Source organism: Ambystoma mexicanum, chromosome 1p (genome assembly GCF_040938575.1).
Source record: "Ambystoma mexicanum isolate Mex_15411 chromosome 1p, UKY_AmexF1_1, whole genome shotgun sequence".
In the NCBI taxonomy this organism is placed as follows: Eukaryota; Metazoa; Chordata; class Amphibia; order Caudata; family Ambystomatidae; genus Ambystoma; species Ambystoma mexicanum.
This window is the reverse complement of record NC_090921.1, coordinates 363,122,894-363,267,072: the sequence shown is the minus strand read 5'-3', so window position 1 is coordinate 363,267,072 and position 144,179 is coordinate 363,122,894. Positions and strand designations below refer to the sequence as shown.

The window sequence follows — 144,179 nt, the reverse complement described above, 5'->3', positions numbered from 1 at the left end:
TACCAACATATTGCAAAAAATATGCAAACAGCCTTGTTGACATTGCGCCTGGCTTTCTCCATTTGCGGACCAAATAAGGAAGAACGCAGCCACATGTCTCTCAGCAATGCACAAATTACTTGAGCGTTTCAAAACATGTCCATGACTTTCCCAAGTGCATCCTTCATTGAAAACTGCAGAGAAATTCCAGTAACATGGCCTAAACTGTTCCCTTCACAATGAACAATAATAATGGCTGGATTATCCTGTGTCACCAAAGTGGCACAAATGGGAAGCAAATCCAGCCACTTCATGTCACTCCAAACCAGTGCACATCCACATTAGGGAATCCAACATGTGCAGCCACTCCACAATGCTCTGCATATACTTGCAACCAATGTATCCAAGATTCCCCCACAATTCAGACACTTTGCCTCCTAAAACAGACAGCCATAGCCATAGCAATTACCATCTGCACTCCTCTCACAAAACAGAACCTCTGCCACACACTCTCCTTGCACACCACACCCAGGAAACCTTATTGGCCAATCCCCTGGTCTCCACAGTCCCAATTCTATGCCAGCCATCCTTAAAAGTCGCAGATGTGGCACATGTGTGATCTGCATTGTGTTTGTGGATAAAACGCCCAAATCAAGGGGCTGGGGACCGAAATTTAACCCAAGGTACGAGATTTCTTCTATTGTGGAGGCCCTGAATAACAGTCTTTTTTTCTTCGTTTTTCTTGTATTTTTAGGTGCTACTAAAACACCTTTTGTTTTCTATTTTTTGGGGGAGGGGGTTATCTTCTTTTCCTCCTTACTGCCTTACATCAACCTCTGAAAAGCATCCCTTAGAGCATTTCCAAGAATGGACAACAAAATGACATCTGGGATAAAATAGTGCACACTAAGGGAGTCAATGTTGTCATTAGAGAAAACAGACATCTCACCACGCCGCAAAACTATACCCATGCCTCTATTAAAGAGGCACCTTCCAACATTTTGCTGGGGATTAAAGATATTGGGGTTGTTCCATTTTGCTCTAGGTGGTATTTCGGAAAAAAACACCTTTGCAGTAAGGAAAAGCAGCATCAGTTTTTCCACCCACATCTTTAGTACAGAAACCAAACTTGGAGCACTGATGTAGCCCAAATACTCTCCTCCACAGTGCACCACCAAAACATCAGGACTACCAAAGGTACCCATGTCTGTGAAAAAAGGCAAGCAGTGCCTGCATACCTCTCCAGATCTTAAACAAATGCATCTCCTACTATCCATACAATAAGTCTCTGCCTCTCTCCAACAACAGCCATCTTCACTACACAACCTAGAAAGCAATGAAACAAGTGTTACTCTCCCTTCCGGTAAAGCACAACCTAAACACCTGATTGGCTAATCCCCACAGTCCCATTTCCATGCCAGCCATGCTCAGAAGCCCCGGATGTGGCACACCCTATCCGTGAACTATTGCAGTGTCTGCGGACCCCGTAGCACAGGGGCAGCCCTTCTTCCCTTTCCACTTCACTCTTTGCAGCACTCCTCATTGGCTACTGTTAAGCAGTCACACAACCATCCACCAATCACAGGCTACATCTAACTCACACTTTAGATGAACTTTTGAACAGAGTACAGAACTCCTGTAATTGAAAAGCACCTTCATCAAAAAGTACTGCAAAACTGTCCAAGATTTCTGCTGCCAGATTCATCCACCTCTGCATTCATCAGTACAAACTACAGGTATGCATATAATTTGTAGAGTACATTTGCAACTCTGTCACAAATGCATATGAACTGGCTACCTGCCACTTAACCTGCCTAAACCTACTGAATAATTGTACTCTCATGTGTCCCATCTCCTGACATCAAGTGGCAGTTTCTTTAATGCCCACTTGCAGAACAGTTGCAAACCACATATTTCAATTTTATCAGCACTCTGTTGTAAAACAAAAAAAAAACCACATTGGGAACATTTGCACAGCAAATTCAAGTGGCAGATCATGTGTTAAATGCCCAGAATGCACACAGAAAAAGGAAACTGCATGTATGTTAGCAAAGCATGGCAAGTACGTAGATCGCAAAATTACTACAATGCACGATTGCAAGGAAAGCATAGAAATGCACGAGTACATTGGCAACAATGCTATCTGTAAATTTGAATACATAAATGCAAGAACAGGAAAGAATTTCTGCACTCATGTAGCAAGCATATATGTGTAGGAAACCTCCAATCTGTACATCTTTATGCCCTTTTTCTCACCCTACTAGGATTTGCACTAATCCATTTCCTAAGCAAGTAGTGCAACGGCATCTCATGTACTTGTGCAGCCCCATAGGGCACAGTTATCACTACAGCACTGGGCCCCATAGAAATAATGCTGATGCTCCCAAGTCCCCACTCCTATACAGTGCTGTACAATTGGACACATACACACCACTAACTCTTCCTGCCAACAAATCCTCCTACAATTTAAAATAATGTGTTCTCCTAGTGCTATTAACACACATACACACTAACTTCCTTCTTTCACAATTGCAGTGAAGAACTGCCTCCTAAAAGCCAGTGAGTCTCTTCTGGAAGATAAAACCCAGAAGAAATCTACTCTTCACATCCAACAAAATAAGTGCAGTACTGTAGTAGTGTTCTGCCTGTTACTCAGTCAGTGCAGTGTTGTTGTATTGTAGCCTAGACAATTCTATCCAACCCCACAGCACTTGCTTCACTCTTACTCATTGCACCTTAGCAGGTCCACTCTTTGCATTATCATCTGAACACTAGTATGGTAACACCAACTAGTTTTGTGAAAACATCGCAATGTCCTTCCTTCTTCAAGTACAGTACAGTGTCATACACACTGAAGCAAACCTTTCAGAGAGGAACACACACACATACCAGTAAAACCTTCTCAACCAAAAGTTACAGCCCTTTCCACAATATCACACCCTCTATGAATGCCTACCCTCACTTTACCCCAAACCAACACTTTCCTTTTTTCTGCAACAGACACAAGAGAATGCCTACCAAAAAGAAACTCCATAGAAAACAATGCAGAAATAGAGTAGATAAAACTAACAGCATGCAAAATAGCCATCCACCTCTAGTAGACTTTGTACCAAAAAAGTCCAAACTAAACAGCTAATACAGTCACTGAGCAAAACGTAACCAGATAGCAGGAGAAAAAGTGTGACCCCTCTTCCAAAATGTAAAACTAAAAAGAAATATATTAAGAAGAATGCAACTACCATTAGTGCTAACACTGCATCTACCAATGTTAACGTAACCACAGGTAAGCATTACAAAAAATGTATTTTACAAAAAAAATTCCACCTTAGAGTCCTTCAGATTCTTATAAAAACAGGGGAGAAATCACGCTCAACCCTTAAAACTTACTGCAGAAAACTGATCCTGGAAGCTCTCATAGATAGTGCAATGCTCCTCAAAAGGTAATTGTTTATATTAATTTTAAACAGAACGAAACCACTAACTAAATTAATTAGTAAACTACAAAATGTAGTTCTTAACATGGGCAATATCAACATACACACCTTTGCAAACTTCTGTGCAGGTAAGTGGATTTGCAAAACCAGCACAGAGCCATATTTCAATGAAGAGGCATACAAACAAGAGCAAACAAAAGCAATCGCCATACATAGCAGTGGCCGAGGGTATGAAAAAGGTAGACAGTACCATTATAGCAGAAGAAACACTAATTGAAAGAATATCCCCAGCAAACTTACAGTCAACTCTCCATTCCATCAAACCAATCTGTCCCGTCTACAAATGTCTGTGCACCTCAATGTGTAACATATGAAAATAATCCTTCAAATCTTTAAGGCAATTCCTCAATCAGTATGTAAAAGCCAAAGACAAATTAAAAATGAAAATATACCAACCATGGCATTCTGTCCAGTGCGCAAATACACAGGACTGAAAGGACATTCATTAGCCTGCATTTCCCGGGCCTGCTTGCAAAAGCCCCTTCCAAGACCCATCAAAATGTTAGCAACACACCATTCTACTATACAAAATCTCGTTTATAGACTGTACTATGCAAAGAGTCCTGCTTTAGCAGTGCAGCATTTAAATCACATTCTCCTACATGGCATAGCCAAAGAACTCCTGGAAGAAATAGACCAAATGCAAAGCAAATATTTTGGAACTTTAGAACAGAGTAGTAACAGCCTTGCAGATGCTAACCACCTACAAAAAAGAAATAGCAACGTTTAAAAGCACATCTGCTGAAGTACCAAACCAAGTATGCCTATGTTGTCACAGAGTGTTTTATACAAAGAGCACCAAAACTGAAGATATAGCATTCAAAATAGGAGACAATGAGGAATCCCAATGGTTCCAATTAGCTCTCTACCTTATAGCAGAAAACAAATACAAAATGACTAACCCCTCAATACTTTACACATATGTAGTGATACACAAAATTGCAAATTTGCCAATCAGGGCTTTATATGACAGCATTAGCCGCTGAAAGCCAATAGTTTATTCAAAGCATGTGCAACAATGCTGAGAGTAATCTGTTGTAGCAATTCCATTACGCAGTGGTGAGCTACAAGGAATATGCAGGCCTAGTAGGGGTGGTAGGTCACATTATGCATTGTAGATAGACAGGCAGGGCGAAGGACCCAGCTCTGTAGCTAATAGACATTATTGGAGTGTTTGGAACATTATGGCACCTATATAGTGCTTAGATAGCCAATCTTAAGCGCTATGAACACTAAGCTATGAGTGCATGCCTTTTAGAGCCTGGTCAAATGGGGTTAATTCATCTCGGCTTCTCTTAGAATATTCTGCCTTTCTAACTGTAGCCCTGCATGGCTTCGTAAACAAATCCTGTTTCCCTGAGAAGGCCTGGTACGGCCTTGCCCACACGCTGATAAGGACATTCCAGTGCTTTCGCAGAGAGGGCTCCAAGGGAGGGGTAGGAGCGAGCAGGGAGCATCACAGAATTGGGTTTTTCCATGAGCAAGCCTATATTTTGCACAGGGAAAGTTCTGGAACTGTGCGTCATGGACTGACAGCACAAGATTATAAAAATGCATGCCCACATGACTCAGGTGGGAGATCGATCTGTGGACTTGGTTCGAGCAAAATCGAGTGTCCGGAACCTGCTGCTCTGTCGGCACCCTGCAGCGCTCTCCTCTGAGCGGGGCTTGTTACAGCTAGCTTATGAGGGCCAGGGTCTCCCAGTGCTGATTGAAGGGGCGTAAGACTGTTTCTCTATGTTTCTCTAAGTTCTATGTTTCTCTATATTTTGTATTTCTCTAAGTTTGTGTTTTGTAATCTTCTCTAACTTGAATCCCAAGATGTTGCTGAAATTCACTGTTTAGAATAAATGTTAAAACTTTTTGAAGGTGTCATTTGTCACTAGCATGAGTTCACTGCTCGGCACAATAGAACCTGTATTTTGGGCTGAATTGGGTAATTTTTGCTCTCAAGGGCTGGTCCCGAGGAAGATTTTCCCCATTTCAAGACAACATACTGCACTGCAAAGCTTGAAAATACCCAAATGGCTTCACGGGTCATCACTATTAACTTGGAAATATTCCCACTTCCAAAGCCACTCCAACAGCTTAATTTGTATGAGAGCATTGTAATCCAAACAGTACACCCATTTCAAATGATAATACGCCTTCAACCGAAAACAGCCAAGTTGCCTCCTTCTGAATTACTGAAAGGCATTCATGGTGAAGTAGTTTATTTGCCATTATATCTTAAAGAAAATGTCGACACTCTGGGTGTGCAGTGGCCAATAGATCACTTCATCTGTAATAAAACAATTCCTCCCCTCTGAGAAGTGCAACACTTCTTTTGAAGAAAAGAATATCAATCCAAAGGAGCACCACATATCCACATACTTTTGTGGATTAAAAATGCTCCTAAATCTGGTCAGGACAGTGATGCCACTGTTTTGCAGTTCATTCACAAATATGTCACTTGCGAAATTCCTTCAGAATGTGCACATAGTGAGCTACATGCACACATTTTGCGGTTTCAAAGACATAAATGTGGCAAGTATTATCGACGCAGATAGAATGCCGCTTTGGGTTCCCGAGACCAGTTTCAGCAAAAGGACAAGTAAACAGCTTCATTTCTTCTGTTGGACACAGTGTGAAAGGCAAATCGCCCAGGAAAACATACTGCACCAAAAGAAGCAAAGCATCAAAGTACATCAATGATTACAAAGCAATCATTGCCTTCCTGTGGAGTGCAAACATAGGTGTGAAGTAAATTGCCGACAATTCCACTGCAGTTGCACGATATGTCACAACCTACTTAACCAAAGCTGAGAAAACAGAGCTGAAAGACCTCTGGGATGACATATCATCTGACAAAACAATGTCACAAAAATTGTACAGCCTTGGCGTAAAAATGCTCTCCCATGGAGAATGTGGTTGCTACGAAGCCGCAGATCATTTAACCAGCACAACCTTATATGGGAAATCTGAAAACATAGTCTGGCTAAGGCTTGGTCCTGCTGCATCCAGAAAAAGAGTTCTCAAATCATACCAAGACATAGAAACAATAGCCAAAAAAAACATGTTGGACAATGAACTCCAACAAGAGGAAGAACTCCAAGAACAACTAAATGTAGACACTCCTGAGAGCAGTCAACCTTCTCTTAGAGGAAGCCAAGAACCACTTAGAGAGCCACTCATAGTAAACGAGGCAGAATTAGCCATGCCTGAAGTAGAAAACACCATGTGTCAGTATGAGGAATCTGAAGAAAGCTTTGCTCTACTGAAATGAACACTGAATGATGAACAGTATAGCACTTTCCTGGAAGTAACTCAAGAAATAACATGGTGTGCAGCATCAAACTAAAACTTGTACCTGTCAAAACTATAAACCTGTACTCCTGTATGTAAGTGGTGAAACTGGTTCAGGCAAAACATACTTAGTAAAATAAATCAGCAAGTTCCTCCAACAATTGACAAGCAACAGGCTTTCAGCTGTTGGACCTGCCCCCATAAGTTTAGCTGCCTACAATATAGGTGGTGTTACTTTACACCGATTGCTGCTCATTCCAATAGAACACCAAAACAAATTAGACTACCACAAACTTTCAGCAAAAGCTGCCATGGAGCCACGCAGAATTCTGAAACAAATTAAAATGCTCCTAATAGATGAGGTGAGCATGATCTCTAACGTAATGTTGACTTTGATTCACCTCAGATTGCAAGAGGCCCTTAAAACTAACTACAAAGAACTCTTTGGAGGAAAACACGTCATTGTTTTTAGAGATCTTCAATAAACATCAGTGAAAGGAGAGCCTATTTTTAAAACATTAGGTCACAAACTGTGCCGTAACACAATTGGCAGCATAGGAAATGTAAATCTCTGGCAACATTTCCAATACAGAGAACTAACTCAAAACATGCATCAGTCTGCAGACCTCACCTATGCTAACATTTTGAAAAGCATTCAGATTGGTGTGCTTTCTAAGGAAGCACAGTCTATCTTAAATAGCAGACTCCTCCATTAGCTATACGGGCATACCACATCTGGTACTGATATCATGGAACAATTAGCACACACAAATATAAAATGTTATGTTCTGAATGCCAACCCTAGCAAGCTGTGCACAATTTAATGAAATAATGTTGAAAAAATAAATGCAACCTATAGTGCAAATTAACTCCAGAGATAAACTGGACATGCACGGTGTGACAGTGCATATGTGTTAACAAGCCACAGAACGACTAAATAGCTTAGAAAACTCCAACACAGCTGGTTTGGAGAAAATGTTAGTATTGTGCTTAAACTGTAGAGTAACGCAAAAGCGTCACCTTGACGTGGAGCAAGGTTTAGTTAATGGAGCACTTGGTACAGTTGTTGGCTTCCAGACATACCCACCTGACAACATTCAGTTTGTCAACATCCACTTTGGCAAACTCTCAGAAGTAGAAAGCATAGGATGCGCAACAGCCAGATTCCTTCTTTTCAAAGACATGTATGTACTCAGAGAACAGTTTTCTCTGTCTCTTGCATATGCAGTCACTATTCATAAATTGCAAGGTCTAACACTAGATGAGGCATTGGTTGACATTGGCAGCAGAGTCTTTAAAAAATGGCATGAGTTACATAGCACTGTCATGCCTACGCACACTTGAAGGACTATTTCTAGTTAATTTTGATACAAACAAAGTCAAGGCTGACATTCCTTGCATCGTTGAGTACAACAGAATATGTGCACTCTACACACCCCATCTCAAAATGTAACCTGTTCCTCAAAAAGGACAACTTGGTAAACGAAAACTAGTACAAACACAACTTATAAGTGATCTCCCAACAGTACCACTAAATAAATTGAAAGCAGCTGCTACTCCATCAATTAGCACAACCACAGAAGGATGTATTGAAAAGGCAAATGCATATCCAACTGCACAAACAAAGAGAAGTACCTCTTAAAAAAAAAAGCAAGTGGATTTTCATCAAATGACTCATACACAGAACTGGCTGGTCCGTTCAAATTTTCCAAAACAACTGGTGTAAATTGCAATGCAAATATAGCAATCAATGTTCTATTCCAATTGCCACCAATTGTTCAAAACATTTACTTGAACGTTGCAGACAGTTGTGTTTGCAAATGCTTCTTCTTCATAGAAATGCAACAAACAATCCTAACAACACTTAAGGAGCAAGTGTGAATGGGACTACTGTGTGGGAATGGTGAGATTCACTATCACTATGATCACTCAAGAATATCCACAAGAATTTCTAATGTACTTACTGCAAGTGCTGGAAAGCAAAAACATACCTATTAATGAAATCTTCTAGATTTCATACATGTGGAAACATACATGCACTCTATGCAGCCATGTGGCGCAGGAACAAGTCCCTAATGAGCGCTTTCTGTATGTATCTATATCAAACTGTGAACCCATTCCATTTTAGCAGCTAGTGCAAAATGCAAATCATGGCATATTATGTACTACTTGCAATTCAGACAATTGTTCCACCTTACAGATAAACTCACAAAGCCAATAAATATTAGTAATGCTTTTATGATACAACACAGATGGTACCAAAAACAACTGCAATCTTACTAGCTTCACACACGGGCAAGTATCACTTGGCAAGAAAACCTTCACAACAGTAGATATAATCTACCACATGGGTGCCACAACCACTACAGGTCACTATACTGTGTACATTAAAAAGAAATGTGGGTGGTTTGAATGCAATAATACTTCCATTACTATGAAGCAGAGATTACCAGCAAATCTTTCAAATGCCTACTTAATATTCCTGAAATCGTAATGTACTCACTGACCTACAAAAGTAGCCTATCCTACTGCCCAATAGCCACCAACAGGTTGTAACTGCAAACGAAAAATAGCCTGTCCTATGAAACTGGAACAACTTAGCATGCGACAACAGGGATGTGAGTACATCAGTTGCGCTGCCATACAGTTTTTTCCCCAATGACCCGATGATTAAAGTCACAGAAGCAACAACTGTGGAAAACGCACACTAATATTGTTTCACCCATAGTACTTAAAAAGAAAAGTACTGAGTATGAGGGTCTACAAACTGTTCTCACTGACCTGTAAAATGACCAACTGTTAGAATAAGGCAACGGCTGTCTAACTATGTCCATGCCACTGCAATAAATACGCAACTGCATCTAACTGCACCCATAATACTGCAATGGTACTTGGCAATAGTGGAAAATGGAAATCCACCAATAATAATGAAGGTGCTTGAAAACATACCCTACAAAACTGTGAAACTGTAAACAGAATATGCCAAATGGTATCTAACTGCAAACATAATACTCCAATATTACTTCCCATTATTAAATAATTTAAAATCCACCAGCAAAAATAAAAGTTCTTCTGAAGAAGCCCTTCAAGCCCTATTAAGTATCAACAACCAGAATACGCCAACTGGTATCTTAGTACACCCACAGTACTACAATGTTACTTCCAGCGGTCAAACTTCTACAAAACATACCGTCAACAACTGTCAAACTACCAACAATTAGAATACGGCAACAGGTATCTAACTGCCCCCACAATACTGCAATATCAGTTCTCAATAGTTCAGTACTTAACACCAACAGCAATCAAACAGTTTAAAGGGATACTGTTAAAAACAGAAAACGGATAAAACGTTAGAATACGCTAACTGGATCTAACTGCAACCATAGCACCACCATTTCTTGAAAAGCAAAACACAAACCATTTAAATTCCTCCTACTGCAACAGTGCTTATCACAGCAAGTGCTTATCATTCAAATACTGCACACTTCAATGAAACAGAGTGTGCCACATAACATCAAATGAATGTAGAAGATTTTTTTTTTTTTTAATCCTGCATGGATTTTTTTCCCCACAGACCCATTGATTATGCAAACAAACACAGTAACTTAGAACATTGCACAGCACACTTGTTTGAAACATAGTAATTGTAATGTACTAATTATGAGGGTCCACAAACTACATAAATATCTGAAATTGTGTACAATACGACATTATGAAGTACCTTTCCCAAAATGTTATGTTTCTTTTTATCACAGGCATTGAAACAAAGATTTCTCCTGCATTGCCACATGCAACAAAGAAAATATGTGCCCGCAGTGCCACAATATTCAAATACGCTATTGTCACTTCAATGGTATTTTGTCACTGTGTTTTCAAAAATTATACAGTGCCTCAACAATATGTACAGTGAGTATACGCTTATTGATGTCATGCTTCTTTGTGCAATGCTTGTGCCAGTGTGCACATTCTTGGGTGAATGGCCGTATTATGCTGTAGTGGATGTCGCCAGCCCCTAGACTCTTAGGTGTATGGCCTACTGACTCCTAACATGCACCCAAGAGTCTAGGGCCTGGCCACAACCACTGCAGCCTAATACGGCCATGCACCCAAGAATCTCTCCAGATCCCCCAACCCACAGACATAATCCAGACACCAGAGTCCCTATCCACTTCTCTACACATACAATTACTCTTCTTCCAACCAGCGGGCAGACTGTTATGCACCCAAGACTCTAGAGGCAGGCCGCAACCATCGAGCATAATGCAGATATGCACCCAATAATCTGGCCACTGCCCACCACCCACACACACCACACAATACAGGCCTGAGGCCCTGTCCAATTCTGTACATATACTATTACAATGTTTGCACCCAATCAGCAGACTCTCATACACCTAAGAATTTCGGGGCAGTCCAATAAAGCAGCTGCCACATGCCCTGTCCACATACTATTACTGTACTTGCAGCCAGTGGGCAGACTGTTGGCTGCATGGCCTCTGGGCTGGCCACAACCACGACAGCACAATACAGCCATACACCCAACCCAAGAATCGGCCCAGTGGCCACAACCCACACACATAAACCAGCCACCTGAGGCCCTGTCCACTTCTGTACACATACTATTACAGTACTTGCAGCCAGTGGGCAGACTCTTGGCTGCATGGCCTCTGGGCTGGCCACAACCACGACAGCACAATACAGCCATACACCCAACCCAAGAATCGGCCCAGTGGCCACAACCCACACACATAAACCAGCCACCTGAGGCCCTGTCCACTTCTGTACACATACTAATACAGTACTTGCAACCAGTGGGCAGACACTTTCATAGCCCACCCAAGCGTCTCGGGGCTTGCCACAACCACCATAGCATAATACAGCCTATACAAACATCCTCATATCATCTACATTCCACTCCCCTACCCTAATGAAGCCTGCCTGCAGTCACCAGAGGATCTACCGTGAACTGCTGTGGTGTCCGACACAACACAGTCTTCTTCCACCTAAACAAATACATCATGCATACCATCTTTCACTCCCCCACCCTTTCCAAACACCAAATGCCCCAAAACAAGTTTTCCAGCCCTGTTCACCACCGCACTATCTACGGATATCCGCAGATACAACATGGAGGGTGTTTCAGGAAAATGTGACGCACATCACGCTTCCGTCCAGCCAATCAGCAGGTGCGTTGGATGTATGGGGGCATCACGCGGTCCGCAGTGCCAAATGGAGTCCTGTACACGGACCAAACAGGGTAATGGTTGGGACTGAGATATGACTAATTTTTTGGCACCTCCATTTTGCCCGTTTTAACAAAAACTACTGGACAGATTTATACCATATTTACCAAAGCATGCTTTCAGGAACAAGCCACCGCCGCCACTGCTGCTGCTGCAAATTTCATGAAAATCCATCCAGCGGTTTGGGCTGTAGATGTGAGCAACATTTTTTTCAATTGTGTCTAGGGAAAACACACATTTTATGGGACCCCACTATAACTTTGCCCCCTCTTGATGAAACCTCAGCAAACTTAACAAAGGAATTCAGAGCGGGCCATAGTAAGGATTCCTCCAGAGGGAGAAAAGTTATAAGCCGCCCAAAAAGTGCTCTTCCTATGAGTTGAGCAACTTAACCATAACTACACGACCGCTATCGTAGGCTTTGTAATGTATATATTCTCCCATTCATTCTCCTCCCTTCTCTCTCCTCACCACCACCTTATCTGAAGAAGAGTACCACAGCCTGCCTCGGGACAAGGCTGTAGTACTCGCTTATTCTACTTGCAATGGTGTCCCATAACAGCATTCCGAGGGGGATTGTTGACGACTGCTGCAATCAGTCTTGTGACCACTGTAGCTATATATATATATATATATATATATATATATATATATATATATATATATATATATATATATATCCCATATTATGAACAATGTACATGCAGAGTTCTGCATGAACAGATCACATTTTGTCCCTTGCATCAACACCACCATTGGAATTGATCGAGTGGCATGGTTTAGATTCATCGTTAACAGCACGACACCCACCTCCTCCCGCAGTGCTTTGATAAAAGGAGCCTGGGTTGTGTCCATCTTGTTGTGACCGAGTTGCATTTCTGCTCTTTATTTAGGGACAAATTGCCTATATGTTAATTATTTTAGTGTACTTGGGAATTCTCATTTACAAACTACACCCTTGGGCACTTTTAACATCACAAGAGAGAAAGCATTGGTTGATGCAAAGCTGTGTACCCAGAGTAGCAGCTTGTATGCTGGTTTGATAGTGCATTCTATGTGGGAAGAGGGCCTACATCTGTGGATGTTACAGTTTGTGCTCCTGGGCTTGGTCTGTTACAGCTCTTTCGGTTAAGTATAGGCAATCCAGGAGTACAGGGCTCAGGAAACAATATCTCAGAGAGTCTATCAAACTGCCATTCACAGAGCTGTGTCTCTATAGCCTACCACAAGCAGTGTTCCATTACCCATGTGCCATGATCACAATTAGAAGCTAGAACTTGGGCTGCCGTAGTGGTAACCATTACACTTTTTCTGTCCAAGAGGATCTCACAGCTTCAGATTCTAGGAATGGTTCTATTTCGCAGCATACTTCACCCATTAGTGATGCCAGATTGACGTTTCTGTCCTAGTCAATAGGATTTGGCATCAACCTACACAGAATGATCATGTTGTTCGTTGGATCCCTCAAGCCAAGTGACCTTGATTGGTAGGTAAACTTCCACAGATTAATAACTCAAATTGTCTGATGGCCTCTACATCTACTGGCACACATTTTACCCATGCAGTTTTTCAAGACTCGATCCGATTTGTTCTCATTGTTACCTAGGTTCATGCAGGATACTGGATAGTCCTTTAAGGGAATCAAGTTGGTTCTCCACTGCCAGGGACTCCCACTCAGTGCTCTCTGGTGTTAGCCAAAAGAGGGGGTGGGGAGGTTTCCCCAGAGCCACTGCTGTAGCCCCCCATTTGCCACCCCCCGGCCCCAGCCAGACCTATTTTCGTTCACTAGACGTAGAGGCTATGCAGTGTCTGCACTTTAACCTCTGTGCTTTGGCTGAGGTAAGGCCAGCCCTCTGGGTTTCTTTGCAGGATAACCAATCAGAGATGTCTTGCGCCCCCAAACCACTGCCTCTCCCACCTCAGAATTCTTCCCCACCCCCAAAGAGACACATATCCCGAGATGAGCGGACTCTGCACCACCAGTCCATAAACTGAACACTTCCTGGACTGCCACCTTGCAGTCTATAGGCTAATACATTTACCCAGCGTCCACGCCGTTGCCATTTTGAGGGGCAGGGATGCAGGACTGCACTGTAGACACACCTAGCCATCTCAGTACTTCCATCAGACTTATAGTAGAGAATACTTCCACCAGACATATAGCAGAGTACCCACATAGCTCCTCACCTGCCAGCACACAAGTTCTAATTAGCAGCAATTAAAATAAACAACCTCTAGGAGATCAGGGAGGAAAACACCTTGTAGTAATCAAGGGGAATAAACGGTCCTCCACAGGGAGATAAAAATAGCCCACAGAATAATACATCAGGGCCTTTATTGAACACTCAAGGTAATCACGAGCGGTATAAAAGGGCACTAGTGTTTGCTGAGAGCACAGACAGGCCAGAGACAGAGGGGAAATAGCAAAAGTGGTTGAACAAAAGCAGGGTTTGAGGAGGAAGGGTGCAGCGGGTAAAAACTGGTGGCTAGGAGAGTAGTCCTGACCAAGACCTTGAACCAATTATGTCTATTCCAATAGGAGGGTTTTTCTAAGAAGCCAAAGCCAGTTAAGAGGAAACATTACAACAGTCTCAGAAAAGAAACCCTGCCATAGACTATGAATATTTGGTGCAGAGAGCTACTGACATTAGCCCATGAGGGCGACCCGACAGGATAGGGAAAATCTATGCCTAACAATTACCCTAAGTGGGAAGGAAGAAATACTTGCTGCAAGGTGCCATAAACATTGAGGGCCCAGGCAGGCAACCCTTGGCCGAGTCCTAGAATATCACAGTCTAACACAACTACCAAGGAAGGGAGAAGAAATAGTTGCTGGTAGGAGTGGGCTACAAGTTAATGAGGTTGACCACCCGAGTGGGACATGTGTCTAAAGGGGCCAGGGGTTAGAACCCTTGCACTGCTGGATGGAGAGGGTATACAGAGCTGAATTCCACAGGACAATGGAATAGAACGATTCAAGTTGAGAGAGAATACAGTGATTGTGTGGAGCAATACTATAGACATTGGGAAAGAACACACTGCCAAGAAGCAAACAGGGCTCTATGGCCCCTTGGCCTGAGATGGACAAGAAGCTTTTGGGGCTTTAACCATGAAACTGAATATTAGATGAAGGAGCGTGGGGTAAGATCAGAGTTCTCATTGTTGTACCCATGAGACATAGGTTCCCCCTATCCTGTCACCTATATTATAGTAATCCTGATTATTTCTAGTTTAGGTTCCAAAGGGCCTGTAGGTGTTACTCACAACCAAAAAGAATATACATGTTGGCGTTACTCACACCTTAACAAAAGATGCACATTGTTCTGTTTATCTTACAACACAGAGGGTGTCATGTGTGTTTGAGTTAAATAACACATGTAAAAGACATGCATAGAAAAGCTGTTTTTTACTCTACTCAGTTTCCACGGCGTTGTATGACAGAGCTTGCATTACCATTTGCATAAATTCTAGCATACAAATAAAGATGCATTTTTGTATTTGATTTCTCTAGAATCACCAAAGCGCTGAACAATTATTTAGCGAAAAACAGTACAATCAAAAATCATGATACATTGACTAACCATTAGTCAAAAGAGGGAAAATACTGTCAGATGTTGAAAATGAACAATTACTTACCCCTGGTAATGTTCTTTCTACTGGATGTTCCTCCACGTATTCCTCACATTTGATCTTTGATATACTCCAATATACTGCGTGCAGCTAAGAAACCTTTCACAGCAGAGGGTGGCATGCATCATCATAGCGGATCTCGTGTACTTCAATGGCCTCCGTCCGTCTCAAGTAGGACGTTGCCGTCAGTTTAAATGGCAAGCACGGCACCCGTTGCCTCCGTTCATGTTTTACAGCTTACCAGAACAGCAGTCTCGAAAATGAGAAAGGCGTGAGTATTAACAGAGGTAGGTGTAAATCACGGAAATTCTCTCCAGTTAGAGGGATAGGATGGGAAGGGTGATGAGGAATAGGTGGGAGGAATATCCAGTAAAAAGAACATTACCTGCGGTAAGTAATTTGTTCTTCAAATGGATTGTGTCCTCCCACGTATTCCTCATCTTTAATAGACTTCCATAGCAGTACCCTGGCGGGAAAGGAGAATTTATTTCTGATTTATGCTGTGTAAACAGCTTTCCCCAATCTGGTTTCCTGGCCAGATAGGGTATCCAAGCAATAGAGTTTTGTGAAGGTATGCAATGAAGAACAGGTGGCAGAATTGCAAATATCTTGCATCATTATCCCTCTCTGAAGGGCAGAGGAAGTAGCCAACCCTCTAGTTGAAATGTGCCCCAGGACCTTCAGAGACTTCTTTACCAGCAAGATTGTAGCATTCAGAAATACACAGGATGATCCAGCGAGAAAGGGTCTGTTTTGTCACCGCCTGTTCCATCCTATGGTCCGTATAGCCTACAAAAAGCTGATCATCCTGTCTAAATTTAGAGAGCCTGTAAATATAAAACGTTAACGCTCTCCAAGGATCCAGTCTATAGAGTCTTTCCTCCTCTTTGGATGGATGAGGAGTAGGGTAGAAAGTAGGCAGTATTTTTTTTGCGCCAAATGCAATTCTGACACCACCTTAGGTGGAAAAGAGGGACGGACCCACAAAACTAATTTGTCTTTATAAAAGACTGTAAATGGTGGCTTGACTAAGTTCTAAGCTCGCTAACCCTGCGAGCAGAGATAATAGCTGTTAAAAACATTGTTTAAGGGCAGCGACCTAAGAGGACAGAAATGCAAAGGCTCAAAAGGAGTGCCCATCAGGAAGCTTAAGACAAGGTTGAGGTCCCAGAACGGAATAAAGGGGAACCGGGGGGAAGATATTAGTCAACCCTGTCTGAAATTGGATGACAATAGAGACTTTGAAGTAAGACCCCTGCTCTGTCGAATGCCTGAAAATGGACAGCGCAGCCAGGTAGCCTTTACCTGTAGAAACTTGAAGTCCCTGATGAGTCAGATGCAGTAGAAACGATAACACCAATGGAGTGTCTCAAGTGAATCGGTCAATTTCTTTATCTCTACACCAGCTACAAAACGTTTCCAGCGGTATAGAGATTTAGTTGCTGGCCTTCTGGCTGAAAGCAACACCTCTGTCACACCTCCTGGAAGTTCCCAATCTCTGCAGCTTCAGCTCTAAAAAAACAGGCGTGAAGGTTCAGGGTTCTGATTTCTGGGTGAAGAATGAGACCTCCCTTGTGTGGTAGCATATCCACTCTTTAGGGAACACGAATTGGAGGGCAGATGGACATTTCGAGATGGTCTGGATACCTCATCCTCCTGTCCCAAAACGGGGCAATCAGGATCATGGACTTCTCAAACGTTCTCAACCTCCTGAGAATATGAGGAATGACAGGAACTGCTGGAAATGTGCACAGAAGCTGAAAATCAAAATCCACTATGAACACATCTCCCAGAGCTCCTCTCAGAGGAAATTCCCTGCAGCAGAACAGGTTGCACTTCCCGTTGAGACTGGACACAAATGGATCCACTTAAGGGGTTCCCCAAAGGGCAAAGATCTCTTGAAGGACTTCTTGAGGTAACTCCCACTCGTGAGAGACTATGCTCTGCCTGCTTGGAATGTCTGCAGTTGTGTTCTCCTCTCCGGTTAGTTGAACAGCCAGCAGAGAGAGATTCCTTCTTGAAGTGCACAAAACCAGAGCTGCATTGCTTCTTTGCACAGTGGTGTCAGTCAATATCAGGACACCCTTTGCCCATACAGAGGGCAGAAAGGCCACCAGCGCTAGTTTGTTTGACCTCAGCTCCAAAAGGTTGATGAGTAGTTTGGACTCTTATGATCAGCAGGTGCTTATCTCTGTCTGATTGTTTGTATGTGCTCCCCAACCTGAGAGGGAGGAGTCCATAACTACTATTATCTCTGGCCATGGTTGCCAAAAAGGTTCCCCTTTCAACACGTTCTCCTTGCAGGCCCACCTTAGGAGATCCCGAGCGACCTTGCTTGGGACCTGAATAAGGCACATCATGCTGCCGGAGAACTGGGACCATTGGTATCTGAGGGCACACAGAAGGAATCTCATCCTCAGATGGGCCTCAGGCACCAGGAAAATGTAGGATGGTATGAGGCCCAGCAACCTCAGAAAAATCGAAGGCCAGAAGACGTTGGGCACTTTGAAATGTGCTTACCATCAGCAAAATGTGATGAGCCTTTACTTCGGGTGGCAAAGCTTTCCCCGAGAGTCCAGAACTGCTCTAATGAATTGTAGCTTTTGGGAAGGCGTCATGTGAGATTTCTTGAAGTTGAGGGAGAAGCTCAGTTTGTGGAGGGAGTGGCAGTTGCTGGCTAGATGTTGCAGAGCCTGTTCTGAAGAACAGGCTCTGATCAGCTAATCATTCAGGTAGATGTGAATCCCTCCCCTCCTTAGATACGCTGTCACCAACGCCATCAACTGGGTGAAGGCCCTTGGGGCGGAGTTGAGTCCGAAAAGCAGAACTCCAAACTGATAGTGAGAACTACCAATGGTGGATCTCAGGTACTTCCTGTGATAGCGACGTATTGGCACATGGAAGTAAGCATCCAGGAGATCCAATGACACCATCTAATCCTGGAGCTGAAGGGCCTGGAGGATCTGCGAAAGAGTGACCATCTTGAACTTATTGAAGCATCTCAAGTCCAAAATGGGTCGTAATCCTCAGTCCTATTTTGGGATCAGAAATTATGGCGAGTAGCAGCCTTGATTCCGGTCTGCTGCAGGTACCAATTCGACTACACCTTTCTCCAACAGGGTTAGTACCTCCTGTAAGAGGAGCATTTTTGGTTCTGTCAAGGCCTGACCTCTTGGGGACCAGTTTGGAGGCCTTTTCATAAAGGGAAGGCAGTGCCCATAGGCAACTGTTTGCAGTGCCCAAGCATCAGAAATAATACTTCACCACTCTTCCAGGTGCTGCAATAACCTGCATCCTACCACAGTCCTGTGTGTTACAGTCTCAAAGTGGTTTTGGAGTTGTGTAGGCTGTGGAAGGCTGCGAGGTGGAGGGTGTAGCAGCACCTCTGCCTCCACTTCCTTGTGACCCACGAGGCTTTGTCATTTGTCCTCTGAGAGAACTGGCTTCTCGTTCTTCCGACAGAGGAGTAGAAATGAAAAGGCTGTCCCCTCAACTTTGAGAAGATGATTGTGCCTGCTGAATTGCGGCACTGAGATATTTAGCAGCTTTAGAAGATTGCAGTTTCTCTAAAGTTTCATCAGCCCTAGAGCCAAAGAGTTGTGAGCCCTCAAACAGCATATCTAATAGCAGATGTTGCACATCAGGTGCAAAACCTGACTTTCTCAGCCAAGCCAGCCTTCTCAGTATGGTACCAGCAGCCATGGAACGGCTGACACACTCAGCGGTGTCTAGTCCAGATTGAAAACCTTCAACATTTTCAGGTGTAAATCTTCCAACTCGGCTTTAGAAGCCGTCTTTTTAAGGAAGGTAAACGATTTTCCCTCGTGTGTGGAATCCGAAGAAGTTGACCGAGATCAATGGCATCTCTTTCTGAATTTCCTAGAGGAGGACTAAGAAGAGTGACAAGACCTCGGCCTGGACCACTTGTCATGCTTGCTACATTTCTTGGCCGAGCAAGGAGAAATTTCTCTCAAGCTCTTGTCCTCGGAAGATATTACCTTCGACAGAGTGGTCGAAGATGACTTGTGGGAAGGCCTGCCCAGAACGAATTTCTACTTCCTCTCTTTTAAGGCCTTCACTATCATAGACTGACAGGAGCCACAGTCATCGACTTTGTGACCCGTTCCCAAACACCAATGACATATCTGATGCAGATCTATTATCGACATCTTGGATCCGCAATCGGTACATCTCTGGAATCCCATTTTTTGGGGTAGACATCGAGTAACTCTTAGTGCGCAGTTAGACGGATAGCTGAGGTGAGTGAACCATTCCAGCAACTGTGCAGAAAAAGGAACCAAGGCAACAGGCACAGTGCATGCCATTTATACTGACGCTGTCATACTTGAGATGGATGGAGGCCATCGAAGGACACAAGGTCAGCAACAACACACTGCATTCTCTGCCATGAAAGGTTCTGAGCTGCAAGCAGGATATCGCAGTATATTAAAGATCAAAGATGAGGAATAGGTGGGAGGACACAATCCATTCGAAGAAGAGTTTTAGGGGTAGCTTGGAAAATGCGTAAAGGGGGGGGAGAACAGAGAGAGGAAGAGAATTCCACTGTTTAGGAGCAAGTAAAGAAAGAAACGTGATGAGGAACAAATATTTATAGATATAGTAGAAAACTGGTTTTGGGAATGCAATGAACTGGGAGGGGCAGGGGGAGCGTAGAGTGATTAGTGAGGAAATAAAGCTGCAAGACCCTGGATACATTTAAGGGCAATTGAGACGAAGTGAAAAAGAATATAAGTCAAAGGCAGAAGAGACATAGTAACCAGGGAAGAAGAGATGGAGACACAAGGTAGGAGAGAGAAAAGGAGATGAATAGACTTATAAACAGAAATGAGGGGAGCAAGATGAGAGGCAGAAAGAACGAGGAGAAGGGCTGAGCAGTAGTCTATGCAGGAGAAGGGAGATGAGAAGTGTGGAGGCACAGAAAGGAAGAAGGGGCAGGCATGGCGGATATTGAATAAGGCATATCGGCAAAATCAGGCAGCATTGGAGATGTGAAGAGAGAATGAGAGTTGGGTCAAAGATGACACTGAGGTTACAGGCAGAAGGAGGTATGGGGGAATGAGGGAGGGGAAATAGATGCAGGAACGAAAAGACCCTCACTTTCTGAGGAGTGGAGGAAGTGAGAGGACATCCACTATTGAACGGCAGATAGAAAGTTAGAAACTATTGAATGAAGAGAGTTAGAAAAGAAGAAAAATGTGAGTACAGAGAGCGATAATATAGAGTAAAGAAGAGGGCAGAGTACAGATCCTTGAGGAACCCCGTAGAGAAGGACTGGGAGGGAAAGTCTTGTCAGACGAGTTGAAAGAGTAGGAACAATTCTAGAGATAGGAGTGAAACAAATTGAGGACAGAACCATAAAAACTAGAAGTGAGGATGGATGGAAAAACTAAATGGTTCACAGTGTCAAACGTAGCTGTGAGATCAGGAAGGACAGAAGAGAGCTTCGAGCAAGGGGCAGTGAGGAGAGCATTGGAGACATGCAGGAGGGCAGTATCGGTGTAGTGAGAGGGACAGAAACCAGACTGAAGGATTAACTTAGGACAACTGAGAATAAGCAACATGCTCCTGGAGCTTAGAGGGAAAGTAAGGAGATGTGGGTGGAAATAAGCAGGGAAAAGAGGGGATTTTTAAGGATAGGTAGAATCATAGCATGTTTAAATGAGGAGGGAAAACAAGAGTTAGTGAGAGATATTAACAGATAGGTAAGATAATGGATGAGATGAGGGTAAATAAAAGGAATGAGAAAAGATGTAAGCAGATCGGAAGGGGAAGCAGTAGGATGGGCTCAGGCGAGGAGGGAAGTGGTATTAAGATCAGAAATGCAAAAAAGAATAGTGGGGGGCTCAGAAGGAAAGAGCGAGGAGGAAATGAGTCAGGTGGAAAAGAGTAGCAAAGAGAGACACATTTAAAAGGTAAATCAATTAGCAAGTCATAAGATGAGAGAGATCATAAACGAGGGATCAATAGGAAGAGGATAGGGAATAGTTTGCAGAATAAGAAACAAGCAGTGTGGCTAATGAGAGAGATACTGTAGGCACAGAAAAGTATCTTTTATTTTTGCTGCGACAAGTATCTGATAAGAAGAGTGCAAAGAAGAAAAGACAGATCAGATGGGGACTGGACCATCTTCCATTGCTGTTCAGATTTGTGAAGATTGGAGCGGAGGTAGCAGGTGTGAGCCAGGGCTGTGTGGGGTCTATGAGAGGGGGTGAAGGAGTGGGAATGATACCTAGAATCGAGAGTGGGGAAACGTGTGAAAAGATTTGACTGTCAGGAGAGAAAAGGAAGAGAGGGAAGCAAGGAATGAAGGGGTGAGAGAAAAGGGGAATTAAAGGGTCAAAAATAATGGCGATTGAATGAAGGGATTAAAAGCAGGGTAAAAGAGAAGGAAGGAAAAGAAAAGAGAAAGGTGGAAGTCCTCTGATGAATGAATAGGATGAATGAATAGGATAGCAGTAATGATACCAGGAAAGAGGAAAGGGCGAGATCAAGGCAGGATCCAGATTGGTGGGAAGAGAGACGTTTAGATGATCAGAATCAATAAAAGGTAAAAGAGGAGATTGAGAAGAGACCGCAGGAAGAAGGAGGTTAAAGTTGCTAAAAAGAAAAAAGGGGGAGTAAATGGACCACAGGGTCTGTAGATAGTCAAAAAGGAGACAAGAAAGTGTTTAGAAAAGGAAGAGAAATGCATCTCAACTGCCAGAAAAGAGGGAAGAGCAGAAAGAGGAGAAGCAGAGGTCCAGGAAGAATGGAAGAGGATTCCATTAACACAACCCTGATGAGGGCCAGGGCGTATGAGGAAAGTAGATCGGGGTGTGAAGGGAAGCAGGTGTGGAGGCGTTACCAGGTGCAATCCAAGTAACAGTAAGACTAAGAAATTGAAGATTAAGACGATGGAAAAAATAAATGTCGTATTACAGATACAAGGGTTTTTTCAAAGACTGAGATTGATAGAGGGAGCAATGGCGGGGGGAACAAATGGGTAGAAAAGATGATTATTATTATTGTATTTATTGAGTACGGACCTAGCTATGAGAAGTAACAAAGCACTTTACAGCTGGAAAACAAGAATACATATACACAACAGAGTGCTTTACAGAGGTATAAAACAGTACATATGCACAGAGGTGGGGGAGGTAAAATGCAGAAGAGAGGTACAGCTGTAGAGTGGCAGGGAGGAGAGGGATGGACAGCATCTCATGAGTCAGTTGTTGCAGGGGATATGGGGGTGATGAAATGGCCAGGGTGTTGAGGACGAGAGGCCACTTGAAGAGGTGTGCTTGAATTCTTTTCTGAATTGTAGGAACGTGGGTGCAAGTATGATGCAGACAGGGAGGAGGCTCCATAGTCTTGGGGCGTAGGCAGAGAAGGTTTGTGTTCTGGTTATTTCTTTTTTTGCAACAACAGATTTAATAGATTAGATACAATGCAGCAATGGTTGGGAATGGGGGACGATGGAAAAAAAAAAAAGAAAATCGAGGTTAATCTCTAGTTGGAATAGGACACGGTATAGTGGCCAACATGAGAAGTAGAAGAAGAAACAGGGGGAGGAGATGATAGTTAGGAATGGCTGCATGATTAGGTGCAAACAGGGAGAGAAAAATACTCTTAAAACCTGCCTTTTGGATTTAACAGTCGAAGCACATAGCCCATAAAGTGTCTGTTAATGAACTCCCTCTCGGAGGGTGGTTTGGGTCGCTTTGCTCTTATAGGCTGCACTTCCTTTTTACCTCATAGAATTTGCTTTCTCTTATTGGAGTATTTTCTCACTCTGATTCACTTCGCTATCCAGAGTTTAAAGCACTTGGCATTTTCCCTTCTTCCCAAAATACTTAGATCCAACAAGCTCTCTTTCAAGCTTAAAGATGTTCTGTCTGAGAATATTACAGTTCCACTTCATTATTATATTCCAGTTCTCGTCAGTTTCACTCGGATGAGTTTTTCCTAATTACCAATAATCCCCTGAGGTCCTACCTGTTACCTTGCTATTAACAGGCGAATGTCTCTGGGGCCGGTGCATGCTCGGGTCTTCTTTGTTCATTCCTGTTCTCCAGCTTCCTCCTTCTTCCGGTGTCTCGCTCTCTCTTGGCATTCACGTATCACTGTGTGTAACCGGCTGTCTTGCCAATTCCTAAGTAGAGTGCTCTCGGCATTGTTCTACAAGCACACTGCCCACCACAAAGCTGTTGCGGTCTCCCCACCACCGGGACATGAATTCCGGTCGCCTTGGCTTCTCCATCTGCCTAGAGGCGGACCGCTAGCTCTTACATCCAGCGCACCTTCGTAAGTTAAGTATCCACAGCCCTCGTCGGCTCCACCTCTCTGGGGCATTACGCTGTTCGGGGCTTCCCCTTAGTGCGTGCGCCTCTCAGTGCTTCTCCGTGGCTCGATGTGTTGTCCCCTTCTAGTTTCTGCATCCTAGTTAAATCGAGGTCTCTCGTGAGACAGTTTCTATTTCTTGTCTTTACCAATGCATATGATCCATAGTCAAGTCTGAGTTTCATACAGTTCTTTATATTGGATGATCCCATATATGCCACCACGGGGGATGGCTTAGGGAGTACCTTGTAGGAACAGGAGTCCTTGTCCCCAAAGGGGAGAGTCTCTCCTGATGAGGTCCCACTTGCCTCGAACCCTGAGGAGGGCGTCACCTAGCGGGCTCACCTCCTTTGCCTCACAGGGGGAGTGCGGCTGAGGGGATGAAGGGGTCCCCTCTGGGGAGAAGGGATGAATTCCCTGTATTCGTCACACTGCCCATATCCAAATCATGAAATGGAGCCAAATGAGCTACAGGGTGTTTTTTGTTTTTAAATTATTTTGTTCAACTATTCATTAATTAGATACAGTCAAAACCCCTCTAACTCACATACCAGTGAAGGCACACCCACAATCGCTCACACCAGAAAAAGTACAACCTACTAGGGAAAAAAGGCAAAGAGATTTCTGTTTCAATCACACAAAAAATAGGTATGCCAGCAAAGAACTCTGCTGCCCAAGAAAGTTCTGCCGAAAAATGGTACAAGCAGAATGTTATAAGGAAACAATCATCATCAATGACAAACATATACAGTACAAACCGGCGTGGCTGGTTGGTGAAACCCTATACATGGTAGACCTTCTCTTTAGGAGATGCCAGGCCATTGGCCCCAGCCCCGTCCGTCTGGCCATCTTCCATCATGTGGGGTCTGCTGGGCTCATCAACTCCAGGGAACCAAGGTCCAGTTCATTAGTTACTATGTAAGACAATGTTACTCTATCATTATGCCGTGCACCTGGGAGACTTGTGGACTGACACAGGAGGAGTCTTGAAGTCAGGCTGACCCACACATTCTTCACTCATTCTGTATTGCAAAATCCACATCCTAGGCTTCCACCATCTCTTGGGACTAGAATGTATCCCTCCCTGTACCTCAAATTACAAATCTTCTTATAGTGGGGTTAACGTGACAGTAATTTCCTCAGATCTTTAATGTATTTTATGGTCGGTGGTCTGGGGTCACCTACTATCGTGGAATTCAGGGGTCTTAGGACTGGGACAGTTGTGGATGTCATAACTCATGGTTGGCTGGGTGGGGGTCAAAGGCCTGCTTTTGCCTGGCTGTGATGAACGTGCACTATGAGGTGCCTGGTACGGTCTTGTGGCCTTGCAGGGCACAATCCTTCTCGGGATAACACATATTGGCAACAGTTGTGGAACAAAGGAGAGGTTCTATGGAAGCCAACAGGGGGGGTCTCTCGATCATCAGCGCTTGGGTGTATTCAGGTTTCTTCGTTAGGTTTGTGGTTTGTGTCTACTGCGTAGCCATGCAGGCCCGAATGTTTCTACCATAGCTACACAATTGCAGCTGTTTATATGCACACACTAAGTCTAAGCATCTATATTTCGCATAGTACTGCGTCTGTGCAGGGTCTCTTAATACTCCCCCCTCTTCCCTGGCACATCCCAAGTGCATTTATGGAATTCGCCTTACTCGAAAGCACCAGGGGGGTGGGATATGTTCATCTCCTTCTCAACATTCCCCACTTTCATTACTTCTAATACATGCATTCTTTTTCCCATTCTCACAGCGGCCCCATAGGGTGAAGGTCCCTTTATTGGCATCCAAGCTCTACATTCTGACCGCAACTTTCTCCTGCTTGTGCATATTCTTTGGGTGTGCATGTCGTATAAATACATCCCCCATCATCTGCTAGATCTACCCATACTTCCTCATAATTTTCAAGGTCAGGGGTTGGGACAATGATGGTGTGGTATAGGCGGTCTACCTCCTCTCCATAGGGGATAGGGATGGGGTGGTCGGTTTGTATTTCAATCCCTTTTGTATTGCAAGGTACTTTTAAAACACCAATTCCAACCATCATCATTGCGCTACTAGGCACTGTTTTGGCACAACAGCAGAGTCCCATTTGGCAGGCACAGAAGATGACCAGGATAAACACGAGGACTGGTACCAGTATCTTCACAATGACTCCTAACCAAGAAGGGGCCCAATAAAAGGCACGGTCAAACTAGTCCCACCCACCCCCATGTATTTCTTCATGCAAACTCCTAATCCATGCACTACTGCGATTATATGAAATAGTGACCCATTCTCTGCCTATTCTGGGGGCACGAAATTGCAGCAGGAATCACCAATCTTGCGACAAACCTCTCCTTCCATCGCCGAAAACATGTCAAGCACATACCTATTCTGCATCGTCATCAGTCTCAGTGCTCCTAGTTCAACTTTTAAGGCGTGGAATCCGTGTTCAGTGCCATTTGCCAGCTGGTCCAGTTCCGAGCGTACAATTTGCAGCCACTTGGTGTTAGTTGCTGCTTGTATGTCGGGTAGCAGGAGTGAAGCAAAGAAAGTTTCTGCTGAACTCAAAAGTCAGTATTCATCTGGGATCTCGGCAAGCAGTTCAGATGAGTCTTTGGATAAGTATTTTGACCTCTTTCTCCTTTTTAGTTTCTCTTACTGAACTTTTCTTGGCAAGATGCGGAACTCGGGCAATGGTAGTGGGTTTTGTTATTTGAATGTTGGAGGAACGGTAGCTGGGATCAGCCACCTTCAGGTGTTCTTCTGGGACTACTAATAGCACAAGTACAGCGTGGCCAGCAAACACTAGCCCTCCATGATGGTGGGAGGTATGCTTGTTGGCCGCAGACCCAGTAATAGTCACTGCTTCCATGCCCCTTTTCAACTCTGGAATTAATAATGTTCTATTACATCATTCGTTAGAGCCGAAGAAGATAGTTCCTTCACTGTGGAAGGCAAGCTCATACATGTCTCGGTGCACTTTCACTGGGTTTTCCATTGCCTCAATCCATGTGAATTTAGTAATGTGTTCTGCCTATACTAGTGCACAGGTTCTTTCCACTAAAGCCAATACTTCTTCCTCGTGCCCCAGAAGGCCTTACGCTAGGTAGCTGATTGTTGTACCCTTGGGGCAAACAAGTGAGTTCGTAGCGCTTCCCACCATGCGTAAAGGCGGTGAGGTATTGAAAATAAGGTGTTGTTTTAATCGACCACTATGAAGGGTGTCACTTCCTTGGAGATAGTACACAAAGTTGTGGCCGGGTTTGGAACTAAAGGAAATTCTTTCCGTACTACATCATTTAGGGGGCGTAAATCCTGCAGCATTCTCCAATTGTCCCATGGCCTTTTTGATATGGTAGATCGCAGTATTGCACGGTGAGGTGGAAAGTACCATTTTCCCTAGATTAATTAGAGCCTGTATTCCATCTTTTATTCCCTCTTCTGCCTCATTTGATAGTGGGTACTGTTGTACTCAGGGTATCACTGTTCCAAACCTCAGTGTAATGTGTACTGGGGTCACTTCTTTTAGAAGCCCTACGCCATGTGGGTTGGTTGTCCACAATTGTGCAGACACATACTCCAAGTCTGCCTCAATGAAGGGAGGTGGGGCACTGCACTCTTCTGTATTGCACCATGATCGCACAGGGGATACAAATCTCGAGTATTATCTCTCCATCATTATCATGGTTTTAAAAAAGTTCTGCATCTGTTACTTCTGTGAGGGGTACAGTGGAATTAATGCATATTACAGTATGACATTCGCACCCTTGCCTGTATGTTCCGAGGACAACCACTCTTTTTGCAGATACCACCAACACTTGTAAATCTAGAGGCAAGATTGTACCTACCATCAATTCTAGGGACACTATGGGGTGAAAAATTAAATCGGTTGGCACTCTCCAGCAGACCTTGGCAATTTTTAGCACTGCCTCCTTGAGTACTGTTATGCCGTAGATAAACATATCTCGGTCCATAGGTATTCCTAAGACCACCACCAAATCACGTGCCATGGCATGTATTATGACCATCGCTCTCATTGTGCACATTCCTGGTGTGGCACAGACAATGCAATCATCCGTAAATGAGAATGTCATGTTCAACTTGTTTTGTTTTGTACTACTTTTGCTTCCTCTGCTGGTCACCTCAGTCATTTCTTTGACACACTCCTTTATTCTTCTGCAATGGTGTACTATTATGCTCTGTATATCAGGCGACCCCTTTGCCCCAACCCCCACAATTTTGTCTAGTGCCTTCTGCACCTCTTTGGGCAGGCCCTGTTTAACAATGAAGTAGAAAAAGGGTATTGATTGATCCCATGCATTACCAGTTTCTGCTCTCAATATCTCCTGAACTTTAAGAATGAATTGAGCATTATCTTCATCATCGCCCATAGTGCATTGCATGATAGACTGCAAGTCGGTGTATCAGGGAATGCTTGCCGCAGCACATACTATATTTTCACTCAAATCTTATTAAAGGATGCTCAATCATGTGCATCATTTCCCAGAGTTACTGTGCTTTTACTCGCACATCAGCAGCCTCATCTCTGATAGTAGCTACCAATAGGCTTTTGATGTCCCAAACTGCTAAGGGTCACTCCTGCTGTCCGCTTCTCAAATGCAGAGATCCACTTACCCACACCCAGCTATGGGCAGGGAGCATTTTTATTAGGTTATTTTTGTCCATCTGTGCCCATGGCACATAATGAAGCTGCTGGTCCCCTTCTGTATGAGAGGCATTTGCAGTCGTAATGTGTTCCCCTCCGTCTTCTTCCCACTTCCCTTGCTATCGCCATCTGGCCAAACCTGCCCCTTAACCTCCCCATCCCATAAACTTTCCACCCTAGGAGTTTGTTCAGGTCCTTGCCTGGCCTCCTCATTCTCAAACCCATCGAATGTACTCCACCTGTCAGCATAGCCATAACCTAGGCTGTCCGCCCGTTCACTTCCTTCTCCCTCTTTTTCTACGTGCATGTTTTTATGGGTGTATGATATATCCTGAATAGGAAATCTCATGCTTTCAATCCTCCTTGTACCTGTTCTTCCTGTCTGTCAGCTTTCACTTAGTTTTGCACTGTTCGCAGTCTATTAACTTCTGCTCTTGCTGAGGCCAATGCCACCTCTAAATCTCATATGGACATTGGCATGTCCTGGGGCGTCTGGAGGGGACAGAGATGGGGTGCATGGGGCTGCCACTGCTGTGGACACTTGTTGGGTTTGGTTTGTACAGCCCAATGCTGAGTGGGCTGTCAGTGGGTATATCCCTCCGTGCTCTGTCACTGCCCCACCCTCTCGTCCTGGGCAATTGCCCTTGCTATCGTCCTCCCCCTTACACTCTTAAATGTCTTCGAACATTTTCCAAAAGGTTTGATATTTCCATCATTCTTTGTAATTGTTTCCCCTTATATTTGGATATTAGGAATATGTACATATGCTCTAGCATAGCCCTGTTCTCCTCCCATGGTGGTGGTGGTGGTGGTGGTTGCGCCCTTATGCTTGTACTAATGCGCTGCATACAGTTACAGTTGGTCAAAAACAGTACATTTTTATCCCCTCCCTTCTGAAAAAAATTCAAAAAAGGACCCCCTGCTTTTCTCTCACCACACTGCCACTCACACACACACACACACACACACACACACACACACACAATACCCCTCCTGGGCCTTAACCCTACACAATAAAACAAGCTAAAAGAACAAGCTAAAATATCAACAACTACTATTCCCGAACCCTCCAATTATATGGGGTACCTATGTATTTCCTTTTCCTCCGTTACACAGTATGAGTGGCACCACCTTCTCCCCTTGCTCGGGGATGCTCCCTACCTTCCATTTTCCTTTCCTTAATATTCTCCTCAAAAAGCCAATACCACCAAAAACCAAAATGAACCACATACATGCCACACCCACAATTTCAATATCTGCCTGTTCATACTCTCCCATACATCTGTATCTCCTACTCGTTATCCCTTGCAATGCTATACTGATGTGTACATGTTCACCCAAACTCCTCCATCACAGGGTTCCAACAACACTAGCCTGCACTTCTCCTCTGAGCCACGCCCCACTCCAAAGAGCAGACAGGAATTCTGCAAAGACCGCTTTTGCACGGCCACTGAGAAAAACGTGTTTTGGGACTGATCGCTGTAGGTGTGCATGGCCCCTTCAGAGAAGCTGTCTGCTGGACACCTCTGCAGGTACGGTGGGTGCTGGGATCAGGTCCGGGTCACCAAACGAAGGCATGCCCACAAACTCTCATGCCAGAAAAAGCACAACCTACTAGGGGGGAAAAAGGCCAAGAGATTCTTGCAAGGAAAACCAGTTTTAATCACACAACACAAAAAAATAGGTATGCCAGCAAAGAACTCTGCTGGCCAAAAACGTTCTGCCGAAAAATGGTACAAGCAGAATGTCACAAGGAAACAAATCGTCCTCAGTGACAAACATACACAATAAAAACTTGCATGGTTGGTTGGTGAGACCTTACATGGTCAACCTGCTCTATAGAAGATGCCAGGCCATTGGCCCCTGCCCGGCCAACCACCCACCCGTCTGACATCACGTGGGGTCTGCTGGGCTCATCATCTCCAGGGAACCAAGGTTGAGTTTGCAGTTAGTTACTATATAAGACAATGCTACTCTATCATTATGCTGTTCACCTGGGATACTCTGGGACTGACACAAGGGGAGTCTTCAGTTCAGGCTGACTCACACATTCTTCACTCATTCTGTATAGCACCATCTGCACCCAAGGCTTCCACTCTAGCTTTGGACTAGAATGTATTCCTCCCTGTACCACGCATTACAAATCTTCTCATAGTAGGGTTAAGATGGTAATTTCCTCAGATCTTTAATGGCAGAATATTTTATGGTAATTGGTCTGGGGGCCACCTACTATCGTGGAATTCAGGGGGTCTCAGGAATGGGACAGTTGTGGGCATCATAACTCATGGTTGGCTGGGTGGGGGTAAGAGGCCTGCTTTGGCCTGGTTGTGATGAACGTGCATTGTGAGGCACCTGGTACTGTCTTGTGGCCTTGCTGGGCACATTCCTGTCTGGAGAACACATATTGGCAACAGTTGTGGAACAAAGGAGAATTTCTATGGAAGCTTACAACGTGGGTCGTTGGGCCAATTCAGGTTTCTTCATTAGGTTTGTGGTCTGTGTCAGCCATGCAGGCACAAATGTTTCTACCTTAGTTACAAAATGGCATCTGTTTATATGTGCGCACTTAGTCTAAGCATCTATATTTCGTATAGTGTTGTGTACATGCAGGGTCTCTTAGCACGCCCTTCTCCCCCTGGCACATCACAAGTGTATTTATGATATGCAAATTATGAGCAACGGAATTTGGTCTTCATTTCTATAAGGGTCTCTTCACATGACCTATACACTGTATTTAAATGGTGAGACCATATGTAAAAGCACTGAAGAACTACTGACGTGTTCTAGTCATATATGTAACTAAAATTGTTATCAATTGATATGCAATATTCTTTAATAACCGTGCCTGTGACCCCATTATGTCACACTCATATATTCTGAATATCCTAACAGGCTGTAGCTTTTAAAATATATATATATATATATATATATATATATATATATATACACACACACACACACACACTTGAGCATAGCTAAGTGTTGGGAGCCACTGTGTAGGCAAATAGAGTACATAATATTTCATAGCTAACCTGGAAAGAGGTATGAAAGATCAACGTGCTCACAATTAATAACGAGGTCACTCAAGACTAAGCACTGTAGCAAATGTATAACATGTTAAACATTGTGAAATAATAGGTAACATCCTCCAATGGTAAATTAAAATACTGACTTTTGGCCAATCGAGCAAACCGATCTTAACTCAATTACTACTGGTACACTTATTTCTGTTCATCTAAGCCCATGAAGGGTTATTGGAATGAGAAGGGAGATCACTGCACTTAACAGTTTAAAGTCAGAATATCTGACAATCAAGAATCAATAACATTTTAGTAAAATGGTCAGTTTTAATCTAATTCCTTAGAGTTAACAGATAAACTATACAATTAGCTGATCTGATATGTTATATATTTGTGTGGACGCTGTTTTCTCTCTTCCCCTACCAATGCGACCCAATACCACTCCTTTATTTTCTGTCTGATGAAATAATATGATATACATGTCCAGGTTACATGAATTTGTGTGTGGGATTCTGTTTTGAAGAGAGTCAATCTGCTTTGTTATTACTTTTACCAGCCAAGTTTTTGAAAAAGGCCTTAGAGGCCGAAACACGCATCAGACCTAGAAGGGCGCAACGATTTAACTACAATTTGTCTGATGTACCACACTGACCCATGACCATTTCAAAATAAAAACTAATAATCCTAATAAGAAATACTGATTTATTTGCTTGGCGTATCCAACAAGTACACTTAACATTGATTCTTTGTAGACCCCTTTGCATCTATGTACACATTTGTAGGATGCACCATCATTTGAGCTGGGGACTTTAATGATGTTCTTTCACTACGTTTAGACAGGATTAGCACAGTGCAATAAACCCTGCTCCTATCAGCTAAAAGGAGGAGGAACTTTCCCCATTCTGCTCACTGTACGATCTCTGGTCACTTCTCACTGTCACATATTGATAACATGGCAACCCCCGCCCCACATCCTTAAAGCAGTTACCAACTACTAGATCTTTCTCAGAACACTACCTTACCACCGTCTAGATTTTTATTCATATCCCCTTTATCTCCAATCACGCACCACATACCACAGATATTCATAAGCTCTCCCATCGCTGACCCTGCATTCTGCTTTTCCCTGCAACGCTAGGAAAAGAACTGAATCCCAGTAGCGGGTTGAAATTCCCTCACCATTCACCAGCTACTAAACGTGTCACTTTAATCATTACCTACCCGACAAGTACAAATCTTTCTCTCCCTCCATCACTGGCACTGCACTTTTGTATAAAATGCCAATCCCAATTCTGGCACCCTCCTGTATTCGCTCCACTGCTCTTGAGCTAGGTTTGCGCTACAAGCAAAGAAATACAATAGCACTGGAAATCACCTTTGAGGTGAATGCTGGTTCGGCGTCTACTGTCGACACCGTCTGGGAAACGTTCAAGGTTAACATCAGAGGGGTGTGCATCTCCAATGCAAGTGGCCTTGTGCAAACCATCTGACCTTGAAGTCACAAACATTTAGAACAAGAGGATAAACTACACAGTGCTTTGAGCAAAGTTCAGAACTGAAGAACATAGGCAAAGTCTCTATGATATGGTGAGAGTGGGTGTTCAGGTCTTGCACTGGCACGGACTATTCTTAAAGAGAGGGCTGATTATTTATTGTTATGTAAATGGTAGATAGTGCAAAAGTACAATTAAAGTGCATATAATGATTAGACAGTTAACAATAAACAAGTTTACGTTTTTTCTTTTTTAAATTTTTTTTAAACCAACCCATCGTCGTCCCAAAGATTACTGGGGACCTACAGCATTATTCCCAACTTTGCCCAACCCAAGAATGGCCTTCAAGATGTTAAATAGAGCAACATGCATGGTTTTGGCACAGAGTTCAAGAAGTACAGCCAGAAAGAATCGTAATGTTGTTATAGACAGACACAAAGGGGCAAAGCGTCTTTATATATAAGGGTCCATGCTCCCTGCATTCAGGTCAGGATGTGCTGTGCAGTCTCAAGTATATCCATGGCACCACACGAGCGACAGATTATAATTTTATTTTTTAAGGGATGCCAAGTTCAGGTCCAATGGAGTTCAGTACTGACAATTTGCCAATACGCAACAGAAGAACAAACCTGTGCAGCTCTGGGGAAGGAGACCGTTAGATGTATCCTTGGGCAGTCATGAAAGTATGTGACAGATTTGATGAGAGGGGGAATAACTAAGTGCAGAGGCACACCATTCCCATTGGGCCAACTTAACAGTTATTTTCTTTGTCAGAACTTATGTTGTGTTCCCAATGTGGGCTCCCAGCCAATAGTATCGAAGCTAGCTAGACTCATGTCTGTTATAGTCAAAAGGAGAGCTATCAGAAGGTAGTTGACCAACAGATTTAAAAGGGGACACATTGGAGACTTACAAGCCTTAAGGAATAGCAGGCTTCTGCTTTTCCGTGCTATAGATGCCAGAGACATAAGGCCCAGTTCTAATCGAATGATCTCAAGGGGCACCCCAGGGCCCAGTCCCAACATTTTCCTCCAGAATCTTCCCTCAAGAACGTTGAGCAAGGAAAAGTCCTTCATGCCTATAGCACCTGACCCATACAACACAGATGTGCAGAAACATTATATAATGTCAGTACCCCTTGAAAACTGAAGAAAGATGAAACCGTCACACATCTATGGAGCATGCTCATCTTAATCGTTGCCTTCCTTTTCCTGGCTTCAACAAGATCTGAATAGTCATGTTTGGTTGTAAATTCAACTCTTGGGTATTTAAAGCAGTCGACTTGTTCTAGGACATTCCCATTGATGACCAGAACAGTTATCTTGACCAGATTATGAGAAAAGAACATGACCTTAGTTTTCTCATGGTTCAAAACCAGGTCATGTTTGTTTGAAAAGTTTAACAATGCCTCCATAGATCTTTTCAACCCAGATAAGGTGTGATCAAACACAATCAGGTAGACCGCATAAGAGAGGCAGTTAACCTTATTCCCCAGGATCGTAGGTGGATAATTGTGCACGGTGTCCAGCCAAAGGTTCGACACCAAAAGGATTGAATACAATAGGGTCGAGGCAATAGGACCAAAAACAAAAGGGTCAGTTTTTTTTCTTCAATATATATTTTTTTTGGGTTTTCGTATAGTAAAAAAAAGTGTTTTTTACACCAAAAACAGGTGTTAGGGAGTTTTACTGCAAGATTCGTTTTTATAGGTGGAGATACCATACCCTTGCAATCTAGCCTTGCCTGGACAGTTGCGTCTGTATGAAGACCCATAGTCGCAAACAATAAATCTCTCGGGCAGCCTAGTTAATGCATTATGTTCCTTCCACAGCTTATCTCCATTTACAGCATGCTGCATGGTAATCGATCATAACATATAATCCAGACTGTCCATTTATTTTAGCCCTTCTGATTAGGTAGTCAAGGAGCCAAGACAGTGGGATGTTCCCGAACCTGCTCTGAATCCCATTTAGAAATCACTCAATAGGCCAATGAGCTGCACCGAGTTAGTTTGTCAAGTAACCGGGAGGCAAAGATTTTACCTTTCGAATCTAGCATGGCCAAAAGGTGAAAGTTCTCAGGACATGTTCTAGGTCCTTTCTTATATATTGGAACCAGAATCGAACGGCGCCATGTGTCGGGGATATAGTCCCTTCCTCCGACACCCTCTTCAATAGTAAATTTATGAGATCAGCCCCAGAATGACATTCTCTTTTAGAATTATATTCGGTAGTCCATTAGGACCCAGAGCGCTGGAAGATTTTAAAGCAGATAGTTATAACATGATCTCAGCATGTGAAAAATTAAGAGCAAACTTCTCCCCAGTACCAGGTGATCCTCCCAAAGGGGGACATGGATCGTAAAAAAGACTCAGTCACATGTCTGATCCATTCCCGCTCCCCAACAGCACAAATCTCTGGAGTATTAACATGGGAGTTATTCATATCACTATGAAAGGGAAGGATCCCAATCTACTGGTGAGAGATCATTTAGATATTAGTGAGATTTGAGCTATAGCATAAACTCTTCAGACCTCTGTTCAATAAGCAGCTGGTTGAACATTCCAGTTCCCTGACCAAGTAACTATTAGATTTAGAGCAGAGGCTGCGATTAAATGAGAATTCCCCTGGCTGAGAAGCAGTCAATCAAAAAACAATACCCAATGGAAAGGCCCCTCGTTCCGATTAACTTCTATCGCTCTTCAGCTTGAATTTAGAAATCCATAAAGCCTTGCTCACTGTGCCATTTAGCCAACTAAAATCCCAGTCCATTGTTCCTCGTATAGGCTTTTTAATCACTCAATACAAATAAACTACTCGCCAAGAGGAGCAAGCCGGCTCCTCCCCCACCAAAGCCTTTGTTTGTGACTAGGAATTGAGGCAATTTTATCCCTGGGTGCACCTCCCAAAAACAAGATATGTAAGCTCATTGCTTTATGATATATGACACAGAAAATACACCTGGTGTAGGGACAATTAGGATAACCTCTCTTAACATGAATACATTTAATTTCCCCCCTCAACCCTCTCCTCAAAACAAATCTGGTCACAAACAAGTGCAATCAATGTGAAGGATTTGCCCATTACACCCCCTCCTCTCCACTTCTTATTCGTCTCAGCTGTAGAACCATTGGCTTACTACCTTAGGGAAAATCACCTGGATAGGGGCGTCAATCTACATTCGACTGATAATGCAGTCTTTTTTTAATACAGGGACAACGTGTTACTATATTCGCAACACAATCTAGCCCCTATGAGACTATTAAACAATTCAGAGCTTTGGCAGGTTTCAAAATCTATTGCAACAAATCCACCCCTACGTTTGGCAATGAGCTAGGCTTTAGGTGGTGCCCAGAGTATATTAAAATGTCTGGGTAGTAAGATATCCTCCAATTTATTTAGAACACGCCAGAGCCTGTGGGCATCAAGGCACAACATATATAACACAGACAAAAACCACCGGCTTACAATTTAAACAAACAGTAACGTCTTGAGACATTTCCTAAAAAATTGGCATGTTTTCTTCCATGCACATCTCAGGGGGAAGTTTGTTCAAATCAACCCCACTTGTACCATTAAACGAGCATCCATAGCCTCTAACTCGCTTACCTCTAGGCTGGGTCAGTAACATCGAGTCCTTAGACCAGGTAACTGGCACATTTTCCGAACAGCAGACATTCTTTTAAATACTCTGGTGCTTTGTCCATATAAGCATATATGAACAATAGTACTCATCCTGAAGCATATTCTAGCCTCAACTGGAAGCCAATGCAATTCCCGCCTATGGACAGAAGTTGGGTCTTGCCTTGCCTTTGTTGATCCGCGCAGCATCCTTTTGGAGAATCTGTAGCTTTTAGATGCAACCTTCACTCGCTCCAGCCAATTACGCACTACAATAGTCAAGGCTAGGCAGAACAGCTCAAACTATTGTAGCTTCACCAATCTGAAGTCTCAGATGACATTGAGATTTGTTGATTACACTGTTAACATGGGCTTCAGCATTGAGATATGGTGTAAAAAAAATACCCCCAAGGTCTTCACTTTGGACGCTGTCTTAATACAGTGCCTATCTATGGGAAATCCCTCAGACTGTGTCACTAGCTTGGCACATGCTTGTGAGGATCCAAAGATAAACTATGTTTTTGCTGCATTAAGACAACATCCATTTGCCATCACCCTATTTTGGATAGACATACAAATTTGTTCGATGTTCGCCATGTCTTTCTTGCAATTTTCACTAAGCTCCATAATGGCCCGAGTATCATCACTGATAGTGTTTCATAAAATTGACATCTTCTCCCTTGATGAACTGGAGAATATAGAGCAGTGGCTTGGCTTTGCACTCTCGCTAATACCAGGTGTCTCCCTGGCTAAAATTACCGTAAAAACAATTTAGGAACAACAAATACACAGATTACATACCCCAATACTTACTGGGAGATTTTATTTTTATTTAAAAAAACCTCATCTGGTCATCTAAACATCCTAGGATTTCTCTTGATACACTCACCAGTCCTTATGAGATGGATTTTTTGACAGTACCAGATTTATAACTATATTGTCGAGTGGTTCAGGTACAATATGCTTCATGGTGGTTCACGGACTACCATGAATTCTGATTGTTGAGATAAAAGAGCTGGTTGCTCTCTCTGCCCTTTCCTCTACAATCTGGGGTGAATTGTCATCCTTCCGCTCCTCCCTGAAATCGCTTCTTCTCCACTCCCCTCCCTGACTCTCTCCTTACCCCCCTCTCCCCTTCCCAAACCCCCTACTTCCCCTCCTCCCACTGACCTCACTGGACATTGCCACCTAGAGGGCAAGCGGCCACCTGGGATTCTCCCCCCATCTCCCACCCTGCTAGCATCGAGCCTGATTCTCATACCCTCAACCTTCCCCCCTCTCCCTCCTCCTCCTCCTCTCCTTGAGTAAATTGTTCCATATACTGTACTTCTGGTTTGTTTCACGTTTGTAATAAGCTTCTTTAAATTTTGTATCTTGTTGTTACTCTGTAAAGCGCTATATAAATTCAATAAACAAACAATTTCACTGCAAGACATACGATTAGCAGAAACTGGTAGGCTTGTCACAAGATTGCAGAATAACCGGGCAGTAAATGTCTGTATTCACCACAATCCACTTTGCAGACATCCCATTCCACAAACAGTGCTTATGTTTCTAGATTAGGCATTATCAGGTATCAAGACTTGTTTGCGACTGGCACTCTAGAGGTGGAGGTAACAACCTTGACTACATTCCTATAATGTAGACTCCAGCATACTTTGAAAGAGGGCATTGACAACAAACAGCCATTGATATCCCTTATTGCTTAGTACATTACTGATACCACTGAATAAGGCAATATGGTTTCTACTTTGTATAAACTGATTCAAACCCAGGCAGCACGACCGAAGGACAGGGCACAAACAAGGTGGGACGATAGGAGTATCTCCCCCAACTATAGAAATAAATTTACTCATGTCAAGTGCCTACATCAGTTTAATCATACTCCAGAGAGGTACCAATCGCACACCTATCTTCTCGCATATATGTGCAAGTCGCATTTCAGATCATGCACATTTTACACACCTGGCATTGTTATAGAAAGTTTTAAATTCTGGGATGGTGTGGTGGGCACCATTTACAATACGTTTTGTATGAACATCACACGACTACAACAAAGGCGTATCAAAGCTCTTCATCAGCAATCTGCAATGGCAAAGTCGTTGGTAGCAAGAATTTGGTTCAGTGGTCTTGCCCCCAACAGTCTATGTCTGGTTACAAACTCTCCTTATGTGAATAGAAAACACATACAGAAATCTGCTCCCTAGTTAGCAGGCCTAAGGACCTCTCGGAACCACTTCAGAAATAGCCACTTCCACATTCTCCTACTCTTTTAGCCATAGCAACAGGACTACATGGTTTTAATTAACAGGGTGGTGGCACTCAACGCAACTGCCTCACGCTGTGCACTCTGTTCATAAATGTATAAAATGCTATGTGAACACAGTCATGACAAATATGCACAGTAGGACAACAGACTGCTTTTGTTGTTTAATAGGTTCTATAAAAGTAGTATTGCCTGGTTTATTGATGGAAAAAGAAAAAACACAATAGGGGAAAAAATACAAAAATCAGCCAGGTGCAAAATGCACTCATGTGCAAATTTATTATACACTGTATTCAACAAGAAAGTATGAAAAAATATAACGGAAGGCACCATTCAAATGTACAAATGTCCTGTACAGGTGGTTCTTTTTTTGTCCCTTGTTTTGGTAGATTAATTCATAATCAAGCAGTTTAGCACAATGATGCACGAATTTCACGTGGTCACAACAGTACCATTAAAGATTATGTTTCAGTACTCTAAACAGAGTTTCTCATTACTGTTATATTATTAGTTTGTTTAGTTTCATAAAAACTTTACAAAAAGTATTTTTCACTTATACATAATCAAACAGTTAAAATATCACACCAAATCACAAAACTACAACTATTTAAAATCACTAATTTCAAATGACATTCAAATGTGTTAAAATGTCCTTCCTTTCTAATTTTTATCCTTTTACATCCCCGAAGGATACCAAAACCATTACACATAAGACATTAAAACATCGTACATTAAAGCCCCCTTAACTAGCACTTCAAATCTGTATTACGAGGGGAAATAAAACTCAGGTACATTAAGCACCTCAAGATTTGCCCCCTTGTTCAAAGCCGGTAAGCGCTTTAAAGATACTGCTGCGGCTGAAGATAATTATGTATTACTCCCGACACATATATATGGCTACGTAATGCCTCCAAACGGGTGTAAATGATTGGCCCAATCCCATATTTTCCTTGAAAAGATAAGTTAAGGTTTCGTAGGTGGTTTCCCCTTGAATAATCAGGGCACCATCCAATGATCTTAAATAGATTTGTAGCCAACACCTCAAAACTGCCTTTACTGCTACCAGGCAACTCTAGTAAGCAGAGCAATTGAAATTTAGGTTTAGTGTGGATTTTCATGTGTAGGGGTCCTCGCTTCATGAACAACTCTACTTTAAACGAGGTCAGCCCTAATTCTAACAATATATTGCATTGAAGTAGCAGTGCTAAGCCTCAAAATCCGTTTCCAAAAGTGCCCTTCCACTATATCTAATCAAGCCAGGTTCCTCATTGCCAGTGCTTCCAATCCATACAACACCATAGGACAGAAGCATTGTTTACCCTGAAGAACCCAGAGACATTTTCAAATCAATGATTGCCCACCAACTCCCAACATACCATACCCATCCCTCTTCCAACTGTGCGCCCGCAGCACCAATGCCTACCTGCGCTGGACACATTAAGATGCTCCAAGAGACCCTCCCACCCAAAGACTTCAGACAAGGAACCAAGGAGTTCTCAGATCACACACACAAGCATTTATGCCCTGGGCTTCAGCAGCACATTGGGACACTGGACTATGGACTACAGCTTTTACATACACAAAAATATAAAAGTTAGGTGTTGATTCAGACAGTACAACATTACACTAAACATATGACCGGAACGTACCATGGACATGCTCAACAAGTGAGAAGTCACTGGTCACAAGTTCAGTCCATACAAATGAGATCCAACTACAGCGCTCTGCAGGCTCCCTTCATTTTTCTGCTGTTAAATCTTTAAAAAATGCACCAGGAAAGCTTATTCCCACAGACTGAAAATAGCAAGCGGTAATATATACTCTTAGGACAGCATTACCTTTTCCAACACGTCTAAAACACACACATGATTAACAGTAAGATCACTTTTCTCACAGGTCGGTGGCTGGACTGCATACCTCGGCATTAACAGATTGCTGATTTTAGTTCTTGCTTCTCCGTGCAATTTTGTTTTAAAATCAAAAACCTTGAAAATTCAAAAGACTTTCCAACATAAACACAAATACGTTAAGAATGAAAGGTGGGGTGCTTGTGGTGACCTGGTTGTACAGGGCAAACAGTGTTCGTGGCTCACGTGTGCTTTGCACCTGCAATCTATTCCCATGGGGAAATCATGATCAAGTGCTTCCAGCATCGCTTTGAAGGCCTCAAAAAACTAACGGCTCAGGAGTAGGATGCAGCCTTCCTACAACAGACTGGCCCAAGCATTCCACGAGATGGGAAGGGAATCCCCTCACTGCCAGCAAGAAGCGATAGTCAGAACCAAAAGCACACATGTTCCATATCAGCACCTTTTATCGGAGGTTTTTGGATGCAGACAGGAGGAATACCATGTCAGGTTTGTCACCTTTCATGCTCATGGAGACCAGAATCCCACAAGCTCACTGTACCAAAAGTTGGACACAGGTCAATTACATTTGTTTAAACACTTACATGACTTTCCTTAACACAAAACACTGCAGTTATTGCAGGATCAATATCTCCAAGGGCTGAGAGAGATTGCTACACAGTACACCCCTGCACCCTCATACACTCCTCACATAATTTATGCAAAATGCGTAGCAACATCTGACATTTTCGAATGTGCAGTAATGCGGCGATGCCCTTATGGTCGTGTTAGACCTCTCCACCAACTTCGACGCAGTGAATTTAGCTTACTGGCAAGTACTGCACTGGTTTGCACCCTACGTCAACAGAACAGGCATTTTGTAGCTACGCACCTTGTCTTTGGAACAAGTTCCAATGCAGATGAGTGCTTCTCTCCATCCTATCCCACCTGAAAAGCCTGCTCTTCAAAGAACATCTCACCAATCACTGATCACTACACTCAACAGTTTACCTCCTCTGCTTCCCTGACCCGTCACAGCTCCTCCGATAACCCAGCATCCTACTTGTAACCCTTGGGTGTGTCACCTTTGTACAGCGCTGTGTCTTGATAGCTAAATTGACAGTCTTTAGGCCACGCCCCTTAAAGGGCTAAATACAGGAGGCTGCGTACAACAGCCACCTCTCGTAGGTAGGCCTAAGGGGCGTAGCCTAGATGAGTGACAGCCAAGTGCGGCAGAGCAAAGCAGGTAAGTAGGATGGGGTGGAGTGTGCAGCAGCAACGAGGTGCTTGGCTGCAGAGCGTGAACCCCACAAAAGGGATCAGGAGAGGGACGGGTACAAAAGGCCCCTGGATGACCTGGTGAATGCAGTCTTTTTGTACTGGTATCTGCAAAGTATGCCTTTTGTGCACAGCCTTCAGTCCCCCAACCCAATCATCGGGGCTTATAGAACTGGCAACTTGAAACTGAACCCCACAAAAATCATAATTATCCTACAAAATCCCACCAAAGTTCAGAAGTGTTTGAATGCCATGACAATGATGCTTTCACCGCACAGTTCACTCCCATCACAACATCACGTAGATGGCAGAAGGAACAAGTTACTTATCTGTAACTGTTGTTCTCCAGCATGGGTCTGGCATGGATTCACATGCTCATGAATATTCCCCGTCGTCAGGCTGGGAATCCTCAGTAAAGAAAAAAAATCAGTATCAGTTTCGTTTCTGATCTGTCTTTCTTAGTAGTAATCAATCACTGATCTCTGGGTCATACTGCCCCCAGCCAATGACTTGCCTCTCCCCAAGCCCTACCTCTGGCAGCCATCCTCAGATTTGGTAGCATGTAAAGTGGCAGTATGACCAAGTGAAGAGCCGCAGAGGGGTAGGCGGGAGGGTTCGCATGTGAATCCATGCCAGACCCATGCTGGAGAACAACAGTTACAGGCAAGTAACTTGTTCCTTCTCCAGCATGGGGTCTGGCATGGATTCACATGCTCATGAATAAAAGAATACCTAGCAGTACACACATGCACAATCACGGGAGGTGGCAACAGGCTCAACATTAAGCAATACAACAACTCAACATTAAGCATCTCTTACCTCCTCACCAGGCTCACCTTAAGCGAACAGGTTGCGCAGCACTGCTTGGCCGACCCTGGACTCCTCCCTGGAGTCCCGATCGACGCAGTAGAATCTTGTGAAGGTGTGCGTCGACCTCCACGTAGCAGCCCTGCAGATGTCCAGCAGGGGCACACCAGACAGGAACGCCGTGGTAGCAGCGATCGCTCTGGTCGAATGGGCTCTCGGACGGCCGGGCAGCGGTCGGTTTGCTAACCGATGACAGTGCATGATGCAGCCGGAGAGCCATCTGGAAATGGAAGTCTTCGAGAGAACCTTCCCTTGATTCACAGTCCCAAAGTTCACAAACAGCTGTGACGTCTTCAGAAAACTCTTTGTGCGGTCCACGTAGAACTTCAGCGCTCTAGCTACATCCAGCAAGTGCAAAGTCCTCTCGGCCGGCATCAAAGGCGACGGGAAGAAAACTGGTAACACCAAGGGCTCGTTGAGGTGGAAGTCCGACGGCACCTTGGGCATGAAGGAGGGGTGCGTCCTCAGCACCACCCTTGTGCCGTGAAAAGTCAAGTGTGGAGGCTTGCAAGATAGGGTCTGGATCTCTCCCACTCGTTGTGCGGAGGTGATGGCCACGAGGAACGCTGTCTTCCACGACAGGAACTTCAAAGGCGCCGAATGAATAGTCCCTTCATAAATTCCTTCACCAGGCGATGAGACCACAAGGACGCACGTCCCGTAGCCCTGGGATATCGGGAGATGGCAGCCAGATGTATTTTGATGGAGGCATGAGCCAGTCCAGCTTTGGCCAGTGACAGTAGGTACAGCAGTACTTGAGGATCCGCAGAGGGCTAAATCTTCTGTGCACGGCACCAGACAGAGAACCTCTTCCACTTATGTCCGAAGCACTTGAGAGTTGACGACGCCCTGGCTTTTGCAAGAACCTCTCTGCAGTCAGCCGGGATATCGTACCCTCCAAACTCTAGTGCTGCAGGAGCCAGGCCTGCAAGTTCAGCGACTCCGGGTCGTGATGAAGAATGGGGCCTCCTTCTCTGGAGAGAAGACCCGCGTCTGCCGGCAGCTTGACTGGTGGGGATGTTGACAAGTCCAGAAGGTCCAGGAACCAGATCTGCCTCGGCCACGCCGGTGCAACGAGGATCATTCTGCACCTGGACTTCTTGAGCTGGTTGATGAGACGGAGCAGCAACGGAGGGAACGCCTATAGAAACAGGCCGCCCCAAGGGAACGAGAAAGCATCGCCCATGCTCCTCGGCTGCGGGAACCTGCTGGCGAACCTCTGGCACTTGGGAGTTCGTCGCTGTCGCGAAAAGTTCGATCCGGGGTTTCCCCCATCGTCGAAAGAGCCGATCCACCTGGTCCTGACGTAGTTCCCACTCGTGGCACGAGGGCAGCTCCCTGCTGAGTGAGTCGGCGATGGTGTTTTGTATTCCTGCCAAGTGGAAGGGAACCAGAAACATCCCCTGGGCGACGGCCCAGTGCCATAGATCCTGGGCCTCCTTGGATAGGGCTGGTGCCTCCCTGCTTCTGTATTTAGAACATCGCGGTGGTGTTGTCGGTGAAGATCCTCACCACTTTGTCCTTGAGGGACGGAAGGAACGACTTGAGCGCCCAGAACACTGCTCGAAGCTCCAGAATGTTGATGTGGAAAGACCTCTCCTCCGGGAGCCAAAGGCCTCTTGCGTGGAGATCTCCGGTGTGGGCCCCCCAACCCTCCAGGGAGGCGTCCGTCGTCACCGTCTCCTGAAATGCCGGGGTCTGAAAGTCTGTGCCTGCCATGAGGTGCGCACGGATACCCCACCATAGGATAACCCGACGGAACTCCTCGTCGAGAGGGATCCTGTCTTCGAAGCAGCCCGTCGCCTGAAACCAGCAGGCGTCGAGGAACTCCTGTAGCGGACGCATCCGAAGTCTGCAAAGGGGTACAAGGTAGATGCATGAGGACATCCCGAGGAGGGATTTGATGGACCTCTCCCTGGCCACGTCCGTGGCTAGCAGGCGTTGCACCTTGCCCAAAATGGCCTTCGTCCTCTCCTCCGATGGGGAGGCCAATTGCCCCACTGTATCGAGCTTTGCTCCCAGAAACAGTGCTACTTGCGACGGAACCAGGTGGGCTTTGGGGTAGTTGATGGTGAATCCCAGTTCCATGAGCAGCCGGATGGTCCTCGCTGTGTGTCCGACGGCGAGTTCTCTTGTCCTTGCACGGATTAGCCAGTCGTCCAGGTAGGGGTAGACGTGGATCCCCTGCAGGTGCAGCCGCGCCGCCACTGGTGCCAGGCATTAATCCGAATGGCAGGGCTCTGAATTGGTAGTGGCGTCCCTGAACCACTAACCTGAGAAACTTTGTGTCCTTTTAGAATGGGGATATGGAAGTAAGAATCCTCCAGGTCCAACGACGATAGGAAGTCGCCCTCCTCCAGCTGTCCCAGCACGTGCTGGAGGGCGACCATCCTGAATTTCTGTGCCTTGCTGTACTTGTTTAACCGACGCAGGTCCAGGATGGGGCGCCAACCGCCTGTCTTCTTTTTGACGAGGAAGTACCTTGAGTACGCCCCAGAGCCGCCTTGGGACGAGCTCGATGGCACCTTTCTTGAGCATCGCCCTTACCTCCAACAGCAGTTGAGGGACGCAATTCTCCTTCCTGGCCACGGGAGGAATGCAAGGACACTTCTTTTGGAATTCCAGCGAGTGCCCATTGGCCAGGGTGTCCAGCACCCAACGGTCGGTGGAGATGGACTCCCACACACTGACGAACTTCGTCAGCCGGCCTCCCACCGGGGTGGGGGCCCAACGCTACAGCCGGTTCAGTCCTGCTTGGAGGAGGCCTGGCTGCCTTGGCCTCCTTGACGACGGGATCCTCCTTGCTTGCTGCGACCTCAGTAGGCCTCCTGGGATGAGGAGGTATGTAGAAGAGCCACCGCTGGATCCCTTGGAGGCACCCTGTCTGCCTCCGGAGCTCCGAAAGGGCCGTCGTTGTTGAAGTTACTCCTAGGGCCCGGGCCGTCTCCGAGTCGGTCTTGATGGCCTGGAGCGACTCATCCACCGTCTTCCCAAAAAGGTTGTTGCCGTCGAATGGCATATCCAACACTCTGGTCTGAACGTCCTGGCGGAAGTCAGTCGCCTTGAGCCACCCTCATCGTCGTAGGCAAACCCTGTTGCCCATCTGGCAAAATCTAGTATCGGCAATGTCCGTTGCCACCGTTATGGCGTGTTCCGACGCCACCTCGCCTTCCTGAAGAATCTGTAGGGCCTCTGCTCTGTTGTGTTGTCGTTCGGCAGGAAGTCCAGCAGGGGAGCTAACTTGAACCAAAGTTCCCTGTCGTAACGGCCCACGATCGCTAAGGCATTGGCCGCCTTAATCGTCGTCGCCGCCGACGAAATTACCCGTCGTCCCATGGAGTCCAACTTCTTGCCCTCGCTGTCCGGCGGGGACGTGGAAGTTGATGCTGCCGCACCCGCTGCCTTCTTCTTGGCCGCTGCTGAGACGACCGAGTCCGGCGTAGGCTGGGCCCCGAGGCACAAGGGGGAGGCGTCGGGGACCCGGTACTTATTCTCGTACCTGTCCCTCTTAGCGGGCATCGTAGAAGGGTTCTTGAGGACAGCCAGCCCTTCGTCCCAGATGTCGTCGAGCAACGGCACTGCCGGGACAGTCTTTCTCTTGGCCTCCCATTGTTGATAAAGAAAGCCTTCCTTCTTCTGTTCCTCCGGGCAGAGTTGGAAGAGCTCGGACGCCCTGGCTATCATGGCGTGAAAGGAGCCAATTTCGTCGGGCGGTGAGGCCCGAGGGGGAGGCGATGAAGGAATGTCCGTCGTATCATCGCCACCGTCGTCGTCCATCCCTGTATCCGTCACCGTATCATCCCGAGGGTCAGGTGAGGGGGGATGAGGGGCCACAGGCCTTGTGGGCACGAAGGGTGGAGCGGGATGGACTCTCCTCCGCTTGTTTGGGGGGCTTCCCGACGGTCCTGGCTCAGGATCCTGCGTCGGGGTCCATGGTAACCTCGTCCTTATCTCAGTACATAAGGATTGGATTGCCAACAAAATGGCCACCGAGCTATCCTGAGGCTCTGGCAATGGCTGCGACAGGAGGGACGGTTGCTCCACTGGGCCTTCGACGTTGTTGCCATCCTTGCTATCTTCGATCTCCTCCGCAGGCTCCTTCCCCTGGGATCGAACTTTCTCAAACCTCTCGTTGAGGCCCTTCACGTTTTCCACCAGATCCTCCTCAGAGGCTGATTCAGAGTCTGTAATGGCAACCGTCCCCCCCCCCCCCTCTTTTTCCGCCGGTGTCTTCACATGGGTCTTAATGATGGGCTGGAAAGAGGATTCCCTCCGCTGTGGCATACTCTCAGCCGGCTTCGCCAGGGCCGCAGCGGCACTTCAATAGAGGCCTTTGCCGGCTGGATCAAAGCCCTCACCACCTTAGGAGCGCCCTGGGCCTTCGCCTTGGGGTGGGGGGGGGGGGAAGGTCAGCGCCTCGCTCCCCCTCGGGTCCCTTTCGAGATCGACCGGGGCCACTCCAGCAGCTTACCCAGGTTCTCAGACTTCCTCTTCCCCGAACCAGAGCGCTGGCTCCTGGTTGAATGTGCCGGGGAAGTCGCGCCCTGCCTGGCAGCCGAAGAGCCCGACCTTTCGGCGCTCCCGGTGCCCGCGGACTTGCAGTGCTTGGCCTTCTGTTGGGCCCCCGTCGCCGGGGCGCCCTCACAGGACTTAGAAGCCCGCTCAGACCTTTTCTTCACCTTCTCACCTGCTGTGCCCTTCTCCAGCCAGGCGGCGAGGCGGGAACGACGATCTTGCTTGGTCCGTTCCGAAAGGTTCTTGCAGAACGCACAGTTCTTCTCCACGTGCGTCTTGTCCTCATGAAGGCAGTAGAGACATCGCAAATGCTCGTCCTCCTTGAAAACATTTTGTAATCCGCATCCAGGGCAGCACCTGAACAGCTTGGATCCGGGCGTCGAGCTTCCCTTGTCCTAGGCCATGTCCGATGAGGTAGGCCGCAGATCTTCCGGAATCCTACAAGAAGCGTAAACTCGATGAAAACTTCACCCTTGAGGGGCGTAGAAGAATTCCAAAAACGGGTCCCAGTTATCAGAATCAGAAACAGTGGAGCTTGAGCCTCGATTAAACCGAAAAAATTAGAAAATCTCCTGAAAAAGCACCAAAAACTTGAGAGCTAAAGCATGAGGACTCCCAACACTTGAACGTGTGGTAAAAATCTGAGGATGGCTGCCAGAGGCGGGGCTTAGGGAGAGGGCAGTCATTGGCTGGGGGCAGTATGACCCAGAGATCAATGATTGGTTACTACTAAGAAAGACAGATCAGAAACGAAAATTATACAGATTTTTTCTTTACCGAGGATTCCCAGCCCGACGACGGGGAATATTCAGGAGCATGTGAATCCATGCCAGACCCCATGCTGGAGAACGAAGACTTAAGTTTGTTCATTTATAAGCCACCCACTGGGCTCTAGCTTGCTCGCTCTGCTCATCCACACCTTTCAACTCTCACCCTCTGCTGCAGAGAGCTCGTTCCCACTTCAGCTGGTTTTATACTATAGAAAAATGCATGCATATATATAACAGCCCATGATGGGTGTGCAAATGGGAACAAATCCAGAGTGTCACACCATGGTAGTTTCCGTTTCTATTGGAAACACCTAAACTACTGAACCAACTATTCTGGCCATCAGACCTTTTCTGTGTGCACAGAAAGGAATGCAATCCTTGGTGAGGAAGAATAAAAGGTGGGCCTCATCAGATGATCATCCAAGGTGAAATGCAACATCCTAAGATTTTCGTTCATGCCATGACCCTAAATGAAATGTCACTAATATGAACAGAGGCACCACAAAATTCACAGACCTGGATCATCCAGAGACAAGCAAAACATCAACTATTTGCATAATTCTGCATAGGCGAGTTGTTCTGGTGCTGTGCAGATGTAGTCTGCATGCCAACACATCACAATTTCTTAATTAGACTGCAAGGATGAAGACTGCCAAAACAGCCGTCGTAACAGGGTCATGGGTGCAATGAAAATGGATTTCTAAGAATGACATGTTTGTATTGAACATCCAACAGACAACATCGCATGCACTATAACAAAAGAGGCAAGTCATTCCCATATGTGGCTGTTTCCTTACTATATAGTCCCTGTGTCCCCGCACCTCCCAAGCAATCCAACCAGCAATCTGCAAGTGCTTTTGTGAGAAGTCATCACTACCTTGCAATTCCCAAACTAAATTCATGTTAAATAACACATTCTTATTTCCAAATCTTCGCTGTGCTCCTAGCCTTTTTATTGCTTTGGGGGAGTGGGGCAAAAGCAAAGGAAATGATCTTGTAGGCAAATCTGAGGAAGCCACATAGAGTCGCAACAGCAGCAAGTCAATACCATGTGTAGGTCATTAGCCCACATTCCTTCATCACTCCAGACACAATCGCTTTCGCTGGGTTTTCATAATTCCACGATACTCATTTAGATTGAGATTTGTCCCTTGTTCGTCAGTCTTGAGGTGCTTCATCAAGGCACACCTGGTTCCGTTCTCCTCTGTATGGTAGACACTGTCGGTGTCTACAAGTTTTGTTGGGGAAAGGAATTTTGGTTCCATGTTCACTCATCACCAGTTTTCTTTTTTTGCTGCACTTTTTTCGATATTGTTGATGTGGGGCAGGTTCCCCTCACCTCTAATTACTTCCTCCCCTATTATTTATTCCATATACACCACCCCACCCTACCGCTTATATGCCTCTCCTCCCCCTATTTTCCTATGTATTTTTTGACAAAAGGTGCTGAAAAAAAAAAAAAGGCAAAGAATGAAAGTCGTATCGGAATTTTAGATCCACTAACTCCATAAACAGTGTCCTAGCCCTTACACCTGAAAATGAAAAGTGTTTAATCATTTAAAATGCAGGGTTCGAATTGAGGGGAGCCGAGAGGTCCTCTGGCCAAATGATGCTAAACAAATCCACCTTTGTGAATGTAACTGTTAATTTGGGACAATCTGTGAATACACTTTAGGAGACATCTATCCAACTTTTAAAGATTAAGCGATCATAAATAATGGAGAAAATTATTTGCTTCCATGTCATGTGGAAATCAGATTTGCGGACGCTGCGTTTCAGCTACTCATTCCCCAGTGGTAGCTCTTGATCATCAAGATTAACTTTAAGGCACACTCTAGGGACAAGCCACACAAATGTCCCATTTATACGCCCACATCATATCAAATCAAGTTTTTAATATTTGTCAAAAAATGTATGCATTTAATGAACCAAATGCTCGATTTCCTAGGAATCACAGACAATGGAGCATTGCGTCTGAGAATGTCTAGGTGTCCAATGTCCCTAACAAATTAACTGGTTATGTGCCAAACAGAGCTTAATGCATTACAGTCCTGTCCCAAACTCTGTTCTAATTAGTGTTAGTATGTACCAAATATGTGCTTGCTCGTTTAACTTCCCCGGGCAATTCTAAATTTACCATTTAGGAATGAATTGGCCTGCTCGCAAAGTGCCAGCATCCAGAAACCAGGCAATTACTGGCATGTCACCCGATCAATCTACTCCAAAAACTGTGGCTTTTAAAGATGGCATGAAGCAATAAACAGCATTTTCAAACGTAAATGATACATCGGACAAACCCTGTGGGAAGTTGAAGCATTCGTTTAGGAACACCACTGCCATCAGTTAGTGCACGAATGATTGAGCAACAACCACAAACCTCAGAATGAACACAGAAATGGCAAAACGGAGGACCAGACCAAACCATAATGAAATGCGGAGAGGTGGAAAGACGTTTTATTTGGAGGGAGACCAGAGTGCTCCTGTACACATAGAGGGCCATACCAGATGTTGTTAGGGAGGAAGATGGGAGCGTCCTAGGTTGAACCACAGAGGGCATTATAGTTAAGGGGGAAAGAGTGGCGACCAAACTGACAAACCACAGGGGCCCAGGGAGGGAGCTCAAGGGCACAGGGAAGAGGCCTCTTCCTCCCTCCCTCCCTCCCCTAACCACCACCACCACCACCACCACCACCCCCAGGGAGTCAATGGTGGCTGCACACCAGGCTATGCCAGGGGACAACAGTGCAGATATTGATTAGTCTGAACACAGAGGGCGGCAGAGAAGCATCACCACCAAACACCCCCTGCCGACAACCCATCACCCCCCACCTCAAAACACACCACAATTCATAACAATGGCTGGGACACGTGCCACAGGTGGCCAAAGTGGAGGCTGCACGATGAGCACCACCACTAACTAACCCACTAAAAGAAAAACATCCCGCTGCCTACACCTCTGAAACTCCAAACAAAACACAACCATACCTATACAGCACGAACTTCATTACACTGCAACAACTAAGCATACCACACATAGCCTCGCACAACAGCACATGACAACTACCTACCAAAAAAACAAATCTATGCTCAAACGAACAGTGTAAACAGAACAGACACTGCCAACAGCACATCACAGCTCTCTTGCGCTTTTTCCCGCTGGGTCCTTCTAACGTATTCTACTGTTTTGCTTTTCAGATTCACCATAGCATGAGGGGGACCACTCAGGTGGTGATCATGCACAGTATAAATATCCTTAAACATGACATAACCTATCCAAACGGTGATATAATGCAGGCATTAGAAATAGAACACAAATACTATTTCAAATCCACAAGGGGAGAACAGAATTTGTTACGACGCAATACAAAACCATACATTCTAATGGATATATAGATGTATAAAGAAAAAGGTACAGGTACATTTTACACAAAATGGACTGAGAAGAGACCATGAATAAGTGTCTTTCAGCTACCCACTAGTTCATGGGAAAGGCAGTCTGTGGGTAGAAAAACATGCAAACACAGGGTTTGTTTAACAGACGTGAAGCTGAACTAAGTTTATTTTTGGTAAGTGTAATTATTTGTAATGTTGTTTATTTCTATACGTTACATATTAGCATGAAGCATTTTGAAACCACTTGGAAAAAAAAAATACATGAAAAAGTAAGACGAGTCTGAATATGTGCCCACTTCAGCCATCATCATCCCTCTTGATATAACAAACCCAAATTCAAAGCAGAAACAAATGAAAGATGTTCATAAATGGGCACCTTAAATCATTTTCATCCTATCAAGAGAAAGACTTATCACTCACCTGCAAGATGGGGAAGAATATCAATATGTAATTGTACATCAGCAAGGGGACAGACGTTTGCAGCCAGGAACCTTGCAGGTGTGTAGGCAGGAATACAAACATACTTAAACCAACCCAGAGGCAGGCAGATGCCAATCATTCAGGAAACATGGTGCATAGATATTTAAGATAATTTAAGAGATCAATGTAGGCAGCCGTCAGTGGTAGACTCGAAGTGTAACATGCAAGTGAGTGCACATGTGCAATGTGCAGCCACAAAGGTAGGAGCGATTTCTAACCACCACTGCTGAATATCTTACCCAGATTCGCTCTTTTCTCAAAATCATATAAAACATGACATAAAAACAAACTATTATACTAAGGGTCCATGGCCTGTTGCCTGAACTTAAGTATTGAAATTAGAAGCTTTAAAGGTAAGCATCACAATGCACAAGCTACTGTGCTGTGTTAGTAAGGGAAATAAACGTATGCTAGATCCGGTATAAGTAAAATTGATGAATCTCTTACATTCTTTCAACATTACATGAAGTAGCTTGGCATAGTGGAGGAAGAATTCAGATAAAGCTCACAGGCCAATGTTATGGAAAACGATCCTTCTACACGTAGCCTGTGCTTAACCCTCCTAATCAAGAGAACAATCAGAGAATTGGAGAACTTTACCTTTACAGAGACCAGCGGTCAACACAGGAGAGACTGCATAACAAATGTCCTGTATAAACACTAGTTCACCTTGGGACAGCAAAACAGCTTATCCAAACTCTCAGATTAGATGGTTTTGTAAAAAGCGAGACAAATCCTTCAGCTGAATCGTGGCAAAAACACTGAAACCAGATATTGTTTGGCGGCACCACCACCAGAGAAACTACATTATATAAGTTTAAGCAAAAACAACTATGAGTAACCTCTTAAACGTGGCTGATGGTGCATCTTTCTAGGTTGAAGCAGTCTCAAACTGAACCGGCCCTTGGGCCGAGCAACAGGCTGAAGCCACAGGCGGCATGGATAGCTTAAGCTGTTCTAACCTGTCTAAAACCGTGTTTGAACAAAACCTCCAACTAGTTAGTCTATCAAGCCCTCTAATTCAGTCTTTGATCCTCTTGGTACGAAGAGCAACAGAAAGCATACCTTGCAGGCCGTACCAATAAAGCGGGCATGGAAGCTGTACACAATTGCTGCACCACATTCAGCACAGTTTGTTGGTTGCAGAAATGTCGGGAATAAGAGAAAATCCCATGATGTGATGCAGAAGCCTGTATCTATATAGAAACATGCATGGCTGGGAGATGGTCAAACAAGGCCCCATTGGTTCCCTCCATCCCCCTCATCTTGGTTCCTGTTCTGCTGAGGAAGTAATAGATCCCAGTGTAAGTAAGCACTTTTGGACCTAAGCATAGAATCACATTCGCACCCCTTCCCACTTCTGGATCAGGTCTGAATCACTAGACGGAAAAGCAGCTCTCCCAGGGAGAACACATAGCATATTAAATCCTCTCTAGCCTTTAGTTTCAAAGCACCCGGCTTCAACAAAAAGAGTTGCTCTACTTTAGAAGAGATGCTCTACTTTCAAGGACTGACCTAGCGTACCAGCCTGGCCTTTTCTGTGTATTCAGCATCAACCGATTAACCCAGGTCAGGTAAGTCCGGTACATCACAGGTACACGATCTCCGAGGCAGTCTTCAAGAGTGCAGTCTTTGCAACAACAACAAAAAAAAAAAGATTCCAGAACAAAAGGATTGGTAGTCACATAATTCGCCTCAACAGCCTTAATAGGCACTTGGGTGCCTGTATATCCAGAACCAATGGTTCTTATAAAGTGACAAAGACACCGGCTCAGGTTTTGACCATCTACTCTGTGCTGGTAGAAATCCAGCCACCTGCACCAAGCTCAGTACAGATTTGCTTTAAACCAAGCCAAACCGTGCCATTCGCAGATTAACTACCATTGCTTTAAGAACTGACCTCCTTCCTTTAGTCTACATATATGGTAGCACGTCAGACTCATGGCGCAATTCGAGCACAAACAAAACAAGTATGCACCGGATGTAGTTTGTCCAAGCAGGTGATGCAGGATCCGTAAGTAGACGGCCAAGAAGAGACTAGGAACCCAAATTCATGCCTTGCAGCCAGCGTCGTACAGCATGCAACTTCTGCCGATAAAGAGACAAAAGCAAAAAAGAAATTACCAAGAGTAGATTACAAACGTTTTGGAAGGAAGAAAAAAACCTTTACCATAAAAAGGTAAACGGAAAGGATAATTAAAAAAAATACATATTTTTTTAAACAATGGGCCTCACATCCACTAGATGGAAAAAAAGCACCGATTGAGCAACTTCAGCTGCCAGCTTCTATGTTGCCTCCTTGTAGCAAGCATCGAAGGGCAAAACAAAATGAGAAGGGGGTGGAGTGACTGAAAAAGTAGGATCCTCTTAATCCACCCTATACACCTGAACAATTGATTTAAAGTGCAAGACTCCTTTCCAAGAACGGCAAGCAAAATTACTTCGCTATCCTCTGAAGAGGTGGATCCATTGGGTTGGTAACTCGTAGGAGGAGTGGACTGGGGAGTGGGGGTGGGGGAGCAGATGCCATTTAGTCACTCCTTACATTGCTTTCTCAGAAATACATAGAAATGGAGGTCATTGGCAACTCACAAATGCGGTGGAGACAGACAACCCAAATACGACGCTCAAATTCTCAAACGTGAACGTGGAAGGAGGAATCCTGGAGGTAAATGAACTGCAGCTCTGAAAAAAAACGAAGATTAAGCTAAATGTATCAAGCACGAAGGAGTCCAGTATCTTGCTGCACTTTGAGTGTGTTTTGCATTGTTCTCAAACAAGAGCCAATAGACAGACAATTCCAAGGCTAAATGTTTTATTACCATTTAAAGAACATAAAAGACAGTTTAGCTTTCATTAAATATCTAATAAAGATACTTGCTAGGAACCCAGACAAAAAGAACGTGTCCGATTTCCTTTTGCTAGTGATTTTGTTTAATCAACCCCTCTTCAATCACCAGTCTTCAGCGGCTTGCTCAGGCCATCATTTGTACATATCCCAGTCTACCCAATTGCCAGTAGAATCATCTCTACCAAGGCCCCCTTGCTGGACTGCAATTGATGCAGTAGCCATGCAAAACGCACCACACGCCTAAACCAGCCAAGTTTGGTGACAGCACATCGTGACTCAGTACTTAATTTTGTGGTCACCAGCTGACTGAGACGGAGTCTCAACAGTTTTTCATCCCAGAGGCCATCACACATCCTATAAACGCCCCCAGTCTCCAGTCAAAGATATCCACAAATACCAGACGGGACGACTTCCTAGCACAAAACCACCAACATTTGATTCCTCTGTTGTAACACATTCTGGCGTACTTTTCTTGCACTTCCAACTTGACATTCACTCGGTCTCCCACAGTGGCCCAGAGAGGTCGCTAAAGGTCACATCTCATTTTGGTTTTAATTTTGTTCGTATAATTCGTTTAGATCTATATAAACCCAGTGCCAGACTACACTCAGCCCCATTATTTTGGGAGCATGAAGTGGGCAAAATGTGTGCAAACCATTACCACCGTTTAACAATGCATCTTCAAACTCCAACAATGGTGCAAGTACAGAAAGGTTAGGAGGTGATGCATTACAGTAAGTTCAACAGATCCAGGGTCTTAGAACAAAAACACACTAGAAAATGACACTAAATAAATGCGATTTCACCAACACTGCCCAGCTGTCTCCCCCACCTAACATTACCCATTACAAAACTCAACCACAGATTCATAGTTCCATGTGACCATGACAGGAGCAGCATAGACCACAGTAGCAATAGGTTTCAAGGTGCGTTTTCTTGGGGCAACCGGCCAAAGATCAAAAACAGACACCAGAGACTGGATTATAGACCCCATCAGGGTGCTCAACATGAGCACCTTAATACATGCACAAAAGGCCACAGGTAGACAATGGCTGCAGGCCTCTGTCCAAGGGGAAGCACAAGCTCGAAGAAGTAGAGTAAACTGGCCCACTGACCCTACACTTCCATCCCACGCAGGGGAGGAGAGTCTGCCATACAGGAATCCGTACCCACTTTCGGCAATGTAGAGCAGCAAATGCAGTAAAACTGAGAAACGTGACGTTTTAGAAACCTATATAAAAATATATGTACTTTAAAAAAAAATGTCTTTATTGAATTTTGGCCAACCTGTTTCCCCATTGCTTCCATAAACTTTGACAGTATAAATAAAATCTCCAGGAAATAAATAGAAACGGCTCCTACGACTCCAAAAGTGGGTTTGGACGGCAGAGCAGGGGTGGGCGTGGCATGAGAGGCAGGGCAGCAGAGGAGCAAAGGTGTCACGTTTCAAAGAGGAGAGACAGGAAGCACCATCGAAGGGCTCTGGGACGAAGTAGAGTGTCTTTTTAAGTGTCCTCGTTCATGTCCCTGCTGTCTGTCCTGGCAATTTTGCATGGCGGCGCAGAGGTCTCCCCTTCTATTTCCACTTGCTCCTGGTCCCTCTTCTTGGCTGCATTCTAGGGCAAAAAGGACACGGTAATATAATCATACAAAAAGAGTAGGCAAGTTTGATTTAGCATGGGACTTAAAAACATCGAATTTACATAAATATTCTCTTCATGCAATTATTTTTTAAATACAATTATTTTTTTTTACGTACTTTACATATTGTGCCTACTTTAATCACTTGCTATCGATCTAATATTTTTTTTCCTTCTTTCTTCACCCATCACTTTTACACCATACTTTCGCTATTCATTCCTTTGGGGATTCATTTGCACTAAGCTACATTTGACAGTCTACCACTAAAGTACTCCTTTAGACCTCTACTTCTTTCTGCCCTTTGAATAGCAATTCTGCTTTTGTTGGATAAATAGTTATTTGCTCAACAAAGTGTTGTCTTCCATAGACCACAAACCATACTGCCTTATAAAAGAGAGACACAACAGCTGGTTTTAGCAACTAGATGTGAACCGTTAATGAGCCCCTCCTTTTCTTGATGTGCTGGTCGACACCATAAGAAAGTGACCGAGGAGTACGTGGGAAAAGACGGCATATGAAATGGATTCAATCAGAACCGAGGCAAGTTAAATGGAGAGTAATGAGGTTTATGATCGTTTGGGTGGGCATCAATCTAGCCTAAAATTGAAAATGTGTCAGTGGGGGCATTAAGTATTTACTCGGAAGGCACATTTAAGAAAATTAAATAAGTGTAGTGTGAGACTGTGTGGTGGATTAAATCAAACCCCTTGAAGCATGGAGACTTTTTTTATAGATCAGGAATGCGTCTTGCTGCACCAAACAACCTCCAGAACAGAAGATTTTGGACTTCAGGCTTGGAGATCCCAGCGTGACCAAGTCAATAGACAGAAAGATTATGGGCCAGACCCATGTCCACATTCACCTAATGTTCTGCTGAGGTGAATCGTCTACAGAGATTCTTTTCAGCATCTTAGATCTTCATGGAAACGTAGACAGCCCTGAAACCTGCATAAACTAGAGAAATATACGTGAATAATACACCCTGAAATGTTTCCTAAAACCCAAATGTCAAGATACGGGTGCCTACAGACCACAAGACCACAACCTAGAAGGCAGCTTGTTTCAAAGGACACCTCTGCAATAGCTTGTGAGGTTTTCAAGAACACAGCTATGAAGAAATGGTGCTGTATGACGAACGTAAGGGTTGAGGTCTCCCAATATGGACGAGTGTTTTAATGGGTCACAATGATCATAAAATTACATATGCTTACAAATGGCAAGTCCCACGAGGGTGAAGGTGGGGGGAGGAATAAGAATGTGGCACAGGTACAGTTATTTTCTTGTAATGCTCAATACCATACTGCGCTTCTCTTCCACTCCAGGAAATATTTGGATATAAAATTGAAAGGAGGCGGCCTTGGGACTCAGAGGAATGAACCCACTAATAGCAAAAGATAAAGTTAGCAAATCTGCACTCCACATAAAGAGGATTCAAAATGCACAATGTGTGTTCAGCTGCTACTGAGGGCCATCAGCACATTAAGCAGGAGTATGTCCTGATACATTCTGGTTTCACCATCACCGTATTGTGGCCAATGCTGGATTTGACTTCTATGGACTTCATTGATTCACGGTGCGGCACCCTTTCTCAAATCTCATGCTGGACTTCCTTTGCATTTGTACTCATGGTGGCCCTGAATCATGCTGTTCCCATCTTCATCTTTTATCCTGGCTTGCAACATTATGTGTTACAATGGACTTCTGCAATTGTATTTGCGCTCCCCTCTTGCTTCCCCACTCTCTGACTGCCTCTCTCTTGCTCCCTTTTCCCATCTCCTCCCCTTACTTTCTTCTATGCACCTCGTCTGTATCCTCCCTGCTCCCCTTACTGTTTCCGCCACCCCTCCAGCACTGAAATGTCGGCAGGCCTAGTATGTTAGTCGCTTGTTTTGTTCCTCCCCTACCTTTCTGCACCCCTCTCCCTCACCTCGTTTTTCTCTGGCTCTACCAGCAATGTCGGCAGGCCTAGTACGGTAGTCGCCTGTCTGTTTCCATTTCCTTCCCACTCTTCCCCCTCCCTTCCTGATCTATGTCGTAGCTCTTGCACTATCTGAAATGTCGTCAGGCCGAGTACGATAGTTAATTTCACATCCTTACTGTTCATGGCCTGTAAGAATGTAATTGTATTTTCCCTTGTTCCGTCCCTTGCCTTGAAGCGCTTTGAAACACATTGTGTATCATATCATAGCATACCAGAGATTCGGGCGCAGAGTGAAAGCACAAGGCATCACAGAGCTCAAACTGGGCACAAGCAGTACCCCGAGAAACAATCATTTACATTTATATATAGTGAACTTTACCGAAAATAGGAACTCAGCAAATAGGGTTCAAAAAGTAGACTGAATCCGTGCAAATGACAAGTAATGATTTACCTTTTTGTCCCATTGCTGGTGCAGGTAACGCAAAAGTATGTTTGTTTTTTCGGTCACTATGACTAGAAAAGAAAAGGGGGAAAAAAATGATACTTTAAGCAACAACAAAATAACAAAGAAATGTTTTCTGTTTATTTTTTACTCCGTTTCTCACATGGGGAGTAAAGACTTTAACACGCGGTTCCAGCCGGAACACTACCACACAATCATATATATTCTTATATCATTGCTTAAGTGGTTGTGACACTAACATGCAAGTTGCCACTTTGTATGTTCGCATGTCAGTGGGGCTGACTCAGTCCTTCATCCTTCCAAGATCAATAAACAGACTATAATTTAGCTGGGCAACAATACAATGTATTACAGCACTTTAAAGCAGAGGTATTTCTCCATGAAATAGAAATGTAAGTCTCAATTCAGAGAAGGTGTGGACGTATATCCATCACATATGCTTTTTGGGGGGTAGCCGTCACTAATCACTCAAGTTATTCCAAGTAATTTAGTCTGTAAGACAAATGCCAAATCATTTTTTAGTAAAAAGACCAATAATGAATCTGTCACAAATAAAAAAAAAGGAAAAAAAAAAGAAAAAGAAAGTGGGATAAAGTACTTGCACTTACTACCAACAATGGTGTGTGGTGCATGCATGTCACCCAAAATATACAAATCACATCCATGAATGTATCCTTTGGTAGAACACTCTTTCCTCCTCCCACAACACCTTTACATTTCATTTTCACTCTATCCAAATGCGTGGAGGTTGGTATGGCTGCATGAAATTAAAAGATACAAGGTACAAAATATAGTTAAGTAACTTTGTCCAGAAAAATGCAGTCTCTGGCAGAGAAGCCTAAAAACCTTCAGTTAATTGCCCGAAACCCCTATAAGCGCAGGACTATGCTAGGACACAACCATGCCACTGCACATAAAGGACAAAATGACTTAACACATACAACAATGCATTCATTAAGTTCCAGTCTAAAAACGAGAGCTCAGCTGCACTTGATGACAGACTACCCAAACATGTCAGACGTCTCAGGGACATTAGACCCTACAACGTTACCCCTAGCCAACTGAAGAAAATCGCCCAATGCCAATAATCCAGGAAAACTACCAGAACACTGCTCCAAGGAGGTTTGTATAACACCTAGGAAGGCTACCAAGGTCCCAAAACCAAGGTATGCCAGGGCACTCGTACCTCCTAACATAGCCCTGCTATGGCCGTCAGCCTAGACCCCACACATCACACTTGCCCCCTACCCCAAACAGAAACCTCTCTCAAAATATGTACAGTTAACAGAGAATCAGCTAGCAGAAATGCAATGGCGATACAAAAAGGATTCAAATTGGACTGTCTAGGAATCACAGAAAATTGGTTCACAGAAAGATTGCCGACTGAGGATTACTAAATAGTCACCAACTTCATAATATCATCTAGCTATAAAATAATGGTCTCAAAAAGGAACTCCTCTTTTAGGAGTAGGCCTTGCTTTTTCAGAGAATATGGATCTCCCAGGTGGACCCATTGCACTCAGTTTTGAAAAATGAGTACGCAAATGTTATTTCAACAAACACTTCGCAATGGCAGTCATTGTGGTCTACCGCCACCCATGTACCAACCCCTCCTTTATCCAGGAATTGTCAGATGTACTGGCTAAAATGACAACCAAAAATTACCATATATTTATAAGCCAAATTAGCGAGTATGGGGAGGTTTAAAATGTATCTGATATTTACTGGAAACAAATTTTGTTTGCAGTAAATGGCAAATGTTTCTTCGTGCATGGCTGGCAGTTGGGTGGGACAACTGCACCAAAATGTGAAGTGTGCTTGTTATGACATACCATTTTAAAGAAAGCAACAGTACATATTTTATCATCAGTCAGCATGGGGGTCGAGTACATTTCTCCGAGATCAGTATATAAAGAATGGAACTCATCTGCAGGTCTAGTGGGATCTTTGAGGATTTGCAAGGCCTGCACAGGTCATTATTGCACAAAAGAAACAGATTTTAAAAAAAACAACCAAAATCAAGAACAAATGCTTCAATGATGATCTGGCCTCAATTATAAAGAACAGGCTGCAATCTAGAGAACACACAGTGGAAAGTCAAAATGACAAATCAACATTTAAAAATCCTAGCAGCGGCTACCATAGAACCATTGTAATAAAGAAACAACTATACTATCAAAACCGGCGATAATCAGGTCTCACTGGGAATCGGTGGGGCTGGTTACGTTGGGAGATATTTGGCAGGAAGGGACCATTTTAGACTTTGCAACTCTTGGGGAGGAAACAGGATTGCATATGGGCCAGTACATTACATATCACAGGATGGTGTAGAGAATTAGGAAAACATGGCCTGAAACAGTGTTGGAAGAAGAACCAGACGCGATTATAGAGGTAATATATGACATATCGGAGGGGGGCATGAGATTTCTAGACTGTATGAAATGTTGATGTCTAAGGTCGGGAAGAACTTGACACAATTGAGACTAGATTGGGAAATGGAAGTTGGAACCCCGATAGAGGATAGGATGTGGGAACGGGCCCTGGGATACAACAAAAACGTGTCAAGAAATGCGAGACTGAAACAAATACAACTATACATAACTCACAGAGCATATATGACACCTATGAAGATATCTAAATTTGGAAACGCTGGACGTCAAGTGTGTCCCAAGTGCAACGAAGAAAATGCTGATATGACACATGTTCTCGTCATGCCCGATAATTGAGCGGTTTTGGGGAGAAGTCGCACAAAAGCTAGCGGAAAAGGGGGTCACGATAATTATAGATACAGCATGGGCCTGCTTGTTGGGAGGGTTCCCCAGATCATCTAAACTTAAACATGTTGGTAAATTAAAAGATTTAGCATATGTGCTTGCCAAACGAAGGATTGCAATGGGGTGGAAGACTTGTCACAAGCCAAGGGTGGAGGTGTGATGGAGAGACCTACAGAAGTGGGCAGAAGCAGAAACAATGGTGTGGCAAGAGGCAAGCACTGCAGGGGGGGGGAGGAAGAGACAAGTTCCCTGATGGCATGGAAATCACTACTAGCGGAATTATTTGGAACAATACAAGACCGAACAGAATCTATGGGAAGTGAAACCACACTGCGCACGGCAGATACAGAGTACGAAGAATAAATAGGCTCATAGAAGTGGGTGGGAGGGGGGGAGCAGTGACCAGGATTAAGCATTGAATAATGGTATTGTTGTGAAATGCACTGCATTTTGGTTGTATTGTTGTTTGATTAAAATTAAATAAAAACTTTAAAAAAAAAAACAATCAAAACCACATCTCGTCTGCAAAGCATAAGAGTAAAGACATTTTTAAAATTTACAATGAACTAACCCACTGCCAAAGCCAGTTCGACCTAAACCCTCAGAGGAATTGGCCAATTTTACTTGCTAGGCCCTTCAGGATAAAAATTGCCAAAATTCAAACCAACATTGATCTGAAATTAGATGCAGTAGCCACCATAAATCCCGCCCATCCTCCTAGGTTTATAAAAACCAACTCCATCACACCTGAAGAGAACATTAAGATCATTAAGAAATTAAATACCTCAGGAGAATAATACCCAATCACCCTGATTCTAGTGAACATGGCTAACCTAGCTGAACCACTGACCACATTTTGTAAATAATCAACATCAGGCAGTATCCAGACAATCCAAAAAGCTTTCACCATAACACCCACCAATCCCAAAAAACAAAAACAAAAAGGAAACGACTGCTCACCCATAGAGACTCAAAAACTACAGACACACATCCAGCATTCTTTTCATTGCTAAAATACTGGAAAAGGTAACTACCCCCATATTTAATGTACAACAATCTGGAAACAAGTTTTGTTTTCATGTAAGAGGAAATCCTGACAGCACTTCACAACAAGACACCAACAGCCCTAGTACTCCATATACTTCTCTACTGCCCATCCAAATAGGCCCTCTTCCTCTCCCCCTCTTCTATTCTTCTCTTTCTGACTACCTTCCCTAGTCTGCTTCTACTCGCAACCTTGGTGTCGTCTTTGGCCCACCTCACAACTTCTCGGTTTTCATCTCCAAATCTGCCACTGCAGCCAGACTAAATCTCAACATCAGAAAAACAAGGGATCTTCTTTCCTTCAACACTGCTAAGCACCTCATATCCTCTTTAGTACCCTCTCGATCAAGCTACTGTGCTAGTCTACTCTATGGCCTTCCCAACTATGCTTTCTCACCTCTCAACAAAGTACTAAAGTTTCCTCATCTTCCCAACTTCACCGCCACGTCTCCAGCCCATTGTCAATTAGGCTGAGACAGAGGGCCAATTAGAAACTCATTCTCGTCTCCAAAACTATACACAGTCTTGCCACACCATACCCCCCCCCCTTTTCCACCCTCTTATGCGCTTTAGTGAGGTGAGTCCAACAGGTCTCTGCAATGTACCGGGGGGGGGGGGGGGAGGGTTTAAGAGGGCCCTGCTAAGGAACCAGGCCAGAGTAGACTATTGCAGGGATTGTAGATGCATAGACTTTGAGCGCTCCCATAAAAAGAGACGCCATTTTATAGTTACGGTAGACATTCAGTCCTTCATGGATGCGCAGTAAACGTAGGCCTGGTCGAAGAAACTTAAACAGGCCCCAACGAAGGCTGATTAAACAGCACTGCTAATTCTCACTGAAACTTCCCTTTGTTCCTCAACTGTTGCAATTACTTATTATCCCAAGAGAGGAATGTGCCCTGCAATGCCATGAGACAGCATCAGGCTCCTCGTGGTGCGCACTCATCACAGCCCGACCAACAGCAGACCCCCACCAACTAGCCAAGAGTAACGGCGCCCATCAATGACCCGTCCTTGGAACCTCTACATTCCACGACAGTGAGTGACCCCAGTCCACCAGCGATAAAACCAATGGTTGTAAACGATCTAAACATGCACAACCATTTCACCTCTTCCCATAAATACACACTTTGTAGTAAAAGGTATAGGGAGAGATCAATTCTAGATCAAAACGAGGGTGGAAGCTTTGGGTGTGAACAAGTGCGATATGGACAGAGCACAGAATGTATTGAGTCAGCATGATTGTATGCCTTCCATACCCCCTGGTGCCAGTTCCCGAGCCTCTAAGGTGCATGTCATAATGAAGTAGTAATAGTAGTAGCCTTGGAACAGCAACATGTGAAGAGCCAGACCTTCAGTCCCTGGAGGGATGAGCTCAGATGACCCACGTGGTAAAAGACAGACAGCTGAGACAAGAAACAATCATAGCCTGGCATCCCCTATGGAGCAGGATCATGTACACGGTCTCACCAATCAGCTGTGCGGGTTTAGGCCCAATGTAATGACGTCATTAGTGACGCTGTGGAATGAACAGTTTATGAAAATTCAGAAAGAAAGTTCTCGAGCAGCAGAGTCCTCTGCTGGCACCCTTACTTTTTGAACAATTAAACCTAAGGGACTTGCCTTGAATACCTCAGGAGAATAATCTGGCAAATGCCCACCTGATTCTGGTGAACATGGCTAACCTAGCTAAACCACTGACCACAATTTATAACTAATCATCAGGCAGTATCAAGACAATCCAAAAAGCCATCACCATAACACTCACCACTCCAAAAATAATAAGAATAATCAGAATAAATAAAAAAAAGAATTGAATGCCCACCCAGAGAAACTCAGACTACAGACCCATATCCAACATGGTTTTCATTGATAATATACTGGAAAAGGTAACTTCCCCCATATTTAATAAACAACAATCTGGAGTACAGAAACAAGTCTCATTTTCATGTAAGAGGAAGTCCTGAAAGCACTTCATAACAAGTCACCAACAGCCCTAGTACTCCATCTACTTCTCATCCAAACGGGCCCTCTTCATCTCACCCTCTATTCTTCTCTTTCAGATTACCTTCCCTAGTCTGCTTCTGCTCGCAACCTTGGTGTCATCTTTGGCCCACCTCACAACTTCTCGCTCTTCACCTCCAAATCTGCCACTGCGGCCAAACTAAGTCTCAACATCAGAAAAAAGGGATCTTCTTTCCTTCAACACTGCTAAGCACCCAATCTCCTCTTTAGTACCCTCTCGATCCACCTACTGTGCCAGTCTACTTTATGGCCTTCCCAACTATGCTTTCTCACCTCACGACAAAGCCCTCAAGTTTGCTCACCTTCCCCGCTTCACCTCCACCTCTCCAGCCCATCGCCAATCAGGCTGATTATCTATGAGACAGAGGACCAAGTAGAAACTCATAATCATAATTTTCAAAACTAAACAGTCTTGCCACACCCTACCCCAAGCATAAAATAAGCAGCGTTGTATGGCGATTTGCTATACAATTCTGTAGTTTTGCTAATTAAAGTGGCACTTGTGTAGCAAAGCAGGTTATTTAAATTACCTGTTTAATGAAAGAACAGCTCATCTGCATTCCTCTATTGCCCTCTGGGCTCTCCCAACCACTTATCTCTGTTCACTGCAAGTTCAAAGAGGGTGGAGAGGAAAGTGGAGTGTTGGGGTGGTCAGTAAAGGTCCCAAGGAGAGAGGTGTTCAAGTTGCATGTGCCATATTGATGACTGGGGAATTGGTAAAGTTGGTGCAATGTTGCAATTTTACAAACATTTAGTGTAGTTAATGGGATATGTGTTAGTTTTAGTATTAGTATTGTGTTTAAGTTGATACATTTTAGATTTCAAGCGCGCAGCAAGACACATGTCAAAACCGCTGATGAAATACAAACTCACTATAGGTTTGCTGTGCCACAAAGAGCCTAGAAACTGGGCAATGAGGAGCTACATAATGCGCATGTGATAAAGGAGATTTGCAATGAAGAAACCACTGTAAAGAGGACGCAGTAGTTTTCTGTATGCCGTGTACTTTTTCATAGTTTCGCCAGGTAGTGCAGCCAGGGTTTGCGAGGTGAACTCTATTACTGGTAAAACTGGTTTGGTAAGGATTGAAGTCCAAGGAAGGGCAGCTGCAACAATACCAGATGGTAAGCCGCAGGTAGGCCCAAAGTTTTTATGGCTTAGCACTATTGTAGAAAGGAGATTAATCTTTTTAAGTGTATGCAAGCTTGTTATTTATTGTCCATGGGAACCCAGATATCGGTTTACGGCTGAGTAATAAACCTGGGGTGGAGGGACAACTAAGGGCAGAGTTGACCAATACATTATGGGTTTCAATTATTTTCTCAGGTTGTGTCCCAAGGCCATGCATGTTGTATTGGTAGTTGTTTCGATTATAGTGAAACAAGGACCCAAGCAAGTCTGGGCAACGAGATAGTTATGGCCAGTTCAAAGGAAACATTCCTTACCCATATTGTTTGAAGTATCTTTATAACCCTAGACATGATGCACATGGTTTGCAAAGTCCGAGGCCAAGTTGAACTTGTAATGATTTGTGTTTAAATGTGTAACTATGTGATGATGTCATGACCTACCACTGACAAATCTCAAAAAAGGGGTGTGCTGTAAATATGAGCCGATGATGGTAGTTAGATAAATGTGACCAATGAGAATGTGGCAATTGGAGAAGATTGGATTTCTTTTGTATAGGTTTGACCAATAATGTGTGGGGGATGATCTGTACTAAAATATGTGGGAGAGTTTTAACTGTTGCAAAATTGATATAATTTGACATGTTCTTGTGGTTATGGGAGAATTGGGTTAGTTTGACTCTACAGCGTCATCTAGCTCCTCCAGGCCGATTGTACAATAAACTTGCTTTACGGACAAACATGCACTTGCTTCTTAAGTGGTGGGCCTATTTTGGGTTAAGGCGATTAGCGGGCCTTCCATTTAGTGAACCGGCCAGGAGTCCATGCTGTTCCAAGACATTGGGGCGTTTCCTATCCACACAACTCGGGTGCGGTGCTTCTCTGCGGGTACCAGTCTTTCGAATACGATAAAAGGAGAGGTCCACATGCACCATATTGGTTACAGGCCTGTCTGTTCCCTGGAGGCGCGGTACCGTGGTCCAGCTGTGCAGGGCGAATTGAAGGTGCACCACTTCAGAGCACTTAAGAGTTCATGCGAGTGCACTTTTGGCGGGTAAAGCAAGGGAGTAATGGGGGGTAAGAAAAAGGGTTTTTTTCTTTGATTTAAGGGTAGAATCGGAGTGTGTGTGTGGGGAGATTAGACGAGGTTATAGGGAATGAAAGGGTGAATGTTTAGAAGAAGTGAGTAAACTGTTTCGTTGCAAGTCCTTTGTATATATTTTTATCTAGTTTGTTATTTTAGAGGTGCGATGTGGTACCCCCAACAGCATGTACATCGTGAGGTTTGTCCCGATAGCCTTCAGTTTGTTTGTCTGGTTGGAGCCCTCACCTAGGGGGGGCCGAGGTGGCATCTTATGTTAAATCCACCCATAGATAACTTTTTGAAGTATATCCTTGGCACCCTTCATTTTGTATTGGCTGTGCGGACTGAGCCCTCGCTTCGTGTTTCTTGGTTAGTCAAAGTTGTGATGGGAATCTTCCTGTAGTCAGAAAAAGACTGTATTGTAGTCAAGAATACTGTACTAGAGATGGAGAACGAGAGCAGCGCTATTGTAGTGGAAACCATTGCACTCCTATGCTAGAGCCAAGGAGATATCGACTGGCGTGTGTTTTTTTGGATACAGATGTGGTCTTTTATCCAAGAGTGAGGATTGTAATTAAAGAGAATAGCTAAGCAAGGCGATTGCGGTGATAGCGAGCAAGGAAGGAGAGTTACTGTGGGGACGATTAAGAAACTGGGAAGGCGGAAAAATGGGTTCCTTGGGTTGAAATCTTGTGCTGAGGGTTCAGATTCTATATGCAAGTCATTTTTGTTTCAAGGGGCAACAAAATCAGGTGGCGGGGGGGGAACAGGGATGACAAAAACGGTCTATTAGGATCGTGCAAGTGCAGTAACGAAGTGCGGTGGAGCGGAGGGGCTACAGGTCAGGGCAGAAAGACCCATGGGATAAGCGAGTGCTAGGGGAGGCCAGGTTGACAAAGCCAAGGGAATGCAGAGTGTAGGGGAAGGAAGGTCCATGTGCTAAGTGTGATGTAATGGACTGGAAGGTCTCAGGGGATGCAGGCCCAGCCAGGCTAGTGCAGGGTGGTGGGGGACAGGAAGGGCAAGTACAGTGCGGTGGGTCTGGAGAGATCAAGTGCAGGGGTAGACGGGACAAGAAGGGCCTGATGCCCAAGGAATCAGGCAGTCAGTCAAGCGGCAGAATGGAACATTAGCGGGGGAGGGGAGTAGGAAGAGAAAAGTAAGGTATTGAGAAGCTTACGGAAGTTAAGGAGATCCAGCTGAAGCCTGAGAGGGGCAGGGAGGCCATTTGAGAGGGATGTACCTGCAGAGGAGAGAGAGAGAGATCTACCCCCTAACCCCCAACTCTCTGCTTTGAAAAGCATCTGATCTGCAGAGAGTTGGAGCTAGACGACCAAAGGACCCTTGCAGGAAGTTATTTAGGGAGAGCAAGCTGAATGTAGCTGGGTCTCATGCCACAGAAGACTTTTGGATGATGCAGCAACCGGGAGTCAGTAGAGAGGGTTTAGGGCTGGAGAGATGCAGTCCCTGGGCTTGAGGCCAAGGATAAGTCTGACAGCCCTACTCTGGATTAGTTGAAGGGGTGAAGGGAGGAGTTAGGAAGATTGAGGAAAAGGCTGTTGCAGTAGTCCAGCCTGGAGAGGACCAGAGCTCTGGAAACATTGAGTTTCTGGGGGAAGGCGAGGAAAGGGAGAATGCCTCCGAGGAGGTGCAGCTGAAAGTGGGCCTTCTTGGCAAAGTCTGATATGAGGAGGGAAGGAGAGAGGAGTTGAAGAAGACACAAGGTTTTTTTGCCTCACAGGTGGGTGAGGGGAGGGGGCTGTGAGAAACCAGACTGTATTCTCCCACCTACTCCTTCAGGATCTTCCATTCAGGTGTCCAAGGAAGGGCCACTGCTTTTGGATCCTGACCGTGGGGGTGGACAAGTGAGGGAGGATCACCCGAGTGGAGGGTCATGAGGAATTGGGAAGAGAATACCCAAGGGTGAGACATGGTATTCCCCCATTACCAATAATACCCCAACCCACTCTCCCTCAATCTTCATGGGGTTTTTCAATCACAACCGATCTCCCCCTCCCCACTTCCAAAAGAACACTGAGACGAGGAAGATGCAACTAAGATGAATGAGGCTTACCCATAGGAAAAGCATTGGGAAGCAAGATGGGGCCAACTACTACAATCTACCACAAGGCAGTCCCACTAGAGTCAGGCAAGGTCAGCACTTCATCCCAACTGTACACCTGACTCCGCTTGACTCTCTCTTAAACAATGAAGGGTGGAGTTCTGCCAGAAGCAGGGCACGAGCTGGGGATGCTGTTCGGGACCAGAGAAGCATAGAGCAGCAGAGCTGGAGCCTGGAGGAGAGCGACATGCTGAGGTGCTGGTCCGGTGTTGGGGAGGGGCTGCAGTGTGGCTAGGGAGCCATGCCGCCAAGGAGCCGTAGTGAGGCAGCCTGCATCCTGCTGGTGACGTTTGGTTAAGTGCTCGTTCCCCTGGGACCTGTGCCGGTCCCAAGTGGCAAGACCCTGACCTCAAACCCGCATATCCAGAGGGGTTTCGTGAAGTCAGAGAATGAAACTCAACAGCGTGCATTTGACTGGAGAGGAGCAGGAGAAAGGTACAGTTTACAAAACGGCATGGAACGGAAAGAGGGAGAAAGCATATGAAATACATGAAAACAGAAAGAGACATAAGAAGTACAGAAAGTGCAAGAGATAAATAGGAAAAAACAAATAAGGAAAAAGGCGCAAGCGGCAAACGCAAAACAGATGTGAAGTTTGCAAGAGGCACGAGAAACGAGCGTGAAGGTGCAAGTGTGTACGGTAAAATAAATGAAACAAGGAGAGCAAGAAGGGGTGCAGAAAGCACCTGAAGGTGAAACGATAAAAAGGAAGAGAACGGAATAAAGAGGGGTTAAAGTGGTCAGAGTGGTCGCGCTTGGGAGGAGCAAAGAGCCCAGCGTTCTCGGAAGTCTCTGATGCTACCCGATGCCCCATGCAAGAACTGTATAGTGAAAGGTACATCATGACCAGAAGAACTTTGTTAAAAAAAGACAGAGGGGGCCTAAGCTTCGGGAAGGAAACCCCGAGAGGCCTAGCAAGGGTTGTGCAAGAGAAATTGTTTAACTGCGTAAAGGGAGGCCTACACTTGGGGAAGGGAACCCCGAGAGGTCTGACCAGAACGCTAATTTTTTGTGTGGCACTAGAAAAGTCCAAGCTTGGCGAAGGGATAACCAAGAGACCCAAGGATATTGTGAACTTTGTTGATTTGCTGCAAGTGCCCCGAGTGGAAGGTTCTAAGGGCTCCCCTTTTGAATTGAACTATCTTGCACTGGCAGTACTACACCCATTGGTAAGACTATCTGAATCCAGCTGTGTCTTACATTTCCTTTTCTTTGAACCACAATTCTTTCCTTTTTAAAGACTTCCTAACACGTTTGTAAGAGTGAGGGCAAGCATAGGTTTAGAAACAGACAGATATTTGTACGGACTTTCAGACAGCGACTGCCCTTAGAAATATCAGTTAAGGGAACCATCCCTTCAGAGGTAGGGCCAGTAGGCATTACAGCAACCCAGGAAACTTAGTAAATAAAGGTTTTGAAACATCTCCAAGTCCCTCTTGATACCATGCTCGTCTCACAGGGCCCATGGAGGATGTCCAGAGTGTGGGAGCGACGGAGGGAGCAAGGGTCCTAATGAGAAGGATCTCTGTCTTACTGGCATTAAGGCCGAGATCTTTAGAAGTACACCATGCCTGCATAGCAGACAGGCAGACAGGAATAAGAGGAGGAGGCAGAGGAGAGAAGCTTGAAGGAGAGTTGCGTGCCATCTGCATAACACTGGAAGTTAGGAGAGAAGGTGGAGATCAAATGGGCTAGAGGGGCCAGGTAGATGTTGAAACGCCAAGGTGAGAGGGTAGAGCCCTGAAGGACACTGCAGGTGGAGAGTGAGCTGGAGGAGAGAAAAGGACCTAGTTGAACCTGGAATGGTCAGTCAGAGAGGAAGCAGGTCAACCAGTCCAGAGTCAGGTCTGTGATGCCAAGGGTATCACGCAGCCAAGTATGGCATGATTGACCATATGAAAAGGCAGCGGAAAGGTCAACAAGGATGAGAACGGAAGGAGAGTCGAGATTAGAGAGAAGTCTTCACGGGTGTTCAGGAGTGCAGTTATCGTGCCGATGGCAGCTCAGACTGGTGCTTGTGGAAACATCCAACAGATTCAGTGTGGTGGATATGCTGGGAGATGGCCAGCTCTTCCAAGAGTTTGTCCAGTAAGGGGGTAGTGGAGATAGGGTGGTAGTTAGCCGGAAAGGTATTTAGCCGGACAGGAAGGGACGGCAGATTGAGAAGAGGGTACAGGACAGGTAGTTAGCAGGACAGGAAGGGTCGGCAGAAAGCTTTCTGAGGAGAGGGTGCACAAAGGAGTGCATGAGTGAGGGGAAGGATCCAGTGGCAAAGGAGGGATTGCGGAAATCAGTCAAGGCTGAAGCAAGGGAGACAATGTGGTCCTCGATAGATCTGGAGAAGCAGGGGAGAACCTGTTTGGATGAGACTTTCATGAAGCGGACTGGTCTAGTAACCTCATCAGGTTATATGGGATATAAAGAGGAGAGTAGGAGGGCAGGGGCCCAGGGGGACCTGACAGTGGATGAGGGAGAAGTGTAGAGGAGAGTGACGACAGGCTGTCCCGAGTTTTAGTGATGAAGTGAGAGACTAGCGCAGTGCAGAGGGCCAGGGAAGGAAGAGGAGGAGACTACAGTAGGATTGGCAAGTTCCTTGCAGATTTTGAGAAGTTCAACCGTGTTGTTAGTGGACCCAGAGATGCAGGCTTCAAAATAGGTACTCTTCTTCAAGCATATGGAGTCTATTTTGCCTTTGGAGCAGGTGGTAGGCCAGTTTGTCAGAGGGTGCGCTTGGAGCCTGCCACTTCCGCTCGGCACTTGCGTTTCAGAGATGCCAGGTCAGAATCAAACCAGGTGTTGCGCTTGGAGGCAGGTTTCATGTGGATCTTCATGACGGGGTAAGGAGAGTGTTGGAGAGGGAGAGTTGAAGGTTGGTAAGGGCTGTGTCAGATTGAGAATCAGAGGAGGTGGAGGTGGCACAAAATGCAGCAACTGAAACTCCCTTCATAGGTCGAATGAGGGAGATTGGCAGTGCAGGCGGGGGCTTAGCCAGGGGACCCAGGAGGTCCAGGTGAATGGAAAGGAGATTACGATCAGACCAGGAGTGAGGAGTAGTGCGAGGGTTGGAGACTGGATGTCAGCAGAGATGAGAGCATCCAAGGTGTGTCGGACTGGAGGGAAGAACTGAGACGAAAGAGTGTCACAGAGGTTACAGAACAGTCCAGAGGTTGCATCAGGGGAGTCAAGGTGAATATTGAAGTCTCCAAGGAGGAGGAGCTTGAAGGTAGAGGTCAGGAGAGAGGAGGTGAGATCACTATGGGGTTCATTGATGTTCGGGCAGAATGATGGGACACGCGGCACGAGATTGCCCGAGCAGGCCACAGTATTTTACGTAGGAGCTCAGCTAATGCAATCCCTCGCCATGCCATATGCCCCAGGCTCTGAACAGCAGGTGCGGATTGAACAGAACCCAGTGACTGGCGCTGTACAGACCTATGCGATTTCAACCGACAATGCCAGCAGAGGCACCGGTACAGAAATGGGAGAAAAATCCTTTACCCCAAGGAACAAGTCACTTATTACACTGGAGCAAATGTTTTTTGGAGGGAATCATTTCCCGCTCCCCGGTACCAGGATTAGGACAGCCCACAGGGATCTCCAGGGGTGTCCTCCGGAAGAGGAGCCATGGATAGATGTGCAGGTAGGTGCCCAAAATTTGTCATTCATGGTCGATACAGGGGCTACGAAATCTTGCATTAAAAGGAGAGTTCCCTTGTCAGGCAAAAGAATGGACACAGGGATTGTCTGGGGATAGGCGGTCAGTTCCTTATACTGAATATCTACGCATTACGGAAGGTACACAAAATGTATCTGCTCCTTTGTTGTATTGCACACATACCTGTACATTCGACTTTGTTTTTTCATTGAGTAATGCTTTTGTTGAGTTGGGTCCTGGGAATCAGAGATCCGATATGGCGGTTACCGACTGCATTTTTCCTTTGGCCTGCTGTGCTGCAGGAAGTAATCTAGGCACCATTATTACAGTTCTACTAGAAGCAGTAGTCGCCAAGAAGAACAGGGTACTTCTCTCAAGCACTGACGAGGAAGACAGATTGGCGCACAGCATTGTGCATCGATCCGGCCTTATTAAGGGCCATGTCCGACAAGCAGTTGTTTGAAGATACAGGAGAGATGGTTTTTGAGATTGTGTTGCCCGGCCAGTTAGCGATAGAGCAAGGGAAGAACCACAAACCATGCTCATCGTTAGACATACATCACCATATTGGAAGGAAGATTTGGAGAAGATGCCGGACCATTTGTGGAGCAGCAATTTTTAAGATGTGCTACTGTTAAAGAGTGTCGGAGCAGTATGGATAAAAGTAGAATCCGGAGCAACACCATCTCTAGAGAGGTGGACAAAAGGGATTTATAAGATCATTATGGCGCTGCTGAAGCCAGAGTCCCCATGTAACACGGCCATCTACCCTGTGAAGAAAGCAAGAGAGATGGCGGAAAGAGATAAAAGAGGGGGGGAAGAGAGAAAGGGAGAGAGAAGAGAAAGAGAGAGACTGCAGTTCAGAATACGCTCCAGATAGTCACAGTGAAACAAATGCAGCAGTTTTTGGGACTCCCTGTGGAATCATGGATTTTTGACTACTCTAGTAACACGAGGCCCTTACTGCAGGGTATGAAGTGAGTGCAAAAGGTCCAATAGAATGGTCCAAGGAAATGGAGACTTGCTTTCGGGAACTCAAGGCCGTGATCAGCAATGCTCCAGTATTGGCGATTTCCGAATAACCAAACATTTCATATCTGTTTTCTCACTCAAACAGGCAAGTAATGACAGCGGTCCTAGCCCAGCAAACCTTGCTAGGCCATAAACCTTTAGCATACTATAGTGGACTCCTAGAGCCAGTGATGCAAGGACAGTTCCCTTATGAACAAGCTTTAATGGCAGCAGATTTTGCAATTCAAGTGTCATCAACCGTTACTATGGGTTGGTGACAATGTACGTGGAGCATGCAGTCTTTGCAAACTTGGAAGAATCCAAGTCGACTTTGACGGCCAAAAGAGTCTCGGGGAAGGAGGTTCATCTATCGAATGCATCCATTCATTCCGTACTGTGTCACCCAATCAATCCTGCGACATTTGTAGCCAATCCAGTAAAACTGGAGGATAGTGTCAATAATAAGAGTTAAGATGGATGCCTTAAGGGAGGCAAGGTACTTGTTGTTGAGGGGTACTCGACAATCAGGACACTGGTGAGTGGCAACGGGTGCAGCACTTTTGGGCCTTGTGGATGAATACCAGGTCAGACAGAAGAAAGTTGCCTTTGCATACCTCCGCGCAAGTGGGAGAATTAGTGGCACTTAGAGGCGCTAGAAATTTGTAAGGGGAAAGCAGTCATTATTTAGTTGGACTCCTCCACTGTGCATTCAAGCTTGTCAGGGTGCCAGAGAAGAGGCGTGAGGTGATCTGACGGGACCCCTGTCCAACATGCTCCACTGCTGTCCAGATTAATTGGAAGCACTATCCACAGAGGTAGGGATTGTTAAATGTACTGCGCATACTAACTGTACTAACCCTAAAGCGCTTTGAAATGATGCCGCAGATAGGGCGGCAAAAGAAACCGCATACTTGCTATTTACAGATTCCCAGAAAATGGAAACAGTATCCCAGCAGGTACAATTGCCAGCCCCATACACTGCAGTGTCTTTTCTACAAATTATAGAGATGCAAGAGGGCACCCAAGGATGAAAAGGAGCTCTGGGGAAAAAAGGGGATGCGACCTCTCGTCCCTGGATTTTGTGTGGAGACAGGGGCTTACGAGGAAAGTAGTAATGCCTGTAGAACTGCTTGCTAGAGCAACTGCATTACCAGTCGCATACTTCACAGTGACAAATCGAGCCATCGCTCCAGGAGGAATGGTTCATACCAAACCTCCAAGAACAGGCAAGTAAATTTGTAGGGAATTGTATAGTCTGCAGAGAATGTATTCTTGGCAATACCATGAGAATGATAAGAGGCCCTCAGGGCCATTCCAAGAACTCCACATTGACTTTGTGGACATGATCAAAATCATGATAAAAAAATCGTAAATTTCTTCGTTATCCGATTGTCGTAGTCTGCGCATTTTCCCTTTGGCTTGCAGCTGGCCCCTGCGTACCCCATTGATGAGGGAGGTATTTCTGCAGTTGGGAATTTGTAAGGTCCTGAAGTACGACAATGGGACACATTTCTTAAATGCCCTATTCGTAGAGATTACTTCACTCTTGGGGGAGTAAGCACAATTGGGGAGTAAGCACAATTGGGGAGTAAGCACAAACTGTAGTGAGTGTACCACCCGCAGGCCAACACAACAGTGAACAGGCTAAACGGTGTTCTCATGGCTCGATTGTCAAAAGAATGCAGCTATTTGCATACAAACTGGCACTATTGCCTACCAATTGTTCTGTTTTACTTGAGGAATTAGCCTGGGAAAGATCAAAACATTATCCCGCATGAGATTGTGCTGGGCAAGGGTTACACACCCCACTCTCATCTGCACACACACTCTCGTCTGCACACACAGCATCAGATGCACATAAATCCGCAGAGATTCTTGGGGGAGGAGTTTAGGGAGTACCTTAGGGCCTTAACCAAAAGTGTCAGACTTATATCGTCACAGGTTGGGTGTTCTCACCAACTGGTCTACATGAGAAAGCAGAACAGATTCAGACGACTGCACAAGCAACAACTGCCCCCCTGGGACCAGGTTTTCACCCACACCTTTGTGCGACACTGGAATGAGTGGCATTTCTATGGGCCCCACCAAGTGAGTTTCACAACTCCAACTGCTGTGAAGGTGGAGGGCAGCAAGAGCTAGTTCACATCAGCAACGTACAAACGGATACCGGCGCCCTTCCACCGGCACAAAGTTAAGTATGTTCTAAGGATTTGTAGTTTATTCCAGTAGAAAAGGGGGAGCGAATGAAAACCAGTAATTGTTGTTTATCAAGAATAGTAAGAAAACCCTGGATTTAAAATGTATATTAGAATGATGGATTGCTCTTGTAATCATGTTCAAAGACGGCAAACGGTATGGATGTTAACGGTTTAAACTTGCATGGTACAATTTGATCAAATATTATTGAGGTCATCAAGTAGTTGTGATTCTGACTATGGATAATAATGATGGAAATTCAGAATAGTGGATGCACAAGGATTTGTGGCAAATAATGTATGGTATACCCATATGAGGAGAGTGGGGATGTTTCGACATGTGCTGCTTCTGGTGTCCCTATGGTGTTTATCCCAGATTTAATTAAGTTAGCAAAGGCACTGCGTCTAGTGCACCTAGCTTTGTGATGGGTCTGAAAGCAGCTTCAAGGCAATCAGTCACTGCATCTATTTTACCTGTTGACCAAGCATGTTCAGCTACAGATCGTAAGGAGCATTGTACGCAAAGAGTTCAGTTGAATTAAAAGGGGTCATCATAAACAACCGATTGGAGCAAGGAAGGAAGAGTTGCAGGAGCTAGAGGGATAAGGGGATTCTCAGAAAAAAGGTTGGCACGTGTAAACCAAGAATGTGGAAACGTGTGGCAAAAGTACTTAGGATATCTGACACGGCTCAAGTCGTAAGAAAAACCTATAAAGATACTGACACTTACACACTTTTCTCCTGTGTTTTAAGAGCGATGGCACTGTGCCTGTTGGCACAAATGGGAACTGCAGCCCCACGCTTCGCATTGCTGATCTGGCTGGAGGTACAACTGTACTTCTTGATGAGTTTTGGACTTGTGGACAGTATGCCTACAGAAAATAAAAATGCCTCCTACCTGGTGAGCTGTGTGCAGTTTCACCACGTTACATGCGCCTGTCCTTGTTATTCCTATGAAACACTTAATCCTTGCTGGCTGATGCTCAAAGCCACATCTGGGCCCCCTATATCATCATAAATGGCCACACCAATGACTTTGCCTGATCCTGGAAATGAAGGACTATTGTGACAGACCCAAGGGGTCAAACTATATCTCGGCAGCATCTTCAAAAGCTCTGATGGACATTCCCGAGCACTATCCTTTATTTCAGTAGGTATCCAGTGATTTTACCAAAAAAGCTTTTTTTCCAGTATAGGCGCCAGCACCACCACAGTAGAAACTGATCTTTAGTGACACGATTTTGCTGCAGATATCCCAAATTGATGTGACTGTTTAACTACTGGCAGAGATGACTAAAAAGACATTAATAGCCATGCAATGCCTAGTGTTCAGGGTTGAGAAGGCAGAAACTGTTGCTGGACAGAATTTGTCCATGGGACACAGCCGTATTCTCTGGGTCGCAACACTAAAGAGGGTTGCAACACTAAAGAGGGACAGGCCAGACCTGCAGTCACATGCGAAAATTTCAAGCACATTTGTCAGGTATGTCACAAATACAGGTAACGCATGTTCACTTGTATGTGAAATTAAGTCAAGTGTGTGGACTTTTGAATGTGGTGAAAACATCATTTTTAGTATTCGTAGTACTACATAGCCATCTATAGAATATACAGCCTCAGCTACCCCCTGCAGGCGGAGTTCATTAGGCTGTGTGAAAGACAGTGGTATATGAGGGACATAGGGTGTGAAGGGTGAGAAGGGACAGTATGCAATGACATTCTGGCACTTTGCTGTTATGTTATTATGCTTAGGCTGCCACCTTAAGGATAAGAGACGCTTGCTTGTACAGCATTTTAATACACAATACAGCCAACTCACATGACCTACTTATATGGAGAATGCTTAATTGGTAGTGTAATGTATGTACCAATGACAAATGGTCTGAAGATGGTTTCTCATTTCAGAAGGGTGTCGATTCATGAATTCTTTAACTATCTTTGGGCTTGCATCACAATTTTGTTTGATATCAAGTATACCAAGTCTGTTTTCTCTTGTCTCTTGTATTTTACAGACACTCATGTCTCACTCATTTTTGAGCACTTAAGATGAGTATGTACGATTGAATTAGAGTTTAAGTGTGAGTATCTGCGTTTTCGTGCATTTCTAGGGCATTTTTCCGTAAATATACACATATACAGTGAAAAAACTTTGTTAAAGGGACGTTATGGTTAAGTTGCGCTACTAAAAACGTATGAAATTCAGTGAAAAAACTTTGTCAAAGGGACATTATGGTTCCAAGTAAAACCGAAAAACCCTTGAAATTCGCCAGTTATGGTAAGCTAAGCAACCATAACTTCCACCACCACCGTGCACTGCTAAGACTAACACCCAGGACATCAAAGATGACATCACAAATGTCATTGATGACATCACATGTGTATGTACTTTTCATGAAATATGTGTACAAGGGATTCTTATTATAATTTTGCGAAACAAGTGTCAAGGATTATTGCAATAAATATCATACCCTAATTAGTGCATTGAACGATGCATCGATATAAGTAGCATTCTATTATGGGGTTCTATCTAGTATACTAAGCTACTCATACAGAAACATAACATTGTGTGCAGCGTACAAGATGAAGGTATAATATTCGTAATGTTAATATGTTGAATAATGAAATGATAATTGTTTTTTTAATAGATTTTTGTGTACTGTGAAATATGTAATACGTAGCTAATAAAACACATGTATTACATAATTGCATTACTACAGACAAAACACAAAGACACAAAACACATACCAATATGGGTATATACATGGAAAGTGAAGTTAGCAAAAAAGCACAAGTAGGAGCAGAAACAATTCAGAACTTAACTGATTATTTTCATGCAAATAAATGATTGCTCCGTTTCAAAGCTGCCATTTACCCTATGTATATGTATTACTTGATGTGATTGGACCCACAGGGAAAGTACAGCCATAAAAAACAGAACTATCATAAGTCTATTGATTATCTTTATGCACAAAAAGGATTGCTGTCTTTCAAGCTTGTGTCTTCCCGTATGTATGTGTTTCATATGATGTGACTGGACTCAAGGGAATTACTGTAAGAACCTACTTGAAGGATACGTCTACAAATAAAATAAAATTTTTAGTTTCTGACTGTTACTGAAGAAAACCATGTGGCCTAGATATGTCAGCAAAAGAAAAAAAGTGAGCCAGACATGTGATGTCATCTTTGATGTCGTGGGTGTTCGTCTTAGCAGTGCACGGTGGTGGCGCGAGTTATGGTTGCTTATCTTACCATAACTGGCGAATTTCAATGGTTTTTCGGTTTTACTTGGAATCATAACGTCCCTTTAACAAAGTTTTTTCACTGAATTTCATAGGTTTTTATTAGTGCAACTTAACCATAACATCCCTGTAACATTTTTTTTTTGCTGAATTTCATAGGTTTTTATTAGTGCAATGTCACCATAACATCCTTTTCAATAGATGAAGACCACTAGCATTTTAGGACCCTAAAGTGGGAACCCCGGGTGGTAAAAAAAAAAAAGATTTCTTCCCAAACCGGGGGAAAATCTTTTACCAAGATGGCCACCATGGAAAGGGAAGGCGGGGTGTATAAAGAGAACACAACAGGGCATCAGCGGGGGGTGGGGGAGGGGAAAAGGAGGGAGACACGGGGCATGAGCGGGGGGTGGTGGAAACAGTAGGGAGACACGGGGCATGAGCGGGGGGTGGGGAGGAACAGGGGAGACATGGCATGAGCGGGGGTGGGGGGAACAGGGGAGACACGTGGGCATGAGCGGGGTGGGGGGAACAGGGGAGACGTGGGCATGAGCAGGGGTGGGGGAACAGGGGAGAGACGTGGGCATGAGCGGGGGTGGGAGGGAACAGGTGAGACACGGGGGAACAGGGCACATGGGGCATGAGCAGGGGGTGGGGGGAACATGAGGGAGACACGGGGCATGAGCTGAGCGGTGGAAGGAGGGTAAAACGACGGAACACGGGGCATGAGCGGGGGGTGGGGGCAATAGGAGACACACAGGGCATGAGCGGGGGAACACGAGGGAGACACGGGGCATGAGCGGGGGGTGGGGGCAACAGGAGACAGGGCATGAACGGGAGGTGGGGGAACACGAGGGAGACAAGTGGGGGGCATGAGCGGGGAGTGGGGGTAACACGAGGGAGACACGGGGCATGAACAGGGGCTGGGGGAACAGTGGACACGGAGCATGAGCGGCGGGTGCGGGGGAACAGGGGAGACACGGGGCATGAGCAGGGGGTACAGGAGGGAGACACGGGGCATGAGCAGGGGGTGGGGGGAACAGGAGGGAGACACGGGGCATGAGCGGGGGTGGGGGGAACACGAGGGAGACAGGACATGAGCGGGGGGTGGGGGCAACAGGGGACACGGGGCATGAGCGGGGTGTGGGGTGGAACACGAGGAAGACACGGGGCATGAGCGGGCGGTGGGGGGCAACAGGAGACAGGGCATGAGCAGGGGGTGGGGGTACACGAGGAAGACACGGGGAATGAGCGGGGGTGGGGAGGACACGAGGGAGACACGGGGCATGAGCGGGGGTGGGGGGAACACAAGGAAGACACGAGGCATGAGGGAGACACGGGGCATGAGCGGGGGGTGGGAGAGACACGGGGCATGAGCGGGGGGTGGGAGAGACACGGGGCACACGGGGCATGGGTGGGGGGGAAAGGAAGGAGACACGGGGCATGAGCGGGGGGTGGGGAGGAAAGGAGGGAGACACGGGGCATGAGCAGGGATGGGGGAACGGGAAGGAGAAACAGGGCGAGACACCGCGCATGAGCAGGGGGTGGGGGGGAAAGAAGGGAGACACGGGGCATGAGCGGTGGGTGGAGGGGAACGGGAGAGAGACACGGGCCATAAGCGGGGGGTGGGGGGGGAACGGGAGGAACACATGGAGCTTACTGTGCAACGCTCTGATGAACAAAGATGGCGGGCGTCTCTCACAATACGACGCACTGCACGCTTCACGGCAGCCAATAGCAAAGCACGTCAGATGTCAGCGGACATCACGCTAGCGCTGCCCAATCCCCGTCCTGTCCGTGGAGCGAACAGGGAAGTGTGTCCGTGAAGTGGACACAGATATCACTAATTTTGCTTCACTTACATTTTTGTCATTTTTTAAAAAACTACTGGACGGATGTACACCAAATAAAAAAGAAAGCATGCTTTCGGGAACAAGCCGCCGCTCCCGCCGCAGATTTGGTGTAAATCCGTCCAGCGGTTTGGGCTGTAGGCGTGAGCAAAGTTTTTTCCCCAATTATGTCTATGGGAAAAAAATAAGTTTTGGGACCCCCCCCTCTAACTTTGCCCCCCTCGGACCAAACCTCACCAGACTTTGCAAGCAAATTCAGAGTGGGCCAAATAATATAATTGCAAGGTTTGGGGAGGATTCATCCAGGGGGAGCGAAGTTATAAGCCACCCTAAAAGTGCTCTTCCTATGGAAACAGCAACTTAACCATAACTACATGGCTACTGTGGCCATGAAAAATTATATATATATATATATATATATATATATATATATATATATATATATATATATATATATATATAAATATAATCACACACAAATGTCAATATCATAATTTTAAGTACATCATTTCAAAATCATGGGAAAGTATTTTTTGATGGAAATTGTAGATGCATATCCTTTGATTCTCAAACTATTTGTAAAAAGCATCTCGGGAAATGATTTTGCAGCAGTGCAAAGTCAGTTTGTACCATCCTAAAAATACCACAAATAAGGCCTCGAGTGTACTTGACAATTACTGTAGGTACATATGGCACTTTGTTTTAAACATTACTGCAAATTTACATTCATGGAAGCAGTGTTAACCGCGTGGCGTGCGAACCATGGGTATGGTGATGTAGAGAGGGAAGAAGTCTGATCAATAATATGTATGTTTTTGAATTGCACGACGCGACAGGTTTCTTTCTAAACTCAAACTTTTCAGAAAGGGCCAGGCAAATATGGTGAAAAAGATGGCATTGCAGATGCGCACATTCCAATTACAATGTACCATAGACTTATGGGCAACATGGTTAGGCTGCATTGTAATCCAGAGTGACAGAATAGGTTATCCAAATGAGTTCTTTGCAGATGTGCGCTCTGAACACGCGCCTGTGGCCTTTGCTCAACCTCACATTGGAACCCCACTCCCATTGTGCAGGGAATCGCCCCTTTCACCACCAGGCTTTCCACCTCTATTTGTTCCAAATGTTTTTGGGAAGCAAGTTCAGAGCACAGTAAAAAACCTGTTGGTTACAGCATAATAGTGGACTGTGTTAACATACTGTGGGGGGCTACATCGGGTGTGCAAACAGGCAATAATCACAATAAGTAGGAGTACACAGTCTTGCAAAGACCCACCTTGTGTTGTGGGTGGCTACTTGAGATGAGGATAAACACACTTGAGACATAATTAGCGCGAGGACGCAATCTGAGCCAGTCTAGCCTCAAGGAACAGCCTTAACAATATGTAGCCGGGTGGTAAATCGGACACGCAGCTTTTCTCATAAGAGGCATAATATATGCTAGCAATCTAGTTAGCGAATAAATGAAGTAAGGGTGGTAAGGTGCACTGCCAACAATCTCTGCCTTAATGCTAGCAAGACGGATATCCTTCTCATTGGGACCACAGCTCCTTCCTTCCATCCTACTCTCTGGCTGCCCTCCCATCATGTGTGAAGGCCCACTTTCAGATGCACCTCCCAAGAGGCATTCTCCCTTTCCTCACGTTCTGCCAGAACGTCAATGTTTCCAGAGCTGCAGTCCTCTCCAGGCTGGGCTACAGCAAAAGCCTCCTTCTCAATCTGCCCAATTCCTCCCTTCGCCCCCTCCAAGTAATCCAGGATTGGACTGCAAAATGTATCCTTGGCCTCAAGCCCAGGGACTGCATCTCTCCAGCCCTACAATCTCTCCACTGGCTCCCAGTTGCTGCGAGGATCAGGTTCTAGGGCCTGGGAACCTGCTACAACAAACTCAAGCTCCCTAAATTTCCCTGCTAGAGCCCTTCGATCTTCTAGCTCCAATTCTCTGCAGATCAGACGCTTTCCCAAGCAAGAGATTGGGAGGGCGAGGGGAGGGGGCGGCTCTTCTGCAGGAGCATCCCTGCACCTCTCAGAGTTCAGCCGGATCTCCTTAAGTTCTGGAAGCTTCTCTTTGCTTCTCCCCATCACTGCTAATATCCCCCTATGCCGCATTTTGTCTGGCTGCCTGGTTCCTTCCGATTCTTACAGGGCACCATGCCCTCCGCGCCCAGTCTACCCCAGCACTTTGGTCTACCCACACCACCACCACCCCCCCCCCCATCCTGCACTTGCTCTACCGGGCTCCCTCCATCCGCACCAGTCTGGCTGGTCCTGCTCCCCTTTTGAGCCCTTACAGCCCAGTCGATTTTGGATCTCTTTATCTTGCAGTGCCGAGCTAGCTCCAGAGCCAACAGCAATACATTATTTTCAGATGTAGGCAAGTAGGTGCATGGAGTAGTATCAAGCGTGAAATAATGTAACCGATGGACAGTTTCAGAAGTCGTATAGGTCAGAGGTGGAAAAGCCTTTTTACAATCACCAACTAGCCCGTTCTGAACCATATGGGCAGACAGATCTGCACTGCAACCCCACTGCTGCAGCATTGTTCGGAATCTATCCCACCTACTACCCAGTGCATGCACCCATTCATCGACTTTTTTCATAGCATAACTCCCATGTTAAAAACCACAGCATTAATTTTCCTGTTTTACTGCAGCACTTTACACAAGCTACTTTAAGGTTCCATTCCTGGTTTTGGGTGAAACCAGCTGATGCATGCTGGTTGATGTATGTTGTCCAAAAGGACAGTCACAACGTGAGGAACACTAATTACATTTGAAATAAGTTACTACAATTTGGATAGAATGTGCTAGATTTGGTTTCTAGTTTCAGGACCTGCCTTTAATTGTACGCGTTTGCAACAACATCTTGTCTGTCTTTTTGTTTAGAAGTTTTTCACAAAAGCGAAACCAACCCCCGTCTGCCTTAGAGCACTGAATGAAGGGTCGCATTGTTATTTGTCCTTGAATTAACCGCATTAACAGTTTGAAGGACACAACGATTCAAATATCCCAAAATAATTCATAAGATTCAATTAAAAGTGGACATAAGAAACTTTAGTTTCTATTTGTGAGACTGGTCGTCTAAAGCGGTTGATCGCCATCACATATAGAGAATGGAAAATCGCGATATAATGCAAGCCTCATTTTACATAATATTTAGGCACTTGAAGATGGCATTTGTGCTTGATGACTAGCCATGTGCTGGACGAATGTTCGATTATACGAAAATAATGCACATCGTAGGTGTAAATTATGATGCAAATTGTAACATTTACTGTGTATATTCGATTACAAACTGGATACTGAAATATATTTTTTTTATTCTCTCATTTACATAGCTATGTTCTACCATTCTGCACATGCCATGCTTCCCAGCTTCTGCATGATGGCTTCTTCAATCAGAATTGGATGATATCAATGACGCTTCTTATATTCCTTTATGTGGGACGATCGGCAGGGGTCAATCTGTCCTTTAGCAGTCGCAGTAATAAAGATAACCCATCTGCGTTTATTATGTGAAATGATTGGATGTAAAAGCGTGGCGTTTGAAAAGTGAAACGACTTTGATCTTATGACTAATGGAACGCCATATGCGTCGAAGCAACATCGGTGATGTAACATAAGGGCGTTACATACATAAAAGAACTGAAAAATTGGGATTAATCTAGCGCTGAATGCAATCAGCATTACATTTTGAAAATTGGAAGCATGCAAGGTTTGCTAGCTATAACTTCTATTGGCAAAAGTTATCAATGTTTTGGTGTGCATAATCTTCTCTTGAGCGTTATGTCTAAAATAAAAGTACTTGTTACATTCCCGCCTACTGCTGTTTTCTTCAAAATATATCTTGCTCTGTGTGGATGTGTGGGTTTATCTTCCTGGTTCTATGTTAGGTAAAGTTATGGTGTGTTGATGACTGGGTAGCTTTGGCTACGCTGGCCCTGAACGTCATGAAAATAGGTGGAGCATATCGAAGCGTCTAGGGATGCCCGCTTGAGAAGGTGATCTGCATTACTGCCAAAAGGGTACTTGAATTTACAGTGATGGATGAACGATGAGATGAGCACAAGATGGCGGTACCCTATGTGTTGTTTTCCTGTGTAAATGTGAGTAAAACCAAGGTAAGGTGCATAGGACGTTTTTGAAGATCAATCGCATTATGCTCAAATATACATGCCCAATCGATTGGGACAATAACATTTCTGAGCTAACTTCCCCTTTAACTCTCAGTTGACTACTTTAACACTTGCAAGCACTTACAGAACTATGTTTTATGGCACTGCTTGATAAAACTATCTCAAAGGGATCTCCAAAAGGTAGTGTTTTGGAGAAGAAGGGCAAGGAATAGGTGGAAATAGCTATACAGATTAGCTGGGTCATGGGCGTGTAAATAATCAAACAGCCATAAACTTTATGTCCTGCCTCACATCCCATCTCCACTTCTAGCCATTCTCCAAAGCAATTTTTGGTTTTGTCAATTAGGTGGTGCTTTTTACCACAGAATGACTTATCATCCCACTTTCATGATGATCTCTCCATTTGATCCCCTCTTTAATTAAACACACGCTGCTACTTAAACAATAAAATGCCATTTAGCTCTACCCCATTATATCTTCCCAATGCATTAGGTCTGTGCATACCTTTCCTAGTCCCTCTCCTTACCACATCTCGCTTTTGCCCTTTCACTTTTCATCCTCCATAACCTAGAGTCTGGCTATGCTGGGACAGGGGCATAATACACCAATCACTCAGACAAGTGCAACAGGTGCTTTAGACTACTATTGTGTATGGCACAGAAAAAACAAATATTTTTACAACAGAACAGGTTTACATCTTGTCCAATCTGTTCCGGTGCAACAGAATTGTAGACAGAACACAACCGATCACTATCTGGCTAGTCCTAAGATTGTAAACAGCACAGTCATCAAAAGTATTGATGGGCACAAGACGGGTCTAATTCAAGTAGCCCTTTGGTTGCTTAAAGGATCATTCCCCTGAGCTCAGGTGTTACAATTAAATGGACCCCCTTTTTGCTGAAACGTAAGGGCCAGAGTGCATCAGGCAATGAAGACATGCCTGATGAACTGGGTTTATTGAACATTTGACATAAAAATACGTTAGAGCCAAAAGACCACACATTGTCCACATTATGCGATATAGCACATGAACACAAAGACATTACCACCACCCCACTGGCACCAACTAACAACCAAACATTTATGTTGAAACAAGGAATGGCATCCATCGGCAGAGATTACGACTTGCCCACACATTTAAAACCACCCATCTTTCTGAACTGGGCCATGGCTGAACAAAAATGTCCTGGGTGACTGGAATTCAGTCAGTGAAGTCTGAAAACATATTGCATACAGAGGCCATGGTGCTGTGACCAATGTATTGCTGCCACAAGAGCAAGACATTCAAAGAACAAAAAAGGGTATAAACAAGGTGAGCGTCTAATGGGTGAAGTTGATGCCAGATGCCCACACCACTCTTTTGCATCCCTGCAAATGAATCAGTTTGCTGCATCAAGTTATTAAGACAGGACCAAGACAATGAAGGATATCTTTAAAAATCAAAAAGGCTGTTTTTGGTCAAGCACTACCTGCCCTCTACCCCTAGCTCAAAACCAACTAATAATTTTCATAACACGAGCATTGCAGTTCGAGCTTGCTACATTCAAGACCAAACTTCAAGGTAACTTACTTTGTTCAGACGGGTAGTCTCTTGTGGGTAGGTATACTGAAGGCCTTCTGTTCTGTAAAACAAGGTCAGTAATTAAAGGGAGGGACTAAACAAAATAAAACACATTTTAAAATCAACAAGACAGAAGCTGGAGGACTGGAAATGGGCAACATGATAATCTTTCACACACAGATTCCATAACGCCGGGCAGAGGTTGCATGTTCAAAGGGTAGTTTTAATTCTGGACATCTGCATTAGGTGGTTTTCCCGAACATAGTCAGGTGCCTGTAGTTAAGGAGGTGTACATACGGACATTTCCTTGCACGCCAGAAAGTATGCTTATCCTGTGTCCCTGCCCCTCTCTGCTCTCCGTCCCCCTAGCTCCAATCTGCTTGTCTCTCTTCCTTCATTCCTATCCACTGCATCCTGGTTTGCTGCCTCCAATTTCCTTTCTGCTGTTGGAAAAATTAGATAAGCGCAAAGGAGGGGAGAATGCTGCAGCATCACCGGCTGTTTCTTCGCTTTACACAACCCTCAAAATCCTCTGGTTTGCTTCAGTACATACTCTCCAAACATAGCTGCTGACCCGTATTGCACTCACCCATTCTTCCAGACACAAGCATAACCAGTTTCCGTATCAACAACACCTCTAAAACTGATAAGGGACTCAGATGCGCCTTGTTCAAATAGAAGAACTACCGCCTTGTGAGCAGCCTATCTTGGGGAAACATTTATGGACTGGAAACTGGACTGCGACCTTCAGGAGATGTGGTGGTCCTATTAACCCCACCAAATGTTCGACCAGATACCCCTGCCAGAGAGACACCTAAGCCTGTTTTATAAAAATGACATGTACAAACCCCGCAGGAGCATCAAAGCCACAAACACTGGACCGACACCAAAATAATACACACCACTTTGGACCTCCACCCATCTATAGACTTGAAAGAGGCATGCAGGATTTTATTTACCAGATTCGATGTGTGCATCTTAAGCAAAGGGTCCGAGCTGCTGCTTCAGCTTCCAGGTACATTCTATCCCTCAAATTCCAAAATCTCCATATTAATGCAGATGTGTTCTCAAATACAATATGGGAGCGGAAGTACATGCTCTACCCAAGGACCAATAGGCACCTTATTTTCAAGGAGCGCTAGCCCTCCGATCCCCCCAGAAGGTTATAAAATGAAAGCATGATGAATGCTAAAAGACCAACTTCTAAAAGAAAACTTGTTGGCACAGATAGATTAGGACCAAGACAAGAACACCTGCTCCTCTAACATCAGGTATGCTCCCAAGAATATGCGGATCACCCCTCTCTCCCAAAAGCCTATTCCTACCATCAGCACTCATTAACAATCACCAGCAGCATTATAGACATTGCATCGCAGCAACCTCACCCACATCGTCATAGACCCCATCAGCACTGCATCCCCCAAAACTACATGAAAAAGGATGCTCGCCAATGTCCGCTCAGCAATCAACCATGCAGCAGACATCACTGACCCAATTACAACACAGGACCTGGATGCCATCTTTATTACTAGGATCTGGATGAGAGCCACTTCCACCCACATCCCAGATGTCCTCATTCCCAACAGCTTCAGAATCCAAAAACAAGAAGGCCCAAAAAAGATCAGCAGAGGCCTCGCCATCAATCACAAGGCATCATGGTCCTGCACCTAACTGGACGTCGTCTCCATTGGCTCTTTTGGAAACCTTTGCTGCCACTTACAGCTCAGAAGGCACAGTCACTTTTCACCTCATCTATAGACCTCCCAAGCATAACACCTCCTACATCGAAGAATTCATGGACTTGCTCAGCAACGTGTGTCTCACACACGCGTCAACATCTTCCTCTGTGACTTCGACCTCCCTGGCAACCCAAGAACCAATTCAATAAAGGATGATATCCAATGCCTACTCGACACTGAAGCTCAAACAGCACACAAAAGACCCAACTCACAGGAAAGGGAATATCCTTAACCTCAGCATCACTGCCCTGCCACCCTCTATCACAGCTCTTCAATTCACTTGACAGATCAGACATTTGGCAATCTCCCTTGACATTAGTCACACCAGGCAAGCACACTCATCAAGAACAAGTCTCCAGATCATGCAGGAACTTCCCAGTGTAGGCTCTCACCGAGGATCTTGCCAAACTCCACCACGCATAGGCTGATCTACCTCTGATGAACCAGAACTGCAACTTGCTTCTCCAAGAACACAACACCACCCTCGCAACCAACATCAACCAACATACCCTATTGAAACACAAACTGAAGACTAAACCTTCGGGCATCCTGGTACACTCAAGAACACAACTTCAACAATCAAATCGGAAAACTAGGAAAGCCTTGGCCAAAATCCTGCAGCACATTCGACCTTGCCCTACTAAGGAATTCCATGCTACCTTGATCACCACTGCCAAGGACAACTAATACCAAAACACCATAGCCAATGCCAACAATTAAAGCAGAGGCCTCTTCAAAGCCATCAAGCACTGCATCAACCCTCTGCCTGATCCACTCGTACCACACTCCTTCGAAACAATCTAGTCATCAACAAAATCAGCATGACTCACCAACACAGACACCAACTGCACAACTGACAGCACACTACACATAAACCACTACTACATGGAAAACGTTCAGGAACCTTGCTATGGAAGACATTCCCATCACCCTAGCATTCCTCAAGGCCCCATCCTAAATAGACGATGTTCTCCCTACCTGCGTACTTAAGACACTTCAGACTGAACTTTTCCAGTAACTAACAATCACCAGCTCCCCAGCTCTAGGCACATTTCCCTCAACACCAGTGAAATCCTCGTGCTTCTCAAGAAACCAACACTGGATCCTGACAAACTCAGCAACTAGCCACCCATCTTCCCTTCCTAGTTAAGATCCTTGAGGAGGTAGTAGCCAGGCAAGGTGATGGACCATGTCCTTAAAATCCTTGATGGCCAACCTCGACATCTCAGTACCAGTTGGCATACTAGACCACCACACACTCACCAACAATTTAGATTGCTGCATGGGGATCAGCAAGATCATCCTCAGCTGATTCAAATCCTACCTTACTAACAGTTTGTGCAAATGGATTCCTCCAGATCCCCAACTCTACCCCTCACATGTGGAGTCCAGCAAGGATCCATCCTCTCCCCAGTGAGCTTCAATCTTCCATGGAACCGCTCTGAACCCTCGCCCTGTTCCAAACATCCACAATACAGATGACATACAGCTCTACCTCAAGATATCCTCCACTGAAAACATCCACAGGCTCATGGTCTGCCTCAAACTGGACCAGTCTTAGGTTTCCAGTGCTCACCTCAAGCTCAACTCCTCCAAGACTGAATTCCTACTGCTTACCAACTACACCGAACACCACGACATCCAGACCTGGCTTTCTACCATAAAACTCGAGGGCTTCACACCCCAGTTGACCACCTTTGTCAAATCCCTTGTGTACAAATCCCTTGTGTACATAATAGACACCTCTCCTTCAAAAAGCACATAGCAAGGAATACACAAACAGCTTGGTACTAGCTTTCTCTCCTGCAGAAAATCAAGCCCTTCCTCTCAGAAAATAACTTCAGATCGGCTGTCCAAGCCTTGGTCCTCTTCGGCCAGGATGGTGGCCATGCCATTTTTGAATGTCTTCCGGTGACTACCCTGGAACCCATGAGAAGTGTCCTGCATGCTGCAGCACGATTCAAGACTCCACAAATCGACCACATCACCCAGACCCTCATCAAACTACACTGCCTCCCCCCACTGCAGCCCCGGCCCCATCTTCAAATCCTACTACATCATCTACGAAGCTGTCACCTTGAAGTCCCCAAGCAACCTCACTGAGAAACTCGGCATCTCCACAGGCTGACGATCCACCAGAAGTAAGGACATCTGCAGACTTGAACTCTGCCGGTGCAGGGTGGAAAGTATCAGAAGACAGTCCTTCTCCCTCTATGCCCCAAGACTCTAGAACCTCCTCCCAGTCAACATCAGACTCATCCTGGTGCTTCTACAGTTCAAGAAGGAGCTAAAGTCCTCCTCTTCAAGGACCGTCTCTTCACCTAGGTCCACACACCCACCCCTAGCAAACATACCCTACCCGAGAATGGGTAATCTGCCCCCACCGTTTCCTCACCTGGATGCTTGTAAATCCCTTGCTGCCAAATTGCCAGCCCTCCCAGATCTCCAATCTCTTGCTTCCCTGCCTTCCCTACCGGGTACTTAAACCTATGAATTGTAAAAAGCTCTGTTGTTTCACAAAGCTAGGCCTGCGCTCAATAAATAGCCCAATAGTAATTAAAGGACAGGGTGAACACTTTTAAAAATAGACACGTAAAAGTCAAGCACAGTGAGCTAAGCAAAACATTTGTCTAGTAAAATGTTCTTCACATTGCAACTGTGAAATGTGCCCGACAACAATACTGGGCATTTCAAGTTGGTGAATACCTATACTAAGCCATCCATTTACATTTGCCTTCAGCTATGAAATACCATAAACAGAAACATCTGTATTAGTAAAGTCAAAATGACTGGCACACCTGTATGAGGGTGGGGGTGGGGGGGGGGGGAAGAAAATTAATGTTGCAAGCCACTAGTCAGCCATAAAAAGTAACTTGCCACCTTAATGCTATACATGCACACAGCACGCCATTTCTTACTCGCCAAGAATCAAATATCACTAGCCAATGGCTTGGCTAGTGCACATTTTGCACCCTGCAGGTCCCTTCAATTAACTGGCCAGAGGTAACAGTGCCATTGCAATTTCCTCTTGCCCCAAATAGTCAGAAAACCATACTCACCGAAGCTTTGCATACCGAGTCTGCGTGAAATCTGCTGAAGTTGCTCTTGTCGTATACAGGTAATCCTTTCAAAAAATCTGCCTGATAGAAATAGAACCAAAAATAAAGAACTGTGAAATAAAGAGAATTATGGAACAATCTTTAAGAATGTCCATCATCTATGTGCTGCGGTAAAACAAACCTGTCCTTTTATGGGAGAAGGTACCACTGTGAAGTTCAATCTCAGACGGATTGAACAACTCTGACAACGTTTTGCGGTCGCTATAATGTCAGGGCATTAAGTAACCGCACCTGACCATAAACCAGCAACAAACAGAATAAAAAGAAAAAGAAAACAAAAAAAGAAATTCTATCCAAACAAACAAACATGTCCATCTGATTGAGGGGAGACTGGCACCGTTGCTACCGCACCGCCAGACTCAAGAGTTTGCTCGCGGGTGCTCAGCAGAGCGCAAGATCTGATCTGGCGGGCTGTCAGGCACCGGCGAGCACAACTTGCAGATGCACCGGCACCGTTATAAACGGTGCCGGTGCATCCGTACTCCCCATTCAGCCATGTGGGGACGAATGGGGATGGGGAGTGCGTCACACCGGCACCCGCAAATGGCCAATTACCGGTCTGCCGAAATCGGAATGGACCGGTAATTGCCCATTCGCGGGTGCCGGTGTCAGATGCGAGTTTGGCAATAGCCGTGCCTTTCTTACAGGCACGGCTACTGCCAAACTCCTAATGAGGCCCAATGATTCCCATGTGCCCTCACAATTGGCTATACTGGCTAGTGAGGATGATAAATGTAGTGTAAAACAGAGCCAAAGATTGCGAGCCCCCTTACTTGGTTTAGAAATTGGCTTCTACGAACAATAAAGGCCAACCCCGAAATGTAGATAAGAGATTTTCCAAATCATGGAATTTGCCATTTAAGATGACCAAGACGCTTTTAAACAAGTAGTCTGCTACCAATTCAGAGGAACCGTTCATATTAGGATAGAACTGTCTTTCACCCAGCCCGGGAGACATCAGAGGAAACCAGTGGCAGACAGGAGAAATAAAGCAGCCGTTTTTCATGCAGACGATCGCTTATTCAAAGTAACTCCTCCCACAAAGACAACTCTTTCCAACGTGGTCTGTGGGAAATAGAGCTTCTGCCATAAATCATATTTATTTGACTCCCTATTTAATTTTCCAGACTCATTTTCTACAACACCGTCCACACTCAGTGACCATAGATTCCTGGAGGCCGAGATCCGTATACTAAGATCCACGGAGGAGAAAAAAAAAAAGAGAAAAAATAAAAATGCATCCTAGAAATGTAATTATGTATTTATGTCTGACCATGCTTCAACATTAGAAGAGAAATTCGTAAGTTTTCTATACATCGAATCACTCATCGCAAATTCAATTAAACCAAATACAAAAACATTCTTGATATAAACTCACGCTCATAGATATGATAATTCACGCTCATAGATATGATAATTCAGTACGAATGGCCAAAAATCAACTATCAAGACATTTTAGGATACTCCGATATATCCGGGGGACTAAAAAGAGCGGGAGCAAAGAAATTAAAGCAGGCATTCAAAAATTGGTTAAAATGCCATAAACCACTGATGCATCAATCAGACAATGAAAAGATGCTAAAGGCTTTGAAAGATAGATCTTCACGCCAATTCTGGAGACTCCTAAATACAAAGGATGCCCCTATAGCGCAGCAGCAATTCAATCCCATCGCAGAACAAACATGGGCTGGACATTTTGGCTCCCTACATGCTCCGAGAGCACTGCCCTTCTTAAAATCGCAGTCAATTCTCCAAGCCCCATGGAAATGCCATTTTTCTATTGCTGAGATCCACATCCAAATAATGCAAACTCATCTAGGGCATGTGGCCCTAGTGGTCTCGCTAATATAATCCTGAAAGGAAATCCGGACGTATGGTCAAGAGTACTGCGTATCCTTTATGATAATATAGCTAGGCCAAAGTGCATTCTCAACTCTTGGAATTTATCATATAAAAATTCCTATACATAAAAAAGGGAGACAGAACTTTTGGACGCGGAATTAAAAATCTTTTCCAGTTTAATATTACAATAATTAAAAGAGTGGGCAACATCTCAAGAAGTTATTCCAAATTTGCAGTTTGGCTTTCGAGAAAGGGGTGGGGACAGATGTAGGAGGTCTTATGATTGCTCTATTACAAGAACTAGGGTGGAAAAAGAACGCCACACCGGTTTATCTGTCAACAACGGAGATTGCGTTTGATCTTGTTGATAGAGCCTTGTTGTGGAAAAAATTAAATTCGCTAGGCATCCCTCCAGAGAACTTGGCTATTCTAATACACCTTCACGAAGGATCTAAAATTCAAATTGACTAAACAACAAAGGCCTCTTCTCGTTTCCTAGAACGACCTCAAACGGTTGAAGACAGGATGCATTTTCGGTCCGACTCTTTACTATATATATATATATATATATATATATATATATATATATATATATATATATATATATATATATATATATATATATATATGTCGGACATGGTTACAGAATGCCTCGCTCATTTTTCCCAGACTGGAAGGCATGAGAGTTAGTTGGTGCGCTTACGCCGATGATTTCTTACTGATGGACAGAACACCGCTGGGTCTTCAAAAGTTACTATCGGCCTTTGCAACATACATTTCGCTAAACGGGCTGATCGTAAACGCAAAGAAATCTCACGTAATGCGCTTCAGTTTAAAGAAAAAAAAACAAGCTCATATAGCTGGTTTTTAGATAACCGTAAATTGGAAGTTAAACACTCGATGCTATATTTGGGTTTCCCAGTCTTTGATAGTTCGAATATTGGGCAGTTACAAAAACATTTCTTAATGAGAGTGAAAGTGAGTAACTCAAATGAGGATGGTGGAACGTAAATATTGTGCCTTTTTAATCGATGTCTCTGTTGCTCTTTTATAGATAAGTGTTAGCTAAAATTTGCTATGGACTAGAGCTATGTTGCATCAGTAGCAATTTAGATTTGGGAAAATTGGAAGCTAGAATCTGGGCAGAAATTGTGTTTTGTCTTCCTAAATGTATCCCCATAGCCGCAATGAGATATGAATTTGGTCTACAATCATTACAAAGCTTGATTGAATGGAAATGTCTCAGCCTGTATAGAAAATTAAGGATGGACGACTGCAAAAATGTTCATTTCGATTTGGGCCAACAACTTTGACTTGACACTTCTAAATCATCTTTTCTAATCAAGGTGGCAAACCTATTACTTCTTTAGAAAAAGTGGCGTCTAATGTAGTAACGTTAATGCAAAATCCTCAATGAGTTAAGAAACTGTTGCAATATGCGGATTGGGCAAATACGATGCACGAAGTGTTAAAGTCGACCCTATATTCTCAACTAGTGTCGCATTTTAAAAGCTTGGGATGCCCAGAATCATATTTGTGTTGCTTTCCAAATAGAAATTGAAGAAAATCATTTATGCGATTCTGCTTCAAAGTAATGCAAACCGGTCAGATCATGGAAATTAGAGGCAAACTTCCAGCAGCCTCCATTCCCTGCAGGCATTGCAAGAAGCCGGGTATCCTGGAAAGCCTGAGACACTTATTGATAGATTGCCCACCATTAATTTTATGCAGATCCTTATACTTTGGTAAATTTGTGGAGAACCTGGAGAGAGTCAACCTTGACATATTGTGGCTGCGTATGCTCTACGATAACAAGATAGGTTTGCAATTAACGATCATGAGCTTTCTCGCTGAAAGATGCGGCCTATTTATATAAGTGTCTCTTATCTTTAAGATTTATTTAGAGAAAGTAAATATTGTTTCTGAGGGGAAATATTGAATCTTAGTCTGGATCACCAACAAACATTGCCTTGTTAATTTAGCGAACTTTTCTATCCATGTTTTAGTTGATTTTAATTATGTGTTTTTATTGTGGTTTAGTGAAAGAAAAATCTTGTTTGGAGTTTGAGAAATGAATTTATTTTTTAACCATATGTATTTTCAGATAGTTGTTTTAGAACATTTTCCAGTTTTACATGTGCATTTGTTCTTACTTTGAGTTGTAAAATTTTTGTAAAGGTTTTCTTTGTAAAACCGTAAGATGTAGGTGATTTGGTATTCTGGACAAATTTAGGTTGGGCAGACATTTGTAGCATGCAGAGGCCATCAACCGTATCAGTCTAATCACCAAATTAGACATCTCTTTGCTCTACGTAGAGCTGATACTTTATCCATAGCCTTCACTATGAAGAAATGTAATAGTTCATTGCATACAGAATGCAAGATGTGCAAGCCAGAGGAGGTAAATCTGTCCCATTTCATTCTTGCATTTCCAGCCTATGAGCCTCTAAGTAGCACTCTCTTTAGAAGGAGAGAAGGCTTTCCGCACAGTCTTTCCTTTCGGCCAATGCGATGTCGATAGATCACCAAAGCAACAAGACTTTATATCTAAGGCTTGGCGACAGATCAATTAAGATAAGCAGTCTTTGAACTCTGGTTGTTCCGGCACAATGGCAAACTGGAGCTGCAAGCATGGAAGTCACTTATCCATATTCATTTTGTCCCACCGTTTCTTGATGTACTTCACATTTTAACTAGCACCTTTTTAGGAGAATTCTAATTTTCTTGGTGTTTTATCTGTGTATATTTTATTTTTGTACTTTACTGTCACAAAAGGTTAATCAGCCGAAAGTGCAAATAAAAAATCACTCTTCTAGGTATGGTCTCACATTACAGTTGTGGATACACCCAAATCACACAACTAATACACACCATCCATGTCACAAAAGAGTTACCTCACCAAGCTGACACTAATGATATTGAAAGGCTTGCAGCCTTTTGAATTGTGTGATCCCAGTAGCCCCCGTGGCATGATCAAGCATGGCTCATATTTAACTATTCATTAAGACAGTTCTTATGGGAAGCCCTGCACAAAATACGCCCCGAATATAAAGACATATCCGTGCCCAGCACGCATCACACATGCTATAATGTATAGAGAAACTAAGACCACTTGTTCCGATATACAATTTTGAAAACAATGTGTTAATTACTCGAATAGTCAAAAATATGTTTTAAGATGTGCTCATACAATTCATTTGGGATTTGCATTGTCTTAATGAAAGTGCAAAAATGAACATTATTTTCTCATTATTTGTCACAATATACAATGCTGATCCTGCCAAATTATTCAAAGTATAAAGTATGTATTTTGAAAATTCACAATGTACACTTCCTACCAATACAAAATTCTCGATATGTAACACCCTGTACAATTGCTCTAAAGGAAAAACACAAGGCCAGCATACTATTCACACTCCAGTGGAACTCATCAATGTACAATGTTTGCTTCTTCAGGGCATACAATAGAAAAAAATCATAATATAATAATTGGCATTTATTGTACTTTCATATGTAGGATAAATTAACCCAATTAGTTTTGAAAATTATAGCACCTTCGTACAGATGTAGACTGGTCTATATACCCTTGTAGTAGTGCCTCTGATGGCCCAGTCTCACTTACTGGAAAAGAATTGAAACCACCAGGCTCAATTTTGGTCACTGAATAATGAATGTACCCATGAATATCTTCTTGCTTGGAATCCGGGGTGTTGCTAGGTCTGGAAAATATCTGGGGCTGCACTAATGACTGGACTGTCGGGACTCCAGGCTAGCTAGCCTTTTGGCTGTAGCCCCTGAGCTTCTATCCAAGGCTACAACCAAAAGACCTGGGGCTATAGTCCCCTCACCCTCCCCCAGCAACGCCTCTGCTTGTAATACTGATTCTTATGTTTTCTGGTTAAAGTGTGTGTTGTTGCAATCCTTGCTTTTGTCATGTAATGGTTAGCCATACGGAAACAGTAAGGACCAACTGATAACCTCATTTTATATCTATGTAGCAAGATCATGGTTAGATTTAATAGATTTAATAGTGTAACGGATAATTGGAAATACATGTATCCGCTTGTTAAATTGGCAGTTCACCGATGTGTGTGATCATTACGAGCACCCAATGTAATTTAATATTTTCACCAGTATCAAAAATGGCCCTGAAGCATAAAGACGAGTCTTGTTACAGGAGGTGAGCAGCTTGGCACAAATACTGCATACTTTCCGGGTTTGTGCAAAAACAGGGCGCCATGTCAGTTTCCCTTTCAAAATCTGTCTAATGAATGAAGAAAAAATAGACATGTCCCGAGAAATATACCATTTCTATCTTAGGATGCAACATGGTCCGAATGTTCCTGTGTGATTGTAATAGAGTGTGGGGCAATTAATACAGTTTCACAATTATCAATTTCACTATTAAAGCCAACAATCCCTCTACACAGATAGAACATTTAAAAAACAGTTGTTTTTAATCTACATTTCTCGGTCAGGCTAACAAGTACAAAACATGAGCAAGGGTTATTGCATCATAGCAGAAATTTATCAGAAAACGTAAGAATCAGTAATCCATGCATCAAGGCACTTTGAAAATAAATCCCAATTCAGAGTTGATTATTATATAAATAATTCATGTTATTTTTCAGAGATTACATTTCTTACTCTGGGACCCAAACCCGTTCAGTGGGTGGTACTTCTTGTACTTCACATGCATACTCAAAGCGCAATCGCCCAGTCCATGATGTCATTTTTCTCATTAGACACACTGAGCAGATCTTTAGGAAATCTAGGATGTGAGGAGGAACCAAAATCATTCCCGGACCTCCCCTCAATGAGATGTTGGCAGTTTGAAGCATGGCCAATTGATGATCCCCATCTTTTAGTTTCTCCACCTTTTCCATTTCCCGCTCAGCCATGTTAAACTCAAGATCTTTTTGTCTTAGCCCACGCTTTTCTGTCTTGGAGTTCTAGTTGAAGATGCTTTCCTCAAGATGAATCAGTGCCTGGCAGATTTAAATGAGTAGATAGTCAAAGACAACCAGCTCCAGCTGATTGCCTTATAAGCGGAGCTTATGCTGTTGGGCCGAAACAGCTTGTTCTGGCTGCTAAAGAATTCTTTGTTCCGAGTATTCTTGGTGGAAAGCTACAATTTGCTTCCAAGATTAAAAATGTAGGCTGTCTTTGGCAAGATAATCTTGGAAGCAAGGCGCAAGATAGCACAATGGTCCAGGCAGTCGTTAATTCACTGCATATGCTCAGTCAGTTTTACCGTTTATTCCTGACGAGGACCATGCAGTGGTAGTGGGGGGGCCTAACAAAGGCCCACTTAGACTACTGCAATAGCCTTTTGATGGGCATTCCTGCCAAATAAATTCATAGGCTTAAAAAATGTAAGCCTATGTAAGACAGGTTGGTCGTCTTTGTAAATCGGCTATTGTCTCTCCTCTCTGTAGAATATTGCACTGGTTGACAGTCGAAGACCGCATCAAATTCAAAGTGGCATGTTTGATTTTTAAATGTCTAAATGGTTTGGCCCCAGATTACTGGAGCAATAAAATGTGCTACTACCAATCAACTAGGTTGCTTTGATCAAATGATCAGCTGTTGCTAAGTGTTCCTCGATCGGTGTGTGTCTAGAGGAAACATAAGATTTGCAGTCTTCGGCCCTAGACTCTGCAATAGTATCACTTGTGAAATCAGAGGCTGTGAAACTCTTTTCGCAAGGCTTTCAAGACCTTGCTGTTCAAATATAAGATGTGTGGTCCTTGGGTGGACTTTTGTCCACTATGTTTCTCAAATAAATGTTTGGGTATGCTACTTGGTTAATGGTTCTTGGGTACCAGGTGAGCCTTTATACAGTTAAGTCCGCCCTGAGCGTGTTACAAACACTAAAACCAAAATCAAGGTTCCTACACAACCTCAGGAAACAGATGATACAATGATTTGGGCATCATCGTCCATCCTCTTGCGCTCTCTCTCTCTCTCTCTCTCTCTCTCTAGGATGGCAGCAACAGACATCGTGACCATTAGTGGGAGCAGTCGCACCTTCTGCACTATCATAAAAGGGGAGAGGTAGCTCAGATTTTGTTCCAGAGGTAGCAATACCGCTTTCTGCACATACCCTTCTTAATGTTTCAGATTTAGAACCACCCAGAATAATAGCGGTGACTGATTCCATTTTATAAAGTACGTTTAGTGGTTTACAACTACGGACTGTCAAAAGTCACTGTTGCCGTGTAAATGTAATACAGTGCCAGACCTGTGTGCAACACCCAAGTACTTTAGTTCTTATCCCACCGGTGTACACCAATTTGTTAAAATAGATTTCTAAACTCTGCTCCATTGAACAGATGTTAAGGAGGACACCCATGTAAGTGAAACGGGGACACTTCTGGGAAGTTAGTCAGGACAATTCAAGGTAGCTTGGAGAGCAATCAAAGCTAGGTCTCAGGAGTAGTGAGGGTGATCTGAGGTCTTGGATGAGCACACCCAGTAGGACGACGTGAATTGCCCTTAGAGAGTGGTATAACAAAAATACACACTTCAATAGGTCCAGAACAAACAGAAGTGAATAACGGCCAACACAGTAATTGTACTATTAAACACACACTATTTAAAATATATGTACAGTCACTTTTGGTAAATGCGGTAAAGTGCAGTTTCCCGCAAAAACCTGAAAGGAAGGAAAAGAGACAAACACACACATTGGCAAACTCCAGAGATGGAAGTCGCTAACTTAAAAGTCCAGCCCTACGAAGATAGGAGCCTTGGGGTCAATGTCAGGTTTGTGCCCATTTGTGGACTTATGTCTCCTCCTTCCTTCCCATTGGGGGTAAGTAGGATTGGGCAGGAGCACCAGGCAACTAAATGTACAAACTGAATTATCAGCTTGACAATATAATAGTTGGTACAATTTTGCACCAATTAAAAGCAACAACAAATTGTCTGTACTTGGAGTTCTCTTTGTTTTCAGTTATACAGAAGCTCCTAATTTTGAAACAGTTTTGAAGGTGTATGATAAGTACATCAGCTATACTTCTATGGGGAAGAAATCTTTCCGAGGACGATAGATCGCACGATTGCATAGTACGTTTGTCAATACTATGTTCTTGTAACATTTGGTGAGTTGGATACTGGGTCACTGGCAGATGTGCAGTGTGGCCGGGACTCACCCCACATAACACGCAACTAGTTTGGTTTTATTTTAGGTTTCTTTTCTTGGTTAAGTTTCCTTTAGATGTTTAAAACCCTTTTACTCATCGGATGTCTCTGGCAAACATGGTGACTGCACACGTAGCGGGTGATGAACTTGGTTTTAATCTAACTCTGTGTTTTCACATCTCCCGCTATCTTTCCTTTTTTTAAAGATTTCCATCCTTATTGGAATATTCATATGTATTATATCACATCCACAGAGCTCCATCTTCCGATGGGGTCCTGAAGAAGGCAGTGTAATCTATATTCTGCCGAAACGTCCTGTCCAGTTTTGTCTCAACTAGCATATCAACACAACTGGGTTTTTACACCTGGGACGTTTTATGCATTTGTGACACAGTATTGGCATATACTGAATTTGATATATCAGTTAGATACGGTCAGCAGTACAGGATTACGACTGTGCATTTATTAAATTGCATAGACCTCGATCTTTAGCCTTATGTGTTTTTGTAAGATTTCACTGTCATCTACCCATATTATATGAGATTTGTTCTTTTGTTCCCCAACATCCTGTTAACATACATGCATAAAGGTTTATGATTGCAATTTTTTTTGTTGACATGTTATGCTGGGACTGGGTAATAGGTTTCAAGTGTGTATGAATAGTCTTAAATTTTATGTGTGTTCCATCTGTTTAATTAAAAACAGATTTATTATATGTTTTATTGTCTATGTTGTAGGACCCATGGCCTACTGAATAAATAATGGTATTTTTTTATTCAAATCTGTGCGGTCTGTTGGACTACATTTGAAGTCTATTTAGTGTAGCCTGGCCTTAGTAATGTCCAGGCCTCTTTGAATCATCATACTATAAAAGTGGTTCATTTACGGGACCCCCCACTTTGTGTGTTAATTGCTTTAATCATTTGTCCCCTGGATGCCTTTTGCGTTTTTCCCTTTTGTGGTACATATTTGTGCGTAAAAGCACTTGCTCGTGCATAAAGACACAATGAACAATATTTAAAGAGGTGGCAAAGTTAGAAGAGGATTTCTTGAGTGTAGAAATTCGGTTCGAGAGTCAGAGGAGGATCTGCTGCGGAGAACAAAGCTGTCCCCAACTTTTGGACAGTTTTAGGAAGTGGAAGCCAACCCAGCCAAGGCAAGGACCACAAGGGATCCTTTGTGCATAAAGAAAATGTTTGGGGGAAGTGGGGGCCACCGGTAAGTGGTACGATTACTCAGCGCCCTTAGTTCACTCCAGGTCCAAACTTGGCAGGTCTGGAGACAGTCACCTGGAGTAGGAATTCCCACCATTGGTTAAGCTGCAATTCGCTCAGCCGTTGCGGGTACAGATGGGGGTCCGGTTTACACATTGAAATTAGTTGGCCCCACCACTCTAAGGGTTTGAAGCATGTTTGCAGGTGGAGTGCAAAGCAAGGCTCTGCTGGGACAGCAGCGGGCTCAGGGTGACAAACAACCTCTGCACGGTTCTGCGTTGTCCTTGGATCTGCTTCACTGGATACTTGGCTCTGTGTATAGGTCGATTCGGACCGAATGGTGATCTGTGAGTCTACATTCAGGCCTCCTCCACATATGCCAAAGTCCATTGAGTGCTTGCACCCAGCTGGCCAATTGAGATCTACCCCACTTGTGCACGCCAGCAGTAGACCAACCAGGGACCACTGCGGCTCTCATGCACACCAGCCATCCTGGCACCAGTGACGTGGATTGGGGCCAGACAGTCCCAGCCAACTTCCTGGGTACCTACACACGTGAAATGCATCAGCCCGCGAAAAGCAGTGGCTTTCGCGTGTGAATGAATGTCCAAACAGGATTCCTCAGATCACAGCAACCAGGAGGAAGGCCACGACATGGCCAACGGAGAAGACAAAAGACCTTGAGGCATGTCCATGAGCCAAACATGGTAAGTTCAGTATATCTCGGTAAAACTACATTTAAAAAAAATACATTAAAACGCTACTGCTGCCACCAGTCATCTCCTAGGCACATTGTGCAGTTACAGCAAAATCCTTAGTGGATGACTAAGGCCCAAAACGGCAAAAGACGCAGCATAGTCACAAGACTAAGGGAAACAAAGTTTCCTAGTACTGCCTGCCTAAAGGACAAATCAGTTTCCCAAGAACAACGAGCGAAAGCCCAGTAGGGTGCAGCTGAAGGCTGTGCTCCACTGTCAAGAGTCAGGAAAGGAGCCTGTAACAAAAGCAAAATGTTGGGGAGGATCCACAAATAGGTGAGATATCAGTAAGTGGCATCTTCCCCAACAGGTGGTGTCCATGCTTTCCTTAGAGGGAGATTGAATCATTAGAGGCAGTTCTACAATGGGGCAGAGTGCAAATCTATATTTGCAGGCCCTGAAGACACATGCTTTGTGGACTGATGTGTTCCACTGGAGTGTGAAACACATGTTGCCCTAATGTTTTAATTTAGAATAGTTGTACAGAGTATTACACGTTAGGAATTTGATCTAGGGTTTCCATTGATGGGAAGTGTACATTGTGAAATCTCCAAATACAGTTGTATTCTTCAGGTTTCAAAACGTACACTTGCCACTAGCATTTGGCTAGTGATAAAGGACTCTTAGCGAGTAAGAAATGGTGCAGTGTCAGGTCTTGCAAATTCTTAAAAATCACATTAAACCTGCAGGGTGGGTTCCTTAGTTTACATACTCGGCCCTCGCCCCATGGTGATGGGTGACAAAATATTTACCCAGTCTTACTGTAAAATGATGTATGTCACTATAAGTGCACTTCATTTTTGGTACACGGCTGCCAGCCATACACAGTGAAACGTATTTGCTATTGATTGCAAGTACATGTCAAATGTATGTTTCAAGCATCCCCACTCTCACCAGCAAGATACAGTACCATGCAAATCATTAATGAACTCTCCTTGCCTATCAGAGAGCACTATTAGATTTTGCAAACCCCATGTGTAGAATTTAGGTATTGTATATTTATATAGTGCTCTTTCCCCACTTGTGTCGCCTCAACACGCTTTTTCCTCGGTTGAACGTCCTTGGTGATCATAGTCAATATGGTTATAAGGTTCTAGGGGGTTTAGTTGAGGAGATGTGTGTGTCCGCGCGCATGTTGCCGTTCTAGGACTTGGGTGGCTGGCAAGGCGCGACTAAGCAGCCCAAGAGAGGTCAGACATGTGTGGGCGCTAATGAGGGTTAGAGATAGATTGCTATTGTTGAGAGAGTCTATGTGAGGTCAGCTATACCAAGTTCTCTTCAGGTGGTGATCGCTGTATGCCGGTGGCAGAGGTGTTGAGGTACGTCTGATGTTTCAGTCTGGACGGCTATGTGTGCACTAGACCAGATGTGCTTAGCCGTAGGCGTTTTATATCAAGCAGGGATGCTTGGCCGTGCCTGCGGCTCATGTCCACGCTAGTGGTGCGAGATATACATACTTCAGGCTGTGATGTTGCTCCAGGTCTATATCAGGGGGCCTGGCTTTCATAAAGTGGTAGGGATCTGCCTATATTAAGCCGTGATGGGGGCTACACCTGGAATTTCAGAGTCCTGTCTAGCGGGAGAGAGGCCTGCCCCAACAGTGCATGTTTGGATACCGTTAAAGGAATGCTAGAGTTGAGAGTCCCGCATGGTGGGCGGGATGCTCACTCCCAACGATTCAAATTTTGTACTGGGCCTTGAGAATCCACAGCAGGAACTGAGAATTCTGTACACTTGGAGGGAGGCCCATATCCAAAATGTGCAGCCTGGATAAGAGAAGGCATGGCCAAATCTGAAAGTCCTGAATAGTGGGAGGTCTACACCTGACAATGCAATTTTGGTGAATAACTAGAGACAGCCAAACAGAGTCCAGCCCAGTGGGAGGAAGTGCTGAACCTGTCAACGCGGCCAGAGTACAGGACTAAATAGAGCTGGTTCCCACAACTAGTTGACAACGCAAATCAGAGTATACAACTAGACAGGGCCAGACCCTAGCCCTGACAGAGCTATTTGTGTACAGGACTGAGTCAGGCTGGAAACCTAAACCTAACAGTGTAAATAAATACAAGACCAAACCAGAGCTAAGCCCTACACCCAACAGTGCAGAATGAGTACCCTTCCAAGGACAGCTAGATTAGAGAGTCCTGCACAGTAGGAGAGAGGACCGCAAGCGCGGAGCAACCCGAGCACACGCCTCACCTCATGTAATGGCAAGAGATGGAGGCTACTTATTGAGTTGGGAGTCCTGCGGAGTGGGTGCGATGCTGGCACCTGTTCACGATTCTGCCCACATGTGGGTCATAAAGATATCCACCGTTACGTTCAAGTGCAGCACATACTAGCCTTCACAACTCTGTTTAAGTGCAGCACCTAACAGTACTCCCAACTCCATCCGAGTGAGACATACACTAGTGTTAACAATTATGACTAAGGGCAGCACCTACTAGTTTTTACTGTCACATCTAGATGAGACGCAGGATGGTGCACACAATCGTGCAACCTTACGAAGTAGGGGATAACGTTTAATAATTCTTGGCATGATGTGGGACAAGGTAGTAGTCCCAGTTCCGCTTCACACCGTAGCCGTGCCCCACCCCCCGTTTGTTGGTTGCTATTGGTTGATGAATAAACAGGGGGGGGGAGGGGGGGGGGGGGGGGGAGTACCCTTAGGCTCATGTTGGTGTGGGGTGCTATGCTTGATAGGCCGTCCGTTTCAGCCTGTTGTATGTACAGTAGATATCCGTGATGTCACAGTCATCGATGATTTGTTGAACCTGGCTTTCAGAGATAAGTGGCCCCCCACAAACCTATCTCATTTGTCATATGTCTCATGTGGAGAGGGTCAGGGAAAGAGTAGGGTGCGAGTGTAGGCACAGCGACCACTGTTGGCTTAGTTTGGGTGCTTGATGTGTTGGAATGTTGTTGTGGGTGGGGTGGATCAGGAATGCCACAACGAAAGCTGCTGGCGTACCTGGAGTTCTAGTAGGGAGGCAGTGTTGTTGAGCGTTAGGTGGTGGTGTGTCAGGTGAAATCGCTGTGAGGAGCTGCCGGCCCCTGAAATATGATTGAAAGCAGTGGATTTTATTAATGGTGTGTTTGTGCTGTGGAGTGGCTTATGAGAGTATTGGGAAGAGCCAAGTTTTAAGGGCCTTCCTGAATTTCAGGTGGTTTTCGATGTTGCGAATGTGTATCTGGATGGAATTCAGATGATTGGTTCTTGGACAGAGAAGGAGGAAGCGCCAAGTCTATTAGAGTTGTGCGGTGGGATCACTAGGCGATATGCGTTGCGAGATCCGAAGTTCCTGGAAGGTCGGTAAGGGACAATTTTGTCTTGAAGGAATTCAGAGCCTGTGTTGTGGATTGCGCGGTGGATTATGCACATGGCTTTGAAAATGGTGTGTTGAGCGATAGGGAGCCAGTGGAGGAGTCGCAGGGTAGGGCTGATGTGCTCCCTGGTGGGCAGGTTAATGAGAAGGCGTGATGCCGCATTTTGGATTCTTTGGAGTTTCCGTAGTTGGGATGGAGGGGCTCCTAGGCAGAGGCAGTTTGCGCAGTCAAGGCAGGAGACTATGATGGAGTTGATGGCCGAGAAATGGTGGGGATAGGGGAGGTAGGGGAAAAATCCTCCTGAGGATACGTAAGTGAAAGAAGCAGATTTTGGATACGCGGGTTGTGTGTTCGTTGAGGGATACATTTGAGTCTAGTTGGCATCCAAAATTTTGACCATGTGAGGGTGGTGGTGCTTGTCCTAATGAGTCAGGCCATGGGATTGGTTGGGGTATGAGAGATGTTTTCCCGCAAAGTAGGATTTTGGTTTTCCCAGTGATCAATATCGGAGGCATGATGCGGCCAGGTCCTTTGGGATTTTGAGGATTATCTGGGTATCATCTGCGTAGTTGTAGCAGGTAAGGTTGTACGAACAGATGACTTCGGGGATGGGTTGTATGTAGCAACTGAAGATTAGCAGTGACGTGAATGCTCCTTGGGGGACCCCTTTGCAAATTGGACGTGAAATGGATGGGAATTGGTCAAGGTGCATGATTTGGTACCGGTTAAAAATGAAGGAGGAGATCCATGAGAGGACTTTGTTTGTGATTCCTCTAGTATTGGTAGTCCGTCTAAGAGAATCATGTGATCGATGGCATCAAAAGCTACAGAGAGGTCTAGGAGGAGGAGTACTGCACAACCGTCTGCTGTTCTTTTTGGGTCATCCCAGATGAAGACTAGGGAGGCTTCTGTTCCCCTTAGTGGTCGGAAACCTGATTGTGCTGGGTCTAGGAGGTTATTGGTTTCAGCAAATTGTCCGATCTGTTTATAGGCCGCGCAGTCAATCCGTTTGGTGATGAGCCACGTATTGGAGATGGGTCAGTAATTTTGGGGAAGAGGTGGGTCAAGCGTTGTTTTTTTGAGGATGGGTTGGGTGTAGGATGTTTTTAGGGCTTTCAGGAAGGATCCTGAGGTGAGGGCGTCGTTAAGGATTGCGCGGGTGCCATTAACTGCACAAGTGCCAGTATTTTCTTGAGCAATGTGGGTGGGCATCGGTCTTCTGGAGAGCCCGACGGGCAGCTGGCCGCTACCACTGACAGGAATTGGTGTGTGATGGGAGAGAAGGAGTCAAAAGAAGAATGTGACTGTGCACGGTGGGCTGCAGGCGGGTGGGAGGTGGTAAGGTTTTTAGCTTGGCAACGATGTCATTGTTTCTTTCGTTGGCGGCGTTATAGAAGTGGAGCGAGAGGGTGTCGCATAGGGTTTAGGAGCTTGTGGTAGTCAGGCGAGAGCAGGAGGTTGATTTGAATTCTGCTATGATTATGTAGTTCCTTACATGGGTTGCGGACATTTTGGATTCAGTTTCCATAGAATGCTTTCTTGCTTTTCCTGGTTTCCGATCTATAGGCTCTGGTTGCCCTTACTAGGGTTGTTTTGTTTTGGGCAAGGGGTTGGCTCTCCAGGCTCGTTCCAGACGGTGCTTGAGAGTTTTGAGGCGTTTGAGATTGGCAGAGAACCACTTTGGCGATGGTCCACATCTCCGCGAGGAGCGTTTTGACGGGGTGAGGGGTTTGAGGGCATTGTTACGCCAGAGGTCGAAGACATCAATTGCCAGTGGTTCTTCCACTAGGAAGAGAGGGTTGAGGAGTGAGAGTTCAAGATCTGGGGTGATTACCACTTTGTTGCATAATGGGAGAGCACAGGGGGCAGTTTGCCGAGGACGAATTGGGTGTTGGCCGTTGACCATTGTGTTGGGAGGTATGGTGAAAAAGAGTGCTGAGTGATCAGACCATGAGAGTGGGCGCGGGGGTTGGGTGGCTATGTTTGTTGTGCTGAATATTGCATCGAGGGTGTGACTTCTCGTGTGGGTGGGAGCGGAAGTGTGATGTTTCAGATTGAGAGGCTCTAGACTATCTGTGAGTGACCTGTTCATGGGGTTTGATGGGGAGTCGAACCACATGTTGAAGTCACCTAGGATGGTGAGTGTTGGGTGTTAGATGAGGTTGGCAGCCAGCGCTTCACCAAAAGCGTCTGCAAAGTTTTTGTTATAGCCAGGTGGGCTTTAGATGAGTAGGAAGCTGTGTGAGGTGGATGGTGCGAGTTGGGAGTTTTGCCAGGAGGGATTTGTAGTCTGTGGTGCTGGTGGAGGTGTCCGTGGTTAATATCTTGAATTGGTCTTTGTGTAATATTGCAAGCCCACCTCCCCTACAAGATCTGTTCAAAACGGTGAGAGTGTAACCAGGTGGGAAGTTCTCATGAGCGAGAGGTTCATAGTCGTCTGAGAAACAGGTCTCAGTAATGAAGAGGATGTCTCGGTTTTCTTCTGTGATAAGGTCGTAGATGTGGAGTTTGTTTTTTGAGACAGGCCTGGAATTGATGAGGAAGCAGGATATTTGGAGTGTCGGGTGGGTATTGAATGGGGGGGGAGGGGCGGGTAGGGCCTGCATAACTTCATGAATGGCTAGTAGCTTGAAACTTTAAATGTGTACCCCTATGTTCGCAACAGGATCAGTGATGATTTAGATCGGAATTGAGACAGTAATGCGTTTTGAGGCTAAAGATCAAAAATCAACACCCTCACAGATGACATCCGTCACACACCTTTACCAGAATCAACCAAAAAAAGAAGATGCCTACCTACCTGTTTAGTGTGCCTTATTTATTTACAACTGCTGCCCAAATCTAGTTGGGGGTGAAGCTGGGCAGGATAACCCAGGTTTAGCTAAGCGTGCAGTGAGGGTCTGCTGGACAGCCTTGTAGAAGGACCAATGCAAACACTACGCTGCTACAGCTAGAAGTATAGGCTGTTCTAACAGAAGGTGAATAAAGGCCTGAGATATATACGAGAATCAGTACTCTGCGATGTTCAACTACGGGTACATGGACAGGCCAATACTCAAGTGAGGATTCTGTTGTCAGAGTGGGCAGCACAGCCATTTGGCAGGGATTAGCCCGACAAAAAATAAAAACAAAACACACACACACTTTCTAAGCCAGAAGGGTTCCATGTAATGTCGCCACAAAAATATCGCCATAAAATGGTCGTTTTTTGTGGTGACATAATTGCATGGAACATGCGGGGGGGGGGGTCACCCTCTGCAACCCCCAAATTTATTTATTTTTGCCCCTATCGCCACATATATGGTCACCCAAATAATATTGCCACGAAATTTTCCCAGCGATATTATTTACGGCGACCAATGTGGCGATATTAATACCTGATACCGTCAGAAGAACACCACCATATGCTGGAACTAAAGAAGGGGAGAAAAACGGCCCAATCATGGCATTGCATATTTCTCGTGGTGTGCAAGAAAGCTTCCATTGATGTGTGGTATCCAACTGGAAGTGGTACAGATAATAATTTGGCAGTCCTAAGTATGTTGCATCAAACAAGGGCAGGAACATTTTTTAGAACTATCGAAAATGTACAACTTGAATATCCTTAATCATCAGATTGCAGTGGTTAAGGAAACCAGATTGCAATGGTAATGGGATATGAGCTTGGATAACATGATGCAACACTGAAAATGCAGCATGAAAAGAAGGTGGCTTGCAGGTAGGAGATGCCCTTGTGAGCATCTTAGAGTTTCTATACAGAAAGGTAGCCATATACAGGTATACAACTTAACAGCTCTACTGTACATACATAAGAATTGCTTCTGCCTATCTCAAAGCAATTCGGAAAAGAGGGCTTGTTCAACTGGTATGAGATTGCGAACTAGCGCTTGCCCCTACATAAAGCATTAAAGAACAGACTCTTCAAAAAGGAATGATGCCTATTGTAAGTCTGTGCTACTATATTTTCAAGTCCAGACAGCTTTGAAGTAGACTTCCCACCAAAGATAAATGTTTTTTTTCGGCTGTCAGCTCAACAATCTGGCCTTTCAGGGGATACAACCCTACTTTCACAACCTAAAAGAGACTGCTCTTTAATTGTAGCCAGTAAAAGAGCACAATTTATATTCTCTTCAAGAGAATTGTCATTTATTACAAATGACAGGCTGTATGGCTTGGTCGCCTAGCTCTGGTTTCACTGAAGCACCTAGCAAACAGATGTGAACATTTTCGTGGAAAAACTGACATCACAAAAGAGCCACTTGCTGCTTTTGCAAATAGAAATGGAATAGATGAAGACGATCAGCAGAAGGTCGAACGAATATACCCCACCAAAAACACCTCAAGAGCCATCTTTCATCCTTGGAAGGTCCTTCGTATATAGCACAGATGTCCGCTTTTTGAGGTAAGCTTGTGGTCTATTAGTAATCTATAAATCGTCAAGTGCCATCACAAACCTAACTGTTCACCCTCAGCCTCGGAAAAAGTATTTTTTTTTTAGAATCTAGCATTTGCTTCACTTCCAGTCAGGGGGAGTATTTCATTTTTTTTCAACAGTCAATGATACAAATCAATCCTAGACAAAAGGGAACTCTGGATCACAGAAAAGTGCTATCGCACAGATAGGGACTACAGGGATCAGATGTCATTGCAACTCCCATTCCAAGGATCAAAATAATTCCTAGCTATTTGGCTCCTGCGAAAAGCTCACAAGAGCCTGTAAATCCATGCGTGCTCTTAGGACGTATACCATACAAATAGGCTATTATTTTTTCACTGGGAAACACTGAAGTCCCAGCACTATGGCTGCATTCAACAGGGGGCCCAAATGTTAACAGTACTAGCTTGAATGACATACGACTTGAGAGAAGTACCAGACACACACACACTTGTCTTGGCCTTTTTGGGATGCCACAAAGTTATTTTAATCCCATGTCTAACCTGTAAATTATGCAATATGATTAACGACTCGCTTTGTGTATTTTTCAGAAATTACCAAGCCTCAATACCAGATGCTGATAATAGAAATACTGAGCACATACACATTAAAGAAATGCATTAATTTTTACATTTGCTGGAATACAATAAAAGCATATGCTTGAATCTCAATTTAAAGTACACTCGATCTTTATTCTCCAGAAGTAGCTCCCGATTCATAAGTGAACCAGGAGCTTCTTTTAGCTACGCTTGTGTTATGTCACTAAGCTTCATCAACGAGTTACATGTAAGTAAAAGGAATCTTCTAGCAGAAATCCCTAACCAAGGGAATACAGGTGCTGTTGACCTGACAGCAGGAAAGGTCGTGACATATACTCCATCCAGTTTTTCATATTCGACGCTGAGAATTAGCCAATCGGGTTGAGTAAAGTGCAGGCAGTAAAAGTTGGTATCCCTACAGAGGATTCCTGCAACTAGAGCAGGATGTAGTTTCCATGGGGAGTGATAAGTGTGTGAGGCGTTCAACAAACACCCCCCCCCCTTTCCCTACATGTGCCCAATTGTCGGATTAGAAGAGTAAAGACGTGTTTCTAGACCAAAGCTGGCAAGACTGTAGTGCATCAAAGCACCCCTGCTGGGCTCTTGATTTCATTCTGTGTTTTTCCTTGTAGCAGCAATTGACAGCTCTACTCTTATATATGGGATTCCCAACAGTCAAACATCAACGCGACTTGTTTGTGCAGGACAAGGTCATTGTCAGTAACCCATCCATGGGCAAAATTCCAAATCTTAATGAAAAGTGCAAATGTTTGGATTGTTCACTGGGATGGGTAAACCCAACACTTTTATACCGTTGCTTGCTAGTTTGTAAACCACAAAGTTTTACTGTTTTTGTTGTACAAAGCTGCACGTTAAATCACATTACATAAAACATGTTGCCACCTGTTACAAATAACAGAAAAAGAAAGAACGTTTATTGATAGTACAACCAGACTATGCAGACATCGGAAATTGTTCCTGTGGTCAATGTGACAGACATGCAAAGAAACAGAAAAGGATGCACCAGTCAACCCTCACACAGGGCATAGTTAGGTCTCTAGAGGCTACAGGACGACTGTCATATGCTGCGCCTTGCAAATCAATAGATCAGCCTTCTGCACATCCTAGCACTATAACTGAGCACTACACATTGACATACAAAAAACTCAAGCTGTCCCATATCACATGTGATCAGTCCAATTTGTTTTCCCTTGCATTGTGCTACCTATTGATCTGGAATTGTAGTATTAAAATGCAATACGGATACAAGAATCACAAGAAACAAGACAGGGGCCTGATGGGAGAGAACACATCACTGCATCACAACGGCCATACACAGTAAGTAGGTATTGGAGGAAAGTAGCACATTTGTAATTGACTGAAAAGATGGTAACAATTGAGGATTCGTAGACCTTTGGGAAAACGGAATTCTAAGCACTAGAATGAAAACTGCTGTGTGTCAGACATGTCACTGGGCCCTTCGAAATATTTCAAACTTTGTTGAAATGTGGTCTCCTCTCATTTATTGCATTTGGTTGTGCGCCCGAACCCTTGGGTTATCACGGCGTAATTTACATCTCCGTGTTCAAATCCGGGTTACATACATTTTAGCATTGGTCTGCCCAATGTAAAGTGTTAAGGTACTCAAAAAGTCCTGCCTCCAGACCGACCTCACCATCTAAATCTGCTACTTGTAGATCTGCATTTATATGGTGAAAATCAGTGACCTCACTAAAGCAGACCAAAATGGCACAAGTTAAAATAAAGCAGGACTGACATAAATCTCATATCTACCATCAGAAAATACAGTAGATGTGGTTCTGCTTAATTAACATAAGTTGGTACAAATGAAAAAGCAAAGTTGGATGTCAAGGGTGGCGAATAGTTTGTCAACATTACTGGCCTACAAAATATTCGTATGCAAAAGGTGTTTTTCACATAATCAAGGTAATTAAACAATCCAATATATACAACGTTCCCACGCTAGTAGTTTGGAAATCGCCAAAATAACTAAATCTCTAAAAATGATGGCCTGCATATGGCCCAGAAAAAGGTATACAACCGAGCAGACTGATTTGCCCCTCTTTGTTTTCCCATGGGCATGGGGGATTGGAGGCAGTAGGTGGAGGTTTGCGTGAAGACAGAATGTTGCAAGAGCATAATGGCAGAATTTGTGCACAATATAAAGAGGGACCAAGTTGTTATCTCTTCATGTCAATAATTAAACATAATTCCCTGGAATCCTGAGCTCTTCTGTACAGCAAAGATTTCAAAGGGGTGTGGAGGAAAGGGGGAGGGTTTCAAAGTAGACGCCGCTCACAAGCGTGCAGCAGGTTGAGCGGTAGAACTATGCTGAAACTGGTGGCTGGGAGAAGCAGATGTGGGTGCAGGTATACAGGGAAGAGAAGCAGGGTTGACAGGCTCGAAAGCTACGTGGCGAGGAGGGTGGAATAGCGGCAGCACACTGGTGGCACATGGAATCCCAAGTCATCAGGATCCATGGGTACACACTGGCGAAAATGGTCCAGCTTGGCTCTCAGGATCCAAACGTTGCATCCATGGTGCTAAATGACCTTCTCCCGCTTTTGATCCTTTCCTCGACTTGCCCTACTCCACAGGAATGTTGTCCCCAACAAACAGAGCCCTCTTCAGTTGAACTCGTCAAAATAAGGCTTCAGCTCCACTAGCTAGTAACATAAGGAGCACCCGCAGCCTCCTAGCCAAACTAATCGCCCTACCCCCTCTGCATTCTAACTTCAGAACTACTCCATGTAATTCGTAAATACGGACCCCAGGCTCTGATGGTGAAAACAACCTAATTTCCACTGGTGCCTGGGTTATGTTACTATTCTTACCTCTTTACCACGCAGTGCAGTACACACCGGTCAAACCAATAATGCTCCAATGAAGAGGCTCTTTACCGTAGGACTGCCTCATATGGCCAAAGCAGGAGACCGAGGCCAAATAACATTACGTCACAGTGCATTCGTTTCTTGAATTGACACATTTGGCAGCACCTAGAGGAGATTCGTTGGTGCACAGTATACTAAATGATCCACTCGTGCATTTGTTTAACAAATTACAATGTTGAAATATGTATATTTTTTAGCATTTAAATAGCACATGCTACAGGCTGAAGTGTCCCTTCGCCTTCTCGTGGTTAAAACAATTGAGTCATAAACCCCTACACATGGATTAAGGGGAACACATGATACAACATTTTTGTTAGGTAGGATTCAGGATGGGGCGAGGTGTCTTTGGAGTGTAGTACCGAATGTTAGGTAGGGGCCACGAGAGAATGGGATTATGACAGCTACACCTGCAAATGTATGTCATTACACTGAACGACCTGAACTTACAGCTGTCACTGTAAAATATACCTATAGTTTCATATATGGAAGTACATAATAGAGTGCTGGTTCACAAAGTTGCATACTCATCTTTTTCAGGTGGATACACTACACAGCCCGTTGGTTAAAACACACAATCACCCTCCCCCAGCAATATATAAATATATACACAAACATAAAAGGATATTTTCTGCCCCTCCCCAACAATATTCGGATTGAAGACCTATTCAGCCAAGAGTAAAAAGTAGATCCGGTTAGGCTGTTGGACCAGTCGGTATTTCGTATCGTAAAGGAATGTATTTACATTGCCTCAGCAGAAATAACCCTATTACTGGTGTATATCCTTCTATACTTCTCTATTACATTTGCCCAGTGCACCCTTACCCCTTCTGCCCCTAGATATCCCGATTGAAGCCCTCTACATTTCACATCCTCCAGGACTACGTCAATCGGAGGAAGAACACCAGCCACCGCCCCTATCCTCCGATCTTTCTCCGCCTGTCTTCCATGAAACATCAGAGTTCCCCTGACAACTAATATCTTAATCTAAACGTCAGCCACGGTTCAGACCCCCACAACCGTGCCCTCTGACCTGCTTAAACCCTGCCCATAAGAGAAGGGCGAGGCCAGAGCAGGCCTCAACCCGGCTCACTGTGATACTCTAACCTGCGCTTTCTTCAATGCTATACGCCACCGGGCAGCCTCTTCCCCCTAACGCCGTCAGTGACCCGTGTTTCAGAATCTTGCCTGGCCCAAACCCGACCCATATACTCACCATCCTACCCCTTCAGCTGCAGTAGCAGAGCCACTTGCAGCCCCGCTGGATCACTCTACCCTAGTGGAGCCGCAAGTACCTCTATCATTGGACGCCGCGAAAGGCCTTGCCGCCCTCATTGGGTCCTATCGTCATTTGCTGTAATGTCATTGATTTTGGTCCCGCCTCTTCTGTGCGCGTATTGGTTGCTGAGAGATCCCTTCAGTGTCAGAGGGTTCGGTTGAGGTGCATGTAGTCACGCCTATCTTGCATTTTTGCGATTTTGATTGGCTAAGAGTGGGACGAATGGCCTTGGAGACACTGGAAGCTATACATCCGGTTTCCATTACAACGTCACAGAACCAGGCAGCTCCCGTTTGAAAAGTTAACTAGACTTACAGATATGATTGAGGTTGATTCGGCAGAGAGTTGACTGGATGACTGCAGTGAGCCTCAGACGGGTCTTTCTTAGTCGCAGCAGAATGGGCCTTTCGGCGGTCTCTGCCTCCATCTAGTGGCGGCAAGTGGTGTTCTTGGAGCAGCCAGTGTCAGGTCGCGCAAAGTCTTTTAAGGGCTGTTGTTGATTGTGGGCACAGCAGAGCTCTCACACCTGCAGAGAGGTTTAGCACACCGTGTGCACACCTCCCAACTGTCCTTTTTAGGGCAAACCTGAGCTGGTCTTAACTTGGCATTCACCCCTTTCAGGGTAATCCAGAACTACTCAAACTTCAGACAAAAGCTCTCCTAGAGTAAGCACCAGCCCCTGTAAAGGGCAGCAAAAGAGTACTCTATCATCTCCCTCTGTCTCCCATCTTCTACCCCACTCCTCTCTCTCCTGCTTGCCTCTCTTCTCTCTATTTCCCTTGAGAGCGTGGCTGCAGAGACGTCAGAGCAGAGACGTCAGAGACACCCCACCTCCAGGATACTGAAAAAGATATGCAAGATGTGGAAACAGTCCGACGCAAGCGCAAGACTTCTGCAAACACGTCACCAGCCACATCACCAAAAAAGCACAAGAAGTTGGCTGGATCATCAGCTGTCGGCCTGAGCACCAGCAACAGGTATGCTGCACTGGAGCAGGAAGAACCGAGATCAGAATCTGGCGACGCAACAGATAAGCAGACACCCCTCCCACCCAAGAAGATCCGGATGTCACAAGTCTTTGTGCAGAGCCTGAAGACTCACAAGAACCTGGTCGACTTGCTCCGAGATGAGATTTATGCGCTGCACCTTCTTTCACGACTAAGCCTCATGGTGAGCATGTGAAGATATCACTCACTACAGTGGAGGACTACAGGAGCGTGACGGATACATTCACCAAGCAGGGCCTGCCGTATTACACCTTCCCACTGGAGCGAGTGAGGTTCCAGAGGTTCGTGATCCATGGCCTTCCGGCAAACGCCAGCATTGGAGACATCTCAGAGGAGCTCGCGGAACACGGCCTCCCAGTGAAGAAAAGTCGTACAGCTGACTTCACCAGCGAACAAGAGCAGGAAATTCCATCTGTTTGTTGCCACCCTGGCACCAACCAGCGATGGAAGACCTACCAACCATACAAAGGTCACACGGATATGCAGCTGCACAATCAGCACGGGAGCACCGAAGGGAAGAGGAGGACCGATCCTATGCTTCAACTGCCATTGCATTGGCCACACATCCACCTTCTGCCACTAGGAGCCATGCTGTGTGCGATGTGGAGAGAACCACACATCGCAACACTGCCCCTGAGATCAAAGCGACCCAGCAACCTGCGCAACTGTAAGGGACCTCACCCTGCCAGCTACCGTGGATGTCAGGCTCTGACCAGAGCCAAACAGGATGAGCAGCAGAGGAGGGTGTCACGGAATTCCCCCTTTCTCACCTGAGAGTGATCCTTACAGGATTTCTTGGGCGGTGTCTTCTTACGCACGGACCTGGTCTTGTATAAGCCCGCGTGAGCCTCTTCTGGCTCCAGCGTGCGTTCAGAGTTCCGGGATTCAGATACTCTGGGGATCCCGGAAACGAAGAAGGTGCGCAAGTATGGCACACGGGTCCGGGAAGCAAGGAAGAAGGAAGAGGGGTAAGGGAATAGTATTAGAAGGTCCAGGAACCAGGATAACAGTTCAGCGAACTACGGAGCAGACGTCTAGTCGCTACTTGCAATAGCATTGAGATGCACAGGGCCGCGGGGGCGCAGTCTATTTGTAGATTACGCTACGTCCGACGTGAAGACCGAGGAAGGCGTTTCACGTTAGACGGCCATGTTGCAAGTACAAAGGAGTGCAAGCCCCGTTGTGATAAGGCCCATGAAGTCCAAAAGGGGTGCATTCTGTGGGTCATGACAGCATGCCTCCTCCGAAAACCTGTTCCACCAGGTTTGCCTGGGTGTATGAAATGGTATCTTCTGAGCAATCGAGGGGTATTCAGATTAGAAATTGATTCCCAGGTTCTTTCACTAGGAGGATATCCTTTCCATTCAACCAAGTATTGAAGCTGACCCCTTTTATACCTGAGTCGCATATTCGGGACACTTCATATTCCAGTTGGTCGTCCACCACCACAGGAGTGGGTCTGCAGGATTACCGGGAAGATCGGATGTAGGGTTTTAATAAAGAAGTGTGAAAAACTGGGTAAATTTTCTTCCAGGAGTCTGGTAGCTTGAGCCGGTATGAGACTGGATTTATGATTTCCTTGATGGAAAATGGACCGTAGTACCGGGGGGCTAATTTGTTTGGCCGTAAATGTCAGGGTAGTAGTTTTGAGGACAACCAGACTTGATCACCAACTGCATAAGAAGGCCCTGGTCTTCTTTTGGTATCCGCATATCGCTTAATATGTATTCTGGCCTTCTCCAAGTGTTATTTGGCTTCCTTGTGTATGTTGATGAGTGTTTCAATCCAGGAGTCGACGGCAGGTACTGGTGTGGGATGTGGAAGAACAGAGGGTAAAACTGATGGATGGAATCCTTGACTGCAATAAAAGGAGCTGGTCTTAACTGCTGAGTGATCGGAATTGTTGTAGGCGAATTCAGCCACGGGTATTAGGAGCGACCAGTCATCCTGCACCTTGGTGGCAAAACAACAAAGGTATTGTTCCAGGGTCTGGTTTACACGTTCCGTAGCTCCTTTGGTGTGTGGATGATAGCCTGATGAGAGAGCGCGTTGGATTCCTAGAATGCAACAGAGATGTTTCCAGAATTGTGAGACGTATTGGGGTCCTCAGTCTGATATAATCTTTGAAGGAAGTCCATGAAGGCGGAAAATGTGTTCCAGGAAGATTCCAGCTAGTTCTGATGAGTATGGTAGTTTATACAGGGGTGTAAAATGAGCCATATGAGTGAACAAGTCAATGGTGACCATGATAGTCGTTTATCCCCTGGAAGGTGGCAATTCCACAATGAAGTCTGTAGCGATGAATTCCCATGGCCTTGTTGGTAGTGTAGGTTGCAGTAGGAGATCCGCCGGTCTCTTGTTATCGTGTTTGTTTTGACTACAGATAGAGCAGGCTCGGATGTACAGTTGTACGTCAGTCTTCATTCTAGGCCACCAAAATTGTCTTTGTATAAGACGGAGGGGGTTGGTGATGTCATGATGTCCAGAGTGAAGGGTATTGTGGCAGAGGTCTATTATCCTTTGTTGTAATTTCTGTGTGGGGATGACTAGAGCATTATCCTTGAACAAATATCTGTCCTTGGTTCTCAGATTCCATTGATTTTTCCTTGAAATATCCTTCCAGAGCTCAGAGGATTGGGTTTGCATCCAAACTTCTTCCAGAAGACTGACTGCTTGAGCTACAAAAATCGTGTGGGGAAACATCTTAGGATAGGCCCGATCTTCAATAGTTTCGTAGTCAGGACAGTCAGAACATCGAGATAAGGCGTCAGCAATTATGTTTTATGATCCTGGGACATGACTGATGTGGAACTGGTACTGGGCAAAGAAGAAGGCCCAACGGGCCTGACGACTGTTCCTACACTCCAAGGATTGTAGACCTTGAAGATTTCGATGGTCCGTGCGGACCAGGACTGGATGTCTAGCTCCCAGGAGTAGATGTCGCCATTCTGTGAAGGCTTGGCGTATGGCTAACGGTTCCTTTTCCAAGAGGGAATAATGTGTCTCACTGGGAGTCAGAGTTCGTGAAAGGTAAGCAATGGGGTGTTCCAATTTGTCCTCAAATTCTTGCTTCAACACTGCTTCTATTGCGTAGTTGGAGGCATCCGTCTCCACTAGGAATGGTTGATTAATGTTGGGTTGGGCCAGGATGGGGGCTTGAGTAAACTCTGTCTTTAAACGTTGGAATGCCTTGTCTTGAGGTGCAGACCAGCGAAAGGGAGTGTCTTTCTTCAATAGAGCAATGATCGGTTGAACAATCTCAGAAAAGGTGGGTATGAACTTCCGGTAAAAATTGGCAAGCCCCAGGAAGGATTGAACTTGTTTCACGGAAGTGGGAGCCGGCCAAGATAGTATGGCCTTTACCTTCGAATGATCCATACCAATTCCTTCTGGGCTAAGGACAAATCCTAGGTAATGAACAAAAGTAACATGAAACAGGCATTTCTTGGGTTTGGCTAGGAGTTTGTGTTCACATAGTCGTTGTAAGACTGCCTTTACATTCTCCTCATGCTTTAGAAGGTCCTTGGAGTAGATCAAGATATCGTCCAGGTAGACGATGACGAAGAGGAACAGCATGTCGGAGAACACCCTATCCATGAAACGTTGAAAGACTGCGGGGGCATTAGCAAGTCCAAAGGGCATGACCAGATATTGGAAGTGTCCAAAGGGTGTTCTAAAGGCTGTTTTCCATTCGTCTCCTTCACTGATTCGAATCAGATGATAGGCACCCATGAGAACCAGTTTTGTGAAGATAACAGCTCCTCTCACCGCTTCCAGGATATCCGAGATCAAGGGTAAGGGGTAACGGTGCTTGAGGCTGCATTGATTTAATCCACGATAATCGAGGCAAGGTCTAAGTTCCTTGGTGGCCTTCTTGGGAACAAAGAACAACGAGGCTCCAGCTGGGGATTTCGATGGTCCAGCTGGGGATTTCGATGGTCTTATGGTGTCATTTTCAAGGTTGGTATCCAAGTATTCTCGGAGGGCCTTTTTTTCAGGTTCAGATAGGATGAACATCCTCCCAAAGGGAATCACTGCTGAAGGCTCTGTGTCTATGGCGCAGTCTTCAGGTCTGTGAGGGGGGGAGAGCCTGAACTATGGCAGTTGAAAACACATCAGCATAACCCTGATAGGCCTTTGGGACCTGTATGATATTGGAAACCATGAGTGGTACTTGCTGATCTATTGATGGTCCTTTGGAAGTTGTCAAGGAGGAATCCAGGAATAGACAGTGAGACATACAAAACTCACAGCCGAGAAACAAGGATCCTGCTGCCCAGTTGATATAAGGATTATGTTTCTGTAACCAGGGCATACCCAGTACCATGGGGTAATGAGCTGACTTAATGATGTCAAATCTGATCACCTCTTGGTGATGGTTTATTGAAAGCTGGATCTCTTTAGTCTGCAGGCTTATGGGTCCTGAAGTGAGGGGTCTTCCATCGATCGCTTCCACCGGTTGCATGGTACTTCGTCTCTCGTATGGAATGTGGTGACTAAAAACCCAATCCTGATCAATGAATACTCCCATAGCTCCACAGTCTACCAGGGCCAAAATGGAGTAGGTCTTATTCTTGGATGGCGATAGGAAGGCCTGTAGAATCACTAGGCTGTTTTGTCCAGGAGAGTTCAAGGATGGAATAGACGTGGAGCAAACATCTCTCTCCCGAAGCCTTGCTCCATCTAGGATCGGGAGCTGGCGTTACCCGAACGCTGAGGAGGGGCTAGAGGACATTCACTAACCAGGTGTTTATCCGAGCCACAATACATGCATAACCCCGTTTGAATCCTTCTCATAATCTCTTACGGGGATATGGGTCCACGGAAGGCTCCTATCTGCATAGGTTCTGGTTCAGTAACTGACCCTGGGTTTGTGTCAGTTTTGGAGGTAATCTCAAAGGACACCTTCGGGGGGGTTACTTTGGATTGTTTCTTCTCTGCCTTCCTTTCCTGGATACGAAAATCTATTTGCACGGCAAGGTCCATAAGAGCCTGGAATGAGCTTGGGCGAGCCACTCTGGCCAACTCATCTTTGATCTCTTCATTCAGTCCTCTTCTGAAAAGAGTAAAACTTGCTTCAGGAGACCAGTCGGCTTCCTTGGCCAATTGCTTGTAAGAGGATTCAATTCAACACTACAGCTAAGTCAATGCCTAGTCTGGGATACTGAATGGAAACCCTTATTGATATATCTTTATGTCCAGTTCATGAGTTCTGGATGACTACCCCTATATAACACCCCTCTCTTAGAATCCCCCTGACCCCACTGAGCCAAGAAGTAGTTCTGTTTTGCAACTTTAAAAGGTTTATTTGAGAAATAAAACAAAATATAGATACCACGCTTTTATAATAATTAATAATCGATATCGCCCTTATAAATATAATGTTAATCAACAATGGGTAATCTGACACTAGCATACTTCTTTATAATCCATGAGGAGTTGGTGTAGGATGGATAAGGCAGCGAAAATACTTTTATTATTTCAAGGGAAAAGCAATGAGGAATAAAACGCAGTACAGAAATACTTGATATGATTTTAGCAGAAGATAAAATAATCACTTTTTCTCTGGCAATTCACCCCACTCCCCTATGCAATGTAAGAAATGGAAGGAGATGGAAAGAGGAGCACACAGTTCTCAGGAATGCAATCAAATACAATACGAAATTCAGTTCCCCCCCCCAGCAAGCTTAGAGAAAAAAGGTATGAGTTTTAAAACACAGGCCCAAGTGCTTTGAATGTGGTGGCAGTGAAGTGAGAAATATGCTGAAAATGCTTTAATTCCCTTTAGGAGGTTCAGGGTGAGTGAGAGATACTTGGGATGAGCTCAGGCTCACTTTAGCAATGATTCAGGGATGGTTATTAAGAGGCAAAAGAATTTTTAGCAAAGGAAAGCAAAAAGCTGCTATCTTTTTACAGGTCAAGAAATCAGGCCAAATCGCATATCGCGGCAAAATTCGTGAGTGCGTGAATCGTGATTACGGCAGAAATATAAAGTCGGTTTTAGGTTCGTTCCAGAGATATGAACGATTTTGTAAAGGTCGTTTTTCGGATTTAAAGTAAACTCAAAATGACAGGTGACAGCTTGCAGCTGCAGAATTGACAGGTGACAGTTGTGCAGCTTTAAAAATGACAGATGACACGATTTCTAGGAGGCAGTTCTACTTAGGTTAAAATAGTTTGGATTAGATTATTTTAACCAAGAGATTGGTTCTGCACAGTTCTGCTAGGTACTCACAATACAAATTTGAAATAGGCCTTGCCACGGATCTGGTCAGGTTTTGGACTGGACTCCGGTTCTGGTCTCGGCACTTCACAGTGATCTGGGTCAGCTCTCTGATTCTGCTCACAGCGGTCTGGGTCACTCTGGATCTCTGGTCTGGTCTCTGGCAATTGTTCTTGGCAAAAGAATTCAAACAGCTCGCCCGGCTATGGAAGAGTTTGCAAATGATTTTAAGGTTGCTGAGGCCTGCTGAGAAGAGTTCTCAGTTTGTGGGTTTAGGCCCTTGCTTTAAGTTCTGAAGTAAAGTTCTGGTCTTTGGAGATTGATGGATTTGAAGTCTGGATCTCTGGATGTGAAGTCGTCGGTCAGCATGCCCCGCCGCAAATGGAATTGAATGTCTCTACCTGTCCCAGCAGTCTCTTTTTATGTGTTTTGAAAATGGGTGTGTGCCTGGGCCTAGCTAAGCCTGCCCCTCTCTACTTGTCATTGGCCCAATTCTCCCCTCTCCCATGATTGGGGGAAGGAAATGTGAGTCAGAGTGATGCTGTAGGTTTTATGGTCAGAGGATCCTCCCCTGGTCAGTTTGCCCACAAATCTATATTTGATTCAAATACATCCTTCCCAGATATACAATTTGTTGAAATTACATGTGCACATTATATATTCCTTATGGTATGTTTGTCCGCCTCTGATCTTCCTGGGGGCTTGCATTCAAAAATGACAACATTTTGCGCTTTTTAACTGGTTTTGCAATATCGTACATTTACCCAAAATTACACACATGCGCAAGGAGTATGGACATTAATTGATGAAGTGTCAGATTTTTAACATGCAGACATTTGGAGTGAGACCCTATTTTCCGCTAGCAACCCCCCAGCATACACCACAGGGTCCTAACGCATCTCAAAATGTTCACAGAAAAATCACAAAAATAATGATATTACTTATAGAATTCTGACAAGTCCGCACTTTGAGTTATCTATCTTTTTAAAATTATGCCCTGGTCAAAAAGGGGTGTGGCTTCCCACATCACAGGGTGGAATAACTGGTTTATCCACTTCCCCCAAGCTCAGCTGCTAGCAGAGGCACTGCCCCTCCCAGTTTCCCCTAAGAGGAAGCCACTTTTACGACGCCCCCAATATAACATTTGCCTGAGTCCAGGACAGGCCTTTGTTCAACTCCCTGTAGTCCCCAGCTGCTCCACCCCTAATTTAATCAGAGAGGTGACAACTCCTTTTGGCTAGGGGAAGAGTGGCTGAGCAGGTTTTAACTCCTGTCGGGGTTAGTTGTCAGGCAGAATCCAGTTTCATTAAGCCAGGTTTCAGCTAAATGTCACTTTTTGTTCCCAGTTTAAATCACTTACAATTTTTACATATACATTAAATAATTACTTCCTTCGAGTCATTTCAGAATATAGTTTTACATTGTATCCACCTCTTAGCAAGTCTTTCCTTGGTCTGGTTTTGTTTCATTTGTTCAGTTTTACACAAAAGTCTGGTGGTTTTAAAACGCCGGCTTTCTGATAGTGGTGAGTACTGGTAATGCAACCATTTTTGGGATTAAGAAAATGAATTCCCCACAAGAAGGTTGTATCTTTGGAGTGGTCTCGTGCCAACTGCGCAGTTCTATTCTGGCGTGAATGTGGGCGGCGATAGCTCATCCCCACATCCACCCAGTCTATTGATTTAGTTTGTTCTGGGATAGAATAATGGGCGGCGACAGCTCATCCCCACATCTATTGATTCAACATGGGTCAAAACCCATGACAAATCCCCCCGCCCGACTGCGCTTTGATTCAAGTCGAGTGGAAGTCCGGTGCAAAGGAGGTTTTGAGCCCTTGCGCTGGTATGTCCCCATTATCTTCTTCCAATCCTGTAGGTGGCACAGTTCAGCATCTTTTCCTCCCTCCAGTCGGATCAATCGGTTCTCCTCGCTGGTCCTGATGGGAGGATTGGGCGGTACCCCGGGCCCCTCAGGTCTCTGCTCCCGATCCCCGGTCGTCCTCCTTGGTCAGTCTCCATGGTTTCATCTCTCCTAGGACGACAAAGGAAAAGCGGCAATACCTATTCGTAGACATTTTTCCATCACTACTAATGGTGTGGCAGACATATACATTTTATACTTTAACATACCTAACATTTTACTTTTGAGATACAAGTTATTATTCAAAGACAGTGGCTTACAAGAGTATAATATTTTAGAGACTATATGTGGGACGTTTTAGGGTTGGAACTGAATTAATCTGGAGCAGCCCCCTCTGGGATTCCAGTGGATTCCTCCAGTTGCTGCAAAGTGTGCCTGGGATGGCAACACTTTAGCTGATTTATATGTACCCACTTGTCTTCCCCCTCTGCCAAACCGCCTTTGGGGATGCAGATCTTGTAGGCCACAGGGGAGATTTTGTCTATAATTTCAAACGGTCCCTTCCATGTAGGCAAGAATTTTCGCTGTTTGGCCTGGTTCCTTTGGAAATTGTATAGATAGACCCGATCACCCACCTTTCGAGTAGTTTTCAAATCATAGTGGGTCTTCATGCTCTCGGCTGATCTTTCTAGATTCCGCTGAGCATAGGCAAAAGCATGCTGAAGGTGTTTCCTTAAATTCTCCACATACTCATGAGTTGTGGAGGCATTTATCAACGTTTGCTCTTGAGTTTTGTAGAGCAAATGCTGGGGAAGCACCATCTTGCGTCCAGTCATCAACTCAAATGGTGACATTTTGGTTGCAGATGAAGGGGTAGATCTGATGGCCATTTGGACCAGAGGTAATCGGATATCCCAACTTGGCCCAGAATCTGCCACAAACTTTTTTAAGATGCTCACAATGGTTCGGTTATATCTCTCCACTGCTCCAGAAGAAGCTGGCCTGTAAGCAATGTGTAGCTTCCTTTTAACCCCCAGTATCTCCCACATCTTTGTCATTACTTCACTAGTGAAGTGGCTACCCCTGTCTGACTCAATCCTTTGAGGTAGTCCAAAACGGGAAAAGATGTGGTTAATCATCAGGGCAGCTGCTGTTTCTGCCTTGCAGTTTGGGGCTGGGAGACATTCCACCCACTTGGTAAACAAGCATGTAACGGTCAACATGTACTTGTTTCCTCTAGACGAGCGGATTACAGGGCCTACAAAGTCGATTTGCAAATCTGACCATGGCAGTGTCATCCCCCTCTTTTGGAGAGGCGCACGGTGTGTGAGGGATGATGGCTGAAATTGTGCACACACAAGACACCCCTTCAAGTATTGGTCGAGGTCCTGCCCCATGTGTGGCCAGTATGCAACCTCTCTTAAGATTTCCAGTGTTGTGTGAAACCCCCTATGACCGGCGGTGGCCGCATCATGGGCGTGACTTAACATCAGGCTTCGGAATGAGGTAGGAACCACCCACTGATCATGGCCAGCTTGGGATTTCCTTACCAACAAACCGTCTTGGATTCAGAACATTTTTGGACATTTCATCAACACTCTTAGGTCCTCTTTCCCAATGTAATCGGTATCCGTCAGGGGAAAGTACTCAGGGTCCTCAAGGTGTTGGTAAATCTTACCAATAATTGGATCCCCCTTCTGAGCTGTAATTAAATCAGCATCAGGGGTCTCCTTACTCCATTGTGCAGTTGAAAGATCATTGTGAGCATTTGTCTGGGACCTAGTGATAGCGGTGACCTGGGTTTCCCCCAACAGGGACTCTATTTCGATTAGATCCCCTTGGATGGCCCCGGTTTTGGCCAGCTGATCAGCTAAGTCATTTCCAGTTTTGTCTGGTCCCTCTACTTTGGAATGACCCTTGATCTTCTTCCAGTAGATGGTCATCCCATTCGAGGTGACCAGATCATCAATGTTTTGGATTAACTTCCCATGTTTCAGGGGTTTGTTAATCGCGCATAACATGCCTCTGGTTTTCCAGTTGACCAGGTGCTCCACGAACCCGTTCCGTACATAATCTGAATCTGTGATTATGACCAGTTTGTGGAGTTGATGCTGGACAGCAGTGAGGATGGCCTGATGCACAGCCATCAATTCTGCCACCTGACTACTTCGGGGACCAATTTTGTATCCAGCAGAGGGTTCTGGAAACTCCTTCACCCATGCATTCCCTACGCCAGACACCAGTTCTTTCTCCCCATCGTTGTCAACATGGTAAGAGCATCCATCCACATAGACAGTGGGCATTCCCTCACACTTGTCTTCTTCAAAGACTTTGTGTGGGGAATTAAGGTATGCCTCCATGTTGTCCTTGATTTTTAGACTTTCGTCCTCGAGACAGTTTTCTCTAGCACAATCATGCAAGTCAGCCAGACCTTGCGCGAGGGGACTCTTGTTGTTTTGGCCATATCTGACCTCCACAGGAAAGCCTTGCATTGACAGAATCCAGGAAGTAATTCGGGAATTACTCACATTTCCGGCCCGGATTCTGTCACTTTGGAGATATTGCAGAGGCTGGTGTGGAGTCTCCACTATGATGTGTTCCCCCTGGATAAACGGGCGGTAATTCTTCAATGCCCACACTGTTGCCAGGAGTGCCTTCTCACAATCGTTGAATTTTTCCTCCACAGAGGATAAAGTTTTGCTCGCATAGGAGATTACTTTATTGACCTTGTCATGCTTTTGGTATAATACTGCCGTCAAGCACGTATTAGAGAACCCCGTCTCCAGGAAGAACTTCTTGTTTCTGACAGGGTAAGCTAGGCAAGGCGCTTGTGAGAGGCTTCTTTTGAGTTGTCTTACCGCCTCGGATTGTTCTGGACCCCATTCCCACTTGACCCCCCCCTTCAAGAGATGAATCAGGGGTCTAGTGATCTCTGCGTAGCCTTCAATGAACTTTCTGCTGTAATTAGTCAGTCCAAGGAGGCTCCTTAGTTCCCACAGAGTTGTGGGGTCTTTCAGTTTCTGGAGTGCTTCCACTTTCTTTTCTTGGGGACAGAGACCCTGAGGAGTAATCTTATGCCCCAAGAAATTAACACGGGTTCTACACCACTGTGCTTTCTAAAAGGAAAGTTTTGCTCCGGCGGCCCTCAACTGTGTCAGAACATAACGGATCTCCGCTATGTGTTCCTCCACAGATGAACTTTTGATGAGGACATCATCTACATAAGCCAGGTTACCCCTCGCACCCAGGTCGGGCATGGCCTTATGTAGGAAAATGTTGAATTCATTGCCGGAGTTGAGGTATCCGAAGGGAGTCTGGGTCCATGTGTACTGCTGGCCCCCAAAGGTAAAAGCCAGTTTGTATTGGTCCTCCCTACTGACAGGCACGGTCCAGTATCCATTGGTCAGGTCTATTGCTGTGAATACCTGTGACCCCTGAATCTGGGCCAGCCCTTGGTCAATGTAGGGCAGAGGCCATCGGGAAGTATGGACCCGTTAGTTGAGCTCCCTAAGGTCGGCGCAGAGTCTCCACTGGCCGTTTGGCTTCAATATTCCCAGCACCGGATTATTGAAAGTGCTGTGGACTGGACGGATTATTCCCCGGGACTCAAGGTTCTTAATTATTTCAGTAAGGGACTCCATGGATGCGAGAGGCAAGCGATATTGCTTCACAAACACTGGAGTCATTCCAGGGTCCGTGGGAAGTGTTGTGGTGTGGATGTCGGTGCGACCACATTCATGTGAGTCTACCGCAAAGAGATCTTGGAAATCCAAGAAAACTTGTTTCAACTTTTGCTTCTGTTCCAGAGTCACACAGGCATCAGCTAGGTTGACTCTCTCTTACACCATCTGCCTGAAGCCTGGAAAGACTTCTGGTTTGGCTATCTCAGCGGCCTCCTCCAGCTGGGCGGAGAAGTCCCTGGCCAGAGTGCTGATTTGGACTGGAGGCTTCAGGTGGGAAAGGCAGCCCTCATGGACCTGGAAAATCACCTCATCCCTCCTGAAGTCACAAGTCACATCTTCCTTACCATAAGGGCAAGAAGTGTACACCAGGAAGTTCCCCCCATGCCAGTTGAAAATCCTGTCTGGTGTTGTATTGCCCTCACTGTCACTGTCAAAACAGTCCTTGGGGATTGGCCCTAACAGTTCATTTCCTAAATCAATGGAGAAATGTCGGTCATCAATCGCCATTCCAATAATGGTGCCTGTGGCTAGAGTAATGCTCTTTAAGTCGCTGTTATCCACCTCTCTTGGAATGGTGTCATGTTCTATGTTGACTAATGGAGTTGGGTTTACCCCCAACCCTTGCTGTTGGAGAGAAGCATTTAGATGTATATAAGCATCAGGGCTTTGCAATTTTTGTCCTCTTTTAACTTTCACTTCCAGGGAGAATTGTCGGGTCCTTTCTGGGATGGTGACTTCCTCTTTGATCTGAATTTCAACTACATAAGGTAGCAATTGAGCTGACCTAAATGCTTTTTCTGGATCATCAAAGCCCATCGGAATATCCGCTAATCGGGACCAAGCTTTGAAGTTTATTAGGTCCAAACTAATGGCAAAGCGATTGAGAATGTCACTGCTTAGTGACGTCTCGCACGACCCAACAATTATGGACTATGCTCTTGTTGCCAATGGAGATTTTGAGCATACACCTGCTTGGCAGGAGATGTTTGGAATTAGGTGCTTCCAGGTCCATTTCCCATTTGTCTAGCAGTTTGAATGTGGGAATGGCTGGATATTTTGGGAGTTGGCGGAACATGGCTTCGCTGATGAAGCTCTTACCGTTGTTCACACACACTCGAGCGAGAACAGAGTCTTTCCCATCATTTAACTGGACAGGGATGAACAACTGCTCTCCAATTTGCTGAATATCAGCCAGGCTCTGAGCTGATTTCACATCTTTCTGGACTATAGGAGTGGGAGTTTCTGATTGTGGATTAGTAAATAATTTCAGGGTGTTTCCTTCCAGTGTGGAATACCACCTTAAACTGGAAGGAAGGTTGGTTTTCAGAAATAGAGAGGACCCCCCATCACCAGTCTGTTGTCCTACTGCTATTACTGTCACGTCTGGAATTTGGTTGTTCTGGAAGTGAAATTCTACTTGGTCAGATTTTTGCTCAACCATGTGTCAGGTGTCATTTAAACTAACATGGTTGACACTCCGTTTTAATTTTATTGGTCGGCTAGTCTGGGTCCAGAGGACCTTGTTTACGCAATCTATTAGGGGTGACAACCTTCTCAGGAGGTCATTCCCTAGTAAACAAGGGGTGCCCTCTGGAGTCACTACTATGACCGGGTGTTTCACCTTGTGTCGCCCAATTTTAATGTCCAAGTCTGCAGTCCCCTCAACGGGAATTTCCTTCCCATCAAAGTTCTGCAGTTGTCCAGGAAGAGAGGTGAGAGGAATTCGGTAATTCTCCCCCTTTCCTGCATTTAGTTCCTCAAAGGCCCATTTGGACAGAAGGGTAGCTTGGGATCCAGTGTCCACCAGTGCCAAAATTGTACCCTGCCCCTGTACTTGTACCGGGGCATAGTATCTTCCCTCCTTCTCCTCAAGGGAGCACAAATAATGCACATTTTTGGACAACTGGTGGGCTAACCTTCTGGTTTTGGACATTGCTAGCGAAGAGATTTGGGCAGAATTCTGTGGAGAGCCTTGGGAATCTGAAAGAAAAAGTTGGCAACTGGAGATCAGAGCCATTGTGGGTTCCCCTGGTTCCGGTTCTGGGCCGCCCCCCCTTTTTGGAGGCCGTCACCAGGATGGGTTTGAACCAGGGTATTTCGGTATTGTCGGTTCTGGCATGAGATGATGGGCGGCGGTAGCTCAGTCTCCACATCTCCCCAGTCTGAATTGACATCTCTTGGGACCCATTTTTCCTTGGGAGGAGTTCCCCCATCTCTGAAGGAGAAGATCCTTTTCCCAGGATCTTCTGAGGATCCCTCTCCCTCAAATTGGAAGACCTGTACCTCCTCCACAAAGTGGGTCTGTTTGGGTCCTTTGTTTCTCCTACCTCCTCTCTGCTCCTTGGGTGGCAGACTTTCAGGGGTAGGAGATTTTGTTTCCGGTTCCTGGTTTTCCAGGGGCTGTTTACAAGTTGGGAAGGAAGCTTCCTCCAAGGCTTTACACCCTTCTTCCCCTTGTGCCTCCTCCCTGGGAACCGGTGGGTTATCGGGGTGCTGCCCCCGTCATTGTTCTGGAGCACCAGGTCCAGAGTTTGGGGCATTCTGCGGTGGCATGCTCATCTGAGGGTTCTGTTGAGCCCTCAGTATGTGACCCAGATCCCGTGCCATATTTTGGACCTGGCGCTCAAGTTGTGAAACCCGCTCAAGCTGATACGGGGCTCTATTTTCTCCCCTGGGCTGATCCCGGGAAGGGTAGCTATCCCTTCTCTGGTAGTACCCCTGGTTGGGAAGATTTTGGTACCCCTCCACCCTTGGCCTCCCCTCTCCCGGATTAGGTTGTCTGGGCTCAGGGAATTGGGGAAAGAAGGATGGATGATTTTGGGGCTGGAAATTGGGTGGATACCTGGGGAAAAAGTTCTGCCCAGGATTTGGTGAATTTCTGCCCTCCTGGGGGTAGTTAGGAGGGAAGTTCCCCGGGTCAGGTGCTTGGCTGGATCCCCCCTTGGGCTGGAGGAGTCCACACATAACCCAGGATTGGTCGGTTTCCCTTGTAGCGGGGACTTGTATAGTCAGGGGTCGGGGGACCCCATTTGTGGGACTACCTCCTCGACTCCCTGTCTGTGACTGGCCCGAGGGCCTTCTGGGCTGTGAATTATTTGGTGCAGGCAGGTTTTTAGGCCCCCCCATCTCCAAATCTAAAACGGGTGCAACCTTTACCCTGCCACCTTGGCAGCAGCAGGGGTGCTGTTGGTTTTGGGGTTTTTCGGCGCATTATTTTTATTTTCGATGGGCTTCTGCACCTCATAGATCCGGGTAGCCTGTTCAATGACCCAGTCTAAAGATCTTTTCTCATGAAAATCTCTCACGAGCTGGGTCATTATGTATTTGGGTAAGGCATGGAAAAACGTATTGATAAATTCTCTGCTATCCGTGCGCACCCTTCTGGTGGTCTGCGCAAAAGCACGCTTTAATTCTTGCACAAACTCTTGTGGGGCCTGATCCTCCCCACATTGCAAATTGTAGGCTGCCTTGCGAGCCTCTTGAGGATTTCTGTGAACAGAAAAATGTTTCAAGATGGCCGCCTTATAGGTGGACCATCTTAAATGATTTTGGTCCTCCAGCCCCGCAAAGAAACTGGAGTATTCTGGGGAGAATGTCCATTTGACGTACTGGATGCAGCTACTGCTGTCCTTCAAATGGAAAGTCTCCATCATTTGCTCATAGAGCTCCAAGTGTTCCCAAACGGAATACTTGGCGTTCTTATGATAAGGAGTGATGACACTCCTGATTGCCTTGATCTGCTTTAAGGGGTCCTTAAGCAAGGCCCTTTTTGCCTTATTGGCCTTTTTGGTTCGGGTAACCCTGGTCCATTCATCCTCCGACTCAGAAGCGCTGCTCCCAGAGGTGCCCGTCTGATCTTCCAGGTTTTCCCGGATTCTGCGAGCCTGGGAATGGCTGGCAGAATGTGGGGACCTGGTCTCCTGTGTCCTGTAATGCTCAGAGGAGTCTTCAGACCCCTCCTTGCTGCCAGGATTTGATGGGTACCCCCCCCCACTGACCTAACTGGGCAGAGGTTTTGAGGATCCCCTTAATGGGCCTACTCTCCTGGGGTTCCCCACTAAATTGCACTGTGCTTGGGTGCCCATACCCGGATGCCCGCCCATCCATTCCTGGGAGGTACTGGCCTATGAGCCCCATACTTCTAGCTGGATAGTAATCTGCCTTCCACGTGGCCCTGGGCTCATGTGAGCGAGGGGACATGGGGGTGGCAGGGTCCAGGGACTGGGAGAGATGAAGGCCTCTGGTACTAGGGCTCCTGAGTATATGCTCAGGAGTTTCTCTTTCCCAGCGAACCTCATCTCTATCCGCCCCTGCTTCCTGTTGCAATGCAAGAGCCTGCGCTTTCAGTTCCTCAGTTAAGGCCTTACTAGACTCTATCAGTCTCTCCTGCATGGCTACCTGTTGCTGGAGCCTATCATTGTGCTGACAGAGAGCCTAATTTTCTCTCTGTGCCTCCTGATTGGTCCTGGAGTACTGGGCCAGTCTCTGCTGCAGGAGGGTTACCTCCTCAGTCCCATCCCTACTGGCCTGCTCCTTTCTTGCCAGAGCCTCCTCCACCCTCCTGGTGTGCTCTAACAAGTTCTGGTGTTCTTTTTGGAGGTCACCCAGTCCCTGGAGGGCTAGGTGATTTTCTTCCATTTTCCTTTTTAAGTGGCAGACTTCCTGGCCTAAGGTATCCCTTTCCTGACTAAGAGCCTGCATCTGTGCCGCCAGGTCGTCCCTTTGCCTTTGGAAGGCACCAGCTTTCTGGCGCTCCTGGTCAAACTCTGCCTGGGTATCCAGGTCTTTCAAAATCAGTTTATTGCTCTCTGCCTTCTCCCTATCTAGGTGGCTTTGCAGGGTGACTACCTGCTCGGCACATGCCCTATTGAAATCTAATTGTTGCTCCAGCTTTTTCTGGCTCTGCAGTAGGGAGTCCAAACCTTCTCGGTACTCCTTCTGCAAGGCCAGAAATCTGGTATCCTGGTCAGCCTTTTCCTGTTGCAGCACATCCATATCCTCCTTTATTTTAGTGATGTACTGTCTGCTATCATTTTCTGACTCCTGGCTCCTGAGCAGCCTCTGCTCAGAAGAGTCCAGATCAGATTGGGCCTTCTCTAACGCCATCTGTTGCCTATTTGCCAGATCTTGGCCTTCTGCACATTTGTCCTGCATGGCTCCCATATATAGATACAAATATGCCGCTATCCTGGCAATCTTATTATGATAATCTTTGGCTTTAGGGGCCATATATAGTTCGCTCAGGGCCACATGTAGGGGACCCTGATCTCTCCATTTATCTGACCCTGTTTCAGTGACCTGTTGGCGATTGCCTGCAACCAGACCGTTTGGTCCTGATGAGTCCACTCACCTCTCACAAATAGCTTATGTAAGAAGTGCTCTCTGGCTATTTTGATGTCTACCAGTGTCGTCATTCTGGAATTTCAGTTCCTTCCTGACTTACAGAAGTTTGTATTTTATTTTTGCAAAACAGCCCGTTTCCTTAGAGCGTTCCTTTGAGGAGTGCTTTACAGCGTAACACAGCGTGGTGATCCGACCGGATGTATGTATCTGTCAGTTAGCACACTGTATTAATCTGCACAAGTGATAGATCTAATCTGGAATCCCCGGCTACGAGCCCCCAATTTGTAAGAGGATTTAATTCAACACTACAGCTAAGTCAATGCCTAGTCTGGGATACAGAATGGAAACCCTTATTGATATATCTTTATGTCCAGTTCATGAGTTCTGGATGACTACCCCTATATAACACCCCTCTCTTAGAATCCCCCTGACCCCACTGAGCCAAGAAGTAGTTCTGTTTTGCAAGTTTAAAAGGTTTATTTGAGAAATAAAACAAAATATAGATACCACGCTTTTCTAATAATTAATAATCGATATCGCCCTTATAAATATAATGTTAATCAACAATGGGTAATCTGACACTAGCACACTTCTTTATAATCCATGAGGAGTTGGTGTAGGATGGATAAGGCAGCGAAAATACTTTTATGATTTCAAGGGAAAAGCAATGAGGAATAAAACGCAGTACAGAAATACTTGATATGATTTTAGCAAAAGATAAGATAATCACTTTTTCTCTGGCAATTCACTCCACTACCCTATGCAATGTAAGAAATGGAAGGAGATGGAAAGAGGAGCACACAATTCTCAGGAATGCAATCAAATACAATACGAAATTCAGTACCCCCCCCAGCAAGCTTAGAGAAAACAGGTATGAGTTTTAAAACACAGGCCCAAGTGCTTTGAACGCGGTGGCAGTGAAGTAATAAATATGCTGAAAATGCTTTTAATTCCCTTTAGGAGGTTCAGGGTGAGTGAGAGATACTTGGGAGGAGCTCAGGCTCACTTTAGCAATGATTCAGGGATGGTTATTAAGAGACAAACGAATTTTTAGCAAAGGAAAGCAAAAAGCTGCTATCTTTTTACAGGTAAAGAAATCAGGCCAAATCGCAAATCGCGGCAAAATTTGTGAGTGCGTGAATCGTGATTAAGGCAGAAGTATAAGGTCGGTTCTAGGTTCGTTGGAAAGCTGAGATTCTAAGCTTTCGGAGGAAAGTTAAACCAAGTTCCTAGGACAAACGGTTCCAGAGATATGAACGATTTTGTAAAGGTCGTTTTTCGGATTTAAAGTAAACTCAAAATGACAGGTGACAGCTTGCAGCTTCAGAATTGACAGGTGACAGTTGTGCAGCTTTAAAAATGACAGATGACACGATTTCTAGGAGGCAGTTCTACTTAGGTTAAAATAGTTTGGATTAGATTATTTTAACTAAGAGATTGGTTCTGCACAGTTCTGCTAGGTACTCACAATATAAATTTGAAATAGGCCTCGCCACGGATCTGGTCAGGTTTTGGACTGGACTCCGGTTCTGGTCTCGGCACTTTACAGTGATCTGGGTCAGCTCTCTGGTTCTGCTCACAGCGGTCTGGGTCACTCTGGATCTCTGGTCTGGTCTCTGGCAATTGTTCTTGGCAAAAGAATTCAATCAGCTCGCCCGGCTGTGGAAGAGTTTGCAAATGATTTTAAGGTTGCTGAGGCCTGCTGAGAAGAGTTCTCAGTTTGTGGGTTTAGGCCCTTGCTTTAAGTTCTGAAGTAAAGTTCTGGTCTTTGGAGATTGATGGATTTGAAGTCTGGATCTCTGGATGTGAAGTCGTCGGTCAGCATGCTCCGCAGCAAATGGAATTGAATGTCTCTACCTGTCCCAGCAGTCTCTTTTTATGTGTTTTGAAAATGGGTGTGTGCCAGGGCCTAGCTAAGCCTGCCCCTCTCTACTTGTCATTGGCCCAATTCTCCCCTCTCCCATGATTGGGGGAAGGAAATGTGAGTCAGAGTGATGCTCTAGGTTTTATGGTCAGAGGATCCTCCCCTGGTCAGTTTGCCCACAAATCTATATTTGATTCAAATATATCCTTCCCAGATATACAATTTGTTGAAATTACATGTGCACCTTATATATTCCTTATGGTCCATGCTTGTCCGCCTCTGATCTTCCTGGGGGCTTACATTAAAAAATGACAACATTTTGCGCTTTTTAACTGGTTTTGCAATATCGGACATTGACCCAAAATTACACACATGTGCGCAAGAGTATGGACATTAATTGATGAAGTGTCAGATTTTTAACATGCAGACATTTGGAGTGAGACCCTATTTTCCGCTAGCAACCCCCCAGAATACACCACAGGGTCCTAACGCATCTCAAAATGTTCACAGAAAAATCACAAGAATAATGATATTACTTATATAATTCTGACAAGTCCGCACTTTGAGTTATCTATCTTTTTAAAATTATGCCCTGGTCAAAAAGGGGTGTGGCTTCCCACATCACAGGGTGGAATAACTGGTTTATCCACTTCCCCAAGCTCAGCTGCTAGCAGAGGCACTGCCCCTCCCAGTTCCCCTAAGAGGAAGCCACTTTTACGACGCCCTCAATATAACATTTGCCTGAGTCCAGGACAGGCCTTTGTTCAACTCCCTGTAGTCCCCAGCTGCTCCACCCCTAATTTAATCAGAGAGGTGACAACTCCTTTTGGCAAGGGGAAGAGTGGCTGAGCAGGTTTTAACTCCTGTCGGGGGTAGTTGTCAGGCAGAATCCAGTTTCATTAAGCCAGGTTTCAGCTAAATGTCACTTTTTGTTCCCAGTTTAAATCACTTACATTTTTTACATATACATTAAATAATTACTTCCTTCGAGTCATTTCAGAATATAGTTTTACATTGTATCCACCTCTTAGCAAGTCTTTCCTTGGTCTGGTTTTGTTTCATTTGTTCAGTTTTACACAAAAGTCTGGTGGTTTTAAAACGCCGGCTTTCTGATAGTGGTGAGTACTGGTAATGCAACCATTTTTGGGATTAAGAAAATGAATTCCCCACAAGAAGGTTGTATCTTTGGAGTGGTCTTGTGCCAACAGCGCAGTTCTCCTATTCTGGCGTGAATGTGGGCGGCGATAGCTCATCCCCACATCCACCCAGTCTATTGATTTAGTTTGTTCTGGGATAGAATAATAGGCGGCGACAGCTCATCCCCACATCTACCCAGTCTATTGATTCAACATGGGTCAAAACCCATGACATGCTTGAATCGAGTTACAAACGTAAGCATATCCTGGGATCCCTGCTGAAAGTCTTGCAGGCGTTCCTGGGCACTATAGACCTGCTCTGGGCAGTCAAACATGGTTTTAAGGAGCTGTATGAAACCGTCGTAGTCATCCAGGATGGCATCTCCAGAATTGACTAAGGGCGTAGCCCAGGTTAGAGCATTTCCAGAAAGGTGTGAAATTATGAAGCCCACCTTAGCCCTGGGAGTTGAAAAGTAGTAGGGCTTAAAAGTAAGTAAAGTGAACCAAACAAGAATCAAGGAATCCACAAAGGGTTTTTGCCGACCTATCGTATTTGTCAACAATGCCGCCCAGCAATACACTTTCCTTTGTGGCAGAATCACGGGATAGAACTAATTGTTTGAGAGCGGTGTTTTCCGCTTTTAAATTCTGTACCTCGGTTGTTAGTTCTTTGATGCCACGCACGAGATCCTGAACGGCCGCTTCCATGTCGACTTCGGTTGTTTGGCGTCTCAAACTGTCACGGAATTTCCCCTTTCTCACCTGAGAGCGATCCTTGCAGGATTTCATGGGCGGTGTCTTCTTACGCACGTACCTGGTCTTGTATAAGCCTGCGCGAGCCTCTTCTGGCTCCAGCTTGCGTTCAGAGTTCTGGGATTCAGATACTCCGGGGATCCAGGAAACGAAGAAGGTGCGCAAGTACAGCACACAGGTCCGGGAAGCAAGGAAGAAGGAAGAGGGGTAAGGGAATAGTATTAGAAGGTCCAGGAACTAGGATAACAGTTCAGCGAACTACGGAGCACACGTGTAGTCGCTACTTGAAATAGCATTGAGACGCGCGGGGCCGCGGGGGCACGGTCTATTTGTAGATTACGCTACGTCCGACCTGAAGACTGAGGAAGGCGTTTCACGTTAGATGGCCATGTTGGAAGTACCAAGGAGTGCAAGCCGCGTTGTGATAAGGACCATGAAGTCCAAAAGGGACGCATTCTGTGGGTCATGACAGAGGGCACCACAACCACCGCAGACAGCACAGAACTCAGCAGACACTCCACAGGACTTGCAGAAGGAGAATGTGACACAGAGGAGCAGCAGAACCCACTTACCACACCAAGGCACTGCACATCATCAAGGCAACTGCCACATAGAGGAACAAACCATCTCACCCGCCACCTGGCCAAGGCTCAGCAAAGACCCAAAGGACACCCACCACATCCGGGCTAATCTGCACTGATGTCCTCAACATGCCACCCAACCAGCCACAAGCGGCCGCCCCAGCGCACGAAGAGGGAGCAGCAAGCTCAATCAACTGAAAGACCATCATTGTGAAGATTGCAGCTTTTGTTGACAATGGTGGTAAGGCTCGTCCTGAGCCTATTCCAGGAAGAAGAAACAAACCAAAATGGCATCTAAAGCCAGCTTTGCCATCATGATGTGGAATGCAAACGATATCCAGAAGAAGATAGATCAACTCCTTCACCCGATGGAAACGAGAAACATGAGTGTTGCCTTGCTGTCAGAGACCCACCTGCAAGGAAACTAGAAGCTGAGCCTGGCGAACCAAAGAGTGTACCATACCGACCGACCAGCATGAGGCAAAGGAGGGGGGGCAGCAGTGATAGTGAAGATGACAATTGACCACCGGAGAATGCGCTCACACCCCTCAGAAGCATCAAAGCCACTGGAGTGCAAGTCAATACTGCGGCTGATTGCAATTTACTGCCCTCCAAAAGCAAATCTGGAGCTTGAGGACCTGGATGCTTTGCTAGATTCCATTGTTCCGACAATCATCGGAGGAGACCTCAACGGCAAACATTGATGCTGGCAGTCTGAACTGCCAATCAGAGGGGAAGGACACTTCTGGCATACTCCATCAAGAACGACTGTGTGGTAACAGGTCTGACTGAGCCCACGCACTATCCAGGTGCAGCAAGTCACAACCCAGATGTGTTGAACTTCATGCTACTGAAGAACCTGCAACACTCCATGGAGCTGCAAAAACTGGCAGATCTGACCTCTGATCACAACCCAGTAGCCATCATTGTGGGAGACTAGATGGAACCCTACCAGCAGGCTGAGTGGTACAACTACAAAAGAGCTGACTGGGGCTGCTACAAGCAAAAGCTGAGCGGCATGGTAACACCTAACCCCCTGAGCACCAAGGAAGACTTCACAATAGCAGTCCAGCAGACAGTTGAGAGCAGCGTTCCGAATCCGAAGATAAACGGATGTTCCATCTACGACCTACTGAGAGGCACCAGCAGTCAATCGCTGACAAGAACCGGGCCTGACACCAGTGGCAGAAATTGCTGCACACCCAATCTCCTGCAGAAGTACAACACGCTCACAGGGCTCCTGCGGGAGAAAATCAGACAGCACCGTGGAAAGAAGTGGGAGGCCGCAACAGCCAAGTGGAAGGATGCAGACAGCTCAGTGAGGAGAATCACTCGTCACCTGACAGGGAATAAGGTGCCAAGCCAACCAATCCAGGGACGTAACCACCTTGCATGCGCAGCAACAAGGACAAGGCGGAGATCCTCGCTGACACACTGGAGGCTTCGTTCACCCCGAACAAGGCAAGCAGGCTTTCAGTCAAAGTGGAGGAAGACGTTGACAAGCATCTCGCAGAAGACCAAACCAGGATGGGAGCAGAGGAGATCAAGGAGTACACAAAAGCTCTGACGTAGCAGGACTTGCAGAGAAGCTGGTGAACAGCAAGGGAGCGATGGAATAACCAACCTGGCAATCAAGATCCTCCCGCCGACATCAATGGAACCCGTCACAGAGATCTTCAATGCAAACATGAGACTTCAGCACTTCGAGCCTGGAAGGAAGCAAAGGTCATTGTATTCCCAAAGACCGACACATCACTGAGGGACCCTGCGAACTAACACCCCATCAGGGCGGCCTCTGGATTATCGAAGCTCCTGGAGAATGTCCTCCTTGCCCGCCTCAGCGACTTCGCATCCGAAATAAATCTACTAACAAAGGAACAGTTTGGATTTCGAAAGGAGCATGCAACGACGCATCAGCTGCTGAGAGCGGTGGACACCATCAGCCACGGATTCAACATAAACAAGTCCCTGGAAACCATCTTTTTGGATGTCGCAAAGCATTCGACCGAGTCTGGTACAAGGGACTGCTGCACAAGGTGATCGGCCTGGGGTTTCCGAACTACCCAGTGAAGACGATTGGAAGCTACCTGGGAGACCTCACCTTTCATGTCATCATGCGGTCTGAGATGTCCTCATCATGTCCTATTCGCGCAGGAGTGCCAAAGGGATCAACCGTTGGACCCTTCCTGTTCAGCATCTTCATCAACGATATCCTGACAGATCTCCACAAGACCGACCTGGCACTGTATGCGGATGATGTTGCAGTCATCTCCAAGTCGTTCAGTGAAAAGGAAGTTGTGAAGACCTGCAAGCTGCATTGGATGCTATCTCGACGTGGTGCAGCAATTGGTGGATAGAACTGAACACAAGAAAGACAACTGCCACGCTGTTCACCAGAAAGAAGATCAAGGAGCACCCGCACATCAGCCTCAACAGGGAGATGCTGAAGTGGTAGAGCAGCAGCTGCTACCTCGGTGTGACCTTGGACAGCAAACACAACTGGCGAAACCATATCGAGAAGACTCAGTAGATGGCATCAGGAAAGTTGGTGACTCTGTACCCACTCCTGAAGAACAAGTCCATGCCCCCCCAGACAAAGATCAACATCTACAAGATGATCATCAGACCTACCCTGACGTATGCCTGCCCAGCATGCATGACCTGCCAGGAGCAACACCAGAAGAGTCTTCAGATAGGCCAGAACGAGGTCTTGCGGATAGCATCTGGAGCTCCACTCTTCACAAGGATAGCTGATCTTTACAGAGAACTGGACATCGAGATGTTGGACGAACATCTAGCAAAGCTAAGCAAGAACTTCTGCCAAGGACTGGATCAGAACCCAAACCCTCTGATCAGAAGACTCACTGCCACCACTGCAAACCCTGTCGACAGCTACCCACAGCCCATCACGGCACAGACCCTGTGAAACCAGCCTTACTGTGACAAGACTACACACTCAACCAGAGAGGATGGAGTAATGAGGCTCAAGCCTCGGTATCCAATAATCACCGCTGATGGATGAAGAAAGAAGATGCATATATGGTTCTCATGTCCACTTATGTTCACAGAATTATGCTTGTTTTTCTCAATGCCGCTGGTACTGATTGAAGTCACATTTTCTTGGGCATGTTCTGTCGAAAGTTGCACTAGTTTTTCGGTTTCTATAAAATTCCCTTTCCCAGAGCTGGTAAGGGAATTAGTCAATTTAACAAAAAGGCTGATTTGTGGGAGCTGAAGAAACATGAAAAGGTGAAGCAGTGAAAGTAACACAGCAGCAATAATACAAAAAAAATAATTTTAATATAATGAAAGCACATTGTGAGACAGCTACGGATGCTATGCTGGTGGAATAGGATCTATGGATTTTACAGTATTTTACAAGAAGGAAGCTGCAGAAAATGTGCAAAATTTGAATTCTAACCTGTACAGTAACCTGTTTGGGTGCACCACATACTTAGATGGTAGCACGCAGCACAATTTCAAATGTCCACATGTCTGATTGCCATCTGGGAGTCTCACAGTGTTATAGGCAGTATGTCTTTAAGGTGTTGTGGTTAGCAGTTCACAGCGTTAGGTAAATAAAGAAGGCGTTACACTGCATGCCAGTTAGAAAGCACCAGCAGGCAGCCATGCCGATGCACCTCCATCTCCTATCTCGTATGTGTGTTGTCCCCTTTGCTGTGTCTGCCATCCACTGGCACCCTTCACGCTATCAAGCCTCAACCGGATAACATTGGCGACGAGGACAGACCCACCAGGGATTCACTCCCCGCTGCTGTGTGTAATCGGGGTATAGGCGGCCCAAGTTAACGCTCCCCGCGTGTGGGCACTGTGACAATTCACCTACTTTCATCACTTCTCCCCATAGGGTAGTCCCCTTCCTTTAGGCTAGGGTGGTGTGGCCGCTATCCGATAGTCCCTCTAGAGATGGTTACATGCAGGAGGATATCTCTGGGAGGAACTCCCCTCCTAGGGACAAGGACGGGAATCTTAAGCAAACCCTTTCTTACCCACAACCACACAGGATGCCAACTACTCCAATGTCTTCTGGGGTTAAAAATTCTCGGCCGATGATGGAACTACCTTACTCTTTCACCCTTAACACCCTGTAGCCTATACGATCTGTGCAGAGTTGTTCTGAAAGGACCAAAATATACTGTAGCCATAGCCTTTCATCTAAGGGGGTCATCACAAGTTAGACAGTATCCCGGCGGTAAATCTGCTGGGATACTGCTCAATGCAAATAGCGTTACAGCAACTCAGTCCAGTGCTATTAGTGCCGGAACCCGAATTGTGTTGGGGCGGCAAGTCCCTCATTCCCATTGGGTCCATTGGGGGCATTTTTGGTGCAATTACCCCAGCGCTAATAGAGCTGTAAATGGGCGTAACATGGCAAGATTTACCTCCAGCTGAAAGCTGGAGGTAAATCTCCAACTTTCCACCCAAACGCTTGATTGGGGAGAGCGGACTGCTGCGTTCTCACTGCTCCGGCCTACCTGTGATGAGGCCCTAAGTCTGTTATACCTGCTGTTCAGAAACATCAGCTAGACCAGTTAGCTGTTTCTAGTTTTTTCTTGAACAGTACTAAAAAGACAGACGAAGAAGAGAACAAGAACCTCACAGGGAAGCATGAAGAGTTGTACCTCGGCCTCTGTCAATCAAATCTACATTACGCTGGGAAGGCCCAGACTATATAAAGTAGAGACTGAAGAAGGATTGAAACAATGCCCCAGCAGTACAAGAGTAAAGTAGGAAGAAGTTTCCATGGCTATCCAGCAGGAAGAATTGGCAAACTGGAAAGCCGCCAAGGAGCTTGAGAGTCTACGGCTGGGCTTGTTCATCCGGTGGAGAGTGAAGAAATTTGAGGTGTGCAGCAGGGACGAAAGACACAGAGGGAGTGTCTCACCAGTAGGCTAGGAGCCAGCAAACCTGAAGTAGAGAAAGAGCGCAGTGGTTGGGTGGCCCGTCAAGGGTGGACCATGTGGTCCGAAAACTGTACTCTGACTCCCAGCACAAGCCTACTGTGGAGCCGCATGGGTGAACCTGTAAGAAGTGTCAATACTGTGGTGGTTGCACAACCAGTAGTGAATGGAAGGTCGAGTGCAGCACGGGACAGCCAGCAGTAGGGGACTGCAAAGCCAAGCGGGCTCAACATCGAAGAAGAGAGAAGCAGCAGAACAAACAGACACAGTCGAAGGCAGAACCATTGAAACGTTCCCCAAGCAGAAGGTAAAGGGAATGGCTGAAAGTCTGGTAGGGAGCTGGGAGAACTGGGAGAAAGTGAAGTTCGGAGATCACAGTAGGGTAAAACAATGCAAGGCAACTGCAGAGACAGTTCTGAGAGAACAGTCAATTGACACCCTGAGAAGTGTAAAGCAATTGGAGAGTAATCCTTTTTATGAACTATATGAGTAGGCTGAGGTTGCGCTAACCTGAAGACCAGCCTAAGAACATTTTGGTTTACCCGAGACAAGATTGGAGAACCATTTTGTCCTGAAGGGTAGGAGAAGGGAGTAATTCTCCTAACCCCTCAACACCCCTGGAGTGAAGAGACATTTATTTTACACACACCTTTGTTTTTGCTTTTTGAAGCAGGTTTTTAACTTTGATTTTAGAGACTTGTACCCAGGAGAAGGGAGCTCTTGTGTTCTAGCAGTAGAGATAGGGGCAGCGTTTGACCAGGAGGAAACATTTGTTTAGAACTTGACTGATATCCTGACAGACTCGAGTTTAGTTGATTTAGGTAGGGAAACCACCTTAGGCAGGGATAGATAGGTTTCTTTATTTCTTTAAATAATAGTTTGTAGCCCAAACATGGCACCTCTTGGGCAGACTCTCATTCTTAGACCACCACAGCACACAGTTCAGATGAACAGTGACAAGGAGCTGACAAGGCGCTCAGCTCACCACTGTGGTTTTCGAAGTCAGTGTGCCCAAAATAAGAAAAAAAAGAAAGGGTTGCGGGTACCGTGCGCAGCCCTACACAGCAGAAGTACATTCGGATCCCCCTGCCTGTGAGAAGACCAAATTGTGCAGTGAACAACAGCTGTACATTTGAAAGATGGCTGATGAAGTAGGTGGCCCAGGTCCAGCTATGATGCCAAGACAACAAAGCTCCCTTGTTTCACTTACACAATTTGACATTCTGTGTGCCCCGTTGAGTCAGGGTCCGAGATGGGCCTTGTGTGTTGAACGGTTATACATGTTTTTGATATAACTAGGAAACTCAGTGATAGCACCAAGAAATCATTGCTGTTATATTCTGCTGGGCCAGGGGTGCACGTAATATTTAAAATGTTAACATTAGCTGACAACACGTATGCTGCAGCCACGGCAGCATTGAGCGACTATTTTAATCCAATGGTGAATGCAGACTATGTACGATTCCTCTTAAGAGACACTAAGCTAAAGATGAGTCACTAAACGCATTCCATGCTGGACTATGTCAGCTTGCATTCAATTGTGTATTGGGGGATTGCCCGGCGAAGGTTCATGTCACCGGCCGATGGGGAATCTAGATGGAAACCGCAATTGGGAAAGCATAAACAGAAAATGGC

At 45.2% G+C, this 144,179-nt stretch overlaps 1 protein-coding gene across 2 annotated transcripts; it reads right to left on the bottom strand.

Annotated features, from left to right (window-relative positions):
* Positions 1–54,965: 54,965 nt before the first annotated feature.
* Positions 54,966–115,257, bottom strand: DDA1 (DET1 and DDB1 associated 1). 2 transcript variants are annotated; one of them, XR_011303426.1, is made up of 6 exons: positions 115,110–115,257; positions 91,664–91,744; positions 86,875–86,926; positions 59,652–59,800; positions 59,032–59,093; positions 56,550–56,634 (listed from the first exon to the last, which is right to left on the bottom strand). XR_011303426.1 is itself a non-coding variant. In XM_069648968.1 (5 exons), exons 1-5 carry the CDS (start codon positions 115,110–115,112, stop codon positions 56,524–56,526), a joined length of 309 nt encoding a protein of 102 aa, XP_069505069.1. In that variant the 5' UTR covers positions 115,113–115,255; the 3' UTR covers positions 54,966–56,523. The 2 variants fall into 2 exon arrangements, 1 of the variants encoding a protein (XP_069505069.1); XM_069648968.1 differs by lacking the exon at positions 59,652–59,800 and having other exon boundaries at positions 54,966–56,634; positions 115,110–115,255.
* Between the last annotated feature and the right edge of the window lie 28,922 nt (positions 115,258–144,179).

Bases quoted from the DNA above. Each gene is read 5' to 3' on its own strand.
- DDA1 (XM_069648968.1), bottom strand. The intron at 86,927-91,663 runs GTGAGTATGGTT...CTTGTTTTACAG, and splicing joins ACTCGGTATGCAAAGCTTCG to AACAGAAGGCCTTCAGTATA. The intron at 56,635-59,031 runs GTAAATCATTAC...TTTTTGCCCTAG, and splicing joins ACCAGCAATGGGACAAAAAG to AATGCAGCCAAGAAGAGGGA.